General features: G+C 31.4%; 16 protein-coding genes across 30 annotated transcripts; 1 reads left to right on the forward strand and 15 right to left on the reverse strand.

Moving 5' to 3' along the window:
* Positions 1 to 4729: 4729 nt before the first annotated feature.
* Positions 4730 to 8840, reverse strand: LOC137827530 (cysteine-rich receptor-like protein kinase 25). The gene is made up of 7 exons (XM_068633711.1): positions 7925 to 8840; positions 6481 to 6618; positions 6260 to 6384; positions 5970 to 6180; positions 5631 to 5874; positions 5339 to 5489; positions 4730 to 5195 (listed from the first exon to the last, which is right to left on the reverse strand). Exons 1-7 carry the CDS (start codon positions 8730 to 8732, stop codon positions 4863 to 4865), a joined length of 2010 nt encoding a protein of 669 aa, XP_068489812.1. The 5' UTR covers positions 8733 to 8840; the 3' UTR covers positions 4730 to 4862.
* Positions 8841 to 11480: 2640 nt separating this feature from the next.
* LOC137827525 (cysteine-rich receptor-like protein kinase 10) lies at positions 11481 to 14692 on the reverse strand. Of its 2 annotated transcripts, XM_068633698.1 has the most exons (7): positions 13784 to 14692; positions 13393 to 13527; positions 13172 to 13293; positions 12872 to 13082; positions 12430 to 12667; positions 12166 to 12316; positions 11481 to 12031 (listed from the first exon to the last, which is right to left on the reverse strand). In XM_068633698.1, the coding sequence occupies exons 1-7, from the start codon at positions 14565 to 14567 to the stop codon at positions 11687 to 11689; spliced, it is 1986 nt and encodes a 661-aa protein (XP_068489799.1). In that variant the 5' UTR covers positions 14568 to 14692; the 3' UTR covers positions 11481 to 11686. The 2 variants fall into 2 exon arrangements, with proteins under 2 accessions (XP_068489799.1, XP_068489798.1); XM_068633697.1 differs by having other exon boundaries at positions 13172 to 13527; positions 13784 to 14653.
* A 2360-nt stretch (positions 14693 to 17052) lies between these two features.
* Positions 17053 to 20690, reverse strand: LOC137827526 (cysteine-rich receptor-like protein kinase 10). Of its 2 annotated transcripts, XM_068633701.1 has the most exons (7): positions 19672 to 20690; positions 19469 to 19603; positions 19248 to 19369; positions 18947 to 19157; positions 18502 to 18736; positions 18213 to 18363; positions 17053 to 18111 (listed from the first exon to the last, which is right to left on the reverse strand). In XM_068633701.1, exons 1-7 carry the CDS (start codon positions 20450 to 20452, stop codon positions 17767 to 17769), a joined length of 1980 nt encoding a protein of 659 aa, XP_068489802.1. In that variant the 5' UTR covers positions 20453 to 20690; the 3' UTR covers positions 17053 to 17766. The 2 variants fall into 2 exon arrangements, with proteins under 2 accessions (XP_068489802.1, XP_068489801.1); XM_068633700.1 differs by having other exon boundaries at positions 19248 to 19603; positions 19672 to 20607.
* Positions 20691 to 22210: 1520 nt separating this feature from the next.
* LOC137827537 (putative cysteine-rich receptor-like protein kinase 9) lies at positions 22211 to 23742 on the reverse strand. The gene is made up of 3 exons (XM_068633719.1): positions 22772 to 23742; positions 22562 to 22692; positions 22211 to 22477 (listed from the first exon to the last, which is right to left on the reverse strand). Exons 1-3 carry the CDS (start codon positions 23673 to 23675, stop codon positions 22460 to 22462), a joined length of 1053 nt encoding a protein of 350 aa, XP_068489820.1. The 5' UTR covers positions 23676 to 23742; the 3' UTR covers positions 22211 to 22459.
* Positions 23743 to 24974: 1232 nt separating this feature from the next.
* Positions 24975 to 26996, reverse strand: LOC137827539 (cysteine-rich receptor-like protein kinase 25). The gene is made up of 2 exons (XM_068633725.1): positions 25852 to 26996; positions 24975 to 25373 (listed from the first exon to the last, which is right to left on the reverse strand). Exons 1-2 carry the CDS (start codon positions 26645 to 26647, stop codon positions 25279 to 25281), a joined length of 891 nt encoding a protein of 296 aa, XP_068489826.1. The 5' UTR covers positions 26648 to 26996; the 3' UTR covers positions 24975 to 25278.
* A 2168-nt stretch (positions 26997 to 29164) lies between these two features.
* On the reverse strand, positions 29165 to 33175 carry LOC137827532 (cysteine-rich receptor-like protein kinase 10). The gene is made up of 7 exons (XM_068633713.1): positions 31629 to 33175; positions 30945 to 31088; positions 30692 to 30813; positions 30408 to 30618; positions 30057 to 30294; positions 29717 to 29867; positions 29165 to 29632 (listed from the first exon to the last, which is right to left on the reverse strand). The coding sequence occupies exons 1-7, from the start codon at positions 32416 to 32418 to the stop codon at positions 29300 to 29302; spliced, it is 1989 nt and encodes a 662-aa protein (XP_068489814.1). The 5' UTR covers positions 32419 to 33175; the 3' UTR covers positions 29165 to 29299.
* A 4822-nt stretch (positions 33176 to 37997) lies between these two features.
* Positions 37998 to 42211, reverse strand: LOC137827536 (cysteine-rich receptor-like protein kinase 25). Its single transcript, XM_068633718.1, has 7 exons — positions 41242 to 42211; positions 39993 to 40130; positions 39772 to 39893; positions 39026 to 39236; positions 38679 to 38922; positions 38440 to 38593; positions 37998 to 38320 (listed from the first exon to the last, which is right to left on the reverse strand). The coding sequence occupies exons 1-7, from the start codon at positions 42023 to 42025 to the stop codon at positions 38021 to 38023; spliced, it is 1953 nt and encodes a 650-aa protein (XP_068489819.1). The 5' UTR covers positions 42026 to 42211; the 3' UTR covers positions 37998 to 38020.
* A 1400-nt stretch (positions 42212 to 43611) lies between these two features.
* LOC137827543 (cysteine-rich receptor-like protein kinase 25) lies at positions 43612 to 47655 on the reverse strand. Its single transcript, XM_068633729.1, has 7 exons — positions 46788 to 47655; positions 45615 to 45752; positions 45399 to 45520; positions 45116 to 45326; positions 44746 to 44980; positions 44503 to 44656; positions 43612 to 44124 (listed from the first exon to the last, which is right to left on the reverse strand). Exons 1-7 carry the CDS (start codon positions 47620 to 47622, stop codon positions 43795 to 43797), a joined length of 2025 nt encoding a protein of 674 aa, XP_068489830.1. The 5' UTR covers positions 47623 to 47655; the 3' UTR covers positions 43612 to 43794.
* A 4715-nt stretch (positions 47656 to 52370) lies between these two features.
* On the reverse strand, positions 52371 to 56972 carry LOC137827544 (cysteine-rich receptor-like protein kinase 25). The gene is made up of 7 exons (XM_068633730.1): positions 56040 to 56972; positions 54003 to 54137; positions 53779 to 53900; positions 53502 to 53712; positions 53147 to 53381; positions 52917 to 53070; positions 52371 to 52834 (listed from the first exon to the last, which is right to left on the reverse strand). Exons 1-7 carry the CDS (start codon positions 56857 to 56859, stop codon positions 52502 to 52504), a joined length of 2010 nt encoding a protein of 669 aa, XP_068489831.1. The 5' UTR covers positions 56860 to 56972; the 3' UTR covers positions 52371 to 52501.
* Positions 56973 to 60587: 3615 nt separating this feature from the next.
* Positions 60588 to 66518, reverse strand: LOC137829521 (cysteine-rich receptor-like protein kinase 6). Its single transcript, XM_068636338.1, has 7 exons — positions 64889 to 66518; positions 62970 to 63113; positions 62758 to 62879; positions 61814 to 62024; positions 61428 to 61662; positions 61188 to 61341; positions 60588 to 61076 (listed from the first exon to the last, which is right to left on the reverse strand). The coding sequence occupies exons 1-7, from the start codon at positions 66438 to 66440 to the stop codon at positions 60762 to 60764; spliced, it is 2733 nt and encodes a 910-aa protein (XP_068492439.1). The 5' UTR covers positions 66441 to 66518; the 3' UTR covers positions 60588 to 60761.
* A 4228-nt stretch (positions 66519 to 70746) lies between these two features.
* Positions 70747 to 74665, reverse strand: LOC137828847 (cysteine-rich receptor-like protein kinase 10). 2 transcript variants are annotated; one of them, XM_068635586.1, is made up of 7 exons: positions 72752 to 74665; positions 72429 to 72569; positions 72201 to 72322; positions 72057 to 72117; positions 71553 to 71790; positions 71290 to 71467; positions 70747 to 71173 (listed from the first exon to the last, which is right to left on the reverse strand). In XM_068635586.1, the coding sequence occupies exons 1-7, from the start codon at positions 74286 to 74288 to the stop codon at positions 70850 to 70852; spliced, it is 2601 nt and encodes an 866-aa protein (XP_068491687.1). In that variant the 5' UTR covers positions 74289 to 74665; the 3' UTR covers positions 70747 to 70849. The 2 variants fall into 2 exon arrangements, with proteins under 2 accessions (XP_068491687.1, XP_068491686.1); XM_068635585.1 differs by having other exon boundaries at positions 71907 to 72117.
* Positions 74666 to 76659: 1994 nt separating this feature from the next.
* Positions 76660 to 81348, reverse strand: LOC137829657 (uncharacterized). 2 transcript variants are annotated; one of them, XR_011084056.1, is made up of 6 exons: positions 81040 to 81346; positions 80543 to 80951; positions 80371 to 80467; positions 79433 to 79490; positions 78983 to 79042; positions 76660 to 76888 (listed from the first exon to the last, which is right to left on the reverse strand). XR_011084056.1 is itself a non-coding variant. In XM_068636512.1 (6 exons), exons 2-6 carry the CDS (start codon positions 80937 to 80939, stop codon positions 76882 to 76884), a joined length of 609 nt encoding a protein of 202 aa, XP_068492613.1. In that variant the 5' UTR covers positions 80940 to 80951; positions 81040 to 81348; the 3' UTR covers positions 76660 to 76881. The 2 variants fall into 2 exon arrangements, 1 of the variants encoding a protein (XP_068492613.1); XM_068636512.1 differs by having other exon boundaries at positions 79433 to 79480; positions 81040 to 81348.
* Positions 81349 to 83859: 2511 nt separating this feature from the next.
* Positions 83860 to 87648, reverse strand: LOC137829633 (cysteine-rich receptor-like protein kinase 10). Its single transcript, XM_068636482.1, has 7 exons — positions 86190 to 87648; positions 85745 to 85882; positions 85512 to 85633; positions 85227 to 85437; positions 84821 to 85055; positions 84570 to 84723; positions 83860 to 84451 (listed from the first exon to the last, which is right to left on the reverse strand). The coding sequence occupies exons 1-7, from the start codon at positions 87493 to 87495 to the stop codon at positions 84113 to 84115; spliced, it is 2505 nt and encodes an 834-aa protein (XP_068492583.1). The 5' UTR covers positions 87496 to 87648; the 3' UTR covers positions 83860 to 84112.
* A 2494-nt stretch (positions 87649 to 90142) lies between these two features.
* LOC137828881 (cysteine-rich receptor-like protein kinase 10) lies at positions 90143 to 94957 on the reverse strand. Of its 2 annotated transcripts, XM_068635624.1 has the most exons (8): positions 94405 to 94794; positions 93950 to 94316; positions 93192 to 93332; positions 92973 to 93094; positions 92690 to 92900; positions 90965 to 91202; positions 90710 to 90860; positions 90143 to 90617 (listed from the first exon to the last, which is right to left on the reverse strand). In XM_068635624.1, exons 1-8 carry the CDS (start codon positions 94468 to 94470, stop codon positions 90306 to 90308), a joined length of 1608 nt encoding a protein of 535 aa, XP_068491725.1. In that variant the 5' UTR covers positions 94471 to 94794; the 3' UTR covers positions 90143 to 90305. The 2 variants fall into 2 exon arrangements, with proteins under 2 accessions (XP_068491725.1, XP_068491724.1); XM_068635623.1 differs by having other exon boundaries at positions 93950 to 94957.
* A 6357-nt stretch (positions 94958 to 101314) lies between these two features.
* LOC137828449 (uncharacterized) lies at positions 101315 to 105258 on the forward strand. 10 transcript variants are annotated; one of them, XR_011083885.1, is made up of 8 exons: positions 101323 to 101615; positions 101725 to 101923; positions 101998 to 102128; positions 102325 to 102387; positions 102779 to 102949; positions 103032 to 103096; positions 104059 to 104210; positions 105067 to 105258. XR_011083885.1 is itself a non-coding variant. In XM_068635035.1 (6 exons), exons 2-6 carry the CDS (start codon positions 101859 to 101861, stop codon positions 105094 to 105096), a joined length of 384 nt encoding a protein of 127 aa, XP_068491136.1. In that variant the 5' UTR covers positions 101323 to 101615; positions 101725 to 101858; the 3' UTR covers positions 105097 to 105258. The 10 variants fall into 10 exon arrangements, 2 of the variants coding, with proteins under 2 accessions (XP_068491136.1, XP_068491138.1); XR_011083884.1 differs by having other exon boundaries at positions 102032 to 102128; XR_011083886.1 differs by lacking the exon at positions 101998 to 102128 and having other exon boundaries at positions 101315 to 101615.
* A 2856-nt stretch (positions 105259 to 108114) lies between these two features.
* On the reverse strand, positions 108115 to 109313 carry LOC137828932 (NDR1/HIN1-like protein 26). The gene has a single exon (XM_068635698.1). The coding sequence runs from the start codon at positions 108992 to 108994 to the stop codon at positions 108311 to 108313; it is 684 nt and encodes a 227-aa protein (XP_068491799.1). The 5' UTR covers positions 108995 to 109313; the 3' UTR covers positions 108115 to 108310.
* Positions 109314 to 111568: the final 2255 nt, after the last annotated feature.

The following is a 111568-nucleotide window of genomic DNA, read 5'->3' on the forward strand; positions in this document are numbered from 1 at the left end:
AGCATTCACTCTAAATCAGAAACATAAGGATTTTAAGTCGATTTTTTTTTTCAATCTTATCTATTCTTTTTATGCTTTACGTGCTGTTACTCTTTCTCTATTTATTTATTTTCTTTAATATTAAATTGATTTTACACATTAATGTAAATTTTTATTATTCAAGTTATTTTGATATAAATAAAATAATAAAAATTTTATATTTTATATTTATTTTTTATTAATATCACTACAAGAAAATCATGAAATATAAACCAAATTTTGGAGATAAAAAACAATTAGTTGCTATAGTGACTAAATTAGAGACCATTTTAAAAACTAAAAAAAATTTGGTTTCTAAATCTATTATTGTTAAATAATTTTTAAATTGATATCTAATTAGCAACCAAGTTTTTCTACCAAATTTATAAACTAAATAATTGGTAGTTAAAACTTTGGTAACTAATTAGATATCAATTTAGAAACCATTTAACAATAATATAAACTAATTTAGAAACCAATTTTTTTTAGTTTCTAAAATGGTCTCTAATTTAGTTACTATATCAACTATTTATTTTTTTCTCTAAAATTAATTTATATTTAATGTTTTTCTTATATTGTATTATTTTTAAATTAATTTTTTTATTTTTTTCGTATAAGTTTTTAATTAATCAGACTCGTCTTGTAAAATCACACAATTCTCATCCTTATTCTCAAATTTTAAAGACTTAGTAATCAGACCTGACATATGGTATATGACACTGTATAAGTTATTATTTAGGTGAGTAGTTTAATACGGTTTTCAATATTAACTTTGATTTAGTATGACAATATAGACTGATAACATATTTAAATCAGTTTTAATTATTATTTATTTGTTTCTTTAAGTTTTCAACATCGGTTACCAAATTATTCAAGATCATTTAACTTTATTAATCTTCGTATAACTTGTCAAAATGACATCGAATAATCAATGGTCTCGAGATATCGACTCAACTATAATATTAATTCACATGTTAAATGTATTCAAACTATGTGGAGTAGATCGACTAACATATCGGCGTACACATAAGTTTATGATTAAAAATAAGTTACCAAATAAAATGAGCAAAGAGTAAAAAGAAGGTACCAGTAAGAGAGATCTCCTATTCATTCATAATTCTAAACTGACCTATTTTAAAACCTTTTCTGAACGACAAAAACAATAAATGAACGGCACTTCAAGTAGGGTAAGGGATAAGAAAGGACTTCAGAACCCCTTCGCTGACCGCAGCCTTCTCCTATCTCTCACGTTCAACGCTCTATTGTGAGATAAAACTTTCTAATAACTATTTTTCCCCGGGTTTAGTATTAAATAATTCAAGTACTTTCTTAAATATATATGTTGATTTTAAGGTTGGGGTTTTTAGGGTTATTTTTTATAATTAAATATTTAACTTATTTAGTGGATAATTCGTCTAATAAAGCTTCAATAAAAAATGATATGTTCGATTTCAATGTGCTCACGTTTTTTAGTATTAATACCACTGGTAAAGTTCTACATCTTCTTCCTTCACCAGGTTGGGTTAAAATTAACCTAGGGGGTAAATATCCTAGTATTGCTACTTGTGAAGGTCTTTTTCATGGGAGTATGAAAGAATTTATTAAAACTTGTTCTGTGTTATACATGTTATGGATCATTAATAATAATAAAAATAAATACTAATTTATGTTTATAGATTCAAATTTTATGCTCTATTTAATTTTTTATTTTTTTCATTCTTAAAAAAATTTAAACTAATTTTTTTTAATTTATTACTTTTTTATTTTTATTTTGTAAAAACTCGTTTCTTTATTTATTAATAACTATTTTAAACATTAAAAATATTTATTTTTTTATTACATTCTAATTTAAAATTATTAATTTTTTAAATTTATTATTATTTTTACTTTTGAAATAATGTTAGATAGAGAAATAAAAACAAAAAGGTGTTAAATAGAAAAATAAAAATAAAAGGATGTTAAATGAAAAAATAAAAGTGTAAATAATGTTACACGAAGAATTAATCTGAAATTGTATCATCTATTTAACAATAAATTAATATAAAGAGCGTAAAACTTTAACACTATTAAAAAGACAAAAAATATTCACTTAATAATCTAAAATAATAATTTTTTAATTATATGTATTTTATTTTTAAATAAAAATCTTAATATATATTATTTTAACGTTAAAGTTGGTGGTTAGGAGGATGTATTTTTTTTAGGGTTCTAAATTATTATTTTTATTTCAAAATCTCATTGTAAAAGAAAAATAAAACTCATTCGGATGCCTTATTAATTCACTAATTAAGTAAAAAAAAAAAAAGCTTAGAAAGTTGGCCTACCCTTCCGTAACATCACTGCAAGTTGTTATTATAACACATCCTAAAAAATAAAATATGAGGTTATCCAATTGGTATTCGCCGTTGACTTATAATTTTTAACACCAGATTTTGTTTTATATTCTGTATTCAATGCCAGATATCCAAAGTCTTTAATACTCTTCAATCACGATATCTCTCTCTTAAAGAATATATGCTCTCACTAAAAGTAATCAAATTTTCAATAAAGAGAGTCTTATGTTTACAATATTTTATCAAATTATAATTGAAAAGAAAAATATTTTTTTATTAAAATAAAATAGTTTTGAAATTATATTGTGTTATATCGATATTTTTCTACTATTTTAAAAGTGACATTTTTTAATAAATATTTACTTGAGATATTATTATAATAATATTTTATATTTTTATATAATTAAAATATTAATTTATTTAGTTGTTAAATGAATTTACCAAATTAAGCCGACAACCTTACCGTTATGATCAGGCCAATAACACTCTTTTTTCAAACTTTTTTCTGCTTTATTCGATTTGAGACTCCTTTATAATTAAACAGATGGAGGGCCCCACCATCTCCAAGGTTCTTGTTGCAGGCAAGGAGAAGGTGATATCCAATACAGTATTAGGTTTAGTTAAGTCGTTCACTCCAATGACTCCATCGTACTCCTCCTTGTTGCTCCGCTGACCAAACCGACAAAAGATGGTGCTTTGAGTTGCACAATCAAGTTCGAGGATACTGTCACTCGTTAAATTTTTTTAAAAAAAAACAACTATTTTTAATTTAAAACACATTAAATAATGGGTCGTATTTTTTTTTATATTTTGTATTAGTGTGTTGAACAGGAACAAATACAATGAGATGCAAGTATACGAAAGATAGGAGGCAAATTCGAAGTTTTTTTTATTAAGGAAGCATTAATCATAATAAATATAATAAAAATCATAGTAATATTAAAAAATTTGTTTGAATAGTAGTTAAATTTTCTTTAATCAGTGAAAGAACTTGGTTTCGAATCTCACTACAAATTTTATAACCTACACAAGAGGCCTTCAAAAGAAATTCTTATTTGAATCCAATCCATTGCATCAAGAGTTAGGCATGTTCATCTTTCTCAAACCCATAAGAATCTTCCTCTTATCTTGTTTTGAACCTGATAAAATATATTTGGATGAATTTTTTTAATAGACCTTTTGGAGAAAAGAATAACAAAATAAAATAAAATATTTTTTAATAAATAAAAATGAACTTATATACAAATTAGAAGTAATAATTTAAAGCAATTATATGAGAAGTTAGTCCCAACATATTTTACATCTATGTTTAAAACATGACTCACAAAGACCGAAATTATGTCAGATCAATTTGTGACTTTCAAGGAGAAGAAAAGAGAGATTTTGAAGTTTCTAACATTTCTCATTTCCCCTAGATTAAAAGAAATTTTATATATTTTCTCCATTTCTTGTAACTTTTCATTTTAATCCTTGAAACACATGAATGACAAGAAAATATGCACGGACAAATTTACTAAGTTAATGCATGAAAAATTTACAAAGTTATGTTTTCTTTTATTGAGAATCAGCTTTATGGGGGATTTTTTTTTAGAGTTAGAGGACCTCGAGTGCTCAGTTTTTAATATATTTATTCATTTGAAAGAAACTTAAGTTAATGTATATGAAAAATGTCTAAATGGTTATAAAGATCTATATGTGATAAATTTTATGTTTTTTTTCTTCGGCTGTTGGGCGGGCTGCATGTAGCCCTCAGGCCCACTTTTCTTTTTACACCTATACTATATATTCTCTACTTGTACCCAGTTTCATAATTAGATCAATAAAAACTTTCTCTCTCTACGTTCATCTTTCTTTTTCCTCTGCTTGAGTTTTCCTAAGTTCATTCATTTTCTAGGGTTTATAAATTATTTATCAATAATAAAAACTAATTTAAAAATTAATAATTTTTTTATTTTTTAAAAATGATTTTTACATTGTATAGTAATTAATTATTTTTGAGATTTTTTTTTAGTGTATCTATATCTATTAAGATTAGTAGAATTCATATGTAAAAGAATATATAATTTTTTTACATTATTTAAATCAATAAAGGTAAACAAATTTGATATGTCACATTTGTTTAAACTTAAGTTAGTCAGATAATAAAGATGAGTTATTAGACCCGGAACTAGCATTTGTGAAAAACTTTTTACTTTACTGAAATAGTTTATATGTTTTGTATAACTTTATTAGTTTTACAGAAAATATTGCAATCAAATTTATAAACAGGTTCTAATATTATAATTTTTTGTTAATGTCTGTATTAGATAAACTTCTAAACAGAGACAAATAAAATATTTTTATATGTTAAAAGTAAACTATATCAATGAGTCATAGATAAACTAATGCAAAAAAATTACAATATATATATATATATAATCTTTCTCATTTCTACTAAACGGATCAGAGTCATCAGTAGCATGCTTTATAGAATACAAAAAGGGTTCAATTAACTGAGATTGATCACAGCCTTTAACGGGGATATACTTCAGTGATTAATGAATCACCAGCAGAAAAAGGGACTGAAGAAGTGTTGGAGTGATCAGAATCAAGCTGCTGTCTTAATCTGTCTGTTGTTGCTCTTCCTCTCACAAAAAATGCTGGCTTTCGAGGCAACCCTAAAGTTACTGAATAAGCGTTCAACGCAAGCATTATTGTCGCCATTGAAGGTCTCTCAACTGGGTTTTCTTCAACACATAATAAAGCAATATGGATGCATCTCTGAACTTCATTTCTAGAATAAGAACCTCTCAGTTTTGGGTCCAATATCTGGAAAGGTGTTTGATCTATCCAATTCTTCCAAGCCTGTGCCAAAATTTAGTTAGATACACACATATATATATTGAAAAACCTGGCACTCCTAAACAACTAAAATTCCAATATCTTTTCCTCCAACCATTTTCAGCATAATCCGACCTAACTAAACCAAAAACATGTTCAAAACTTACAAAGCTCAAGAGCTCATTGTCGTCATGTGATCGATAATAACTACTGTTCTTCTTGCCACTGATGATCTCCAAAACCAAGACTCCAAAACTGAACACGTCGGATTTCACTGAGAATTTCCCATGCATGGCATATTCAGGAGACATGTAACCACTATAAATGAAAAAAATTGTTAACACGTAGATTCCAGCAAATAACACGCAAGATTTTCAAATGGGGAAATGAAAGATATTCCTGTTAGAAACAATTCTTTCAGCTGGTATAAGCTATACCATAATCTACAAGTTAACTTACAAAGTTCCAACTACCCTTCCTGTTCTTGTATTTTCTCGACTTTGATCTCCATGAAAAATCTTTGCCATCCCAAAGTCGGAAATCTTTGGATTCATATCGGAATCTAATAGAACATTAGATGCCTTGAGATCACGGTGTATTACTTTTAGCCGAGAATCTTCATGGAGATATTGAATTCCACTTGCAATCCCTACTATAATTTTGTAACGTCTTGCCCAGTCTAGCCCTCCTTGGTCTTCGTGCCCTACAATTTATACAAGATCGTAATATTCCAGAACAATTAGTTCATACAATATCTGCAAAAAGCTAACCAGAGCAAAAGGGTTCAAAACAACAAACCAAATAGAAAGCGGTCAAGGCTGGAATTTTGGATAAACTCGTAAATCAGTATCTTCTCCGTTCCCTCCATGCAAAATCCTAACAGTCTAACTAAATTTCTGTGTTGAAGCTGAGCAACAAGTAGAACCTCGTTCTTGAATTCTCTGTCACCTTGGAGAGAGGTTCTTGATAGCCTCTTCACAGCTATCTCTTCTCCATTAGGAAAGGTACCCTGAAAGCATTCTTCAGATTACCAAAGCTATACACACTATATGTATATGTTATTACCATAATAAATTTATTATTCATACCTTATAAACCGCACCAAATCCACCTTCTCCTATCTTCATCTCATTTGAAAAACTATTTGTGGCTGCTTCGATTGTAGCCAAGTCAAAACGCAAAGACTCTTCCTCACTTGCTAAATATCTCCTAACTGCATTAAAAAGCAATGTAAAGTTATAACAGTTGCAAAAATAAGCACATATGAAAACTTCAACTTCTATTTTCTTCAGAAAAAGAAAAACATTACTGCTATCATTCACTTCCTGGACATCCTCACGGTTTTTTCTTTGCCTTCTTCGCCACCAACAGCATCCTATAAACAAAAGCGCCGCCAAAATAGCAATAGGGATAACAATTGCCACAACCATCAATATACTTTTGCTACCTGCCCAAGGAACCTCTTTTAAAACATGCAGAAAAAAAAGAGAAAAAGACCAATACTATTCAAACCACAATAAAATACTATTTTTCCTAAATTAGATATTTGATAAATTAAATATTTTGGTTTAACTTCTTTTTTATTGTCTGTGTCCCTTTTATTTCTCATATATTTATCAAGTTAAAACAAGTATTACATGATATGGAGATATTATTAAACAAAGAATATGCATTAAATCCCTTATTTATACTTATAAGATATATCATCATATTTAAAAAAAACATAGAAGTTATTATGATAAAAAAGTTTTAGAAATAAGTTAATAGAGTTAACCTAATAAAGAACGAAACAAAATAAATATTTGTTCAGAAATTTAAACAAAAGTCTAATAGTTGCTCAAATACAAAGTTAAAAAAAAATCAATTAAATTAATTATATATTAAAGATTATACTTTTTATTCTATCATATCCATAAATACCTGTGGCCCCAATATAATAGAACCAACTTCCTCCTTAAAGACCACAAAAACTGAATCACAAAACAACGTTGACTTAAGAATGAAATTAGTAAAAAAAAATAAAAAAATAGTAGACTCTTAAAAATTACTATTACTGGACAGTTTAAATCTCTTTTATACTATCATTCAATTATAAATTATCCTATTAAAAATCATGTTACTTATTTTAATTTTACATTTGTCTTAATTTTCAAACAAAAACATGTATCATTAAATTCCCTCATATATGTAACTATACAACTTAACTGTTATTTAAGGGAGAAAAGATCATAAATATAGTGAAAATCACATGAAAATGAATGTAACTAGCACTTGAAAAATCTAATATATTATTTACTCATTTTTTTCAAACGTTAATTATAATTCATAGTATGTATGAAATAAATTTGAACTTGAATAAGTACAAATTATTCAATATTATGACTCAAAATTAAAAATAATCACAGCTTTTGGAATGACCAAATTGGCAAAAAGTTTAAAAGATAAATAAGAAAATATTTTTTTTAGATAAAAAATAAAAGTGAATGTCAAAACAAGATAAAATTATAACTACGATAATTTCTTATAGATTCATCACAAAAATTTCTGTACACTAAACAATGTATCAAAATTATATAATAAACTAAAAAGCAGAAAACTTAAAAAACTGAAGAATGAAAAAGGAGATTAATGTACTGAGTTAAATCGTTTTAGAACTACTGAGAAAAACAATGGATGAAGAAACTTTGCTTAGGGGAGAAGACTCATTCTCAGTGGAATTGTATACCTGAAGAAGACTCATATAATATGCATACCTGAAGAAGGAATGAGAATCATCGCAGTGGAATTGTATAAAAAGGGATACAGTTGGTATCTGATGCTACATATGGGAAGCAGAAGCCTTGCTCCTCCGCTTCCGTTGCAACACGACGGAATACTTGAAATTGCGTTTTCAAAGCACGCCGCACAACTACCACTAGTGGCGTCAGGCTCGCACTGCGCCATTCCGTACAGCGTTTGCGCGCTCGTCACACTCACCGTACCTGCAGCGAACTTCTTCTCTCCCATGGAACTCGCCGAAGCTTTTTCCTCCAAACCTTTTAACAAGCTCAACAGTAATTGGTTGAACTGGTCGTGATTTGAGTTAACGATGCTTCCTTCGTCGTTGAGGGTAAACTTGGGAACCATGTTATCATATTGGAAGGTGCTGTTGGAGTAGATTAGCGTACACTCATCGTACCAGATATAGGACTCGGTATTATTGGGACAGAGGCGCGTTATGTTCGCTGCTGCGGCGGCGATGCAGCTGTGGCAGACGGTTTCGTTGACGTCGCCACGGCAGAGGAAACGGCCGTCGATGTCGTCGGGGGTGCCTTTAGCGACGGAGGTTCGGAGGAAACCGTTGTTGGAGGGGAGGGAGGAGTTTGAAACAAGAGAAGAGAGAAGGGTATTCAAGTTAGACATAAATTTGGTGTCGGATGCGTAAGAGTTTTGGTCGGAGTTTTGGTCGGAGCAGAAGTGGGCACTGTAAACGGGTGGTGATGCAGTTGCATGAAAGAGCATACATAACAGACATAGTGATTGAAGCGTTAACGAGGTTGCACAGAAGTTGGAGACTAGCATGTTGGATTGAAGAATTAATCGGAGAAATTGTGTAGCTTATGTTTTAAGATTATGATAATGGAAAACCTTTGTTGTTATGTTCTGTGTTTAGATATTCTAGCTTCATTTTGGACCGGAATGAATGACAACCATGTGATTATTGAGTGGGGGCTTTTGCCGTCATTATTGCAGATAAATGGACATTTTGTTGACTAAAAAGTCGAGCAAGGAAAAAAAAATAATACTTAGGACTTTGTCATCTCTTAATAATGGTTTTGAATTTATATATATAATAAGTATATATTCAGAAAATTATTAATATATATTTTATAATTTGTATTTTAATTTTTTTTAAAGCTAGAATTCCTGATTTCCTACCTTTCGTGTGGTCTTCTTCGCTATAACAAATGTATCGTCCTCTGATTTGTGTGGACTTTCACTGCAACCACTGCTTCTATGCATGCTCCTTAAAAGCACTTTGTTTACTTATAAATATAAATTCTAAATTATTTAATTTTTTTCATAATAAAAAATTAAAATAAATAAAATTTTGAAATTATTTAAAAATTTAAATAAATATAAATCTTAAATTATTTAATATCCTATTTAAATACAAATATAAAATAAATAAAATTTAAAATATATAAAATAAATAAATAAATTTAAATTATTCAAAATTATAAATAATACAATCCTAAATTATTTAAATAAAAATCTTAAATTTTAATTTTTATCCTGTATTTGTAATAATTATTATTTAAGATAATTATATTATCTCTGGTACTATAAATAATTAAATATTAAATCTTAACTTTATCAATATTATTATTTTTATATTTATTTATATTTTATAATTAATACTATTAATTATTATTATTTATTTTATTTTTTATTGTTTATTTTTATTAGTAATGTTATTAAATATTTTTATTATATAAAAGAAATTAGGTTTTATTTTTCTTTCTCATTCTACTGCTTCTCCTTTTATTTCTACTTTTATTTATACTTTTACTTCAAGTGGACAACTAGAATTAGGTCCAAGAACATTCAACTCATCAACCACCACCCTCAAAATCCCAATTCCCACTCCTCCCAAAATATTAAAAAAAAATTGATAAATCCGTCGCGGTGGAGTTATGATTTGAATTTCGTTTATGGGTATATTGATCTGTTTAACTGTGTAATGTTTGGTGTAGAAGGTGTGAGTCCTGTTTTTAGTTTTCGTTTTCGTTTTAGGGTAGATGGTATCTGTTTGATCATGTAATGCTGGTGTAGTGTTCCTGTTTTCGTTTTTAGGGTAGACGGTATGTGTTTGGCCGTGTAATGCTTGGTGTAGACGGTAGACGGTATAGGTAAACAGTCTCTCTTTGGCCTTTGGCGGTGTAATGCTTGGTGTAGATTGTCTGGGTCTCTATTTTCGTTTTTTGGGTACAAGTCTCTATTTGACCGTGCAATGCTTGGTGTAGACGATCCAGTCCTGATTTTGTTTTCGTTTTAATATACCTTTTTATGCTCTCTCTTCTTATTCTCTGTTCTTTTTCTCTCTTCCTCGCCTTTCTATTTGTTTCTCATTTTTGACAAGATATTTTCTTTATGTTGATTATTTTCTTTTATCATGATGTCTACCAAGTGGCAACCCACCAACATCTCCACCTTCGCCTGAAATGCACCTAACCATTCACTAAAAGCAGAAGCATTTCAGTGATTTCACTGATGTCACTTTCCTCTCATTTCTCTTCAGAATAGAGCCCCACGCAAATCCTTGATTGTCCTTCTTCCTTAACGGGAAAAAGTAACATTGTCTCCTCAAAATCCCTCTTAGTGTACAGTACATAAGTGAAACGCACAAATGCAAGTTAACCCAAAAGAATATAGGCAATCGAAACACAAATTCCTCTTCGCTTAGTTTCGTGTTTTCAACTCGCGTTGGGAACGAGCTCCCATTAAATCGACCAAACATGGATGACACTGCTGATCCTAGGGATCTATGAAATTTCTAAAAAAGTTATTTAGAGAAAATAGAAAGGAATTGCCTTTAGTACTTCTTTGTGTTAAAGGTATGATGGGTAAAATGAAAAGGAAGAGATTTCTTTGACATTAGACACAACAGTAAAAACAATCACTTCACTATATTATAATACTATTATAATATTTAAAATTAAAAATAAATTAAATATAATTAAAATATAATTTTATTAAGTTTAGATAATATTATTTTCTACTCGGTATGTTGTTAACATATCACTACTCCAATGAGAATATCTTAAGGAGACATTTAAACCATAACTTAAATGGATGAAACAAAAAAAAGGTCTACTTTAATTTAGATACAACTGATCTACTTGATCAAATTCACTTTACCAGTTTTTTGCATCAATTTATATCTATTATATTAAATCTATAAGGTTAAGTCAAACTCGTACCACACTGAAAAATATCCACAAAATTGAACAGTAAGTCCTGACTTTTCAAACTTAAGGCATGGCCCTGCCATAGAATGGGACCTCAATTTCCTTGCACAAGGCTCTTTGAAATGCTCACAACAGTCAAAGCTATATACTTTATTAAACCGAGACTATAGGCTGCATAAACTATGAACCCAGTTTGACATCAGAACCATAATTTAAAGTGATCTACCATTAGGATTATACACTAGCTAGTATCTGTATTGCAGTTCTGGAGAGCTAGATACTTGCATTTAGGAGCACTAACTTTAACCAGCATAATGCGGGCAAGAAAAAATAATCCCTCATCAAATCAACCCAATGCTTCAAAACCAACATGGCTCAGGATTGTAAATTATTCAGGTATTTATCTTGCTTTATCTACTCTGCATGTTCATCCAGCACGAAGCATGGATAGGATTCCTTTAATATTTACTTTACAAATCTGCTAGAATAGTACAACAGATACACCATAGTTTGACAAGATTTCAGCATACACTAGATTGATTGAAGAAAACTTAAAATCATCATTTAGCGAGGGTATACTTCAGTGAGGGATACTTCATTCACAGACCATGGAACTGAACAGGAAGTAAATTGATCGGTGGTAGACTGATCAGATTCAAGTCCTTGGTTAAGCCTGTTAGGACCTCTTCCACGCAGAAAAGATGCTGGTTGTCGTGGCATTGACAAGGTAACTGAATAACTATTCAGCATAAGTGCAATGGTGGCCATTGATGGTCTGTCAGACGGATTTTCCTGAACACATAATAAACCAATGTGGATGCATCTGTTTACTTCATTTCTCGAACAAGAACCTCTCAGAGCGGGATCCAGAAACTCCATAGTTGTTTGCTCTGTCCATTTCTTCCAAGCCTGTGGTAGTATAATGTTAGTATTTAAACTAGGATTGTCTCATTTCCTCACCCACTGAAATAGTATGTAGCTAGGAATTGCAGCTAAGCATGGCATCAGCAGAGCAGAAGAAAGATACTATTGCTTATACTCACAAAGATTAAGAGGTCATCAGCGTGATTGGATTGATAAAAGTCAGTATTCTTCTTTCCACTCACAATCTCCAAAACCAAGACACCAAAGCTGAACACATCTGATTTCATAGAAAACTGACCACGCATGGCATATTCTGGAGACATGTAACCACTGTAACAACAGCATAATCCAGTTATTTAGAAAGAAAAAAAAAACAAAAATTCTGGAAAGAACAACCAAAGTTATAAATGCAAGAGGAGATGACTTTAAGACATTGGACTTACTAAGTCCCAACTATCCTTCCTGTATTTACTTGAGTCTGATCTGCCTGGAAAATTTTTGCCATGCCAAAATCAGAAATCTTTGAGTTCATATTTTCATCTAGTAAAACATTGCTAGCTTTGAGATCACGGTGAACAATTCTAAGTTGAGAATCTTCATGTAAATAAAGAATTCCTCTAGCAATGCCAACTATAATCTTGTAGCGTTTTGACCAATCTAACTCTCTTTGCTTTATAGAATCTACAAAATGTCAAAAAAAAATGAAATACCCAGATTAAAATAGCAAAATTACAACAATTTCTATTTACACAAAGCCATTAACCCTCCAATGTCGATGTTCAATGAAGTGATTCTGTTTATGAGGTGTCATATTAGTCTGTTGAGGGAAATCAATCACTGCACTAATTGAGATGTCACATATAAGAAAAGTACAAAGATACATACCAAATAGAAAGTAATCAAGGCTTTTGTTTGGTATGTATTCATAGATAAGAATCTTTTCCTGGCCCTCCAAGCAAAATCCCAATAGTCTCACTAAATTTCTATGTTGAAGCTTGGCAACAAGGGCAGCTTCATTCCTGAACTCTACTGCGCCCTGCAAGGAGGTTACTGACAACCTCTTCACTGCTATCTCCTGTCCGTCAGGGAGGACACCCTAAAAAAGGCATTGGAATGGACCAGTTAACTACTTTATCATAAAATGAAATATGTTTACTCAAGATTTAGCATAAACTTGCTTCATACCTTATAAACCACCCCAAATCCACCTTGGCCAATCTTGTTCTCATCCGAAAATCTGTTCGTGGCAGCTTCAATCGTAGCCAAGTCAAATTGCAAGGACTCCACATCGGTAAGATCATCAACAACTATACAGCAAAGAAAGACAGTAATCATCAGCAACCCAATTAAAGGCAAGTGAGACAGATTACATGAAACAATCACTTTGAAGAAGAAAGAGAGATTACTTGAATCCTGGCGAAACGAATTAATGTATCTATTGCTTGCCCTCTTGCGTAGGAAGCAGACGCCAACAATGAAAAGTACCACCGCAACAACAATTGGGACAGCAATAGCCACAATTATAGAGATACTGCTTTTTCCTGTACAGGTTCATCACTTTCTAAGACACCCATTAACAAGGTTGATGGAATTTAGACACTGACAAAGCTGAGATTCACTTCTTTTAAGTACCTTCAGTCTTATTCTACAGCCAGAATTATAGTTTTACCTTGATAATTATACTGATCTTTAATGCAAATTATAAATGTAAAACTCCAATTTGATTAGAGAATACTAAATTATTAAGGAACTGCATATGAGCTTAGCACATGTTAATATGCTGTAAAACTTTGATACCTGAAGATGGGGAAAGAGACTCCGGTTTAGCAGATTCGGCGGAAACATTGTAAAAAGGGTACAATTCATATCTGACATTACAACTAGGAAGCAAGTTGCGTGCACCTCGCTTTCCTTCACCGAGGCTACTGATGGCGCCTGTTAAGCACATGTTACAATCAAAGGCGGATAAATCAGGCCTACACTGCGCCAGGGAGTACAGAGTCATTGAGCTCGTGAAAATCGCTTCTCTTGTGGCGAACATTTTAGCCGAAGGAGAATTCACGGCATCCTGCGCCACACCCTTCAGCGTGGATGCAAGAAAATTGATAAAGCTAGTAATTTCGGAGTCAGGAACGCTCTGTTCGGAACTGTAGTCAATACTTGGGACTATGTTGTTGAGGAAGGAAAGGTTGGAGTAGCGCACCATACACTCGTCATACCATATTACAGACTCTGTTTGGTTGGTGCAAAGGCGTGTGATGTTGTCAGCCGCGGCGGCGACACAGTGGTGGCAGACGGAGGGGGTGACGTCACCGCGGCAGAGGAAGAGCCCCTTGACCTCCCCAGGGGCTCCAAGGGAGATGTTGGTGAGGTAGTAACCATCGTGGAGGGTGGCGTTGGAGACTAGGGATGAGAGGAGGATGTTCAAGTTGGTTTGGAATGTTGTGTTGGGTCGGTAAAAGGATCCATCGTTTGTGCAGGCATGTCTGCTATATGTAGGAGCAGCTTCACTTGCAAAGTTTAGAAACACAAACAGGGAGAGAATTAGCAAGTGGGTTGAACACGATTTCAAGATGAACATCTCGAAGAGGTAAAATAAGTAGATTTTGTTCTGACACTTAATGTTTCAGTGTAATTATCAGATTCTGGTGGGGTGGATGATGATGATGAGTCTTATAATGACGAGTATTGTATACAAGTCAATGTTAGCTAACGCCAAAGACTTTACCATTTTGCTAAAAGTTAAATCAAATATTGTAAATTTTGAACGATTTGAAGAAAATCAAACAGTGTCTCTGTTTTGTGTTACAGTTCTATAAAAAAAAATGATTAAAGTACTGAATAGTTTGGCGGAATTTACCTGATGTTGATGCGTTAAGTGTAACACAAATTCGTAAAATAAAGTATCTTTGACAACTGTTCTTGAGCTGATGCAAGGAAAGGACCAGTGTGGGAGGTGGGTAAAACAAAAATACTCGTTACATAGGTGCGAACTTGGATTTTTCCTTTTTAAGTTTCGCGCAATAAGTATTGTATTTTTCGACTTTTTATTTTTGGCTTCTTCTTCCTCCACCCCTACATTTTTCTTCCTGCACCCCCCACAATTTACTAAATTTCAAAACTGGTCTTAATCTTTTATTTGAAAAAGGACACCGTGATTACTGAAAATAGGGATTTGGGAGTGTGCTACGGATTCATCAATTCGAAACTGAATAAGTTTTTTTTTCCAAATGAGGGGGTGTTCTGGAAGCAATTTTTGAATAAATTATTGATTTCCGGATTCCTGAATCCGGAAGCCTAATTCTGTTACGGATTCGTGAATCCAGAATGTTTTTTTTTGAATTACGGAATTCTGAATCCATAATGCATATTTCTGTTACGGATTGGTGGATCTGGAATGCTTTTTTTGAATGATAAATTTTTGAATGTGAAATGCATATTTTGAATTACAGATTAGTGGATTCGAAATTTTACTGGAAGTGCAAATCCGAAATTTTTCCGGATTCCATAATCCATAATGCAAAAAAATAAATACAGTTCAAGTGCATTTTAGGGTTTTTAAAAAATAATTGGGACAATTTAGTCTTTGCATAACATTGTGGGAGTGTAGGAAGAAAAATGTAGGGGTGCAGGAAGAAACTACCTTTATTTTTTTCTTTGTAGCTTTCTACCATGTAATAGATATCTAATTTAAATGTTATCATTAATTTTAAAATTCCAACATAAAATAATATTTTGAAATTTTAGAAGATAAAATCATATTTTGAAAGTTTATTTAAAATATTTATTTCACTTTTATATTTTAAAATTACTTTGCTTGAGATGTGAAGTATTTGACATTAATAATTGACTTTGATAAATATAGTTTTCCTTTCTTTTTAGGTACATATAAGTCTTGATAGAGATGATTTAGAATATAAGTATGAAAGACATTTCGGACTCAAATTAGTATTTTTTTTTTTCAAAATAACCATGTGTGTGGTCTTAACAATAATTTATATTTTTAGGACATTCGAAATAGGTTAAATTGCAAGACATGAGTCCAAATCCTTTTTTCAAAATACTTCCTTGACTTTGAAGTTGTTCGGTTTTAAAGAAAGTATGTTCTTGATATTGTAAATAATGTTGCCATGCTAACTTGTAAGTCTGTTTCTACTCTCATACATGATGAAACAAGACTGCATCAAAATTTTGATCTCTCTTGGTGATACGGTGCCTTAGTTTTTCAAAGACTCATCGAATAGTTGATTTATTTGATGGAAATCAGGCTAAACATAATCTTTGTTATTCAAAAATTTCAATCAATTTATGTCTAAACCTACTTCTGCACATAACAAGCTACTAATTATATTCTCGATATATCAAGTAAGCATTAGATTTTGGTTTCTTCTTTTCTTCAACTAACACTCCTCGATTCTCAATTGAAGGCTTTTAGTTATTCTTATTGGATTGAATACATTGATGCAAGAAGATTCTTTACATGTTATGGAATCAACGAACAAACAATATTATATTATAATTCTTCAAAAACTTGAATATTGAGTTTTAGCTAGTATCACCTGTGAACTTTAGTGAATTACCTAATTTTCACGTGAAATACAATCAATCAACTCTCTTATCTCTTCATATTATTGTCAATCTGATGTTTTGATGTTACATGAACAACGCACTAAATATACTAAAATTGATCGTCACATTATGCATCAAATAAACCCAAGGTCAATTTCATTATTTGGGGAATGCACTAGTATCGATTATTGCGGTTTGAAAAAGGAACTTCATTCTATAGTAGCAAGCAACACTCCTGTTATCTTGACATTTTGCACCCTCAAAACAACTTCCCTTGGAACAAATTTAAAAATCATCTTACCTAATCATCTCAAAGAAATTTCCGGCCAAAAGGCTAGAAGCTTTTTTATATAAAGTTTTGATATGTTGAGTATCACTACATACAAAAGACATGTCATGTAAATTATCATTCATTATATTATCTATAATTTGCAGCATATCAAAATAGTACAAAAAATAATACAAACATGACATATCAAAATTAATCCTCATAACACTTGACAAATCAAACTATCATATATGGAAAATTATTAATGCCTCAAGGGTCTATGTACAACTGGACTGGGGTGGATTTGTTCTCCTAACAGAGCAGATCAACAACTCTCTGGATATGAGAAGATGTTCGGTTATGACTTTTCGCCTATCCTTTTACATTTCAAGATTTAAAGAGAGAAGTGTCTCTTTCAATAAATGGTTTATTCAAACTCTACCACACTGAAATGTGTCTGCAAAAATGAACAGTAAGTCCTCAATATTCAAACTTCTGGCATGCCCCATTAGAATGGGCAACCTCACTTTCCTTGCACAAAACACGAGTTTTTACTTATAAGGCTCTTTGAAAGACGGTCGCAACAGTCAAAGTTGTATATAGTTTCATATACTGGGATTATATAGCATGCATAAATTCTCAATCCAGAGCCAGTTAACGTCACAATCATAATTTGAAGTGATCTGTTGCAGTATTGGAGAACTAGATACTTGCATTTGAGCATGATGCAGACAAGAAACAAGAATCCATGAGGAAATCAACCCCTATGCTTCAAAAGAAGATTGGTCTACATTTTCATCCAGCATGAAGTATTTTAAACAGAACCCTTTGAGCCATTTAGGTTTACTCTGTATATCAGTTTGGTACGTTTGAAAGTAACACTATAGTTTGAAAGATTTGATGGTTCACTGGATTGATTGAAGAAAACATTAAAAACAATCCTTTACCGAGGGTATAATTCCGTAATGGATACTTCATTCACAGACCATGGAATTGAACTAGTGGTAGACTGGTTGGTGGTAGACTGATCAGAGTCAAGCCCTGGGTTTAGCCTGTTAGGACTTCTTCCACGCAGGAAAGATGCTGGTTGTCGTGGCATTGACATGGTAACTGAATAACTGTTCAGCATAAGTGCAATGGTGGCCATTGATGGTCTGTCAGATGGACTCTCCTGAACACATAATAGACCAATATGGATGCATCTATTTACTTCATTTCTTGAATAAGAACCTCTCAGAGTTGGATCCAGAAACTCCATAGGTGTTTCCTCTGTCCAATGCTTCCAAGCCTGTGGTAGTGAAATGTTACTATTTAAACTATGAATATATAATTTCCTCACCCACTGAAATAGTGTGTAACTAAGAAAAAATTACTATTATTTATACTCACAAGAGTTAAGAGGTCATCAGCGTGTTTCGATTGATACAAACCAGCATTCTTCTTGCCACTCACAATCTCCAAAACTAAGATACCGAAGCTGAACACATCTGATTTCTCTGAAAATTGTCCACGCATTGCGTATTCGGGAGACATATAACCACTGAAAAATAACAATATAGTCAGCAATTAGAACTGAACAATAATTTTTTTGAAAAAACATACATTTTTTTCCTTATTCTTAACTTAAGTAACGATATGTTAAAATATGGGAGAAGATAAACATAGACATTATACTTACTATGTCCCAACAATTCTTCCTGTCTGTACTTGAGTTTGATCTGCCTCGAAAATTTTTGCCATACCAAAATCTGAAATCTTTGGATTCATATTTTGATCTAGTAAAACGTTACTAGCTTTTATATCCCGATGTATAATTCTAAGTTGAGAATCTTCATGTAAATAAAGAATTCCTCGAGTAATACCAACTATAATGTAGCGTCTTGACCAATCTAACTCTCTTTGCTTGACAGGGTCTACAATGTTTGCAAAAAGGAAATACCTATATTAGCAATAGGAAAGTGACTAAAATTTCCGATTACACAACTGTTAACTTCCTTCAACGTGACTGATGTTTAATAAGGATAAAGGTATCATCCATCATGTGAATAAATGAAGTGATTCTGCTTATGAGGTATTATATCAGTCTATTTAGGGAAATTAATCACAGTAGAAATAGTACATACCAAATAGAAAGTGATCAAGGCTTTTGTTTGGTATATATTCATAGATAAGAATCTTTTCCTGGCCCTCCAAGCAAAATCCCAATAATCTCACTAAATTTCTATGTTGAAGCTTGGCCACAAGGGCAGCTTCATTCCTGAACTCTACTGCACCCTGCAAGGAAGTTACTGACAACCTCTTCACTGCTATCTCTTGTCCATTAGAGAGGACACCCTAAAACAAGCATTGGAATAGACCAGTTAACTACTTTACCTTAAAATGAATTATGTGGTACTCATAATTTAGCACAAAAACGTTTCACACCTTATAAACCACCCCAAATCCGCCACGGCCAATCTTGTTTTCATCCGAGAATCTGTTTGTGGCAGCTTCAACTGTAGCCATGTCAAATTGCAAGGACTCCACATCAGTAAGATCATCCACAACTACACAACCAAGAAAGACAGTAATAATCAGCAACCAAATTAAAGTCAATGGAAACAAATTATAGGATACAATCACCTTGACCGAGAAAGAGAGATTACTTGAATCCTGGCGAAAAGAACTAAGGTATGTATTACTTGCCCTCTTACGTAGGAAGCAGACGCCAACAATGAGAAGTACAACCGCAACAACAATTGGGACAACAATCGCCACAATTAACGAAATTCTGCCTTTCCCTGCACGGTTCATCACTTTCTAAGACACCCCAGCAACAAAAAATTAACCAAGTAACTGCATTTGATACCTGAAGATGGAGAGAAGAACTCTGGTTGTGTGGAGACAGAGGAAACATTGTAAAACGGGTACAATTCATATCTGACATTACAACCCGGAAGCAGGGACCGTGCACCTTGTTTGCGGTCACAGCAGTTTGGAAAGGAACTGATGGCGCTTGAGAAGCACGTGTTACATTCAGAAGTGGACAAATCGGGAGTGCACTGCGCCAGTGTGTAGATCTTCATTGAGCTCGTGACATTCGCTTCTTTTGTAGAAAACATTTTCCCCGAACTGATAGCTTCTTGTTTCGCATCATTCAACGTGGAGGCAAGAATATTGTTGAACTGTAAGTAGTCCGAGTCAGGGACGCTTTCTACGTTTAATAAGTTAACCCCTGGGACTATGTTGTTGAGGACGGAACTGTTGGAGTAGCGCAGCATGCACTCGTCGTACCAGATAATGGACTCTGTCTGGTTGGTGCAGCGTTGAGTGATGTTTTTTGCTGCGGCGGTGACGCAGTCGTGACAGACGGAGGGTGTGACATCGCCGCGGCAGAGGAAGAGTCCCTTGATCTCTCCAGGGGCTCCGAGTGAGATTTTGGTGCGGTAGAAACCGTCGTGAAGGGTGGCGTTGGAGACAAGAGATGAGAGGAGGAGGTTCAAGTTGTTTTGGAATGTTGTGTTGGGTCGGTAAAAGGATCCATCTGTGCAGACATGCGAGCTATATGTTGCAGCTTCACTTGCAAAGTTTAGAAACACAAACAGGGAGAGAATTAGCAACTGGGTTGAACACGATTTCAAGATGCACATGTCGGAGAGAATCGAAGAGGTAAAACAATAATGAATTGTTTCTTTCTTCTTTGGAAACAGGTTTTGTTGTTGCGCCTAATATTTCATCATGTCCATTTCGATGAAGATGAGTTTGCTGAGAGAAATGCGAAGTCTTCACCTCAGGAGAACCACAAAGACTTGCTCGCCACAAGTCAATGAACAATTAATGTGAAACTTCTTTTTTGTAATAATAGTAAAAAAAATAATGATTTGATGCAAATCTAAAAGTATCACTAGGTTTCCATTTTATAAACGATTGTAAAAATTTAATGAGTGGTTAAATCGACAATTAGATATTTAAACTTGCTAGCGTTATGAATTTAGATTTGGGTTCACGATATATTTTGTTATTTAATTATTATCATTCCACCAATTTTATTTGTAAAATTTTCCCACATTTTATCGTCAATTTTTTTTAATTTAAACATATTTTATCGGTCTATTAAATTTATAAGAGTGATGATATTTTACAAAAAATATATAAAAAATTAAAATTACACCTTTTTTTAAAGGAAATTAATTTAGTTAGTGAATGTCTAAAAAGTAAAAAAAGAAAAAATTGATCTTTAAATAATAATAATAGTAATAATAATACATATTTAACGTGGTTGAATGTACGAAACCTTAAAACATTTACAGAAACAATAAAAAAACAAGATAAATAAATTTTAAAGTAAAAAGAGACTTATTCTAAAATAAATTTAAATAAACCAGAGTAAATTTTGGGGCCGACAGTAACTTATTATAATAGAATAAAAAGACTGTGGAAAATAAAATTAAGATGAAAACGTCTAAGGGAATAATTACATAAAAAAAAATAAGATTTAGAAAATATTAAAAGTGGAACTCACATGGTCATTAATTGAATATCTAACTCTTATCAAAACACAAACTCAATGAATATATCACTCATTTAATTTGTGTATATGGGTTTGGTTTCATTTTCATTTTCTTTTTCTTTTAATAGTTTTCAATAAGATGAGATATAATTGATAAGTCTTGAAGTGCTAGCTTGACTTGGGTGTCAAAATTATATAATAATGTCCACTATATAAGTTTTTTATTTAAAAAAAAAAACTACTTTGCCGATAAGAAAAAACCAATTGTAAATTAAAACATAGTTTAAATATGCATTTTTATAAGGTTAGTTATGTGTGTTAAAAATATAACATGTTAATAAATTAATAATTACAATGGTTGTCTTTTTCTCTACCTATCATATATCAGTGTTTCCAATAATAATTAATTAGTGTCTGTTTGATTAAAATTACAAACAGTGTACAAAATTTTCAATGTTACAAAGTTTATAATGATGTGAGACCAATCGGTTTTTCCATGGCAATATAGCGTGTTTATTAGTTTTGATGGAGAAAGAAGTGAGAATAATCAAAGGAACGGACTAAGAATCCATGGTCAAATTTGGCGTCTACCAATAACTAAGATCACTTGCAGTTCAGAAATGTATAAGTGTGTTGTGTGTGATAAATTATTCTATAATCTAATATTTTATTAGATTGTATTAGTTTTATATTGATTTATTTATTTTCTAAACTAACGGTTGGATTAAAAAGTTCCATTCTCATAAATTATAATATACAAAATCTTATATTAATTTTTAATTATTTAATTTTAATTTAAAAAATTGATATAAATAATCATTATAATATAATTTAATAGATAAAATTTACCTTTTATAAAATATTTATAATAATTAATATAAATAGAAACAGTAAGAAGTACCAATAACTCGTGGTTCACTAATCTGCACTACCAATTGCCAAGTCGCCCTGTTAAACCATCTGATGCGGCCGCATGATGTGTTTTTTCGACGGATTCGAAACATAAAAAACGATGATTACCAATACAACTTCCTAAACACTGAACTATCTGATAAGAATAATCAAGGTTGTCTTGCATTACGCCCTTCCAAATTAAACTACTCATTCTTACCATCTATTTTGCTATTCTTTGCAGCATCAGTCGCATCTACACCTCAGAATAATTCTGTTATTCAGCCCCAAAATCAAACACTCAGCATCGACCACAACATGAAGCTAAATTGGAATAAAAGAATTCAAGTATTGTTACCGTTTTCTTCCATAATTCTATCACACTCTTTGCTTGCTTTCTCATGACACTACATATCCCAAAGGTGAAAAGCACCATCGCAGCAACAATAGGGATAACAAATGTAAGAATCACTTCAACATCACTCCGTCCTGAGCAAACATCAACACAATTCATTCATTCACTACTCAAAATCAAATAAGCACAATATACTACTTACTAGCAGTGTACCTGAAGGACGAGGCTTCACAACCGGTGGGGCCAATGTGTTACTGCTGTTGTAAAATGGATACAGTTCATATCTGATATTGCATCCAGGAAGCAACACTCTTGCCCCTCGTTTCCCATCACAGTAATTCGGAACATACGCAATGGCGCTGCTAAAACACATCCTGCAATCGAACAAGGACAACTCTGGCGTGCACTGCACTAACCCATAAAGGGTCATCGAACTAGTGAGGTTCACTTCCCCTGTCGCAAATTTCTTATCTGCGGAATTCTTAGCTTTCGTTGCCAGAGAATTCAGCAGTCCCGCAAGCAACTCGTTGAATCGGTCAAGGTTAATGCTAGTCACGCTTTTGGAATCAGAGATGTCCACTCCTGGTATGATGTTGTTGAGGTATTGGTTGGAGTAGCGTACCATGCACACGTCGTACCAGATTATGGCCTCCTTCTCAACCGGGCACCGGCGTTTTAGGTCCGCTGCTGCGGCGGTGACGCAGTCGTGGCACGCGGCGGCGAGGGTGTCTCCGCGGCAGAGGAAGAGGCCCTTGACGGCGTTGGGGGTTTCGCCGGCAATTGTTGTTTTGTAGAATTGGGTGGCTTGAGTGGCGTTGGAAGAAAGGGAAGAAAGGAGGAGGTTGAGGTTGGTTTGGAATATGGTGTTTGTTTGGTTTATGGTAGAGTCTGTGCAGACATGGGAACTGTATATTGGCGTTGCTTTGGTTGAAAAGAATAAGAAACTAAAGAGGAAGAAGAAAACTGAGGGAATTGCTAAGTAGTTGGAATGAGGCATCTTGGTGATGCTCGTTTGGAGAAAGATTTGCAATTCGTCAATTGTTTTTCCTATTTTATGTTTGCAATACTTTGTTTTAGCAGTTTGATCAGGGTAGACAGTGATATGATATCCGTACATAACCAAAGATATCCGTACATAACCAAAGAGAAGGGGTTTGAATAGTAAAATTGTACAAGAACCCGGACGACCGAAAATATAAATTAATAATATAACGTAATAAATATGTAGCAAGAAAACACTTATAACTAACGTTGAATGAGTTAAAGACATACTTCGAAGTACACTCCCGTAATATCAGGAAGCTACTACACACGATCTGAGGACTACTACACACGTCTTGGTGAATTAATTATCTGGCACACACAAGTGGAGGCCCAAGTCAACCTATAAGTAAAACTTCTGAAAGGAGAAAATATACGTTTTTTATATCCTGAGAGAACAAAACAAAACACTAGAACTGACTTAAGCATCAGAGTGCAATCGCAGGTACCCTTACCGACCGACGGAGCACACACAGGAGAGGCAGAACTTCAAAGAATTTGAAGACTACCAACACGACAACGAATTGTGTATCAAGTGAACACAATTATAAAAGAGTTTCCACATTTACAAACACCTGCAAAACCAAGAGAAGCAAAGTCTATGTCCAATCATTTTAAGTATAGGTGGTGGAAATAATTGTGATGTGAAGACAAATGAGGGTTCGGTTTCGTTGGCAATGACGAAAAATAAAGCATCAATTGTTGAGAAAGATGGCAACGAGAACACTCAGATGTGAACTGAAGTCAAAGACAGTTAAATATCTTAATTAGCGACGGATTGATTGGTTATTTGGTTAACTAACAAGTTTCCACAAGTTTCTTATAAACTTATTGTAAAAGAGAAAAATAAAAAAGACTAATTAATTTTAAAAGGTTCTTTTTATAGATTTTTAATTTATATAGTTTATATGTAAGTTAATTTTGATTTATAAAAGACTGTTTTAAAAAAAATCAGGGGAAACTCGTAGATAAATACCCAAGTCAAGTTTGGCTGCTTACAAATAAATTGACATGGACGATGGTAATCGATTTCATGACTTTATGTGTGGTTATCTTCTTCTATTCTGGATCGTCTCTTTCAACTAGGAGAGTAGAGAATAGTCAAACGACAAACAACTTTACATTTTTGTTTTTTCTCGTATGGACAAGAATTTAAGTTTTTTTTTTCAAAAACAATTGTCCAAAAATAACTCTTATTTTCATTTTTGAATGAGATATTTAAATATGTGATCTTATCTTATAATGTCTTCTAATAAATTATCTTGTCTTTGAAAATATTTAATAATACATTTACTAATAGAAAGAAGAAATATTTTAAAACTGTTACCTAATAAATATCTGGAATCCGTAATTTTTTAACATGTGAGAAATATCCTTAAACTTTTGGGAGGAAGTGGTACTGATAACACTCTTTAATTACATCTCTGAAAAATTAAAAAGACTAATTAATTTAAAAAGGTTCTTTTCAAGTTACATCGAAATGCGAAATTAAGTAGGATATGATCTCTCTATAATATGATTAATTCTATTCAAATTACATCAGAATACGAAACTCTGTTTGTTAAGATCACTCTGTAGAATTAGAAGCATAGTCCTGTCCTGCTCTCTTTGTTTCAAAACTTTTTCTTTGCGTATCTGCAGAAAGTTGAAAATGATTCTTCTTTCTTGCTCTTTTTTACTTAAGTACCAAATACCCACCACAGCCCAGTCACAGTAATTGAAACAAAAGTTACAGTTCCTATCTCTGATGAGATGCCTCTCTTTCCTGCTTCACCTAAAGACAGAAAAACAGGTCATTAAGTTCAGTGAATTGTAACGTAATACTGCTTCACCTGATACTTTTGTCTATCTAAGCCCACCTCTTGCAGCAAGAATATTTTGACACTCAGGGAGTTCTATTCTACATGCTTTTATTCTGTCTCCTCACTGCACTTTTCTTCTTCTAATTACATGAATAAATAAATAAACCCTGTTTCAAATATATATATACTCATTCGACTTCCATTAAAATATGATTATGAGTTTTTGTATTATCTTAAATAGTAAAATATCTTTTAGGTATTCTTTTACTGTTTGAGTGTGTGTATATATTACAACATTCTTTTACACTTTCTTATTACATCTACCACATTTTCTATAAGTGTGTTTTTTTCCTTGTTAACCTAGTCTGACCTAAACCAGTTATTCGCATGATGTTCCAGTTTAAATTCATAACACTAACAGTTGGAAGAATTTGTAGAATTTGGCATTACCTTTTTTGATAGTAGAATTTGTAGGACTGGGAATTCCTTGAGGTTCCGGGGAATCCATTCTATAGAAAGGATACAGCTCATACCTAAAGTTACAACTTGGATACAAAACTCTTCCTCCTTGGCTTCCAGGACAACACCATGAAAGATCACCAATCACACCACTCAGACAGCTTCTGCAATCTTGGGGTGACAAATCCGGTGTGCACTGAGTGAGACAATAGAGGGTCTGAAACACAGAGATATTAGCTTGTTTTGTGGCGTATAACTTGGCACCATTAGAATTCGCTGCCTCGTCTGCGGTTTCATTCAAGGTGGTGTACAACAAACGCAAGAAGCTTTTTGTGTGGGAAATGTTGGCAGTGTTCCGTAGACGCATTCTGGGCCTTGTGTCCACCGTGGAGAAGAAGTCCCTGTTGGAATATCGAACCAAACATTCGTCATACCAAATGATAGCGCTTTTGGCAAACTTGCATGAATCTGTGTTTTGATTGCCGAGTCTTTGGGTGGCGTTCAGCACACACTGTTGACAGAGCTGAGGGGGCACGTCGCCACGGCAGAGGAAGAGACCGTAGACTGTGTCGGAGGGGCTTCCGCCGGATACGGTGGCGTTGCGAAATTGGGTGTTTGAGGTGGCGTTGGAAGATAGGGAAGACAAGAGGGTGCGGAGGTTGAGTTGGAAAGTGGTGTTGTAGGTGAAGGTTTCGTTGGTTGTACAATTTTGGCGAAGGAAAATAGGGACATCTGATGCGTTGGTAGTGGTAAAGATAAGAAACAGGAAGAAGAGATAAACAGTCATGGCGTGAAGCTGTTACTATTGTATTTAGTTTGTTTTGTAAAAAATGCCTTAGATTGCTGATTCAATCGATAAAATTGACCACAAGTGGCGTTTTACTGTTCTTGATGCAGGGGAAGTCAATGAAGCAAGTCAAGGTTTTCTTCTGTCCTCATCCAGATTTTGTTTTGGGAATACAGCTCTACTAATTATCTTATCTTATTTCTCTTAATGTTTTTGAAAGTTAGTATACAGGGAAGCACCATGCACGACTTTTGCATTTTCTTTTTATCATTTCACATTTACAATTATTGTGAGATGATACATTGAGAACCTGATACAACCACTAACTAATGATATAAGAAAAAGGTATTTTTATCATTTCATTCAAAAAATTAAATGATTTTTTAGTTAAGTTTGCTTGACGACATAGACGTTATAGGCATGTACAATACATATTTAGTTAATGATTTTTTATACACTTAATAATTATAGTAGTTAACTTTATAATGTAAGAGACAAAATAGTTAAACATAATTGAAGACACAAAATAGGTACTGCCATTATCACTTTTCCGACCCGCAACCTTGCTTAACATGATTAGAATAATATTTATAAATGATTTATGAATAAAATCTGTCACTAAATTTATTAACGATAATAAACGTAAATTATTATTTTTTATGAGTTGGGTTAGAGTTAATTTTGATATAGTTATTTCAAACTATTAAAGACAATTCTGATATACACTAACAATTATATTCTAGGTTTAAGATTATCAATATTTTTATATTTAAATTATTTTATATATACTTCCTAGTGCTTTCTTTTATATATATATATTAATATCTTTTTCTCGTTGTTTGTTGAATTTTGTTATTGACTTTCTTCCAAATAAATACAATCCTTTATTAAAAACTGATTATTCGAAATTTGTGCTATATGAAATTAAACCTTAAAAACAAGATCGACAAACAACCAATTAACGTAATATTAGACTCGACCATGACATTACAATAAATTTTAATTAAATTGAAATTAGCAGATTACACTAGAAAAAAATTCACTCTAAAGGCATGTTTAATTTAACAATTTACTCTAAAGACATGTTTAATTGAGTTTATTCATGAGGACATATAGATTAAAAAAATGAACTTTTACATATCTTAAAATTATTTTATATATAAGTTAATTTTTAAAAATTGTTTTATATAGTATTTTTTAAATTTCTTTAACTATATATATATATATATATATATATATATATACTAGTTTTAACTTAAGAGTAAATTCATTTCATTTATTTATTTATTTTATTTTAAAACTTTTTATAAAAAGAAGTTGATCGAACAATTTAAAGATCAACAAAAAAAATATAATATAATTAATTTCATAATTAAAAGAATAAACGAATGTCTAATTTTTCGTCAACTTGTCAACTAATTGAAAAAATGAAGTATAAACTCTCCACTTTAAAAGGTATAAATCCAATATTATCTTTGACTTTAGATAAAAAAAGAAGAAGAGATAAATTATTTTTTTATCAACAGAAAAAAAGTAATAAATTATTATAATTTTATTGAAAAGTTATCTTTAATAAATAGTATAAATTAAGTGTATAAAGTTGAACTTTTTTAGTAGGAGATTTGTCAACATCATTCGGTATTAGTGTCAATTTTTTCTTGAATTTAGAGCTTTTTATGTATAATTAATTATTTTTAAGGTTGTAATTAAATTCCATAGTTTATAATTTTTTCTATTCTTTAGTTAATAGGTCCCTTTTAAATTGAGTGGATTCAATTTCACCTCATCTAAATATCTTACAAGTCTCAATAATATTGGTCCACCCATAATTTCATTCATTCACGTGATTTAATGATACTCGTGGACCCTTTTAACTTTATTCTTTCCTTTTTCCTTTTTGCTTTCAATCATAACAAAACGCATATTGAATACATTATGTTTTTAGTTTTCCTTTAAATTAAAAAATGAGTAAAATGTAGAATTCTAATTAATTTAACATCTATCAATCTGAGAGATTAATTATGTTTCTCAATCAAAAAAAATCAAGTCTTATAAATGGAGAAAACATGCAATAAAATTTTGTTTTGACAAGTGAGTTAATATTCACTCAAGTTAATCAAAGAATAAAATCATTTTAAAAATAAATTAGGTTGTGTAAGTGCTAACCTCATCCAAGGATCTAGGTGGCTTCATTAAAACTGTGGGCCCTAAGTTGGAATTTTCTTCATGTTATTGCTTCAATTCTTTCCAATGTCCATCAATTCGTTCCAATGTCTTTTTAGGGTAAATTCTGTAATTATTGTCAATAATTAATCATTATTATTCTCCCTTTAAAAGTCTCAATCTTCTCTCAAATTAATTTCGTTACTTCCTTCCATGAACTGATAAAGCTTTTAGATAACCTTTTCAATTACTACTTGTAAAAAATCAGTACAAAAAGCAAATTATAATTTTGTGTCACAAGTTAAAATTTAAACTTATGCTACATCCGAAGGGGGAGAATTTTGCAACATCCTCTTAATAATCTTTCAATATTAATATTAAATAAATAAGAAAAACATAAAATCTGTGATATCTTTTTCAAATTGTTATGAAGGAAAAACTTAAGCTGAAATATGTAATCAATTTAATTTGATATAACATATAAGAATACTATCTAGGGAAGAATATGGTAGTAGACATATTATTTACAGAGGAGGAGAAAGAATGATTGGTGGAGTAACCTGATGATGGTTGATGTTCAGTTGAATGTCTTCTTACTCTGCCATGCATGAAAAACGCTGGCTCTAAAGGGATTGGAACTTGAACTGAAGTGTTGTTAAGATATGAAACGATGGTTCCTATTATAGGTCTCTCATCAGGATTTTCTTGCACACACAATAAACCAATCTGTATACACTTTTCAACTTCGTTTGGACAATAAGATTCTTCAAGAGCTGGATCCAACAACACAAATGGCGATTCATCCCTCCAGTTGTTCCATGCCTGAAATTAATTTTTGTTTGTCTCTTTTAAACTATGGTTCCGACAACAACAATGAATTAGAACAAATAAGAATTGAATACTCACATAACTCAAAAGATCATCAACACGATGTGATTCAAAAGAACAAGAATTCTTCTTTCCACTAATAATCTCAAGAGTCATAACTCCAAAACTGAACACATCAGACTTGTCAGAAAATTTTCCATGCATGGCATATTCAGGAGACATGTACCCGCTGAAAAAAAGAATAAAGAATGCAGAAAACAATCAGCATGAAGATAATACACATTTATAACGTGTTTGGTCACAATCCACATTTTCAACATTAATTTAACCTGAACCTATCACGTTTCTTATGATGACAAATAAACGAAGAACATAAATAAGAATTTACATTTGAAAGAGATAAGGTTTTGCAGCTTACTATGTACCCACAACTCTTTTCGTACATCCTTGAATATGATTTGTATCTACCATCCTTGCCATGCCAAAATCGGAAATTTTTGGATTGATGTCATTGTCCAATAGAACATTGCTTGGTTTGATGTCACGGTGTATAATCTTAAGACGAGAGTCTTCATGAAGATAAAGAATTCCTCTTGCAATTCCTTTTATGATTTTAAACCGCTCTGACCAAGTCAATACTCTGCGTTTTTGGGAATCTATAAAATACCATTAGTCCACTACATTAGAAGTATAAATCAATTTTTATTTCAAATTCGATTAAAATTGCAATATAAAACTCAGAGTAGAAACAAAAACTGAAATGTCATACCAAATAAAAAGTGATCAAGGCTTTTGTTAGGCACGTATTCGTAGACAAGTATTTTCTCTCTGTCTTCTTGGCAAAATCCTATTAACCTTACCAAATTTTTGTGTTGAAGTTTAGCAATTAACAACACTTCATTCTTGAATTCCTCCTCTCCCTGCTTAGAATTTGTTGACAATCTCTTTACAGCCACTTCTTCTCCGTTAGGAAGGATTCCCTATGATTACATGCCATTAGAATAGAACAAGAAAACTATATAGATGACACATTAATCATCGCATTTGTGTTACCTTGTAGACTTCTCCGTAACCCCCTTTGCCAATCCTGCGCTCTTCAGAAAACTTGTTTGTTGCTGCTTCAATTGTAGCAAAATCAAATTCCAGGGACTCCAACACACTGATTTCTTCCCCAACTGCATTACAATTCACAGAGCAGTTACTAGAAATACTCACAGCAAGTACATGTAATTTATAAAATAAAAAAACTAGAGACTTTTCTACTAAGCTCAAATATTGAAGATGATAATAGGTTTATTGAGATTACAGTTTTCTCTGTGGTCGCTGGCCTTGCGTTTCTTTCTCCCTTTTATCCAGATGAAACCGTAGTAGCCAAAGCAAAAAAAGATTACCAAAAGGGCAACCAAGACAACCACTATCACAATCACTTCAGTGCCAATATTTCCAGAACCTGTCAAAACGTGTCATATTGACAAACCACACACCATCAACAACATTTCAACTTTTCTTTTGTAGAAAAAAATAAATAAACTAATCATCAATCTGAATACAGCACATATTCGACAAATATGCTAATTATTTGAAGTCACTGTTCATTATTCATGCTTGCTGTCACCAAACAAACCCGCAATTTATGAAGAGTTTTCTGTCTCAGTTCAGGTGCTTTAATTAAAACTTCTGGTTGTTATATTAGAAATCAAATAAGTAAAGTATTTTTTCCTTCTCTAATTAAAATCTTTTGCTTTCTTTGCTCTCTTATTCTTTCCAACTTATAAGGCAACATCGAAATATGTGAATGATGGCCACTACAATATTTACAGTAACATTGACCACATTGATCTCTATTCTTGAATTTCAAGGATTGTGACTAAACTGTGATTGGTTGCAAATTAAAACTTTGATTCTTTCCACTAAAACCTTTCTCTCTCTCCTATCCTTTAAACCAAAGAATATACATTTTCATTGGAGAAACAAAAGAAAACAAATTTACCCTTAATCATTGTTGGCGCGGAGGTTCCTGAATGCTGATAAAACGGATACGTTTCATACCTAACAATGCAACTGGGAAACAGAATACTTGCCCCTATGCTCCCTCCGCAACAAGACACTGCGAATTCCGCCGCCGCATCCGCGATACACCGTCTGCAATCTCCGGCCACCAAGTCTGGTGTGCACTGAGCGAGGCCATAGACGGTAATACTCGCAGAAGCGTTTTCTTGCTTAACGGCATAAGGATTATTAGACCCTTTAAGAGCCAGTGCTGCTTGATTTGGAAGTTCATCAAAAATGGACCCTAAAGCATCGTAGAATCCACTACTGTGCAAAACAACAGGATCCCCCAACGGGATATTGACCTGGTGCCTCGGCCACTCTTCCATTTTGGAGAAGAAGAACCTATAAGAGTAGCGCAACAAACACTCGTTGTACCAAATCACAGCCTCTTTCGATGTGGGACACGACGAGGCTATGGTTTGTGTCGCAAAACCCACACACTCTCTGCATAGAGCAAACGGGACGTCTCCACGGCACATGTAGAGGCCATAGACGGTGTCCGAATCCTCCCCTGACGTTGTGTTGAAGAATCTAGTGTCGTTGGTGACGTTGGAGGAAAGGTAAGAGAGAAGGGTGTTGAGGTTGGCGTTGAAGGTGGAGTTTGGAGTGAAAGTGTGGTTGCTGGTGCAGCTAACGTTGTTGAAGACGGAAGCAGATGTTTCTGTAACGGTGAGCACAAGGGTGCAAAAGAGGAAGAGTTTTAGATTATTTTTGGACTTGGTAATCATGATTCTGTTGCGCTGAAAATTTTCTGCACTGACTGAGACGAAGAAATGAGTGATGGCAGCATGCAGATGCGTGTGAAGGGAGACTTAGTCGGAGACGGCGCAGTGTATGAATTGGATTGTGATTTGTGAGCACAAGCAACAAAGTAAAACGTGACTAGTTTAAAGAAGAAAGAAGGAAATTCAAAAATCTAATCTCTGTGCATTAATTACTATTATAGAAAAGTTTTGTTGACCTGTGAATCATAAATAATATATATTTCACATTGTTTTTAATAATATAATAATATGCTTAAATTAAAAATAAAATAAAAAGAAATAAAATATTAATTTAACAAAGTGTGAAGTGTATATTTTTATTTTTTTTATCAAAGAATAAAATTAAACTTAAGAGTAATACAAAAGAGGTATTCTAACCTTTTTACATTACCCAAACCATGTTAAGATCACCAAATAAAGAAAGAACACCCAAGATGTTGAAGAAGATGTGTGCTGCTACCTACAGAAAACTAAAAGAGCCTTGCACCAGTAGGCACCTGCCTCTATTGGACTACTATAAGGGATGCAAACTGCAGCTTCAATGCCTCCAAAGTTCACCGTCTTTAGTGTCTTCCAATTGGTCCATATTGAACCTTGGCTTCACCCTATAACAACTAATTAACTATATGGTCTGCAGTATCTTTCAAACCTCAAAACAAGATGTAAGCAACTAGTTGATTGGGAAAGCAAGTGTGTTGAGAGAGCATCCACTCTCTAAAGCAAATAAATCTGCACACATAATTTCTGATTTAAAAAACAGTCCCTGCTGCTACAAAAAACTCCCACAAAGTTATTCCTCCAAGACAAATAGCTATTGTGACCAGCAAAGATCTTCTTGGGTACAAAATCTGCACCAACCAGCTCCCCGCTATCCATACCCTTATTATAAATGTCATTTTCCTTCCTTATATTGCGTGGATAGTTTGGTTAAAAAAAATTGAACATAGATAAGTTGTATTTAGGAGTGACAAATTTGAAATAGACAAATTGTTCACTTAAGCACTATGTAGCATAGATATGGATATGAACACCGACACGACACGGATACAAAGATACTTATAATCTCTAAAATGTAAGATAGGAGGACACAGATCTATATATTATATAATTTTGAATTATATAAATTGAAAATAAATATTTATGTGCAAAAGTATGTTTCAGATTCTTTTGGGAGCAAAAATATATTTTTCATGACTAGTTCAAAAGAATTTGTTCCTTATTTTTATAATCATAATAAAAATTTATACAATAAAATTGAGTTTTTAAAAAATTATTATATTTATACCTTTTAAAATTGTGTTAGAACCGTACTAGAATTTTTAAAAATCTAACAAATATTTTTTGAATTGAACACTTCACCGATAAGTGTCCTACGAGTGTTAACACCGATACGTTTATCCAACACGAATACGCTATTTAAGATAAGTGTATGAGCCTCATAGCTTAAGCATAACTTCTTCTTCTTAAATTAAAATTAAATTAGGTATTCTTTTACAAATCACAATTTGGTATTAATTTTCTTAATTTTTTTTATAGAAATTGTGTGTAAAGTTATGATTACTTTATTTATTTTTAATACGTGAAGACACAATTTTTTCATTTTAACTTTTTTTAAATGTTTTTTTATTTTGTTAAATAAAAGTCGAGAATTAGATCACGACTATAGGTTTTTATTTTTTTAGAAGTCGGTACATCGCTTTAGAAAAAAAAAATCGTTTATGGTATTATTTTTGTGAAATATTTTTGTTTTCATATTCTTTTATTTGATTTTGTAAATTATATTGTATCTTACTGAATATAATTTTTTTTAAGTTAAGTAAATGTGTAAAAAATTATAAGTGTAATGTATGGAAATAAGTTTATTGATTAAATGAATGGTGCTAAAGAATTATAATATAAGAAATTTGTTATATAAAATTTTCACTGTTTAAGTGAGTAGTTGTAAATATGAAGAGGAATAAACGAAAAATATGTGAGAACAAGGTAGCCTAAGTGATTGAATATGCATTCAGTTACATAGCCCACACTATCTCATACATATAACATCTATAACCAAGACCTGAACACGATGTAAAGCTCAAACTCAATACATTTAATTAATTCATTTGTACATCAACTCACTTAACATTTAATCCTTCAAATAGTATAAGACAAGAGACACACCCAACTCAACCACAAACATCTTATCAATGTTGGATATTTCTCAAACATTCCATCTCCACAATGTTTGAGAATAGCTCTCATCAAATTATTCTACATTAAATATCACCTTATTATTATTTTTATTTAAATCTCAACAAATTTTTCAAGAGTTAAAAAAATTCTGAATATACTCAAGTTGTAACTTCTTAAACTTAAAAAACTTAAAGTTGTGCCCAACCCATAACTTAAAAAAATAAATAAGAAACCTAAAGTGGTGGCCTAATCCACCACTTTTACTTTAAAAAATAAAATAAAAATAAAAATAAAGAAGTCTTGCCTTACTTTTACTTTCATTCATTTCATTAAAAAAGTTAAAAAAAAAACTGAAATTTTGTTTCCTATGACAACTTTAATAAAAAATATACTTAATTTAATTTAAACAGAAATCATACTTAGCACAATTTTTCTATTTCAACATCGTACATCAAACATCCATTTCGATAAAAAAAAATCATCTAAATAAATTTCAAAAAAGAAATTACGGCAAATCAATAAAAAAAACCGCGGTCCAATCGCATCGTCAATTGTTGTTGCTGGGTGGAGTTAGCACTGGAAGCCAACTTCCCGATGTGCCATTTTGCCTGTGCTCATTCACTTGTACCCAACCAAAGTATTATTATATCTTATCACTTAATCAAATAATTCAACAACCCACATGTCAATAATGAGGAAGAAAAGTTAACAAATTTTTTCAATCAATTTCACGTGGAGGTACTTCATAGATTTTTTATTCCCGAAATAAATTATTTTAAATTTCTTTTAAGTAAATGTGTTTTCACTTAACTTTTAAATTATATCTCTAGTGGTATGGTCGACCGACATGCTGACGTGTTTCGGTCTTTTTGACCGAGCTGACCGAGACATTCACGGACAGTCTGGTCGACCGACACATATAACTATTAACGCTCAAATCAAGATCAGTGAAACTAAACTATCATTAAGAACTAGGTAATGCAACCATAAGTGTGATTCATTCCACTAATCAGGTCCAATGAGCTAAGCTCATTAAAATAATATAAATAACACACATTCTAAGGGACAAGGTACGTCATTATTATTGTACACCTACTCTCGAGTGTCGAATACCATCTTTACTGACTTGAGCGTTGGAATGTCTTCTACAGGTACTTCCTCCGAAGGAGTAGCACGAAGGCGAGAAGGATTCAATGAAGCCCGAAGACTTCAACAATTCTCTAAGTCTCATCTCCCTATTAGAAACAATATCAGTTTATTACTTAGGTTAAGTTTCTCACTCATTTCTCTTTCATTTTTTAAAAGGAAATTAAAAAAAAATCAGGTTGGATTTCCGTTAACAGATAAATGAATTTCAATACAATTTTTTCAATTTTTTTAAAAATTGAAATAAAAGGGAACGAAAATCTAATGATATTCTGAAGAAGTTATTTGAATAATATTTTTAAAGTAGATATATTTTGAGAAAAAAAAAAATCACCCTGCGTGCTTTAGTTTAAACTTGTCTTCGACATTACGAGCCATTGCCCCCATCTCTATTCTTTAGGAAGTTTGTGGATTCCTGAACGTTTTTCTGTATGAATTATCTTAAGAAGTAATATAGAAATCTAAACAATAACAAGTTTTTTAAAAATTTTCAATATGAGTTATACAAGTTATAAAAACTTATGTAATTTTTTTTTTCAAAATTAGTTATTATATAATTAATATTGAATTATACTTGTAATATTGATTAAAAATATAAAGATTAAATATATTTTATATTTTTACGTAAAATTGATTTTTTTCCTAATTTAAACTTTAGATGTTCTAACTAGTTAATTATTTTATTTCAGCTTTCGGCATTCCTTTTTCCACACTGTAAGGTGTTGCTTTCAGTCGACATGAGGTTGTCTTAATTGCCTATGCTCTCAGTAACCTTTCTCGATCTCCACCCCCGACACGATGTTTGATTAATTAATTATTATTACCATATAATATGAGAACCTAGAAATTTTTGGTCTCCACATTTATGTATTATTTTATTTTGCATGTTGACGTTGATTGGATAACAAATTTAAAAGTTGCTTAAAAATGTATAGTTACTTACTAACGAACTCTATCTTAAAAATAAAAAATATTATTGTGATACATAGTTCTTACCTAAAATCCTTAAATTAATATAATTTTTTTAAAATAAATTGTTTTTATTCAAATTATAATCACAAAATATATAAAATATTTAAATTCATAAATTAAGAATTATAATATATTTATTTTAACAATTAATATTTATAAATATTTATATTTTAATATAAAATATTATTGGAACGTGACATTTATCACCGATATTAAATAAAATATATGAAAGATACATTATAAGGTGTGTACTAATAATATTTTTTTTAAACTGTTCAAATAGGTAATTCAAGATTCAATATGATTAATTTTGGCACTATCTCCATTATTTTTAGTATAAAGTTTATCATGACGAAAAATATTTTTAAAATTGAAAAAGTACTATAGAAATTAATGTATTAAATCTCAAATAAAAAATTAAAAATCCCACAATGAACAAGTTAACAAAAATTGAAGAACATAACACAGAAAATTGAATTTAAAAAAACCTAACAATATTTTTTAGAGTCTAACACTCCCAGAATTAATCCCAACACCTTTAAATGGAGTGCGAGGGAGCGTCGAGTTCGGACTCGAGACTAGAGGTGTTGGATCAGTGACGACGAGTAGCTAAGTTACAAATTGAAAAGAGTGCAAAGAGAGAAAGTGAAATGCAATATACAAAAAGAAAGCAAAATAGAAAAGAGTCGGAATTTTAAGGATGGTGAAAAAGTAATCATCATTATTTCAAACACTTATATGGTAATTCTTTTAGGATTGTCATCCTTTTCTATTTTCTATTTTTTTTTTCTCGATGATTTTTATTTGACTTGATATATTTTATCATTTTTGACAATGATCTAATTCCAACCATCTTTGAAAATTTTATATTTATTTTAAAAAAAAGTCACCACATTCTCTTCTCTTTGATATAGTAACTTTATAATTACCATTACGTCTTTAATTGACTATGTTCTTACGGGCCTAGAAGCAAAACTTCTTTCTGTAAAATATGTTTAGGGTTTAGGACCCTAAACCCTAAACCCTAAAATATGTTGACTTCAAAGAATTTCAATCTATTACCACTAAATTCACACATAATAAAAGCTTAAACAATATCGAAATCAAATGTAATATATCTCAATTTTTATTTCACCAAGAAGAAGAAAAAAGAAAATTGATGAATTCAGTTACGTCTAAATAAAGCTATTAATTAGTATGGTAGAGGTCATCTAAATGCATATTCAACATTAGAAATATAAGTAAAAATGTTATCAAACATTGAAGTAACTTATTATCGAGGATAATATGTACTAATGGACATCTCGTTAACAGAAAAGTGTTCTGTAGATGTTTTTGTATCCATCTTGTCCTCTAAGAAAAATGCCGGTTCTTGTGGGGATGGAAATTCAAGTGTGTGACGACCATCAAGATATGAAACAACATCTGCTATTGTAGGTCTAATACTTTTCTTTTCTTGAACATATAATAAACTAATATGAATACACTTAATTACTTCATTTTTAGAATAATTTTCTTCCAAAAGTGGGTCTATTATGCTCAATTGTGTTTTCTCTTTCCATTTTCTCCAAACCTGCAATGATTTATGAAATAATAATATTTTAAATTTCATATTTCTTAACATTTAAATTAACTGAATTTGACTTTCATAAATATGAGTAACAAGTAAAAAAAAATAACTATTATACTCACATAGCTCAAGAGTCCATTTGGCATGTATTGTGATTCATGAAAATTTATGTTCTTTTTTCCTGTAACAATCTCCAAAATCATAACTCCAAAACTAAAAATATCTGATTTCTCAGAAAATTGTCCAAACATTGCATATTCGGGAGACATATAACCACTACAAGAAAAAAAAAGTATAAATTAGTCAAAATATATCATGTAAAAAAGTGACTAGGAGATGTTGATGGAATTTTGTAACTTACTATGTTCCAACTATTCGTTTGGTCTTTCCATGATCTTGGTCTATTTCCATAATTTTGGCCATACCAAAATCTGATATCCTAGGATTCATATTTTTATCCAATAAAATATTGCTAGGTTTGATATCACGATGTATAACTTTAAGTCGAGAATGTTCATGCAAATAAAGAATTCCTTGAGCAATTCCTTCTATAATTTTGAAACGTTGAGACCAACTCAATGTCTTTTGTTGATTACCTGCAAAGTCTGTTTAATGAATGGAAAAAAATAAGTAACACATGTTTAAAATGTTATCATATAATGTATGCAAAAATGTTGAATTTCAAGATTTTAAGATCAAGCATCAAACCAAATAAAAATTTATCAAGACTCCCGTTGTGCATGAATTTGTATATAAGTATCTTCTCTTGTGCGGCTAGACAAAACCCTATTAATTCCACGAGGTTCCTGTGTTGTAATTTGGCTATTAATAAAACTTCATTCTTAAATTCAATGGAACCTTGTGTAGAACTTTGTGATAATCTTTTTACTCCGATATGTAGTCCACATGAAAGGATACCCTGAAAATATACAACATTATTAAAGTACGAAATATAATTATATATAAGTTTTAATTAAGCACTTAGTAAATTAAAAATGAGTTTCTGCTTAAAAAAAATTATTCTATTGATTATTACAAATATTTGTTATTATTTTTAAGTATCATGTTGTTTGATTTTTATTCTCAATAAGATTATATATATGATCATTACTTTCGTCTTCTCATCTCAACTAATTTATTTTTATTTTTATTTGTATCTTTTCCAATTCACTCTAAAAAGATAAGAGAAATGAGTTGACCAACTAGTAAGAGGAGATTGTAGAAAAAAGAAATAAGTTGATCACTAAATTAGAGATAAAAAGATGAAAGTAACAATCATGTCCCTTAGCTACAAGAATCAAACAACATATTACTTAGATAAAAGTAAAAATTATTTTAAACATTTGATAGAATTTTTTTTTAATAAAAATTAATTAGAAATATTTAAATTTATGAAATACTTAAAACTTAATTAAGTAAAATCATAAAATAAAAAGTTATCACATTTTTCTTACCTTGTAAACTTCTCCAAAACCACCTTTTCCAATCTTGTTTTCATTTGAAAAGTTATTTGTTGCTGCTTCAATTATAGCTAAATCAAATTGTAACCCTTCCAAAGTCACACTTTCTTGACCAACTAGACAAGGATATGGCAAATTGTTAAGTTTGCAAACTTTTTTAGCACTTATAACTGCATAGTTACATATTAAAATGTTGTTACAATCATAATACTTACAGTTTTCTTTTAAAAGAATCTTATACTTGCGCTTTCTTGCTCTTCTCCATAAGAAATAACAGTGAAAAGAGATCAGCATTGTCAAAACGAGAAGAATGACAACTGTGAAAATTGATCCTGGTGAACCCATTTTAATTCCTACACACGAAATTGATGTGTTATTCTGATGCCAAACTAACAATTGTTAAAGGATTCACCATATCAATTTTTGCCTTGTAGGGTAAGAAAAAGGGTTTACCTTGCCTCGTCTAGTGTAAAAATACAAAACATTTATTCAAAAGAATTACAAATATTAACAGATAGAAATTAAAATCATTTATTAACAAACACCAAATTATTATTAAGAGTATGAATTACCTCAGTCTTTGTTTAAAAAAATTAAGGCTAAAATAGAGTTTTACTTATTTTTTGTTTGTTTGTTTTAGCCTCCTAATAAAATTATAAAGTTTATTTTGGTCATTATTTTTGGAGTGTATGGATGAAAGAAAAGGAGATAAAGAGAGAAAATAACTTCAAGAGAAGATATACTGAAATAAAGATAGAGATAAAATGAAAAAAGGTAAGATAACAAATAAATACATAATTATAGTAATTCTTTCTATATCCATTACGAGGAGGGAAATTTTTATGTAAATCTCACTTCTTGTTCATACAAAATAAATTAAAATAATAATTTTCTCACATTTTCTCAGCTATATACATTCTTTTTTATTAACCGACACAGTATTCTCTTAATTTCTTTGGAGGGACCAGATACTTTGATATCAATTTTATATTATTAACCTACAATAATTTTTATTAATATTTTTAAATTCAATAATTTAATTTAATATTTTATTAATATATGAAGTTATTAAATGGAACTGTCTCCGAGTTCCACGTTAGAGTAAGTAGAAACATGTCATTATTACTTAATAGTTGAAGTCGCGTTACCAAACAAGTTATCTATTGAATGGACGAAAATGAATGCTGGTTTGGTTTAACCTGCTGAATGCTCACTGAGTCTATCAAAGCATGATAAAGAAAATTATGCAATGTTAATTTGGAGGAAACTTATGGGAAAATACTTTTAGAAGAAACTTATAAAAAATTATTTTACTAAAATTAATTCATATATATATATAAATAATTAACTATAAGATTTAAAAAGAATATAATTTCTATAAATTTATTCATACATAAATTAATTTTAAATTGTAAAGATTTTTTCAAAAATAAGTTTGTTGAAACATTTGGCATGAGAGTTTACCAGAAGGTTTTGATTCTTGGATGGCATTAACGTCTCTGTAGAAATGTCTTGTACCAAACATCAAAGTGCAGCTGGGATATAGAACCATTCCACCTATCCTTCCAAGGCAGCACAAAGGAATATCTCTCATAATATCACCCAAACAGTTACTGCAATCTTCGCTTGATAGATCTGGCGTGCACTGAACAAGAGTATGAATCTTCTGAGACCCAAACACGGTAGCGTTTTTTGTTGCAAACTTCATGGTGCCTGCGGGACCAGCGTTCGCTGCCTCACCCACAGCATCACTCAGCGTTTTGGATAACAACCAGAACCCATAGCTTCCTTTCTCATTTCTTGAATTCGTTACGTGGGAACCCATGAAGTTGAACCTTGGCCACTCCTCCAAGGTGGAGAAAAAACACCGATTGGAATAACGAACCAAACATTCGTGGTACCAAATCAAGGCCTCTTTGGAGATGGGACACACTCTGGATATTTGTTCGGCTGCAGTTCTAACGCACTCTTGGCACGTGCGGTTGCTGACATCGCCGCGGCACATGAAGGAGGCGTAAATGATTTCGCTGCCGTCTCCACCACCCGTTGTGGTGTTGAAGAATTGCGCAGTGGTGGCATGGGAAGATAGGGACGTGAGGAGCGTTCGAAGGTTGGTTTCGTAGGCGGTGTTTGGAGTGAAGGTTTTGTTGCTTGAGCAACTGTGATTGAGGTAGTAAATTTCAGTGGCTTCGGTTATGGAAAAATTGAAGAAGAACCCCAAAAAGAAAACGTAAACGAGTAACGACATGTTCGTGGTGTTTGTTGAGAGAAACAATGTAAGAAGAGATGAATGAAATTCATGTAGACAACAAAAGATTCTAATACTTCAGGTCTTTCAATTTGTCAAACTCGTGGGAAAAGACTTTTCCTAAGATAACATGAAGAAATAATTTTAGACCACGCAAAGTATTTTAGTTGAACAGAGAACCCACCATTTTGACCGTTACATGTGTATCTTATACTCCATTACTTTCAAGGATTTAATAAAGGTATTAAGAAATTCAGACAATATTTTAAATTTATAAAAATATTATTTAATTTTAAATTAATTACTCATTTATTTTTATTGTATATTATTTTTTTTATTGAGGATAGTCTTAAAAAAAATTTAATAGACTCTTAATTTTATAGAACGACATCCAATTTAAGGTATTTATTTAAAACATCATATACAAAATGAAACCAAAAAGGTTTATCTCATAACAAAACGAAAAAAAAATGGTTATAATATTTTATTTTTTTAATCGAATTATTCTTTAGGAATTTCAAATTCAAAACATAAGGGAAAAGTCTTTTTTAGATATCAAATGCAAAAACGTAATTTTATCTAAAATACTGTATTAATACACACACACACACAATAATACTGTATTAATAATGTAAGAATATATTTATGTGATAATTAAATGTAATTTGAGTTTAATTTGTAACTGATTTTTTATGTGCTAAAAATATTATGTAATCTGTGTTGGTTTTAGTTTTGGATGGGGAGTTGTACATTTTCAATTGGCGGGTGAAAACATAATAATAAGATTGGTGGTGTTTATAAAGAAATTAGATTGAGCTTGAGTTTGTTAGACTAAAACAGATTATTAAAATTAAAGAAAATTACTGGGATAGTAAAGGAAAAGAGAGGTGTGGTTAGTCTTTTAGGTGGTACTAATAGTCAAAGTAGATGGGCTTGGAATAGTAGTTGATTGATAAGCCTATAGGCTAAAATAGATAAAATAAAAAGTGGAATGTTCCGCGAGTTGAAAATAGAAAGAGTGAAGTTTCTTTCTAGCTTACAAAGTATAATCAATAGCTTTTTTTCCTAATCTCTTTTTTCTATCACTTTATAAAATTAATTTTCTATTTAATAATTTTATATAGTAAATATTAAAAAACAAATTTATCATAACTAAAAAACCAAAAAATAAAGTAAAAATAAATTTTAAAATCCCCACAACCAACTAACTATAGCATTGAATTTCCTTGTATTCTCAAACATTAACTAATAGTAAGGGATTTATAATATGCAATACCCATTTTACTAAATAATACCTAAAAAGATAAATTTTATGAAAATTATGATGCGATATAATATATATATATATATATATATATATAGGATATTAAAAAATTATGGACGGCTATGTATGTTCTTCCAAGACAATTTTAACCGGCCGGCAAAGATTTGACCTATGCCAGCATAAATATGACAATTGAAGTTTAATACAATTTAAAACTAACAAGTAGATAAAAATTAAAATTATCAAAGTAAACTTGCTATGAAATATATACACATAAAAAAATATTTACAAAATTCATATCGAACATTAAGAGAAGAGACAATTTAGAAAAGAAAGGGGTAATATTTCATTTACATGACCAGTGATTTTACATATGAATAGGAAAATCAATAAAAAAATATTTTATAATCATCTAAACCATCCTTTCAAAATTATCATATCCTTTCTGAAGTTAACAAAGGAAGGATATCTATACAGTAAATAGATTTATAATAAAAGTAAACTATTATCGTGGATAAAAACTAGTTGTAGGCATTTCATTGACAGAGAATGGCATGGAACTGTTGGCAGAAATGGTGGAACTTGATCCTTGCTGCATAACTTTTTTATCTATTCCGTGTAAGAAAAAGGCAGGTTCTTGAGGTGATGGCAATTCAAGTGAATGATTATTAAGATATGAAACTACTGTTGCCATGGTAGGTCTAATGTTTGGATTTTCTTGTACACATAATAATCCAATTTGAATGCATCTAATAACTTCAGTTTCATAATAATTTTCTTTCATATTTGGATCCAATATACTCATTGGTGTTTCATTCTTCCAATGTCTCCACACCTGTAGTAAATATCAAATTAATTAAATATTGAATTTTTACTTTTTTGTTCTACTCAAACTTCTTTTTTCTTATACACATTGCATTTGTTGAGCACAACTCTTAAGATTTTACCCTTAACAACAAGCTTTCTTGTAAGGGTGTATGTTATAATATTTTTCATTCAATTAAGAGGTGTTAATATAAAGTATAATGGGTGCTAGTTATATTTTTAAAAATAACTATAAGGTTGTAAGATTAGTATTAGGATTGTAACATTATGAAATGTTTCTTTATATTCAAATTTCCTAATAAAAAAATATAAGATTAATCTATAGGGATATAAAAAAAATCAGGGATTTGATGAAATTTAACATGTGGGAAAAGTTAGAAAAACTCACATAAGTCATGAGGCCTTCTTCCATATTGTGTGATTCATAAGAACGCGCATTCTTTTTACTTGTAATAATCTCAAGAACTATAATCCCAAAACTAAATACATCTGATTTTTCAGAGAATTGTCCAAGCATTGCATATTCTGGAGACATATAACCACTGTTGAAAAAATATAAACAAGCTAAATTATATGTTGTACAAAAATGATAATAATAATGAATATAAACCAATTAGAAATTGTAACTTACTATGTTCCAACAATTCGATCAGTTTCAGCACGATTTTGATCCACATCAAAAATTCTAGCCAGACCAAAATCTGATATTTTAGGATTCATATTTTCATCCAACAAAATATTACTAGGTTTAAGATCACGATGTATAACTTTAAGTTGAGAATATTCATGCAAATAAAGAATTCCTGAAGCAGTTCCTCCTATAATTTTATAACGTTCGTGCCAACTTAACTTTTGTTGTTGATTACCTACAATGTCAAATAAATGAGAAAAAAATAAGGAATATTTTATAATCAATCACTTAATCTAGATTAATAAATCTTGAACTGAAATGCATGCAGGAATCAGTTCAACTAATTAAAGAGTTGGTGAAAAGAACAAACCAAATAAGAAGTAATCCAGACTACGATTTGGCACATATTCATAAATAAGAATCTTTTCTTCCTCTTCTAAACAAAATCCCATGAATGCCACCAGATTTCTATGTTGTAACTTAGCTATCAACAAAATCTCGTTCTTAAATTCAACTGAACCTTGTTTGGAACCTATTGAAAGTCTTTTAACCGCTATATGTCGCCCATCAACAAGAACACCCTACAAATATAAACAATTATTTATAAAAATTTGATGAGTAAAGACATAAGTTTTATTATACTCTTTTCTTACCTTATAAACCTCTCCGAATCCACCTTTTCCAATCTCCCTTTCATTTGAAAAATTATCGGTTGCTAATTTAATAGTAGCCAGATCAAATTGCAACCCTTCTAGAATTGAACTTTCTTCACCAACTGCGTCAATATGCTTGTAAATAAGTTAATGAACTAGCAACTTACTAATCAATAATTAAAAAATGAAATTTTATGATACCATCACAACACATACAATTTTCTCTAAGAAGGTTCTTTAGCCTCTTTCTTGCTCTTCTCCTTAGTAAGTAGTAGCAGAAAGCAGAGAGAGTTGCCAAACTAACAATGGGTACAACAACTAAGATAATTGTTCTTGATGTACTCGATTTTTTTTCTGCGCAACAAATTTATGTGTTATATACTCATATACACATAATTGTCATTCTTATAAGTATTTAGAAGGTTCTTTTAAAAGTCACACATACACACACAAAAATTATCTGTTTAATCATTTTTTATATAGAACTGTTTAATTTATAAAAATAAAAATGAGATTAAACTATTTTATTTTAGATAATTGACAGAATTCTTTTGTATATTTTGCATGTATTGATTTGATCGGTTATTTAAGATAGGATTGTTTAATTTCATCTCTGTTTTGGATAAGTTAGATCCTTTTTGTATACATTATGGTGTGTTTATTTAGAGTATAATTTTGGAAAGAAATGAGTAGATGAGAGAGAAGTGAAATGAAAATGAAAATGAAGTTTAAGAATGGAACACGAAAGGAAAGTGTGATAAGATCTAAAAAAATCTCGTAGGGTGAAGCCAGCACCATTTATTAAAATTAGGATGTATTATGTGGTGCTCTACTATTGGTTGTTGTCCTACTCAACACGAAGAAGTGGAAGAATTTTCATCATACTATTGATATAACACTTCAATAAATTTAAAAATGAGTGGATATAATTATTTTATCAAATTGATGATAACAATAATACAATAATAATATATGAGATAAAAATGGATAATACATTATTAGTGTAATTTAACTCCATAAAAATTTGGGTTGGCATTTGAGCGAAATTTGAAATCTTAGTTACTCGATCATCTTTAATAGTGGAGTGACAGATGTGTCTGAAGTGTTAGCTTCAGTGTAAGTTAAAGTATGGTCTTGGATTCATGCCAAATCTCATTTTGCTTATTTTCCATATTCTAGTTGAGTTTTAAATCTTATAGATTGTATGAGGTTGATTGTGTAATGTTGGTCTGGTAGCCTCTCTCCTAAACTAGTAGGTAGACGTTCTAATAAGAATTTATTGTAAGATATTTATGTATAAGGGTTGAACCATCTGAAGTGATTCCTATTCTATTTATTTAATTGTTGATAAAAAAAAAGATAATTTTAAGAGAATTGAACTAATTTTACCTCCCAATTTCGGCGGTGTTGGCGTTGGAGCCGAACCATGAGATCGAAAAAAAGGGTAAATTTCAAACCTGATGACGCAGTTGGGATATAAAACTCTTCCTCCCTGCCTCCCTGCACAGCACCGCGGAAGATCGGAGTTTATCAAACTATTCAGGCAGCTTCTGCAATCTCGGGGAGACAGGTCCGGTGTGCACTGTACAAGACAATATAGCTTCTGAAATATATCTATGTCTGTTTCCTTTGTCGCGAACTTCTCACCGCCGCTACCTGAACCCACTGCCTCATCCGCAGTTTCGTTCAAACTCACATACACCAAACGCTTGAAGCTTTCTTGGTTTGTCATGTTGATGGGGCTCGCCAGAACATAGCCTGAGTTGATTTCCATGTCGGCGGTGCCGAAGAAAGAGAGGTTGGAATACCGAACTATGCACTCGTCGTAATACACCACTGCTTCTATGGAAAACGAACAATCTACGTGTGTGGACAGTCTCTGTGTCGCGTTTCCGACGCAATGGTTACATAGGTCGGAGGGGATGTCCCCTCTGCACATGAATAGTCCGTAGACTGTGTCGGAGGGGTTTGTCCCCGTGACGGTGTTGTTGAAGAATTGGACATTGTTGGAGGCTTTTGAAGATAAGGAAGAGAATAGAGTTGTGAGGTGGCTTTGGAAGGTGGTGTTGGGAGTGAATTTGTTTGGTGAGCAAACTTGGTACTGATATTGAAGTCCCTGAGCTCTAGTGGGAGTAAAACAGAGAGAGATAAAAAAGATAAAGGGTATTGCATAGGTGAAACACGATGCCATGGATTTGTTCTTTGTGACGATGCAGAGTTTCATTTCATAAGACTAAGGTGGGGAACTTTTTTAATTTTCATATTTCAATCATGACAAGGACTTTTACTTAAACCACCAACTTTCTTACGGGGAAATCGGTATTAGTTAATGCAAGTAAATGAGTAGTTAAATAATTTCCTGAGGATGTACAACGGACGGAATCCCTTATGCTATTCCATTTGGAGTTCGCCAAAATAAATACTATTTTTCTATAAAGTCATGCTCATAATATATATTAAGAGTTTGATTATGAGTAAAGCGTTTTTCAAAAAAAAAAAATAATAATTGAGTTTATCTTTTCATTAATTAAGTTTTTTTTTTCAACACTCAAGATCGGTTAAATTCTGAAAAAGTCATTGATCCAATTTCAAGAAAATGAAAAAATTTCAGAAGATATTCCGACGCTCAAACCAGTAAAAACATAAAATGTAATTATTATATTGTAAAATATTAATTGAAAGTACTTTCTTATATTATGTCTTATGTAAATTGTGTTTTTTTTTTTATATAAGATAGTGTTTTCTCCTTTCTTCTTATATCTGATCTTATTATTGATTTAATTTAATAATAAATATTGTCTCTTATATAAAATTAATTATCCAATCCTTAATTAATGTTTAATTAATGTTGATATGAGGTTAATATTTTTAACAAAGATCCAACAATCTATTTATACACAATATTAAATTGGACCATAATACTACATTTCCTTAACCAAGTTTACTTTTACTATCTCCTAACAACACATAACACTACATTTTTCTATTTCTTACGTAGCAGATGAACGAGGAATACCTAATTCTTTATAATAATAGTATAATCTCATTGTACTAGTAAAACTACATATAGCTTTGGTTTTTTAAAATTAAACAACTATAGTCATCCTAATGGATGAATTAGTGATGACATTTTAAGATTTAAGAGTTAAATATTTAATAAAGGATCTTTAGAGATTAAAGACGCAATTTTACTAAAATGTTAAACTTTATTATAATTAATAAATATAAGAAATTTTAAATAATCTTTAAAAATTGCATTATATTTATACGAGGTCATTCAAGATTTTTTTAAAATATATTATGTATCTGTTCTGATCGTGAATCCTTGGTCACCCTCATTAAACACTGGTACCTTATACAACAACTATATAAAATTGTCCACATAGTCACTCTGAGGAGACTTTTATAGTCTATCTTTCATCACTCCCAATAACTTCCCATTGGAATTTTGAGTTCGATGAGTATCAGAAACACTTCGTTGTCCATTTCCTACAAAACCAACAAAAAAAGTAGTTGTGTGTACTAAAATATGTTTTACGGCTTAATTATTAGTTTTTAAATTCTTAATTAGGACTTTTGATCCCTTTTATTTTAAAATTCCATGTTTTTCTTATTTATTATAATTAAATCTATGTCATTTTCACGTAAGACATAAAAAACACTAAAATTCCAAGATGGTTTAAAAGGTTATTTTTTTATTCAATTTCAAACAATGAAAATAATATTTAAAAAAGTTAAATGGCTAAAGAAATAAAAATATTAGTTATTTTATTTAAAAACATATAGAATAAAAATAAATTATAGAGCTATTTGATCTAAAGAGAGAAATATTAAATTATGTAAAATGTTATTATATCCTTAGAAAGTTTATATGTAAACTATGGTAATAAAACGTAGGAGTTATAAACTTTCCTCTTTGAATCATTAAAATTGAGATAACCTGGTATATGATTTTTTATCTCAATAAGTCGTGTCATTTTTTATATCAGTAAAAATCGTGTCATATATATATATTAAAAACATATTTAATAATGCAAATTATATATTACAATTAATTAATATATCTAATTGGATAATTTTATTTTATTTTACTTTCATATATTAAATTATGAAATTATAATTAACAATTAAAACTTAATTTATAAGTATTTATAACTACAATATTATTGTATATGTTTATATTTCAAATAATATAATATTAAAATAATATTACTTTAAAGTTTTTTTTATTTTAATAAATTGTATATTTTTATACTTCAAACAATATATCATTTAAATGATAATTTTTTATTTTAATAAATGAATTTTAAATTTTACATGAATAATATATGCTTTGTGACTCTAATAAATTTTCTTAATCTGAATCAAATTTCTCTCACACACAACACACATACAAAAGTACAATATTTAAAGATATTTCATTAAAAAGTAAATAAAAAATTACAAGAGATAAAAATAATAGAAAATGGATAAAAATAATGCAACAAAATTTATCAAAATTTAAATTACTTATTTTTTATTTTTTTTAAACCGAATAATATGAACTTATTTTTATCTATACGTATTATTTTGATACCTTAAATCAATCTATATACATACAATGAAAAACCTGAATTTTTTCTGTATCTATTATAGTTGTTATTATTGTTATAGTTTTTTAAATTTTATTCTATTTTAAACGTTTGTAATTTAGTTTGGTTTTTTTAAACACGAATTCATTTCTATCAAATTGATAATAGTAGTTACTATAATCTATACTATATAAAAGATTTTTCATTATAATTATTTTCTGTGTATATAAATTTGTTCCTATTTTATTTTATTGTTTTATTTATTTTCTATTTTATAAATATTTATTAAATAATTAATTTTTTTTATAATTAATTGAAAATTATTTATTTTATTTTTAATACTAATATAGTTTCATTTCATAAAAATAATTATCAATTTTAAACTATAAATGTGGAGTCATAGTTTGTCAAAAACAGTTGTGAGTTTTTTTTATATCTTTATCTCTTTTAAAAGTTATAATTTATATTTTTAAATATTATTATTTAAAGTTAATTAATTGATAAAAAATTAACACATAAAACAAACAAGGAATGGCTGGTGACAGTAAAATAATATCGTGATCGTTGAAGTGACCCCATGTGTTATTAAATAGGAAAAGAAATATCATAAAGATGGGTACGGATAGAAAATTGTCCACACGTTGCATCTGTACTCTTCTTATTTTTTTCCTTGCGCGTCCCTTACGTTTTCCATCACTATTTGACGTTTCAGAAATATCGTAGGTGGGGGTAAACTTTTTGATGATTTAATTTTTTTATTTCTCAATTACAATTTTCATTCATTTATATTTAACTTTTTTTCATTTTTATAATTATCGTTAAAAATATATGCAAACAATTAAACTTATAATACGAATTAAAAGGGCAAAATGATTAAACTAGAAAAATATTATGACTTTATTTATTTTAATAAAAGATAACAATTTTTCCCACTTTATTCATGTATTATTTGATCATAGATAATATTGATATGTATAGATATTAACTATAATTAAAGTGGTATAGAGAGTGCAAAAAAATTCTTAAATTTAATGTTTTAAAGTTTTAAATTGAATATTACTATGCATTTACTTAATGTGGGTTTGTGACACATTAGTACATTAAAAAAATTAGCAGAAGAAATTATGAAACTATTTTTAACCTAAAATTTCAAAATAAGATTAAGTGTTTACGAGTCTTATTTTTTAATATATTAATTAATTTTTTTCATTTTTATTTTGTATGGACTTTTGACTTATAATTGAATTTTTAATATTTTTAATCAGACTTTCTACTTTAGTTTGTTGCCTTTAAAATGCTCAAGAAGTCCTACACTTTTGTGCCTCTTTGGTCTTTTTTTTTTTTTCATTTTATCCTTATGATATTAAATTGTCTTGCAGCATAATATTGTATTATATTTAGCGTAGATTTAGACGACACTGATATTTGTTTCTCAGGTAGTGTCCGCAATCAATTTACTCACATTTGTTTTGTAACATAGTGTCCCCAACGACGACACTAAGTTTAATTATTGTTGGAGATCTCACATCGTCTGGAGATTAAGACATTTCATAATATATAAGTGGGTGCAAACCTCACCTTATAAGTTAGTTTTATGATGTTGAGTTAAGCTTAAAGTTCACTTTTTAATATGGTATCAGAGCCATCTCGAGCATATCCTAGTGATTATTTGTTGAACTTATTAGGACACCTGCTATCGATCCGTTTATCAGACCACCCATAATATATAGTCCATGTACAAGTTGGTAGCCTCGGCGTGAGGGAGGTGTGTTGGAGATCTCACATCGACTAGAGATTAGGACATTTCATAATATATAAGTGGGTGCAAACCTCATCCTATAAGCTGGTTTATGAGGTTGAGTTAGGCTTAAAGTCCAATTCTTAATAATTATTTAATTTTATATTCAACTCCAAACCTGCGCTATAGTTAAATAATATATTTTTCTTTATGTAGGCTTAGTCAACACTACTTTGTAAATTTGTGTCCCATTGTAAGCCGTCTATAATGCATAGCCACCAAAAGATCAACATTCATTTCTATTGGGATGCTAAACCCACATTATAATGTGGGTTTAGGGTTTAGTCCCATGTAACATCTCTTTTTTTTATACTCTACCATTATTATTTCTTGTAGTGTAATATCTAAATTAATTTTTATTTAATGATTTTTAAAAAAATATATCTAAGAATAATTTTACAATAATAAAATTTATCTACCTTCATTAATTCAATCAAATATATTACATATATCAATACATTTTTTAAATCCCCTTATTTTCCATTAAACTAAACTACATCCTTTTTCATTTATTTTCTTTCTAAATCACTTTAAATCAACCATTCACTTTTCACACCCCAAATCAAACAATAGATAAGACATTACAAAAAAGAAAGTCTAATATTTCTTGTAATAAAACAAGTTATTTTATAATGAAATATTTTCAAAATAGTCATATATCCTTATTAAAAATTAAAATTATAATAGATGATGACCATCTACTAAGTAAGGATAATTATAATAAAACTTACATATTATCGTGGATAAAAGTCACTAATAGACATTTCATTGACAGAGAATGGCATGGAACCAATCACAGATGAGTTCGAACTTGATTCCTGCTGCATGACTGCTTTTTGATCTATTCCATGAGAGAAAAATGCTGGTTCTTGAGGGGATGGTAATTCAATTGTGAGATCATTAAGATAAGAAACAACTTCTGCAATGGTAGGTCTCATATTTGGATTTTCTTGAACACATAATAAACCAATTTCAATGCATCGAATCACTTCAGTTTCAAAGTAATTTTCTTTCATATTTGGTTCAAGTATACTCAATGGTGTTTGATTTGTCCAATTTCTCCAAACCTGCAAACAATTATCGAAGTAGTTAAATATTGAAGTTGTTGCATTTTTCCTTATATTATAGATAGTAAGTTATCACACTTACATTACTCATCAAGCCTCCGTCATCTTCGTTGGATTTATAAGAATTTCCATTTTTTTTTCCAGTAATAATCTCAAGAATCATAATTCCAAAACTAAAAACATCTGATTTTTCAGAGAATTGTCCAAACATTGCATATTCTGGAGACATATAACCACTGGAAAAAAAGAGAGTCAAATCATATAATGTAGAGTAATGAAAAAAAGTGAATGAGTTAAGAATTTGAAACTTACTATGTTCCAACGATTCGATTAGTTTCTGCACGATTTTGATCTATATCAACAATTCTAGCCAATCCAAAATCTGATATTTTAGGATTCATGTTTTCATCCAATAAAACATTACTGGGTTTAAGATCACGATGAATAACTTTAAGTCGAGAATACTCATGTAAGTAAAAAATTCCAAGAGCAGTTCCTTTTATAATGTTATAACGTTGATACCAACTTAACTTCTCCTCCGGATAACCTATTATATCAAATAAAATAAAAGAAAAACATTATATCTTATAGTTAATATATATTAAGTTGAATCACATGCACAGATAGTTTGAGCTGATTAAAAAGTTGAAGGTTAAAAAGTGTTTACCAAACAAAAAGTAGTCCAGACTACGATTTGACACATATTCGTAAATAAGAATTTTTTCTTCCTCTTCCAAACAAAATCCTATGAATGCCACAAGATTTTTATGTTGAAGTTTGGCTATCAATAAAATTTCATTTCTAAACTCGACTGACCCTTGTCTTGAACTTTTCGAAAGTCTTTTAACCGCTATATATCGTCCATCAAGAAGAATACCCTGTAAAGTGAAACTATTATTTTAAAATAATTATCATTGAAATATAAAGTTATCATATTTTCTTACCTTGTAAACCTCTCCAAATCCACCTTTTCCAATCTCGTTCTCAGGGGAGAAGTTATTTGTTGCTTCTTTAATCGTGACCAAATCAAATTGCAATCCCTGTAGAGTGGAACTTTCTTCCCCAACTAAACCAATATGTATCAAGTATGAAATAAGTTTATGAACTTTTTAAAGTTTTACAAATGAATAATTAAAATTGAAGTTTCTTTTAGAATTGTAATACATACAATTTTTTCTAAGAAGAATCTTGCTACTCTTTCTTGCTCTTCTCCATAGCACATAGTATAATAGAGTTAAGAAAGTCGCCAAACTAACAATGGGAACAACAATTAAGATAATTGTTCGAGATCTACTTTTATTTTCTGCACAAGAAGTTTATATGTCATTCGTATACAAATAATAACATCTGCGATTGAGTATGGATAATAATAAATAGAAATGCATTGATACAAGACAAGAAAACAAAATTAGTTAAAGGATTAATAATAATAGGAATGTCTTGCTATAAGACAAGAAACAAATTATTGCAAAGTATACAAAAAGGTATTTCATAAAAGGACAAATAATGTCTTTTGTCTCCTTAATTAAGGGCTAAGTGAGGTATTTATATCGATGATAATAGGTTTTTTTTTACTATGATGGGGTTATTTTTTTTGTTTTTACCAAAATGGAGTTTGTTTAAAAAAATTTACAAATTTAGACAAATCGTGCCAATTTGGCACGACTTCATATGCACAAATCGTCGCAATTAGGCACGACTTCTGTCATGTCATATTGAAATCGTGCCAAGGCCTGTCATACTGAAGTAGTGACAACTTGGCACGACTTCTGTCCTGGCACATTGAAGTCGTGCCAACTTGACACGACTTCTGCCATGTCATGTATATATTTTTTTAATTTTATTGTTTATATATTGGGTAGTAAATTATGTAATGTTAAAAATTAATTTGATACATAATGTAATAAATAAGTCAAATCATAAATAACAAAATAATATAAATAAATTATTTTATTTGGATTTGTTTAAAGATATTACATATCATGAATTATTATAGAAATCTTATTTGAAAGCATGAATAATCTGTGAATTTTGTTATTTGAGATTTGTTACAGAAATGCAATTATTTATATTATTTAAATTATTCATAGTATATATATATATATATATATATAAATAAAAGTACTTACAGTTATTTAATCATTTTAATATAAATGGCATTTAAAAGAATAAACAGGTTTACGAAAAATGTATTATTTGATTTGTGATAAAAATAATTATTAGTTAGACAAAAAAAATCATAATTTATGATTTGTTTAGAATTTTGTTATTTGTGATTTGCTACATTAGTCAAATTATTTATATTATTTGACTTATTTAAAATATATATATTTTTTTTAAAATTATTTGTGATTTGTGATTTGACTTATTTGCTACATTATGTATCAAATTAATTTTAAACATTATATAACTTACTACCCAATATATAAACAATAAAATTAAAAAAAAAAAAAAAATTATGACGTGGCAGAAGTCGTACCAAGTTGGCACGACTTCAGTATGACAGGACAGAAGTCGTGCCAAGTTGACACGTCTTCAGTATGACAGGGCAGAAGTCGTGTCAAATTGGCACGACTTCAGTATGACATGACAGAAGTCGTGTCTAATTGTGATTATTTGTGCATATGAAGTCGTGCCGAATTGGCACGACTTACCAAAATTTGTAATTTTTTTTTAAACAGACCCCATTTTAATAAAAACAAAAAAATAACTCCATGATGGTAAAAAAACCATGATAATAACATTTCCGCGGAATAAATCAATATAAACTTTTTATTCCGGAAGGATAAAAAACAGAATGAAAATTCTTTTTGTTTGAATATTACTCGGACTCGACCATGATAGCAAGCACAGTATAACTTCTACTTTTTATTTCTTGTTATTTTACTTTATTTTGTACCCGAACAATTTTCAAATTCATATGTATAGAAACTAAAATAAGTAATTTCTAAATATAAAATCTAAAACATATAGATTTTATGAGTAAACAGACTAAATACATAATTAATCATTTCTAATAAAAAATATTTTAACAGTATCTGATGAACGTGTTTTTCCATTAAAAAAATTTGAAAATTGAAGTAAGAAAAATGTTATTAAATTCTTAAATATGATCTGCTACGGCTTAAAAAAATAACGAAAATCAAATCTTAATTCAGACATGGAGATGATAGAAGCATATAATATAACAGTAGACGTAATTCACCTCCTGAATTGGTTGGAGGAACGAGTCCTGCCGGTGATGGCGTTGGTGCCGTGGGAAGGGATCGAAAAAAAGGGTAAATTTCAAACCTGATGATGCAGTTTGGGTAATAAACTCTTCCTCCCTGCGATCCTGCGCAGCACCCTGGAAGATCCGAGTTTATCAAGCTATCCAGACAGCTTCTGCAATCTCCGGGAAACAGGTCTTGTGTGCACTGAGCAAGACAATAAAGCTTCTGAAATATGTCTATGCTGGTTTCCCTTGTGGCGAACTTTTTAGCACCGGTAGGAAAATGGGCTGCATCATCCGCAGTTTTGTTCATGGTGTCATAGAGTAACCTCTTGAAGCTTTCTTGGTTGGTCATATTGGTGGGGTTCCAAAGGGCATAGCCGGCTTGCATGGTTAGGGTGGAGAAGAAAGAACGGTTCGAATACCTAACTATGCACTCGTCGTAATACACCACTGCTGCTTTGGACAAGGTGCAGTCTGCGTGTGTGGACAGTCTCTGTGTTGCGTTTCCGACACAGTGATTGCATAGGTCGGAGGGGATGTCACCCCTGCACAAGAATAGTCCGTACACTGTGTCGGAGGAGTTTGTCCCCGCCGTGACGGTGTTGTTGAAGAATTCGACATTGCTGGAGGCTGTGGAAGATAAGGAAGAGAAGAGGGTTGTGAGGTCCCTCTGGAAGGTGCTATTGGGAGTGAATTTGTTTGTTGAACAAACTTGGTACTGATAAGAAAGGCCCTGTGCTCTGGTCGCAGTGAAGTTGAGGGTGATGATAGAAAAGATTAATGGTATCACATATTTGAGATACCAAGCCATGGATGAGTTCAGAGTCTGGTTCTTTGAGTCTGGTTCATATGATGAGATGGGGTAGAATTTAACGATCACACACAAAGACTTTTATCTATGCTACCAAATTTCTCTCGTACCCGTAACTCGGTCACAAGTCTATGATTAATAAATGGTAATGGATTTTATTAAATATTTTCTATAGGATGCTAACAACCGAATAATCATGGAGATGACGTCAATAAATATTGTTTCTTTAATAGTCTTTTTCTTAGTATATTTTAAGAATTTAATTATGTTTTTTTTTTCATCAGAGTTTGCTATTTTCGTTAAATAATAATATAAGTTTTATTTTTATTAAATATGTGTCATTCTCTATGTCTTGTATCATAAATGGAAAAAGAGCATATATTTCTATTTCTCTATGTATAGTAATTTTATTATAATTTAAAATAAAAATTTTACATTTTCTTTATCAGATAAAAATTCTTACTTATAAATTATAACAATAAGTTGTGGCAGAGATCTCCTCTAAATTTCCGACGCGAACTCAACACACCATTAAATGAACAGAAATAAAAAAAATGAATATTTTATATAAATTCGTAACTTTATCTTAAAAATAAGTCAATTTAATAAAAAGTTAATTAAATGGCAATTAAAAGTCTAAATATATCTCTATCAGAAAATGAACGAAAAGCAATACAACAAAAAATTGGACCAACATTGCACTGGAATCATTTTGAGGAGACTTTTGGTCCGTCTTCCATCCTAAAACCTTTATATAAATAAAAAAAATGAAGAAAAAACAGTACAACAATAAAATTGTCCACACATGGAGTCCGTCAATCTAGGGAGACTTTTCATCGTTTATTTTCAAAGTTTTGTTTACAAAATATTGAAATTATTTTTTAGCTTTCCTATGTACTGTACAAAATTTGAAAAAGAATACAAATAAAATGATTTTTTAAAATAAAAAAATAAAACAGAAAAATAAAAAAATAAAAAATTACCTGCTAATATTTTATGATTATTAATCTCAATTATGGTTTTGACTGTTTGGTCTTTTTATTACCTTTTTTTCTTATTATAATCAAGTTTTTTAATTGAACTTTCAAAATTTAGATTTATTAAAATATTTAGATTTTTTACGAGAAATAATTAAGTTTAAAGATGATTTAAAAGGTCAAAATTTTCATTAAATTTAAATGTGACTCTGTGATTCAGTCGTTGTATACGTAACATTGAGGGAAATGAAAAAAAAAAATCATAAGATAAGGCATGTAGAAGTTATTTAAAATATGAGTGATGTGTGTCCCCACTAATGGGCCAGCGCTTGGCCTTTATTCTAGCCCGTCTTTATAGGATAGATAGACCTATTTTTTCAAGGCAATTGCTTCAAACACCATATTATTTATTACATGCATCCAACGCGAAATTTAAAACTCAATATTGTCCTTGATTTTATTTTTCTTATGGATGCAGAAATCTGGAAGAGAGTTTTATACATTTTGGATTTCAAAATCTGAAAAGTCATTTTTTATTTCATTTTAGCTTCTGGATGATCATATCCAGAAGTGAGTTATGAGTTTCGGATTTCTATATCCAGAATGTGTGATGTAAATGGTGCTGAAGATTGAGATCTGGAACTCATTTATGTTTGCTTATGGATCTTGACATCCGAAAGTCATTTATGTTGTTCAAGTAAGTTTCTGGATTGTGATATCTGGAAGTGACATATTAGTTTTGGATTTATATATCCGAAACTTTATAATTTGACTTACGAATATGAATATCCGAAAGGCAAAAATTTTAAATCATTAAGGACAAAACGGACATTTCACGTCAATGTGTTGGGCAGGGAGAATAAACTTTTTTTCAGTTGTAATTTTTTAACAGGTCCTTAACTATAAAGGTTTATATGATCGATACGAACCTTGGCCTTAACTCATTACGACATCCGAAAGATAAATATTAGGGGTAAACTAAGTAAATAAGGTAATGTTCTTTTAGTTTTTTAAATAGGGGTGACATTGCGAGGCGGGCCATGCAGGTCGGTCTGCGGCCTGCTATCAAAAAGTGTAGGGCGAACTCATTAATCTAGCCCACTGATCCGCTTTGTCCCGCCTCGCATAACCCCCTTTGACCCGCTGACCCGCGTAAATAAAAAAATAGTTATTTAATTTTTTTTTTTGTAAAAAAAGATCATACTCCATCCATCCATTATTGCAGTGTGACATATCTTTTATTTTATTTTAAAAAAATTGAATTTAATGTACTAAAAAAAAGAATGTTTTATTTTAATAATCTAAAGGAGTTAGTATTAAGAGTGATAGTTGATTGCTTTATTTTAATCATCTAAAGGAGTTAGTATTAAGAGTGATAGTGGATTTAGTTTTAAGTAAAGTCTTATATTTAAAATTTGTTAATAAAAAAATAATATAAAGAAGAGATTTCAATAGGATAGTTAAAAAAATTAGTCATTTCATTAAAATATTTTGTAGCAAAACTTTGATAAGATACTCTTATACATTTACATACATATATAGGAAAAAATAGATGCAAAGCAAAACTTTATTATTTTTAATCAAGCTTTCTAACAACCTTCATACTTGAATTTATATTTTTATCATAATTAAATGAATTGAAACACAGATAGAATTTTAATTTTTCAATAATAGAAATAAGTTTTTTATAATTAATGAAATTTTAATTAAAAAAAAATCTTGCGCAGGCTGGTCCGCAGGCCTGCGGGTTACTTCTTATGCGGGGTGAGCCAGTGAAATAAGTCTGCACTCCTAGCATGGGACGGGCCAACTCGACCCGCATTTTGCGGGCCAAACGTGGGATAGGCCAACCTGCATTGTCACCCCCACTTTTAAACATAATTTTTTTACAAATAATCGAAAACTAATTACCTTTTTGTGTTTGGAGAATAAATCTCTTTTTCGATCGAAATAATTTATTTTAATAATGATTGTACAAAGAACACATACGAGTTTATCTTTCTTGCTCTTGAAATCAACACCATTTTTACTACGAAGGCATGGGAATATTCAATAGAAAAATGATACACTGACAACCTTGCTCCAGTATACAATTCTTTTTCTTTGTCTAAAATTTCAATTTTTATATAAAATAACAAAAATACCTTTTCTTTATATTATCAATTAGAAGTTGTATAGTGGAGCAGGTTGTCAATATTCAATATTGGCTCAAGTACTAATCTTCTTATACTACTTTTCTTATATGATTAGAGAAAACATTTTGGTGATGGAAAATGATCAATTTCAAGAATCGGATCCTTGATCAAAGATTAGACTTCAATTAGATCTATGAGAAAGTACATGACATACTCCATTTGATCATAACTCAAACATGGTTGGATGTCATTGTAAGTACATGTATGAGCACACTTCAGTTCCATTAATGATTCTCAAATACATCTTAATTTTGTATAATAGGATGAGACTAACATTGTTATTCAAAGATTTCTTAGATATCATTCCAATTTTGCTTAACTAAAGAACAATGCAAAACACTCACCTATATGTCGTTTGAAAGTGAGTTCAAGATCCATCAAACAAGTTGTTCTTGCAAAAAAAAAGATAATATTTATCGGATCCAACAACAAGTTTTGGAATGAAATCATCTATAAAGTGATATTTTTTTATGACTGAAAGTGTCATATATATCATGTGGAGAAAGGGTTGGATTATCCATTCCCATGAAGTGCATTAATGATCTTTACAATACTCTTTTTCAGCTTAAAATCTTTTATTATCTTATAAAATTATATTTCTAACATTCTCATTAGAAAATATTGCAAATATACATTAAAAGATTATGATTCAAATCTTTAACATAAAGTGTCAAATGAAACTTTATTATACTTTAAAATTACATAATGCTATCAAGTGTTAAATAGCAAATTATCTAGGATAAACATCAGTTGTTGACATCTCATTGATAGCTTTACTTTCACTTGATTTTTGTTGTATATCCACATCTTCATCCATTGTACATTTGTGTAAGAAAAATGCTGGTTTTTGTGGAAATGGTAGTTCAAGTGAGTGATTATTAAGAAAAGACATAACCATTGCTATTGTAGGTCTAACATCTGGATTTTCTTGAACACATAATAAACCAATATGAATACATTTGAGAACATCCATGTGTGAATGATTTTCTTTTAAGTTTGAGTCCAAGATGCTTAGTAAATCTTGATTCTCCCTTTGTTTCCATACCTGTATTAGTTAATCAAGATAAATATTCATATATACCATATATATGTTATTTTTTTTATATAAAGTGTGTATATATAATTATCATTTAAAATTTTGGACTATCATACTTACATAACCGAGGAGGCCTTCCACACCATTGTGTGATTCATAAGTATTTATACTTCTTTTTCCGGTAATAATTTCAAGAATCATGACACCAAAACTGAAAATATCCGACTTCTCAGAAAATTGTCCCAACATTGCATATTCTGGTGACATATAACCACTGTAGAACACAAATACCATTTAGTTAAAGCATAGCACACACAAACATGAGATCAAGAAGAAAATATGTAGATGAGAAAATCTTACTATGTCCCAACAATTTTATTGGTATTTGTGCAATTGTGATCCATTTCAACAATTCTTGCCATGCCAAAATCTGATAATTTAGGATTCATATTTTCATCTAATAGAACATTACTAGGTTTAAGGTCACGATGAATAATTTTAAGTCGAGAATAATCATGTAAATAAAGAATCCCCAAAGCAGTTCCTTTTATAATTTTGTAGCGTTCCAACCAACTTAATTTTTGTTGTTGAATACCTGGATTTCAAGGAATGAAGAATGGATGAGAAAAGTAAGTGAAACATGTTTGGTGGTTAACCACTTGAATAAATTTAATATATAATGAGTTAAAAAGATTACTTAATAAAACACATTAACTAATGATTTTGTTAAGGTTCAGGGGTCTAACCAAATAAAAGATAATCCAAGCTCCCATTTGGCATGTACTCATAAATGAGAATTTTCTCTTCGCCGTCCAAGCAAAACCCAATAAATGTTACTAGATTTCTATGTTGCAATTTGGCTATTAATAAAACTTCATTCTTAAACTCAACTGAACCTTGTTTAAAACTTGTTGAAAGCCTCTTTACAGCCACATGTCGTCCATCACAAAGAATACCCTAAAATTGTGTAAACCATTATTAGTTTGTTAAAAACTAAATTTGTTAAAACAAATCATATATGATACATGTTATCACAGTTTATAACATACTCTTTTCAACATACTCGTTCAAAGTTCTTTTTTAGTATACTAATAACTATAATAATTTTCTATTATAATAAAATATTAAAATTTAATTTTACCTTTTGTTTTTTATATTACAATTATTACAAGAAAATCATGAAATAGAAACCAATTTTTAGAAACAAAAAATAATTAGTTGGTAGAGTGACTAAATTAGAGACAATTTTAGAGACTAAAAAAATTTTGGTTTCTAAATTAGTTTATATTATTGTTAAATGTTTTCTTTGGTATTTAATTAGCGACCAAGGTTTTTGCTACCAAATTTAGAATCTAAATAATTGGTAGCAAAAACTTTGGTGGTTGTTAATTAGACACCAATTTAGAAACCATTTAACAATAATAAAAACTAATTTAGAAACTAAATTTTTTTAGTCGCTAAAATTGTCTCTAATTTAATTATTTTTAATATCTAAAGATTGATTTTTATTTCATAATTTTCTTGTAATGAATAAATACATATGTATGGTAATAAAAACATTGATAAAAGATAAGGATATAAATTTAAAAAATGGGACACTAGAAAGGAAATGAGGAATAAAGAGGGTTAAAAAGAATGTCTTAAAATGTTTTGTTGTTGCTTCTTTAAAAGTTTCAAAACATTTACTCACCTTGTAAACTTGTCCAAATCCACCTTGTCCAATTTTATTTTTGGGCGAAAAATTATCTGTTGCTGCTTTAATTATAATTAAATCGAATTGAAGTCCCTCTAAAGTGATGCTTTCATGACCAACTGCAGCAAAATATGAAAATATTTGAATTAAGTTGCAAAGTTTATAAAGTGCAAAGCAATAATTATGAATTGAAATTCCACAATACATACAGTTTTTCCTGAGAAGAGTCCTGTAGTTAGTTCTTCTTGTTTTCCTCCTTCGCAAATACCAGCCAAAGGAAAGCAGTAGCACAGAGACAGTGGCGAGGACAACAATTAAGATAATAATTCTTCGCCATCTAACTTTTTTGTTTTCTACATAAGAAATAAGCACTTGCCATTCAGGCACCATGATAATTGTTAATTGAAAATGCTGACAGTAGTAAAATTCTTATTTTTGTTTGATTTTGTTTTTTTATGTATTGATTTTGTATAAGAATTAGAACACTTTAAATATCTCTCTTAATTTATAATTTTTTATCGATAAAAAAAGAGATTAGTAAAATTGCCATACTATTATTGGAAAAGAAACAAAATATAAAAATGAAACAAATCTAGTAAAAATATTTTACCTTTTATCTGTTGCGCCTTCTTTGACAGGGTTAAAAATTTAAATCAAATAATAAAATACCTAATTCTATTATAAACAAAAGTTGTTATTAATTTATTATATCTATTATAATTTATATATCAAATCATTTTATTTAAAATTAAAAAATAATTATATTAATACCGTTTAAATCTTAAAAATACATTTTTTATTTAATTTTTGTACTTTTTAAAAATATGTTAAATTATATATTGGTTTCACATCAGATTAGGTTTGACCTAAAAATTGCAAACCACTTAAAAATTTAAATAAGACTGGATCAGCACAAATTTATTAGGAGATGATCGGTCAAGTTTACTACTCCGTTTTGAAACTTGTTTGAAAATATTAATAAATTGTATATTATAATAATTATTTTTTAAAAAAATGTATATTTATAATAATTTTACATATTTTTTCTTATATTTTAATATAAAATTCTTTAATTATTTAGAATATATTTTACAATAACTAGCTAGAAATTAGCTTTAAAACTAAATTGAATTGAAAGTTGATAAGCAGTAAATTATAAATATTTAGTAATTATTTGCTAAAATAACGAATACAAAATAGACATTTTAACATGGTGTTTCATATAAATTTTAATTTTATTTTAGTGGAAAATAAACTTTTCAGTATTTATAATTTTAACATTCTTTATTTTTATTTACAGATTAATCATTTAACTATTTTTACTTTTAGCTATCATAATTTATGTTGTGCATTTTAACATTTATTTCCGACTAAATCCAAAATATTTCCAGTCAATTTTAAAATAAAGTAAAAATATCATAGTTTTTAAGTAGATATTATACTTTTATTATATAAAAGAGGTATACTGATAGAGACGACATATGTTTGGTGGAGGGTTGCTATCTCCCACTGGTCATCTCTAATATATTTTTTAATACAATTTTTTTAGCAAAAGACAATAAATTATAATATGATAATTAAAAATTAGTGTTATATGAAATTTTGTATTTATCAATTTCAGTATTTAAACTCTAATGTGAAACACAATAAAATTAAGAATGCAAATACTGTAACATAAATATATTGAAAACTAATTAAGAAATATTTTTGATTTTTTTTAAAAGATTTACCTGGTTTGGGAATTTTTAGATTGAAAAGGGGGTTTTACATAGTTGAGGGATATTGGTTAAAAAAAGAAAAGAATTATTAAAAATTATGAGAGCAGATTAAAAACTAACAAGAGAGTAATTTTTTTTTTGTGTTTTAATAAAAAGGGTTATTTTAATTCTTTCCCGATTATCCTCGGTATATTAGTTATGCACTTTAAAAGAAAGGGCAGATGATTCTAAACAATTGTTGATCAGTGGAATGTGTTTGTTAAATTATACTAATTATTTTTCTTTTCACAGAAAATAAAACAATCTTTCGTGGTATAATTTGTTCAAAACTTCATCAAACATTAGTTCTATAACGTATTTTAGAAAGAGTTTACGTATGCATGCAAATATTGCAGGAATGGGAAGATGACCTGTATTTGGAGAAGAAGAATCTGGCTTGCGCGCATCAACTAGAGAAACTTCACTGTGAAATGGGGACAAGCCAAACATAATATAGCAACTTGGATACAGTACTTTTCCCTCTGGACTCCCCAAACAACACCATGGAATTTCTGTGTTGAAAATGTTTTGTAAACAGTCTTGGCAATCAGGATTAGATTGATCTGCAGTACATTGAGCAAGAGTATAGAGGGTTTGGTGATCATTCAGTTTTACAGCTTTTGTTCCATAATTCTTAACGCTACTGTCATCTGTCAATCGAACCAGTTCAGATAAAGTATTGGCCAAAGTCCAAGTGAAGAAACTTTGCAGAAGGCTGGGGTTGGAAGTATTGACGATATTGAAGTGGTGATAGGTAGGATTTGTGTCCTCCGTGGAGAGAGAGGGACCATGGGAATAGCGAAGCATGCAGTGATTGTACCAGACGATAGCTTCTATGGAAGAGGGACACTCTGAGGATATTCTTTGGATTGCTTTTAGGACACATAGCTGGCAGAGGGTAGGGTTTAGTTCCCCGCGGCACATGAAGAGGCCACTGACGGAGTCGGAGGGGTTTCTTCCGTCGACCGTGGTCTTGAAGAAGCCGGGGTTGGTGGTGGCATTGGAAGACAAGGAAGAGAGGAGAGCCCTTAGATTTGATAAAAAAGCGCTGCTGGTTGTTTCGTTTGAACAATTGAGGGAAAGATACGCAGGATCCAGTGAGTAGTTTGGTTCTGCGTTGGAAGAATCTGTTACGGGAACAAGTTGAGATGGTGCCGGAGCGATACTGGGGCGATAGAAAGGGTACACGTCATACCTGATCTTACAACTGGGATTTCTAGAACTCCCTGCTCCTTGGCATGTTTGCAGACCATATAATATGGTAGCATTTAGACATTTTCTACAATCTTGGGGTGAAAGATCAGGTGTGCACTGAGCTTCAGAATAAAGGGTCTGAAATCCAGATATTCTTGCTTCCTTTGTGGCATACTTCTTGGCGCCAATGGGAAAATTGGCTGCTTCATCTGCCGCTTTGTTAAGTGTTTTGGAAAGCAAACTCATCATTGAGTGGTTGTTCATGATGCAGCTGCTCCCAGGTGAACTCGTGTCGGCAATGGAAAAGAAAGAGTTGTTGGAATAGCGAATCATGCAATCATCATTCCCAAACATTGCCTCTTTGGACAAGTAATTACAGCCAAACTCCGGGGGATACAAATCTTGGAATATTGCTTTGGTTGTGTTTGCGACGCACTGGGTACAAAGGTGAGGAGGGACGTCACCCCAGCACAAGAACATTCCATAGACTGTGTCGGAGTGGTTTCTGCTGCCCACTGTGGTGTTGTAGAATTGCTTGTCAGCGGTGGCGTTGGAGGTTAAATAAGACAGAAGGGTCCTCAAGTTATTAAATTGGAAGGTGCTGTTTGGAGTAGATGTACTATTGAGTGAATTTGAACACTCGCTATAGTCGTACTGTGCTTTAGTGGTTGCAAAATTGATGAAGGTGAGGAGGATAAAGTGGTATACAAGGCTGAAATAAGATGCCATAAACCTGTTTGTTAATCTTGGATAACTGTATCTCTATGAAGCCATGGATGGATATAATGCTGCAATATATCGTTTTGGCAGCTGTATATTTATGGTTATATGTGGAGTATGTAGTCAACTTAAATATTCAATTTAACCATGGTTGCACTCACAAGTCAATCAATGAAGCAGCAAGTCAACTTAGGTGGTGTATTTCCATTTCCAAGAGAGATCCAGTCAATAAGTATGCGCGTTAGCTTTCCTACCATTTTGGTTGAATTTTCTGTCGGACCTCAATGCAATGAAATTTCATTCTGAATTTCCAAATCTCTTTTTTCTGTACTGGTACGAGTGGGCGAATCACTGGGTTGACCAACACTCGAACCAAGTCACCGTCTAAGCAATATCGAGGTGGCCGCGTGATGACACGTGGCCGACTGATCCTTAACGTTTAGTCAAAGATTCACCAAGTCAGGAGGATTAATCCATGGTTAAGGGTTGTTTAGTGCAACTCTAAACACGAACCAAATCCCTAATGTGACTCATAAATGAAAGTCCATTAAGATAATATAAATAACACATATTTCAAAAATAAATGTACGTAATTATTTATAGTACTCTGACACTTAAGTGTTAATGCTCCGACTGACTTGAGCATTAGAGTGTCTTCTGCAGATATCATCCCCACCTGTAATGCCAGACGACCGAGAGGAGGAAGGTGTAACAGAACTTGAAGCATTGTAGACCGATAAAAAATAAAGTAATCGCTCTCTAAGTCCAAATCCGTTCAAGAACATTTTCCATTATAAGACAATTCTGCACACTTATATCGTATTAAATTAAATTATTTAATGATGAAGACAAAATTGACTTATTTCTAGCTAAAAAGTTAGCTGGTTCATTCAATTTTGTTGATTTTTTTTGTTACACTAGGACAGGCAGACCCATTCACAGATTTGATACGAGGAAAATGGTACAAGAATATCCTTCAATTTTCTCACACTCTTTAAATACTTAATAAAATACTAATATTTTTATTTTTCTAGTTGATTCATTCCAAATTTATATTTTTAAATAAATTTTTTATATTATTAGTATTGACTGGGTGATTAATAGAAAATGAGGTGGTTTTGTATCGTCACTCCAAATTTAAAATAAATTAAATATATCGAATTCAGTTATAATTATCTATTTTCAACGCAACCCAAATTTTATGCCATCTTTAGAAGTTTCGAAGAAATTGATGAATTTGACAATAATAAAGGGGTAGAGAAGTTTCAACGAAGCCTATTTCTTTTTTTTAACGTCAGATGGGAGGGTTTTATTCATCGGTTTGAATCAGATTTATTAAAAAAAATTATTAGTTTTAATTAGTTTATTTTTTTAATCACATTCTAAATCTAAATAACCTAATTAAAAAATTTCGAGCAATTTTGTATAAAACATAAACACGATTAAAATTACTGAATACTAAATTCACTATTGAAAGATGAGTGAGCTTACTAATATATTTCCGATTTTAGATAAATTGATTATTAAAAAAATTATTTACTCTCGTACAAATGATTCTGTGTCAAATATAAAGAGAAACATGTGATTGTGTGTGAAATATCCAATATCCTAAAATCTTATATATAAACAAATAAATTTCTCATAAAAGTTTTAATTACGGAAACATATACATTTTCTATGCCTCATTTTTTATACCAATTCAAATATTTAATTAAATTAAAACATTAAAAAAGTTATCTCTTTTCATTAATATATATTAAAAAAGGTTTAAATATATTTTTAATTCTGTAAACATAACTCTTTTGACTTTTAGTCCTCCCAAAAGTATTTGTTAATTTGATTTTTTTTATATTTTCTAACTGTTTTTTTTATTTCTTGTTATTAATTATAGTTAATTAAATAAAAATATACTAATCTATATAATTAAAAGTACAAAGAATATTTTAAATTAATATAATATTTTTTTAGACAAATACTTTAATTAAGCAATACTTTTTAAATATAAATATAACTATGATAATTATTTTTTAATTTTTATTCAATAATTTATTTATTTATTATTATTTTAAATGATTATATCTTACTTAGAGTTTATAAGTTATTTTTTAAATTTGATATTGTAAAACCATAAAAAACTTTGAGTCTTTTTTTTTTTTTTTTTTATTTCATGTGTTATCTATTTGAGTATCTAATTATACTTTAGGGAGCATTCCTACCCAAACATAGGGTTATTTTTTTTATTGGTTTGTGTTCCTGCAAGGGAGATGGGACCTGGAGAGTTACTGAAGTCTTCGTTTTCGTCTTTCGGACGGGCAGGTTGCAGGGTGCTTGACTAGGGTCCTTCTTGTCTCCTTGTTTCTCCTTCGGCTCTCGGTCTTGGATGAACACCGAATGGGGTATCTGCGGAAGGCACTCCGACGCTCAAGTCAGTAAAACGGGTGATCGGTATTCGCGTAGGTGCACAGTAATAAATAACGTACATTTCTCCTTGGGATGTGTGTTATTTATATTATTTTAATGGGCTTACCTCATTGGGTCTGATTAGTGGAATGGATCACACTTAGGGTTGCATTACCTAATCCTTAATAATGACTTAGTTTCACTAACCTTGGTTTGAGCGTTAATGGTTATACATGTCGGTCGGTCTGACCATGCGTGGTGTGTCGGTCGGTCGGGCAGAAATACGCCGGCGAGCGTGTGTCTCGATCATCTCAAACAGAGAGACCGAGACACGTCATGATGTCGGTCGACCATATCGGTACAGTTTCTTTGTCCAATTTTCTGCATTAAAATGGTCATCTAAGCATATAGGAAAGGCGTATGACAATTACAGAGGAAAAGGTTCTGAAACTGGAATGTGGAGCAGTATAGGATCCAACAATTTTTTTTGTCAGCTATGAATAAAATAAATAAGATACATAGAGGGTCCTTGAAGGTAACAGTTTCAACTATATATTTTCCCTTTGCCTTATTTGGTTCTATCAGGAAATATGAAATGGGATCATTACTTTGGTTATCGCCTACATCTGAGTGGTAATATAATCTGCCATATAGACATGATATATGTGCTGTAGTGAGTATGTAATAATTCTTCCAAGTAAGTGCACATAATTTCTGATGCACATGTGAGACAGATAATTTTATTCTTAATGCTCTGTAACGAAGTATATTATGAAATGGGGTCGATTGAACTGGTGGAGAGTTTAACAATCATCCATTCTTAAACATATATACTACCCATTTTTATCCATGGTAACTCTTAACACAATAAAAGTAGGAACAACAAAATATACTTAAATATTATGAAATTTAAACTATTTAAAGAGAAAAAAGTATATTAATAATCAGATTTTGACTCACAAAAAATATGAAAATAAAATAATTAATCTCATTTATTAAAAACAAAATTAGTTATTCAAGCAAATGCATAATTTATTATCCATGCACCTGTAGATCATTGCTTTTTATATTAATATAAGAGATTATTTATTTTATCCTTTAAAATAAATACTCCCTTTATATTAATCAACTTATTATGTATCATCACTTCCCTTCACGGTTTTGTGGTTTGTATATAAAGAGTGGTTTGCAGATATCTTAAGAAACTAAAAGAAGACGAGTATGATCATCAAATAAAAAAAAAGAATAAAACTAATTATGTATCTAATTACATACTTTAAGCTGATGGATGTAAATGACTATACAATCATCCACTACTAAATATATGTAAATTAATAATATTAAATTTTTTAACTAAATAAATAAAAATATTAATATACTTTAGTAACATTTTATCAAAAGTTAGATATACTCTACGTTATTAAAAGTTTTAAATATATTTCTACATATAAAAAAAATATCATTAAATATTTTTAGTAATATATATTTAATAAAAAATTAAAACTGTAATTATTTTTTTAATAAAGATAATATTATAAAAATATTATTTAATATAAATATTTTGTAATATTTCAAAAAATTGTACTAAATTGTTTAAATAGAGGAACTATAAATATTTGTGATTCTGATTGATTCCCACATTCGGGATAATTCCAAGGATACCCTGTCACCCATTCATGAAATTCCAGCGTTGTATTGTAATATTTTATGATCTCACTCCAAATTCTAGGTTGCTTAAAAGTGTGACTAGTTCTTATCTCTTCATAAGTATTGTGCAAAGTCACATGTTAATATGACCCCACAAGTTCTTTAATTGGAATTTAGTATCAGTTTGTTTTTTATGGATACATCTTTATCTGTCACAACATATTCAATTACATATTTCTATATATGCATGTGCCACATAACTAAACAATTTCTTTAGCATATAGTTGCACCTTTTGGACCATTCTCATATTTTAATAGAAAAGGTGAATAGATACATCATAAAACCTAACAGAAATAGATAATGTTGTCAATTATCTTGGATAAAAATTACTTACTGACATATCATTAATAGATGATTGTTTGTAACCATTCTCATCTTGACTTGATCCTTGTTGTGGAATTATGTGGTGATGTATGTTCCGCATGAAAAATGTTGGATCTTGTGGAGACGACAATTCTGAGTGATTGTTAAGATATGAAATAACAGTTGACATGGTAGGTCTAATATTTGGATCTTCTTGAATACATAATAAACCAATATTAATACATTTAAGAACCTCTACTTCTGAAAAATCTTCCTTTATATTGGAGTCCAAGATACTTAATAATCTTTCATCCTTCCATTGTCTCCAAACCTATAATACATTATCAAAATGAATATTCATATATCAATATTTATCTAAATCAAAATCAATTTCATTATATATATATATATATATATATATATATATATTTAGAATACTATACTCACATAACCCATGAAGCCTTCCATAAGAGTATGTGATTCATATTGTGCTTCGTATTGTGATTTGTAAACATTCACATTTCTTTTTCCAGTAATAATTTCAAGAACCATGATACCAAAACTAAAAACATCTGACTTTTCAGAAAACTGTCCAAGCATTGCATACTCTGGTGACATATATCCACTGTAGAAAAGTTATAGATTAGCTAACAAAATATGTATAAAAGTGAGATAAACAAGAACAAAAATATATAGAGGAAAAAACTTACTATGTTCCAACAATTTTATTGGTATTTCCACGGTCTTGATCCAAATCAACAATTTTAGCCATACCAAAATCTGATATTTTAGGATTCATGTTCTCGTCTAAGAGAACATTACTAGGTTTAAGATCTCGATGTATAATTTTAAGTCGTGAATAATCATGTAAATATAAAATTCCTAGAGCAGTTCCTTCTATAATCTTGTAACGTTCAGACCAACTTAACTTGTCTGATTGAGTATTATCTGCAAAACATTTGGAATGAATAAGAAAAAATAATTGTAACTATGTAGAAAAAAGAAGAAACAATATTCAAATCACTTTTAACAAATTAAAAAGTTTAAGGTGAGAGATATCTAACCAAATAAAAAATAATCAAGACTTCCTTTCGGCATATATTCGTAAATAAGAATTTTTTCCTCTTCTTCTAAACAAAATCCTATAAATGCCACAAGATTTTTGTGTTGTAATTTGGCTATCAATAAAACTTCATTTTTGAACTCAATTGAACCTTGCTTAGAACATCTTGAAAGCCTTTTAACAGCTACTTGTCGTCCATCGGGAAGAACACCCTTGAAAATATATAAATCATCATTTTGTTTGTACCAAAAACTTTCTAAAGAAAGTATAAATAAAAAATATCACATTTTCTTACCTTGTAAACTTCTCCAAATCCCCCTTTTCCAATCTTATTCTGCTGCGAAAAATGATTCGTTGCTGTCTTAATTATATTGAGTTCGAATTGCAAGCCCTTTAAAGTGACACTTTCATGACCAACTATACCAAAATATTGTTAAATTAATTCAGTAGGAAAAATCTTTAAATCTCACATGTGAACAATTATAGATTGAAATTTCATTTGAATGATATTCACAATACTTACAGATTTTTGCGAGAAGAGTCTTATAGCTACTTTTTCTTGTTTTTCTCCATCTTAAATAGCAGCATAAGGAAAGGAGTATCACCGAGAGAGCCACGAAGACAACAATTAAGATAAGTGTTCTTGACCAACCTTTCTTGTTTCCTACATATATATTAATACGCCTCACTAATTCAGGAATCAATAATAACTGTTGAGACTTGTTATTAATATTGGGACCTGGGAGTATATACTAAAGTTATTGGTTAAACAAGTTTGAAAGTTTGTGAGGGAGTATATGAATTAGATGAATATTTATGCAAATATTGATTGAATGAGAAGATCACCTGTAACCGTGCTTTTGGATTCAGTTTGGTGATCAGTGCTGTTCATTGGCGACAATCCAAACATCATATAGCAGCTTGGATAAAATACTTTTCCCACTGGACTCGTCAAACAACACCATGGAATTTCGCTGTTGAAGATCTTATCTAGACAGCGTCGGCATGAGAAAACATCTATATTTGGCGTGCACTCAGCAAGAGTGTAGAGGCTTTGGTGATCATTAAGTTTTGCTTCCTTTGTTCCATAATTTTTAAATGGCCCCCCAGTATCGATCTGTGCATCATATAAAGCATTCGCCAAAGTCCAAGTGAAGAATCTTTGATGCAGATTGGGGTCAGAAGTACTTTTTATATTGAAGCGGTGATAGGTAGGACTCGTTTCCGTTGTGGAGGGAAATGGGTCATTGGAATAGCGAAGAAAACAGTTATTGTACCAAATAATTGCCTCATTGGAAGAGCGGCACTCTGAGGCTATTCGTTTGGTTGCATCTAAGACACATAGTCGACAGAGATCAGGAGAAAGGTCCCCCCGACACATAAAGAGGCCGCTCACCGTGTCGACGGTGGTGTTGAAGAAACGAGGTTTGGTGGTGGAGTTGGAAGACAAGTAAGTGAAAAGGGTCCTGAGATTTGATAGAAAAACATTGTCGGTGGTGATCATGGTTTTGTTGCTGGAACTGGAACAGTTGTGGGAAAGATAAAGAGGATCTTGGGAATCTGTGTTGGAAGAATCAGGGAGCAGAACAGGTTCGGGAGGTGCGGGAGCAGTACTGGGGCGATAGAAAGGGTAGAATTCGCACCTCAAGCTACAGCTAAAGTAAAAAGACCTAGGTAGACAGATGTTATCTTCAGCAGCAGGTGGCATGAGAGAATTTAGACATTCTGTGCAGTCATGGGGTGAAAGATCAGGTGTGCATTGAGCTTGACAGTAAAGGGTCTGAAAGCCAGACACCCTTGCTTCCCTTGTGGCATACTTCTTCTCACCAATAGGAGATTCGGCTGCCTCATCCACCACTTCCTTAGATGTTTTCAAAAACAAGCTGCTAAAGTTTTTCTGCTTCGGCTCACTGTCAAGGATGCAAAGGTTGAGAGGGCCAAAGTATGGATACAAATCAACCTTGGAGAAGAAATAACGGTTGGAAAAGCGAAACATGCAGTCGCCGTTCCCAATCACTGCATCTGAAGACAAGGAACAATTTGGGTATGAATCTGGGTCTGAGAATATTGCATTGGTTGCGTTTGCAACGCACTCGCTGCAAAGCTGAGGGGTGACGTCGCCCGAGCAAAAGAACATTCCATACACAGTGGTGGAGTGGGTTGTACCGGTGACTGTGGTGTTGTAGAATGGCTTGTTAGCGGTGGCGTTGGAAGATAAATATGACAGAAGGGTCCTCACGTTCGATTGGAAACTGCTGTTTGGAGTGGTTGGGCTTCCTGAGCAATTTTGGCCCGAAAAGTCATTGCCGAACTGTGCTTCACTGGTTACGAAATTGATGAAGCTGAGAAGGGTAAATATATGGACAAGATTGAAGGAAGCCATGGATTTGTTCGTTAATCTTGGATAAGTTTAGCAATTTTATCATCTATTAGGAAATTGCAAAGGCCATGAACTGTACTTAAACTAGAGCATCTTCATTACGCATAAGTAGCTAGACGACACAAGTCAACGAATCACTGAGTAAAAAAAGAATAAAATGTCTTCATCTTCCTCGAAGGTGTACTTTCGAGCATGAGGGTTAGGGTGTAGCGCTCCCCAGCACTTCATTTTCTGTTCACATTTCTAATTAGGAAAAGATTTCTTTCACACTACACCTCAGAGTAAAAACATATTATTCACACATTGGCCTATGTATAGCTGTCTAGCACTACACAATGAAAACACATTTTCATGCAGCTTTATGGGGAAAAGAGAAGTTTTGGGATAAATAACATTAATCACATGTGCGATTCAACATATATTAATCTATACACGCTGTCTAAGTTAGATGAGTCAAAGTCTTTCAACCAGATTCCGCCCAATCTATTTCTTTTTATGAAGAGGGAACTTTACACTGCTACAAATCACTTCCAAATACATTGCAGGTAGGTCTCTTAAAAAATGGCATAAAAAAAGAAAAGAAAAACAACTTCAAATAGATAGACTTGTTATCTCTGTCTTAATATATAATGGATTCTCCATTGTGTTAATTAATAATTCTCTTGCCTATATTTTTTTTAGGAAGTGATCAATGATCAATCACACGTAGATTAAGTCAACCGAAGTTAATGGAACAAAATGTGATAGGTCTCTATTTCATGTTCATGAACATAATTATAAGCAAGAGAGAAACTGGAGGATATTATTGCGAGTTATATACCAAGATTTTAATTTGTTTAGTTAATCATCACCTTAATTATAAACTTATTGTTGATAACGTGATGTACTTGAAAACATTTTATTTTATGTTCTATTTTGTTTATTATTTTGTTCTCTGATATTATGTTGTCAACAAAAGCCGAATAATTTATTAACACGGAAAATGGATGCTGACACATATAAGAGACACTCACGAGTTTATCAAATGAATGTATGATATGTATTTATATTCGGCGAGTGCAATAGTTGATGATGTAAAAATATCATCATTTGAACTTGGTTATAATAAAGGTACAACCATCTCAGGGTGACCAAATTGTTTATATGAAAGAATATTATAAAAATTGAATGTGATCAATGTTAATTACATCTCATAACATGACACTCTTAGCCTACATCATCAACATGTTAAGGAAGAATTCCTACAAATTTTCAACTCATATATCCTATTTTTTATTCATTTCTCCTCATTTTCTACTTTCCTTTTTATTACCGTTAATGAAAATGAATATTCCTTGTCTGGTGTGGTGCATCAAATGTAGCGCACGAAATCGCAATGGAGAAAATGAGGTTCTGATGAACCCTAATTGCAAATGAAAAAGAGACAATGACTTAAGCACAAAAGAGATTCTTATTTACTTGTATATTAGAGAGTAAAATACAAGGTGTATATATAAGAAAAAGATTAAGACCTAGCTGAAACAGAAAAGGAAAGTTGGGCCAAACAAACAAAGCCCAATAACTTAAAACAGAAAAACTAAATATGTTAACACCCCTCAAGCTGGGGAGTAGATATTTTTCAGACCCAGCTTGGATTTGAGAGTAGAGAACTGTGCGGAAGCAAGGGCCTTGGTGAATATGTCAGCAACTTGCATGGCAGAAGTAATGGGCAGTAGTTTGAGGAGACCAGAGTTAAGTTTCTCACGAAGTAGGTGACAATCAATTTTGATGTGCTTGGTGCGTTCATGAAAGACTTGCACTACAAAAAAACGTGTATAAAGCGGCGGTTATTTTTGCAAAAACTGGCGTTTTTAACCGCCGCATTATACGTCTGTGGCGGTACCGCGTACCGCCAGAATTCTTGCCGCCACAAAGTTTAATGTGGCGGTCAATTGAGAACCATTGTAGCAGACGCCATATTATGCATGGTATAAAGTGGCGATTTTAAACGTGTAATTGACGTCAGTTATAAATGTCATAATTTTAAAACTGGGTAAGCCAATTCTAACGTAAATAGTGACAGTTTTAACCGCCACTTAATACAATATAGTATGACATTTATAATACACTTTATAATTGTCATAATTCGAATATTAAATATTTAATTTTATTTTTAATATTTATAATAATTTATTTAATTCTATTTTATAATTTGATTTCATAATATTATTTAATTTCATATTATAATTAAACTTTAATTTTATTTTTAACATTTATAATAATTTATTTAATTCTATTTTATAATTTGATTTTATAATATCAATTAATTTGATATTATAATTAAATTTCACTACACATTTATGTTTCATAATATAATTAAAATTGATAAATATAATAATCAAAAGATGACTTCATTCATTGATTGAGAAAACAAAATTTATAATGTTAAACTAATCCAAACAACAAGTAAATTAAATTGTCAAAATATAAATTGTTTAACTTTCTAAATATATTACAAGTAAATTTCCAATCCTAATTTGTCTTACTACCTCCACTTGAGCTTGGTGATATATTCTGGTTTCGCGATGGAGTATGACTGCCGATGAAATGATGATTATCAACTCCTGCAGATACCATAAGGGTTGTCAACTTAGCGGCAATACACACGAAGAAATGGGATAGATACTAACTAGGGTTGGCATTCAACAACCAAAAAAATTTCAAATAAAACTAGTCGCAAGAGAGGTGTGCATCTTATTTCCAGACTAAATAAAAAACCAATGCATGCCATAAAATGTGTCATTCAAGAAACAGTTTGTGTTATGAGACAGACAAGAAACCAGACTGGTCCCACCATCACCCGTAGACTAAGTTGCATGATACGTGTAAATTTAGTTTAAATGACAATATTGGTCTTTAAAAGATGATACCAACACAACACTGGTCCTCAATTTATAAATACATCAAATCAGTAACATGATCAAATTGGTTTTAAAATTTCACATTTTATCATCAAATTTTTTTTTTGAAGGAAAACCAATGCCATTAATTATCATCAAAGCAACAATCTTTGGAGAACCAATCTAACCTCATATATTTTTAGAGGACCAAAATGAATGTTAATTATATAGATAATGAAAAACATAACAGCATAGAAATTTTATATTGTAAAGGATAAACTAACACTTGAATTGCAATCGACCATAATGAATTCACAAAATATTAGTTGATACCTTTAACTGTTCAAGGAGAAAAGTTCCTAATATTGCACTTGTGCTTCGTAAATTTTATTTTATAACCCAATCTAAATTCATATGCTATTTAAGAAAATGGCCACTGAACTAACTATCCTTATCCTAGTTCCAATGTTTTAAAAGCAAAAAAATTGTCGGGCACACATCATATCATTCACGAGGATAGTGGACAACTTTATAGTGGACAACAAATGGTTCACCAAAACAGAAAATTTCTTCAATACCCTACTTTTATTGCAAATTGTTGATCCAAAGATTACAATGAAAATTTCTTTTGGACAATCTATAGTCATTCACAAATGCTTGCATACTTATTACTATCAAGAGAGCAAAAGCAGTATAAGTAGGATGTGTATAGTACTGATAAGTGTCTAATTTCAGTAATATTTCATATTAAAATATAGGCACTTATGAGGATTTATTGCTAATTTACATATAAAATAATCCCTAATTTATGAATTTATACCTTTTTACATTTTTTATGATCTTTATTTGAATAAGAGTATTTTATTCCCAAATTTGGTGTTAATTGCAGATTTCTAAGGAAGATTGGAGATTTGGATTAAAGATGAATGATTTGAGCTAAAAAGATAAAGATAGAAGGTCCCATAATGGAAAAGATGTAAAGAAAGATTGGGCCTTTTTTTATGTTTTATCATTTAGCCCATTAGCGCGACTAAATAAACAACCTAACCCTAGAAAACTAGGATAAATAGAGGGCTAGAGGCTCAACCTTAGGTGCCAGATTGAGAGGAAAACACCATAGAGTGAATTGTAACCCAATTGGGAGAATGGAAGGTGATAGAAGTATGCGTGGCTAATTCTACCCTTTGGGATTGGGAGTAATCTGCTCAAACTCTTATGTATTGAGGTGATATTTTATATATTAATATTCAGTTATTGATTGATTATTGGTATTGTTGTTTTACTTTTAATTCTCCGTGACAAATTGAGAATCTTAAATCTGACCGGGAGGTATTTTTAGGGTTCGGACCTAAACAACAATACTTAACATATTTGAGTGCTAGGAATAGACTTAAAATGTTAATTGCTATTAAACGTCTGAGCTTCGTTCTAAGTTGTTCTTATAAGTATGCGAGGGATCGATAGTTAGGGAACATTCTTAAGGATTTTATATGCGAGGAATCGATATAAATGATTTTTATACGGGCATCAATTTCAATTAAAGAACTTAATATTAACATGCTAATCAAAATACATGAGAGTGAGAGAGATGAAACTTAATCCCAATTTTTCCAATTGAAGCAACTAATTCTTTGTTTGTTTTCTTATTGATCAGTGCCAACATAATCACTTTACACTCTTTTTTATTGTTCTGTTGTTATATTTAGCGAATATTGTACTCAATGATTCACTGTTCTTTGTGGGATCGATATCCGTCCTTAGGGACAATTATTACTTCTGACAAACGCGGTGCACTTGCCGTAAAAAGTCATCAAGTACCCGAGTTGCAAAAATGTTATCCTTTTTCTTGTTTTTGAAGATTGCCAATTGAAATTCTTCCTGCAAAGAAAGATCATCCAAAACCACACAATATGGACATCGAATTCCATGTGAGAACAAGTTGTCTTAGGACGATAAAATATATAAAGTATTTTTATCAAATATATGAAAGAAAAGTTTAACAAATTGATATTCTATTGTAGATCATTCATGCTTAGAAGCATCATTGAGAAAATAACAACCGATTATCCTTATATTATAAACATTATCAGAAGAGAAGACAATAAACTGCAACCCAATTTAAAAGTTAGCTATGACTAAGAACAGAAACTTGGAGAACCAATCTAAAATTGGAAAATATACACAAAATTCTAACCAGCATATCCCAAGACATTATGACATATTTATAAAATTGAATTTCTTCCAAATAGTTGAGAGTTAAGAAAATACCTTGTAAAATGTATGTATCTTGGAGTTGAGCTAGCTTCCAACACAAATCTGAAATAGTCTGAAAAGGGAAGAAAATGATAAGGCATTGGACCACACACAAACCAATTATTTAGAAAACCTATTATAGTATTTTCCACCAATTTTGAAGAGACTATAACAAGGTCAAGTAAAATAATAGACCAACATTACCCATTTAACAAGGTTAAAATTGAAACACAAGTTGCATTGTACTTTCACCATCAGACTAAAATCCTAAGGGAATACATGTCACAGTGAATCAAATTATAAAGTGAAGAATGCCCCAATTTAAAAGGGAGGTTGCAGTAAGAGTACCCAACATCATAACCTTAAGTGTTTGTTTGGTGTAGAAATAAAGTGAATAAAAATAAAAACGATAATTGAAAAAAAAAGTTGAGAAATAAAGAAAAAAAAAATTATTTGGTTGAAGAGAAACGAAGAAGAAACCAGGAGAGAAATACACACTAAGGTAAAAAAAAATAGAGTGAAGAAGTATTTGTGAGACAGATTCACCTTTTAATTTTCTCCTGCCTATTTCTATCTCATACAAAACAACCCATTCAAATTCGTCACCCCTATTTTAACTCCTTCCCCTCCACCCAAACATACCATAAAGAAACAATTACCATATCAATCATATAAAAATCGAACATTTAAGTAGGATACAACATCATCATCCTGAACAACCTGTAGTAGAATCAATGAGTAAAGAGTTAAGTTATCAGTAAACTACAAATAACATATGTCATAATATACTTACAAAGAAATCACCAACGACAATAAATATGAGAAGGCAAGAAAATAAAATTCCAATTTTAACCGAGAACATTCACACAAAAGAACTGCAGAACAGCATAGTTCTTACCAAATAAGAATAAAAAACATAGTTATTTGAATCCAAAACATGTAACAAAACTTGCCTGAACAAAATTGTAGTTGTGGTGTTGGGATATATCGGTCGAATGCAAATGCTTTCCAAAGTCTTCTTCAATATCATCTCATACTCCTCCACTTTTCCTAAACCATGGAAAACAGATATTATTTTTTTATTTTAAAATGAAAAGAAAGAGCAGAGTTTAGCATTGTTCCAACCAATTTGTCCAGTCTTCGGCTTCCAAATAATTTCAACGAATGCTTTTTCAGGATTTTCATTCTTCTTGGTTCCAGCTTTGGGTCCATAAACTGCAGCAAGCACTTTGGTACATGCGTGCAGCACAACCGCAACCACAAACAAGACCAAACACCTGGTGTGCGTGGCAATGTGCATAACCATCTCCCTTCTTTTCATCTTTCTCTCAAGAAACTCACCTACTGAAGAAACAACAACGTCGTATGGCTCCAATGGTATCTCACGTAACACGCAGTCCACACGCCGCTGGTAAGCAACGAAATCGAAGGTGAATTTGTGGCCATTGATGGACAATAAATCATTGGAAACCTTCTGAACAGTGGGATCTCCTTCGTCCTTGTCGAGGCAGAGCGGCCTCATCCTCACAATAACCTGCGACAAAGGCAAGAAGAGAGAAATCAGAGTTAGATAGAAGGCATTGGAAATTGATAAATCGAAAACCCTAATAGGAGAAACCAACCTTAACGGAATCGGAGGGCGCATGAAGTGAACTGTCGGTTAGGGCATCGGCGGCGGTGGCGAGCTTGCGCTTTAGAGTGTTGGAAGAGGGTGGTCTCGGGGGCAAGGGGCTCTTGAACTTAGCGGGGGAAGGGACGACGAGATTGGGATCGGAGGAGGGAGGGTCATTCTCTTTGGAGGGTTTGTACTTGCGAAAGGGGCGAGGTTTAACAGAGCTAGGAGAAGAAGAGGGGGTTGGAAACTTTTGGAGGATGGAACGAGAGAATAGGATTTTGGAAAATTAAAATTTTGAGTAAGTGTGGGAAATGAAATTTTATGAGAGGGAAATAAAGTAAATATGATGGAGGGAATAAAAGGAAATTTGTGGCGTTTCTAAATGACATATTTTGAAGGATAATTGTGACAGTTATTAAAATGTCGTATTATACGGATAATTGTGGCGGTTTTTAATAACCGCCACAACTTACACGTTTTTTTGTAGTGTTGATTGGACGCTATTTGAAGGGCAGATTAGTTGTCACAGTACAGGCTGGGAGAAAGGAAGATGTAAATCCTGAAGGAGGTAAGACAACCATTGTAGCTCACATGTGGTGGTGGCAAGGGCTCTATACTCGGCTTCGGAGGAGCTGCGAGAGATAGTTGGATGCTTCTTTGATTTCCATGATATTAGGGAGTCTCCTAAGTAGATGGAATATCCAGTGACAGATTTGCGTGTGGTAGGACATGTTGCCCAGTCAGAGTCACTAAATCCACAAAGGTGAAGTAAGCTAGTATGAGAAAAATATAGTCCTTCACCAGGGGTGCCCTTGAGGTAACGCAAAAGACGTGAGACAGCTTGTTGATGATGAGTTTTGGGTGCAGATATGAATTAGCTTAAATTGTGGATACAAAGGCGATGTCAGGTCGCGTGTTGGTTAAGTAGATTAGACGTCCAAGGAGTCTTCTGTATTGGGAAGTTGCATCAGCATCAAGAGGGGAGCCTTGATCAGGAGAGAGACGGGAGGTATGAGTCATAGGAGTGGCCACAGGTGCAGAGTCAAGCATGCCAGTTTCGTGAAGAAGATCAAGAGTATACTTGCGTTGACTTAAATGAAGACCATAACTGTTGCGAGCAATTTCCAATCCCAAAAAGTAAGTGAGATTACCTAAATTTTTTATCTTGAAGTGAAGGTGAAGGGATGCAGTAATTGTATTGATTTCCTCCATGTCATCGCCAGTTAAGAGCAAATCATCAACATAAACAAGAATAACAGTGAGTTTATCGTTATTATATTTAAGAAAAAGAGAATGATCAGCAACAGAAATAGAGTAATTATTTGATAAAAGAAAAGTAGGAAGTTTGGCGTACCATTGGCGACCAGCTTGACGAAGGCCATACAAAGACCGTTGAAGCTTGCAAACATGCTGGGGAGAAGGAAGAGAGAGGCCAGGTGGGGGGGTCATGTATACCTCTTCATGGAGATCACCATGAAGAAAGGCATTATTGACATCAAGTTGTTTTAAAATCCAATTTTTGGTAGTGGCAATAGCAAGGAGAAGGCGGAGGGTAGTGAGTTTAGCAACAGGTGCAAAAGTGTCTAAGAAATCAAGTCCTTCAAGTTGGGTGAACCCTTTGGCAACAACTCTAGCTTTATGGCCATCAGAATGGTATTTGATTTTATATACCCATTTACAACCAATAGTTTTCTTTCCTGGAGGGAGAGGGGTAAGTTGTCAAGTATTGTTAGCAGCAAGAGCTTGAAGCTCATCTTGCATGGCAGATTGCCAAGAACCATGTTTGGAGGCTTCGTTATATGTCCGAGGTTCAGGATGAGAATTGATAGAGAAAATAACATTTCTAAAATTGGAAGATAAGGAATTGTAAGACAAGTAATTATGAATAGGATATCTACTACTTACAGTGTTGGTTGCAGTGTGGAAATCCGCAAGATAGGCAGGTTGTCGGTGAGGACGAGCTGATCTTCTTGGAAATTGGGGTGAGGTGCTTCCTGGAGATGCAGGCGGTGATAATTCTGGTGGAGGTGCAATGTTGGATGCAGGAGCGTAGGCACTATTTGTTGGAAGATCAGAGGATAATGAGGCTGGTGGAGGGACAATATTGGGTGCAGGAGTAGAAGCACATGGCTCGGCAGGAGGTGCAGTATCAGAAAAAAAATCAAAAGCAGAATTATATGCGTTAGAAATAGGGAGAGATAAAGTGTTAGGGTCCTTAGGCAAGCCACAGTCCAATTTATATGGAAAGTGGTTTTCATGAAAGATTACATGTCTTGATATCTCTATGCTATGAAACTTTAAATTTAAGATAATATAACCTTTTGTATTTTGCGGGAAGCCAAGAAAAATACCTTTGATAGATCTATCATCTAATTTTTTCCTATGTGTAGTAATGGTACTAGCATAACAGAGACAGCCAAACACTTTTAGAAAGGAAATGTCATATGGTTTTCCAAACAACTTTTCATGAGGAGTGATGTTATAGTGTGACTACTATTAAGACTATGAAGACTAGGATTTTTATTAAACATTGTCTAAGAGATATTTAAACCCAATCAATATTTTGAAAGAGAACAAAAAAAGATAACCAAGAACAACAAAGGGGGAAATAAAGATCAGAGAGAAGCGCAGCAGAGCTCTTCATTCGAAGAGCTCTGATACCATATTACCGTTAATGAAGATGAATATTCCTTGTCTGATGTGGTGCATCAAATGGAGCGCACGAGATCGCAATGGAGAAAGGGAGGTTCTGATGAACCCTAATTGCAAATGAAAAAGAGACAATAACTTAAGCATAAAAGAGGGAAAAGCAGAGAAAAGAAAATACAAAAGAAATTCTTATTTACTTGTATATTAGAGAGTAAAATACATGGTGTATATATAAGAAAAAGATTAAGACCTAGCTGAAACAGAAAAGGAAAGTTGGGCCAAACAAACAAAGCCCAATAACTTAAAACAGAAAAACTAAATATGTTAACACTTTTCTTAATTTAAACAATACTTTTCATTCTATTTTTTCTCTTTTTTTTTCATTTTACCCTGTCACTTGTCATTCACTCAACCAAACAAAGACGTACTATCTATCGAGGATAAAAAATACTCATAGACATTTCATTAACAGATAATGATTCAAAATCTCCAGCAGCTTGATTGGATTTGAATTCTCTTTGTATAACTATCTCTGAATCCATTCTGCGTTTGTGGAAGAGAAATGTTGGTTCTTGTGGAGATGGCAATTCAAGTGAGAGACCATTAAGATATGAAATAATTGTTTTCATTGTCGGTCTATCCTTTGGATTTTCTTGAACACATAATAAACTAATATGAATGCATTTCAGAACTTCAATCGGTGAATAACTTTCTTTTATGTAAGAATCCAAGATGGATAATGGTTCATGATCTTTCCATTGTTTCCAAACCTGAAATAGTGTATTAAGAATAATATTAATACTTAAAGATTTCATTAAACAAAAAATAAATATGTTATATAATATATAATATATATATATATATATAAGTGTAGATTATCGCACTCACATAACCAATGATGCCTTCTCCTTGAGTGCGAGATTCATAAAAGTTTACATTCTTTTTTCCAGTGATAATCTCAAGAATTATGATACCAAAACTAAAAATATCTGACTTTTCAGAAAATTGTCCAAACATGGCATATTCTGGTGAAATATAACCACTGCAAGAAAAAAAAACTCCACATTAACTCAAAGATAACCTACATAGTATATGCAAAAGTGAGATTTAGAACAAAATATCATTAAGAAAAAACTTACTATGTTCCAGCAATTCTATGCGTACTTCCACGATCTTGATTCATTTCAACAATTTTAGCCAAGCCAAAATCTGAAATTTTTGGATTCATATTTTCATCCAATAAAACATTACTTGGTTTGAGATCACGATGTATAACTTTACATCGAGAATATTCATGTAAATAAAGAATTCCTGAAGCTGTCCCTTGTATAATATTATAACGTTTAGACCAATCTAACTTTTGTTGTTGAGTACCTACATAATTAATTTAAATGATCATGAAGAAGTTAAAACATAACAAATACTTGTACTAATTTATGATGTCTTGTATTAAAAAGCATATATATGTTTAAAATACTTAATTAATATATGACATAGTGTAGCAAAATAACTATAAAAAGTTTTAAAGATAGAGAGATATCTAACCAAACAAAAGATAATCAAGACTCCCGTTTGACATGTATTCATATATAAGAATTTTTTCTTCTTCTTCTAAGCAAAAGCCCACCAACGATACAAGATTTCTGTGTTGAAGGTTGGCTATCAATAGAACTTCATTCTTGAACTCTCCTAAACCTTGTTTAGATTTTGTTGAAAGTCTTTTTACAGCTACATGACGTCCATCACAAAGAATTCCCTGAAAAAAAATACATAAATAAGTATTTATTTATATTAAAAGACATGATAAAAATAAATTATTACATTTTTCACCTTGTAAACTTCGCCAAATCCACCTTTACCAATCTTATGTGTAGGCGAAAAATTATTCGTTGCCGATTTAATTGTAATCAAATCGAATTGCAGTCCCTCTAAAGTGATACTTTGCTGACCAACTAATAAAAAAAATTGTTTAGTTTGCTGAATTAAATTTGAAATTTCCTAAAATTTGCAAACGAATAATGATGAATTGAAACTTCATTTATATATATAATCAGGATACTTACAATTTTCTCTGAGAAGAGTGTTATAATTAGTTTTCCTTGTTTTCGTCCTTAGCAAATAGTAGCAGAGAGAAAGGAGGAGGACGAAGACACCTAAGGGGACAACAATTAAGATAATTGTTTTTGACCCATTGTCATTTTCTGCATAAGAAACTAACTCCAAGATCAATGAGCCATCGATAAACATGAAGAATCTAGTTTTTAAAAAATTGTACAGAAATTTCTCCTTGCTTTTAAAAAACATTAACCATTGAAATTATATATTAAAACGTGAAGTTGTTAAAATGTACCTTTTTACATTGCAATTCAATCAGATTACCATATGTTTTCTTACACTACCAAATCAAAATAACCTTGGAAGAAATTAACTTTAAAAAAGTTGAATAAGTTTGAAAGTTGAGTAAACAGATAATGTGTGAATGCAAATATTGCAGGAATAGAAGATGACCTGTAGCAGGAGAAGAAGAAACTGGCTTGCGCCCATCAACTGGAGAAGCTTCAGTGTGAAATGGGGACAAACCAAACATAATATAGCAACTTGGATACAGTACTTTTCCCTCTGGACTCCCCAAACAACACCATGGAATTTCCTTTCTGATAATGCTATCTAGACAGGTATTGCAATCCTCAGACGATAGATCAGGCCTACACTGAGCAAGAGTATAGAGGGTTTGTTTATCATTCAGTTTTCCAGATTTAATTCCATAATTCTTAGTGGTTGTGTGCTCCGCCTGAATATCGAACTGCACTTGAGATAAAGAATTGGCCAAAGTCCATGTGAAGAAGCTCTGCAGCTGGTTGGGTTTGAAAGTATTGACGATATTGAAGTGGCGATAAGTAGGAGCTGTGTCCAGTGTAGGGAGAGACGGGTGATCGGAATAATGAAGCAAACAGTGATTGTACCAAATGGTAGCCTCTTTGGAGGAGAGGCACTCTGAGGATATTTTTTGGGTTGCATTTTGGATACATAGCTCACAGAGGGTAGGGGAAAGGTCACCGAAGCACATGAAGAAGCCACTGACCGTATCCACGGTGTTGTTGAAGAAACCGGTCTTGTCGGTGGACTTGGAAGTCAAGGAAGTGAAGAGGGTTTCGAGATTTGACCGGAAAGTTTTGTCAGCTGCGATCATGGTTTTGTTGCTGGAACAATTGTGGGAAAGTTCTGTCAGAGCTTGTGAATCTGTGTCGGAAGAATGTGTGACCTCAACGAGTTCCGAAGGTGGCGGAGAGGTACTGGGGCGATAGAAAGGATACACATCACATCTCATGTTACAGCTGGGACTACCAACAGTCATCGGTAACTCTTGTGGACATGTCTCTTGAGCTTCCGCTACGCTAACATTTAGACATTTTCTGCAATCTTGGGGTGACAAATCAGGTGTGCACTGAGCTTCGCAGTAAAGGGTATGAAATCCAGCTATCCTTGCTTCCTTTGTGGCATACTTTTTGTCACCAACAGCAGAATTTGCTGCCTTTTCCACCACTTCGTTAATGGTTTTGGAATACAAACTCATCAAGCTTGTCTTATTGGACACATCGACAGAGACACATGAAACGTAGCCCGAATTTAAGTCAGGGGTGGAGAAGAAAGAAACGTTGGAATACCGAATCATGCAGTCTCTGTAGGTAATCATTGCATATGTGGCTAAGGAGCAGAAAAACACTTGATCTGGATCTGAGAACACTGCTTTGGTTGCGCTTTCCACACACTTGCTACAAAGCTGAGGTGGGACGTCTCCCCAGCAGAAGAACATTCCGTAGACATTACTTTCGGGGTAGTTTTTAGTGGCCACTGTGGTGTTGTAGAATGGCTTGTTATTGGCGGTGGCATTGGAAGATAAATCAGAAAGAACGGCCCTCAGGTTAAATTCGAAGGCGCTCTTTGGAGTGGTTCTGTTTAAATATGCGCATCTGGGGCCGGAGATACTACGGTCGAATTGTGCTTCAGTGGTTACGAAATTGATGATGAAGCTGAGAAGGCTAAAGATGTGGACAAAGGTTAAAGGAAGCCATGGACTCGTTTGTTAATCTTGGATAATACTACACTACCATGCAATGGTGTGTTTTGGAATTTTATTATCTATTGGGAATTCGCAATACCCATGAACTGTACTTAAACACTTGAACATCTTCATTAACCAGCAGAGGAAAGTAGCTAGACGACACAAGTCAACGAATCGTTGAGTCAAAAAAGAATAAAATATCTTCATCTTCCTGGAAGGTGTACTTTGGAGCATGAGGGTTGAGGTGCAGTGCTCCCCAGCATTTAATTTTTTGTTCACATTGTTGCTTCTGATGCTTGTTGAATTTGCTATGTATAGCTGGCTAGCACAGCACAATGAAAACAAATTTTCATGCTATTTTATGGGGAAAACAAAAGTTAGGAATAAATAAAATTAATCACATGCGCGACTCAACGTATTTTAATCTCACGCTGTCTAACTTAGATTAGTCAAAATCTTTCACCCAGATTCCGCTGAATATATTTCATTTTAGGAAGAGGGAACTTTACACTGCTACAAATCACTGCCAAATACAGTGCAGGTAGGTCTCTTAAAAAATGGCATAAAAAGAGAAAAGAAAAACAACTTCAAATAGATAGAATTGTTATCTCTGTCTTAATGCATAATGGATTATTCATTCTGTTAATTATTAATTCTCTTGGCTGAGCCACATGGGCTGGGACTTGAGGAATTAATCTAAAACTTTGTTTAGTCAAAACCAATTAATCACTATTTCTCAAGACTCGTTCTATGTCATGGTTTTCATAAAATATTCTCCTAAGAGTTTATTTTAAACATTTTATATATTAATTAAATTATATATTATTCTATAAACTAAACAAATCATTAGTATCTAAAGTAGTTTTTATTATTAATAAATAATTTTTAAATTGATATTTAATTAGTTACCAAACTTTTAACTACAATTTTTAAAAGTTGTATAGTTGGTAGTTAATTAGATATCAATTTAAAAACTATTTATTAATAATATAAATTATTTTAGATACCAACCATTTGTGTAGTCTATAAAATAGTATTCAATTTAGTCAATATAATAACTAATTATTTTTTGTCTCTTTCTATCTAATGATTTTCTTTTAGAGTACCAATTAAAGTTCATTATACATGAGGATGACAATGTGGGCTCACTCATCCTACATTGGCTTGCTCCGCATTTGGCCCGCCTCACATAAGAAATGTGGATTGATTTTATTGGCCCGCCCAGCTTAAGGGTTGACACACCCGCATAAAAAATTAATGTTTTTTAGATTAATGAAAAATAATTTTTCAAATATGAATTTTGAATAAATTTACTTTTTGTTTATTAAATTGATTTTTTGTCTTATTAAGATGAATTAAGTAAATTGTCTTACATTATTATTCTCATGACACATGCGTAATAAGATATGGATAAAAAATATTTATTATAATTATGATTTTCAATGAAAATTGAATTTTAATCTTATTAATAAAATATTTATTAAAAGGTAATACATATAGACACATGATATATGTATTTTAGAAAGACAAAAAAAAACAATATTTAATATTTAATAACTATTATCGAATTTCATCAAGGTGTTATGAATTAAGAATTGATGAGAGTTTCTTCATGCACCTCCATGTCTTTCTTCTTGCATCTCATACTTTAAAAAAAAATACACAAATTACCCTTTGACATCTTTCATTGAACATTTTTTCAAAATGTGAAATTCAGAGACTTCTCGGATTATAAAATCTGAAAGTTAAAATTTGTGTTTCAGAGTGTACAATCCAGAGTACAAATTTATATACTACATTGTAGAACTTTTGAAAATATGAGACTTCAAGAAGAAATTACAAGGGTGTAAATTAATTTCAAGTTTTTTAAGATACGCGGGTTAGGAAGGTTCGTCCTATCTTACACTTCACTCATATATGTTGTGAGTTATGTAGAGCAGGACTAAATGAAACTCTCATCCATAAGAAATTAACCAACTATTTGGATGAAAATTACTCAACCAAATTTCATTAATAGAGAATAGTGTGAAACCATTATCATTCATTATCATCTTGATTGAAACTTGATTTTTGTCATGTAATTATCTCTCAAGACATTTTATCCTCCTATTTACTCTCAAATAACCCACAACATGATTTTAGTCAATATGATATAGTGTATAGAGTTGCAAGAGTTGCAACAATGATCAAGTGAACCATTATACTATCTATTTAAAAAATTAAAAAATTTGTGAAAAGTTTATAAAGAACTCAATAATATAGTTGCCCAAATTCAAATTCTATTTTTTTTATAAATTTACAAAATTATGAATTTTATGATAAATATGAGAAGAACTCATTAATATAGTTGCCCAAATTAAAAATTTGAATTTTATGATGAATTTTTAACAAGTCGGTAATGTATAGTTGCCAAAATTCAAGTTTTATTGGCCCATTTTTTTTAATTTGTCTATTATTATAAGATGTAAATGTTCTTATGCATTTGTTACAATTCAATGCCCATGGTTAAATTCTATGTTACATCAGAAACAAATAAGACACCAAGGACTATGACCATAGTATTATCGAGGAAAGAATTTAGTTAGAGAAATTTCATTGATGGAATCAATGATATTATCCAATTCCTCATTGGTAGCCATGTTGTCTTTTCTATTACTCTTAAAATAGCCTGGTTCATTCGGGGAAGGCAAATTGATTGAATGGTTGTTGAGGTAAAAAACAATTGTTGCCATTGTAGGTCTGTCGTTTGGATCTTCCTGAACACACAACAAACCAATGTGGATATATTTGATGACTTCTTCGCAAGAATAAGGTCCTCCTACATGAGGATCCAATAGTTCTAGTGGTGTTTCCTTTGTCCACTTTGTCCAAGCCTACAATTTCCATGCGACAATGAATCAGATCAAACTCTCAACCTCATATTTCTCTATTTACAAACTAGAAATGGAATAAATTTTCTACTTACATGTTTTCGGATGTCATCAATAACCTCTGATTCAGATGAACAACATTTTCTTATTCCACTAATAATCTCTAGAACCATAACTCCAAAACTAAATACATCAGATTTCACTGAAAATTGTCCATGCATTGCATACTCAGGAGGCATATAACCACTGTATATAAAACATTACCAAAAAATTTAAGTGAGAAAGAATGACAATAATTGTTAGTTAAAACATGATATGATAAAGTGAATGAAATAAGAATGATATCTTACTATGTTCCTACAATTCTGCCGGTACTTTCTTCAATTTCATCTCCAGCAACAATTCTAGCCATACCAAAATCTGAAATCTTTGGATTCATATTACTATCTAATAAAACATTACTAGGTTTAAGATCACGATGTATTATTTTTAGACAAGAATCTTCGTGTAGATATAAAATGCCTCGTGCAATTCCTCTTATAATCTTCTGTCGTTCAGACCAAGATAATAGTGCTCGCTTCTTGATATCTAGAAATAAGTCAAACATTTTAGAATGATCATTTATTCAGTTTTGTTATGAAATCAGAAAATAGTAACACAACAAAAGAAAGGATAGAAACAACAATTCCAATTTTCTAAATGGAGTAGGTTGTGTTACAAAAACAAAGTTTATCTATTTAGTTAGATATAAAAATCACCACAGGACTAACATAGTTTTTTACCTAATTATTCCACAAAAGCAACTCTCCCATAAAATAAGTACTAACACTAGTTTCAACCTAATAAAACATAACAAAATAGAAAATATTATATGTGACTTAAAGTATCTAGAAAAGTCTCAATTTATAACACTATTTCGTGAGATTTTTGTTAAATGCTCCAAACTTTGATCTTAACAATTCTTGGAAACTGCTTTGGTCAAGATGTGCAATCTAATTATCTGGACTATAATGCTCCAAGTTGATTTTGTATGATTTTCCTTTGCCTCTCTTCCCTCCAAAACGTTTTTTTTTTTCATAGCTACTTCTACCTTGAGGTTTGCTTTTGGTGTTAGCCACAAAAGCACCTTCAACATTTTCTTCCATTCTTAGTGATCTTCTTTGCTTAGTGGCTCAATTAAGTCTAAGAAAAAAAAATTCTCCACAACTCTTTGATCTTTAAGCTCTTCACCTAACAATCTGATTTTAGTAACCACTTTAAAAAGTCTATCAGAATACTCCTTCACTATTTCAAACTCCTTCATTTTGATTACTTCAAATTCTCTTATCAGATTCAACACCTTCATCCTCCTTGTTCTTTCACTGCCTTGAAATTCCTCCTTAAGCTTGTCCCAAGCCTCTTTTGTTGTCTTAAGATTCAATATCTTGATAAAAACATCATTGTGTACTGTTACATGTATAATGGCCAGTGCTCTGCCTTCCTTTGCCATTTCTTCAGTATGGAATCTTAATTGAGCCACTGCTGGGTTGTTTGGTAAAGGGGTTGGATTACTCCCATTTTCCACCACTTGCCAAAGAGTTTGAGATCTCAAATGAGTCCTCATTTTCCCATCCCACAAATCATAATTTTCTCCTACAGAAATTGGAGCTGGAACTACAGAACTATTGCTAGATGTCATCCATTCTTATTGTATAAATTTCTGGTTTGTTTATGACTTTGGATACCATGTTATGAAATTAGATAACAGATAAAATAGGGAAGATGGGTTTTGTGAAGTTGAACAACGGAAGAAAGGAGAAAAACAACAAACTTCAATTTTCTAAGTATAGTACGTTGTGTTACAAAAGCAAAGATTGTCTCTTTGGTAAATATATAAAAGAGATATAAAATTCTCCACAAAATAAGAACTAACATAACTTTTTACCTAATCACGATAAACAAAGCAAAACATATGCACATTAAAGTATATAGAAAGTCTCAATTTCTAACAAGTTTGAATCAGAGTAAATTTTAAAAGTCATGCATCTTACAAGACATCTTTTGTTTGATGTCTAATATAGTTTAGAATATCATACCTGATAAAAAATAATCAAGACTCTTGTTTTTCACGTACTCGTAAATGAGTATCTTTTCATCATCTTCTAAGCAAAATCCTAGTAATCTCACTAAATTTCTATGTTGAAGCTTGGCTATAACTTGAACCTCATTTTTAAACTCTACTGCACCTTGCCGAGAGCTTCCTGTAAGCCTCTTCACAGCTATTTCTTGTCCATCAGAAAGAATACCCTGAAAAACATACAGTTAATATGGGAAATAAGTATACAACTATTACCTTTTAATCTGGAACTAAATATTTACCCTATAGACTTCTCCAAATCCGCCTTTGCCTATCATGTTTTCTTTAGCAAATCTATTTGTTGCAGCTTCAATTTTCGCTAATTCAAATCTCAAGGACTCCAAAGTGGTACTGTCATTCCCAACTACAGAAAAGAAATTTCAATTGAGTTTTTAAGCTAAAAGAAGTGCTTCTTGAGGTTCTGAAAAAAAAAAAAACAAGTGTATTTTTTTCTGCATTACAGCTTTCTTTGAGAATGTCATGCTGATTCTTTGTTTCTTTCCTACGTAGAAAACAACTGCAGCCCAAGGATAAAAGCACCAGTGAAACAACAATTGGAACAACAGTCACAATTATTGTTAGTGTCTTCTGTTTTCTTTTCCCTGCAAGAATATCGATATATACCTTATGTCATTTCTACTTTGCAGCAAGTATTATTTATCACGCAACTAAAATAATATAATTCTCATGACTGATGGGAGTTTTATCTTTTAGCAATTGCTCTTGAATGATGAAGAGGAAGAAAAGAGCTTGGTTGGCAATAAAATGCAAAATGAATGGCTAAGAGAGAGTGTTTAGAATGAATCTCTATTTCCAAGACCCTTAGTTATCAGACAACTGATGCTTTCTCAACTTGACCTGTCGGTATATGTTCTGAAGGTGTTGTAGATATAACTTTGCCACGTAATAGTCATTGGTTGATAGTAACATATGACGAGTGGGAATTGTGTTATGATCGATAAAATCTTACGATCTGACCCTACTGTGTTGCCTAATTCACTGACTTATAGCTCATGTCTAGTGTATGAAATAGTTACAAAATTGTGATAATAGAATGATCTGAGACACCCAGTTCGTTCTAAACACCTGCGATACCAGTCACATCATACTACTTAACACCTTCAGAATTTTCTCTATTTCTCTGGGAATAGATGAGCAAATGGATTTCCAAGGATTTTTTAAGAGAATAAAAAACCTGAGATAATCATAGCTACCTAACCTGATGAAGCAAAAGGGGGAGGACTATCGGGAAGTGGTGGCGGAGACACCCAACCACTATTTACATGTGCCATACGGAATGGATATAATTCGTATCTAACACCACAACTGGGAAATATTACGTGTCCCCCAGATTTTCCTCTGCAGCAACCGGTTGGAATGTCTGCTATGGCCTCGCTAAGACACCAGCTGCAGTTCTCTTTGGTGAGGTATGGTAGGCACCAAGCATGGCCATACGACTTTTGGTTATCCGTGATGTTCACAGACTTATCAGCGCTTTTATTAGAAGCACTTGCTGCCTCACTTCTCAAATCGTTCAGCATATCCCAGACAATATTGTTGAAGCGTCCAACGTCACCCACGTAGTCCTGATCATTCATAAAGGAGAGTTTAGGACTCACCTCCACAGTGGAGAAGAAACGACGATCAGAGTAGCGCACATAGCACACTTCGTACCATATGATAGCCTCTTTGGCAATGGTGCAAAGCGATGATAAAAGTTTGGCAGCTTCTTTCACGCATCGTTGGCAGATTTCAGGGTTTATTGTACAAAGGAAGCTACCATAGGCAGTGTCTGCTGCGTGTCTGCTAGCTACTGTGGTGTTGTAGAATCTGGCATTGTTAGTGACATTGGAGGAGAGCCAATCTAGGAGTGTTTTGACGTTAGAACGGTAAGCCACGCTATAGGAAGCAAAAGTGCTGTTCCTTGTGCAGTTATAGTAAGCTTTTGAAGCTCCGTCCAAAGCACCTTGGGTGATGGGAGAAGGGGAGCAATGAAGAAAGAGGGAAAAGAAGGTTAGGTGCAAAATGAAGAAGTTAAATGAAGCCATGTATTTTTCGTAAGATGAACAAGGAACTCGGATAATATAACAGAGAGTGGCAATATATGAGATGACAAATGCATTTGAATAAAATTTCTTTCAATCAAGTGTTTTCGGATAAAGTTTCTTTCACATTCTTATTTTTCTTTGAAGGAAATTTTCTTCACACTTTTTTTTTTCTTTCTTTCACATTCTTGTTTTTGTTTTTCTTTGAATAAAGTTTTTTTCACACTCTCTCTTTCTTTTAAATCTTGTTTTTCTTTCATTTCCACCTTACAACTCTATTTAATAATAAAATATTATAATTAACTAATAAAAAAATATAAATAAAATTTTGAAATAAAATAATAATATATTTAATTGTTAGATGGAAGTGGAAAAAAATATGTTGTGAAGTTATTATTACCAGCTTTCTTTATAATCTTTAAAGTTAGAGAGTTACAAGGGTATACTATAATTATATATCGTTTTATTTAAAAATATAGTTAAGATGATAGTTTTTTGTAAATTTTTTTAAAATCAACTCCATCTTTTGGGACAAATTGCTCCACTTTTGTAAAATTTACAAGGATGATAATAGCCAACCCACTAGTACTTATATATTTCCCTCCATTTCATTAAATCCCAAACTCATTTTTTTGTCTTTTTCACTCATGTCATTTCCACCCAATCATTTTATATTGAACTCCACCTTCAAAATCCCTGGTGACAATATTTTATTGTAGTAATTATAAAAGGTAACGACCCACTTCGCGCACAACAATTATGGAGACAACCTGATTGATTCTCTTTAAGTGAATAGTTAGGATCACTCGAAAGCAGTGTTATCTACAACTTCTTCATAAATTCAATACAAACTTTTATTTAGAATGACGGGCTACACATTGACAATAATAATCAATCAATAAAACAATTATTTTATTTTACAATTTTACATCCTAGTACAATAAAGTAATGTTTATAATGTTTACTATTACTAGTAATTGGGTGGCAACAAATGATCATTCAATAACAAAAACTAGATATCAATGAAGTCCTTAATTGTTATTCAGAAACCTGGATGCGAATGATTGTGATGACTATTTATGAGAACTTCAACACTCAAATATTAAGAGAAAGTGGGTGAAAGAAGAATTATGTTCATACTTCCATTGTCAAATTCATCTCATACAGTAGTTTTGACGGGAATATAGCTGTTATCCATTACAATCAATGAGCCAATTGATGTTTGTAAAGGCGTTTTCAGACGTAGTTAGACAGATTAATTTTGTAAATGTCTTCATTAACAGAAAGTACCAATCATAAATGCAATAATATGTTAGAAATTGACCGAAAAATGCTTGTGTATCACATGTGATACCATGACTGTTTATATATAGAAGATTACGGTAAATCGAAAACGTAAAAGGTAGACGTACTTTATACATACACATGCCTGCATTTGGTAAGCCACCCTATTCTCCAAAAACAATGCTCCATTTCGTTCAGCTTCAACTTCAACTTCAACAACCAAAAATATTCAATTCAATTCCCACTGCTCTTCTGACATTGAGTTGGGTTTTGAGTTTTGTCGTGACATTAATATGTGATGAGGTTTGTGTTGCATTGCATCTTCTTCGGTGTGGACCCAACACTTCATTCATGGCCGATCATGATTTTGTGACCCTACCATTGTTTCACAATTCTGAAAAAATGCACAATCAATCACCTGCATTTTTAATTCAAGCATGTTCATTCCTATGCTATATAGGTTCTGCATCTACTTGAGGTGGGTTTCCATTACTTTTATCATCAAAGCTATTTTAACTGAATTTTCGGTCCAAAATAATATCATATAACAAATACCATTGATGCCATCACTCATCTTGTCCCAATCCTGGTTAGATATAATGATGTCGTCCACTACTCTGCTACACATAAAATATATTGGTCTGTGAGAAGATCACAAATAAACAGATTAAGAGCTCTTGAGGTGATAAACCAACTTGGGTCCATTCGATGTCATCCTCTAGACGATAAGATCCTTCCATATAAAAATAATAATAAATAATTCTTCAAGGAATCATATTTTATAAATAGTGTCCTCTTAAAAATCCATTACGCTAATATTTTGATTAATTTGAAAAAAAATTAATAGTACATTGTAATTGTTACAGAGAAAGATATTGAAAAACTAAGCTTAAAATATTCAATTTTATCTGTTCTCTATGTTATTAAAGAGGTTTTTTTTACTTGTGGATCTAAAAATAGTTAATATTATTATTATTATTATCACACATCATTACCTTAATTTAACCAACTAAATTCTATCATAATCAGTATACTATCACATAATCAATATTATTATTTGATAAATGACTTTTATTATGATATATTATGTATTCAATGTAATTATTTATTAAGCAATATATTGGAAATCCTCATTCAATTATCTTTTGTATTTATCTTCACCTTATTACCCAATCAAATTTTAACAAAATATTACACAATGAAGATCATTTTTTATAATTGATTTTTATTATAAGATATTGTTATTAATTCTATTTATTTCCTCTTAAAAGTAATAAAAAATAATCAAATCAACTCTATTGGTATGGGCGAGACCGCCTGCCTACCTGAAACCTGGTCTATCTGACCGAGACCAGAAAAATCCGGGAGGGACCATGGAAACTTGGTTGAGACCACGGAAACTTGGCCGAGATGAGGGAAATAGTCACGAGAGTCGAGAGTGTCTTCCATACATAATCCCCCCCCCATTCGGTGTTCACCCGAGATCGAGAGATGAAGGAGAAGCACAAAGACGAGAAGGACCCCAGTCAAGCACCCAACAACCTACCCTTCCGAAGGAGAAAGACGAAGACTTCAATAGTTCTATAGGTCTCATCTCCCTAGCAGGAACATCAACGAAAGCCTATAAATAGACTCTTAGGGACTACTCTCAACTTTTTCATACTCAATATATTCTTTATACATTATACACTATATTTTATGTTCTTAATGACTTGAGTGACAGATCATCTTCAACAGGTGGAGGTTGTGGACTTTACTAACTTAAATCATGCATGCCCAAAGGATTGTTACCAAATATTGATACTTTGGTAGATAATGCTTCGGATTATAAAATCCTTAGCTTTATGGATACTTATTCCGGATTTAATCGGATATGTATTTGATGACTTTTTACGGCAAGTGCACCGCGTTTGTCAAAAGTAATAATTGTCCCTAAGGACGGATATCGATCCCACAAGGAATAGTGAATTATCGAGTACAATGATTGCTAAATATAAAAACAGAACAATTAAAAGAGTAGAGTTTTGAATTAATTGTGTTGGCACTGATCAATAAGAAAATATACAAAGAATTAGTTGTTTCAATTGGAAAAAATAAGGATTAGTTTCATCTCTCTCACTCTCAAGTATTTTGATTAGCATGTCAATATTAAGTTCTTTGATTGAAATTGATACCCGTATAAAAATCATTTATATCGATTCTCAATTTGTCACGGAAAATTAGAAAATTAGAAGTAAAACAACAATACCAATAATCAATCAAGAACTTAATATTAATATATAAAATATCACCTCAATACATAAGAGTTTGAGCAGATTACTCTCAATCCCAAAGGGTAGAATTAACCACGCATACTTCTAGCACATTTCATTCTCCCAATTGGGTTACACTAAGGTTGAGCCTCTAACCCTCTATTTATCCTAGTTTTCTAGGGTTAGGTTGTTTATTGTGTCGGCTAAATGATAAAACATAAAAAAAGCTCAATCTTTCTTTGCATCTTTTTCCATTCTGGACCTTCTATCTTTATCTTTTTAGCTCAAATCATTCATCTTTAATCCAAATCTCCAATCTTCCTTAGAAATCTAAACCCTAAACCCGGTTTAGGGTTTAGGATTTAGGAATTATTTTATATGTAAATTAGTAATAAATCCTCATAAGTACCTATATTTTAATATAAAATATTATTGAAATTAGATACTTATTCATATAAAGGACGATGATAAAACCTCTTTCATGTAAAAAATAACTAATTATTGTTATAAGCAATGCTGTCTGGACTAAAAAATGCAAGAGCAACATAGGCAGACTAATTTCTCAGTTTTTTCCTCACCAAACAAGGAATAGAGGCAAATTTCAACAAATGTTTGACCATTATCAATATATGAGAATTCCAACCAATGTAAAGAAGAGGTAAGAGTTGACGGATGAATGATGACGTTATCACGTTTTCCACATTTTCAATATTTCAATAAAAATGAAAGATTTCCATGGACGAGACAATGTGAACAGGATTTTGTTGAACTAAAGAAATACTTCTCTCATCCTCCAGTTAGTTTTCAGCAAGCTGGTTCTAGGAAAATCATTACAATTGTATTTCACGGTAATCAATTAGGCATTAAGTTCAGTACTCATCCAAAAAGAAATAAGTACACAAAACATCATATATATATATATATATATATATATATTGTGAGTGAAGTATTACAGGAGTGGAAATTCATTATCAGAAATTAGAAAATGCAGTCTTAACTTTGGTGATCACGACCAAAAGATTGTGGCACTACTTCCATGGATATGAAGTAATAGTTCACATGCCGATAAAATAGGTGTTGAGGAAGCCCGACACAACCGGAAGAATGGTGAAAGGGTCCATAGAGTTTTCGGAATTTGATTTACTATATAAAACTCGAGCGCTTATCAAAGGACAAATTTTGACCAATTTTATGACAGAATTAACTTCTCGTCCAAATGTCATACAGAACATGGACGGTACAGAAATAATTGTAAAATTATATTGTGAGATATCACAATTATAAATTAGTATATTTAAATATATAATTGTGAAATTAACATTTCTATGTTAAAATATAATTTTAGTTATAAATATTTAAAAATGTATTTCGCTTTACTTCATTCCTAACCTAAATTTCTATTTTTGTCATTTCATTTTCAAAAATCCATTGATGATATTGCGGCACACATTTCAACCAACCCAACCCTTAATATTCTGACAGAAAAGGGGCCCGTATCTAAGGAAGCCGAATCTTACTAACCCACAATCTTCACATACTTGGATTGTGGGGACATAATGATCTTCTTTTAGACTCCCACTTTTATTTAATTAATTTATGATTGAATCAAAATAATTTTTCTCTTTAAATTTTTTAATTTTCCCAACAAATTAGTTTTTTAAATTAGTATTATCAAATATTTTATATTGAAATCAATAATAATTTATATTTTTTTTTTATTTTATTGAAATATTTTTAAGAACAAAATTATAATCAAACTGAACTTCAAAATAAAATCCAGGGCAGAACGTTAATCACGTCTAGCACTACTATTAAATTCAATATGAGCTTTATAAAACAAAATCTTATTAGACTTGTAGTGTGGAAACTTATGATGTAAAATCAATTGCTACAAATGTTTTCTCTTTCAAAAACTAAATAAGAATGGTGAGATCGTTTCATACAGGAACTAATCAAATACCTGGTATTAATTTTGAAAAGACATATATTTCTTTATTTAAGTAGTCTAATTATACAAGAAGCACTCAATTTACATATGATCTTACCACTTATTTATATGATTCTCCTCCACATTATATTTATATATAAACTCCTTAAAGGACTTAATTTTTGCAAATTCTAGAGAGGACTACTTACTCGAAAAAAATAAGTTTGAAGACACATGTGATATAATAGTCTTAGTAAGTATTAATTAGTATAATGATATAAAAAATTATCTCATTTGTCTATTTATTTATATAAAAAATATCAGAAAAATGAATTTATCATAATTGTTCTTTATCTAAATGACATAAGCATCTTTGTATAATATTAATTTATTCGTGAATATATATATATATATATAATTATAAAATACAATTAATTTTTATAATAATAAATGCATAACGATGTTTAAATTAATGTAATAAACAGTTTAATTTTATAATTTTTAATTTTAATAATTTTTTGAATTGTTAAAATTAAAAATTAATTACATTAAATAATAACATTAATCAGAAACGCGCATATGTCTTGTCTCAATTTGCTATAAGATGTTCGATTATTGTTTTCTCTAGTTGGTTTTTACGTATAGGTTTTTAGTTTGTTTATTTGTTGGGTTATCATGTTTACTCCTTTTGTGGCTTTGGTGGTTTTTTGGTTTGTTTATGTTTGATGGTGGCTCTTTTCTTCGTTTGGGAGTGGGTGTGTTGGAGAGATATGCTATAATGTCTTGTTATGGATATGAGTTAAATTATCTCTGAAATTATTTTATTTATTTATTTATTATTGTTGATAAAAAATAAATAAATAAACACACATATAGATATCATGTGATGTCTAGATATGCAAACAACACTACAACATTTTTTAGTTTAGACCACGCTAAAATAAACCATAGGTATAAAAGTGTTGCCTAAACCTACTAAATGCCACAGTTTTATAAATGTGGCCTAAAACTTATAAGAAGCTACGGTTTTTAACCCGTTGCCCCTTTAAACCACACTTATCTACCCGTAGCCTTTTGGTTCTACGAAAAAATTGAAATGAAATATAATTTTGCGGGAAAAAGCTTTTTTTTCTTCCCTCTTTACCCAAAAAAACGAATGCACTCAACACCCAATACCCTGTTTTCCCGTCTCCCTCGAGTTCTTCGTGTTCTTCGTGTTCTTCGTGTTCTTCCTCTCTCATGCGGTCTTCCTGCTTGCTTTCTTCGTCAATGTCTTACGTTCCTCATTCGCGTTCTTCCTCACAATCTCTCCTCACTGTCTTGCATTTTTGTCGCCATTCCTGTCTGATGTTCCTCCTCACTTAACACCGAGCTTTGGTAAGTCTGTCTGTCATATGTCTCGCTCTTTCAACTATATAATTTAGGGTTTTTTTTCTTAGACTTGTTTGGATGAATTTTGTTTTATTATTTGTTTGGGATTTCGAAGATTTTTAGGGTTTTGAGTGTCTGGAAGTCTCTAGCCTCACAACACCGACGAAAACTTCATATTCACCTTTGATGTTTAACGCGCCGCTGTTGGTGCTCGGTGTTGCTGCTGGTGCTCAATAGAAAATTCAAAAAATGTTATTAGACCATGTTATCCTACTTCTCAACATTCATGAAAACTGGATGAAACACACTTTGGGGTAAGTCATGTTTCAATTAATTTGCTATTTACATCAGTATATATTTGGATTGAGTTAGTTCTCTTCATTTCTAGTGGGAATCCTGATACAATCCTGTTTATTCGTAAGTGCATCAGAGCTTGCGTCTTCATTCTCTTGTATTAGTAGTCAAACAATCAATAAACCAGTGGTGCCAATGGAATAATATTTTTAATGATAGTATCTGGTACGTATTTCAATTGTTGTTATATCCGTGGGCATGGTATATATATTCTGGTTAGTGATCCATTAGGCTTCTTGCTTTGTCAAGGCAGAATTATACAGTGCAGGGCTTGTTGGTCAACTAAAACAAAAATGAATTTGGTTTGCTTGATTTACCGCAACACTTTTGATGATAAAAATACTTGTGCATTGATTTGCAGATATTGGGAGAATGATAAGATCTGGTTAGATTACAAACCAGTGCACATGAACACGTTGAACAGGTGGAATCATTCCCTCCTAAAGCTCGTGTTTATTGATATACTTGTTTAATTACTACTATGGATGATTTATACGGATTGTTTCACCCAGTATGAAATATGAAATGGCAAGTGCAAGTGAAAAAAGATTCAATAAAAGTGTTGTAGATGCATAATCGTTTCATTCATCATCACTCAATAATATACGATGTCTGTATTGAAAGCTAAGAATAATACCCTTAAATCCCAATAAAAGAGATGATTACCTGCACAATAGTAGTTTTAGTCTGTTTTGAATTCATTTTTATTTTTCTAACCTAAAGTTGCAAATGAAAGCCGGATTTATGTTGTGGAAAATAATTAAAGTGTTATTTTGAATGTTACTGACTTGATGTGCTGCAATTTGCAAATGCAGATGATCTAACAATGGATGTCTAACTGATTTACAAGATTATAATTGTTCAAGATTTATGGTTCTACTTAAGCAACATCTGTAGTAAATTTAAGGTTGCAATTAAGACAAACCCAAAGGGGCAACAACTAAATCAAGCTAGAGATGACTGCAATTAAGATGACTTTTCAACAAGTATTTCTCCATAATTTTAGTTTATAAATTTTTATATATTCAATTTCATCATTATTGTAGATTATTACTTCAGCTATTCTAGGTACATTGGGAGCGACACTCATTGGGCTTGTGACTTCAAGAGAAGATATTCCATATCTGCTCAAGGCAAGTAAAATTCCTAAATTCCTTTGTTTGAAAATTCATAACTGGGTTGCCATTTTTCTGATCTTTCTATGTTATAGGTGCTGCTACTAGTTTTTTTGCCAATATGCTGCTACTAGTTTTTTGCCAATATGTTGCTCTATTTATATCCTCTGTTTTTGGTGCTACAGAACATGTTTTCTGCATAATTATGCAACAAAATGTTAGTTTTTGTAGGGTCCTTAGGTGCTGAAGGTGTCTAGCTCTGGTGTCTATAAATGCCAAGTAATCATGAACTTATGATCCACTAGTTTAGAAATGAAGTTGTGTGCAGGGAGCAATGTGTTTTTGCTGCTGTAGGGATGTTTGAATTGGTTTTTTGTTGGTTAGATGATGATGGACAGGTTGAGGAACTTGTAAAAAAAAAATCTTAAGAACTTCAAAAGTAAGAAACTAGTAAAACAACTTATGTGTGTAGTAAAACAAGGTTGTTATGAGCGAGGAGCAATTAACAAGTAGTTGTATTATATTTGACACAAAGACCTGGTATTGAGTTGAAGATATTTGTTTGATTTCTTGAATTTTCCTGTTAGATTTTTTTTTGGTATCACACATACTTGAATTATTCACAAGAGTCTGTGACTGTTGGGTTTATTAGTTTGTCTGGGTGGTTATTTTAACTTAAAATGAAACTATAGTATGTCCTTGCATAGATGATATTTTATACACAATTACACATTCACACTGAAGATTAAATGCTACGGGGGACTAGGTTCCATGTATGAGATTAAATATTTGTTTGCACTATGCTATAAAGTATCATTTTAACCAATGAAAGCTCAACTTCTTGAAAAGTATGTCACTTCATTTTACTATTTGAGATATCATATATCTATTTTTACCTTATGCTAAATTCAATGAAAGTCTTCAAGATTTAAATTCTAATAAGTAATTAGTTGACTATTTAAGTGCGTATATTGGTGCAGAGGGTGCTTGGAAGCATGTAAACCAAGCACTAGTACTTATCACTCTTGGAGGCAATGATTTTGTGAACAATTATTACCTGCAGCAAGATCTCGCCAGTTTTCTCTTCCAATACGTGAACTATATCATATCTGAGTATCGCCTAGTTTGGAAGGTATCAATAATATTTCCCAATAAAATCTATATATCGTTGAACCATGCATGCCCTTTCATGCCTATAGTTCAATTAATTTGTTAAGAGTTTTGAGAAATTTAATAACAAAGATATGTACTTCAAAGGCTAATACTACTGAACCAGTAAAGTTAATGCTTGCTTGACTCAAGTTAGCAAATGAGTGTGACTATGCAGGAGACAAACATTTGGTTGGTGAATTGTACTAAAATTGTTTTGGATCTTGTTTAACAACATTTCTTCAAGCAATAATCAATAATATTAGATTATGTTGTTAATTACTATTTTCATTTGTTTAAATAGATTTCCCAAGTCATTATTAATTAAAACTTCTAAGGTAGTAATAATCCCTTCTTCAATTAATAATATTTTATTTTGTGAAAAAAATTTATTCTGATAATTTGGATTTTAAAAAATTCTAAATAAAAACTATTAACCATTTTATTATTAAAACTAAAATTAACAAAAAAAATTATTTTATTATTTGTTGCATATTTAAGTTATAAATAAAATTTTATATATATATTGAATATTAATGGAGTAAGTATAGATAGCATGATACTCATGTACCTACCTATTAAAAAATAATTAAAATACTCATATTTTTATTACCATATAAACTCCAAGTATAAAATTAGCATTTTTAATAATTTATTTCCTTGAGATTTTTATGGTCCAAAGAATTAAATATTTTGGTAGTGTTATATTTATTTAAAGTGTTACATCAAAGTTTAAGACATGTTACTGATTATTTTTATACAATTATATTTTGGTAGTTTCTATATTTATTTTATTTGAATTAGATTTAATTAGTATATATTTATGTATTTTTTTGCAGTTTGAAGGCAATGAAGACTATGAAGAATGAACTTATTGATATGTAGTAAAGAAATAATACATTATGTTTTTTTACTGAGTTTGTAGTTTTAATTTTGAAGACTTGATTGTTATCGTTATACTTTAAGACAAATTTTTTGATTATGTAATTTGAACACATGTATTAAAATATATGAGATTTCTTGTTGGGTTACTTCTATTTCAATACACATTATCCTTTAATACTTAATTCTTTTCATCTTGAATTTTTGTATGAGTAATTTATCTAAAATTAAAAAATGTATTGTTGTTTTTGTCAATACTTTAAGCAAAGCTTTTAAAATTGTGGCTGTTATAAATATTTTAGGCAACGGTTTTAAAATTGTTGTCTTTATAAAAATCGTGGCCTATTACAAACGGCCACGCTCACCTAGATCACGGCTAAAAAATCGTTGCCTAAACTTTAGGCCACGGTTTTTATGCTTTAGACCACAATTTTATGCTGTTGCCTAAAGTAATAATTGTTGTAGTGCAAATAATAAATTAGGTGTCTAAAGAGTGTCTTCTTCCATCACCTTCCGCAAAGTTCTCTCTACATTTTCCTTTAAGAGTCCTTCTCTCAATCAATTTAATCATCCAAGTCAAATTTATGTCATATATAGGTGCAAGACTTTACAAAATTTATCATACATATTTAGAAAGTCATAGTTAAAAATAACTCTTTTTTGAAAAAATTAGTATACAAGAGTGGACTTTTTCTTCTGAAGAAAATAGCTTCAATAATTAGAAACATTAAAGTTTCACACTCTTCTTTCCTTTGTGTAATATTTTCTCACTAGGTTTTCTAACAAAATCTTTGAACAGGGGAATCACGATGTTCTAATAAAGCAATACTTTCTTGAAATAGTGTATTTCATCAATATTATATCAAAATTTAAATTAAGATAAATTATAATTGAACAGTTAAATTAATTACTATAACTAATGAAACTTTATTATAATTAAATAATTTAATTTACTACAATTAAATAAAATCAAATATTACTCTTTTATTGAAAGCACGTGAGTTTTTATTTAGAAACTGAACATTTGTGTGAATATCACCTAAAAATAACTCAAAATATAAGTGTGATTTCTTCTTTATTTTAAAGCAGAAAACATCACATTCAATCAAACTTAGTCCAGAGGAAAGAAATTTTCCAGTGAAATTAGTTTGAAACCCATGAATTCGAAGGGTTATTTTTTCTTTTTCTTTTTATTATATTAATTTATTAAATTAAAAAAATGAGTTATATTTATTATATTACTAATAAAATATTTTTAAAAATTATTTTATATATTATTTTAATCTTAGCGATGGTGTATATAATATAAGAAATAATTTTAATAAAAAATGAAAAAAAATCTGTATTCTATTTTGAAAAGATATTCAAATCCTTGATTAAGAAAACGTAATTCCAAATACTATTTTTTAAACTTTCTAGGTTTAACTTATCTTTCTCAACGATTCACTTATTTTTGTAATTTTTAAAAATTTATCTATTTTAATAATTTTTAAAAATTATCCCAATTTCATTAAAATTATCCCAATTATCCCAATTTTTAAACTTTCTAGGTTTATTATCTATTTTAATAAACTACTATGTGGATATCTATGATAATTGTATTTGTATTATTTTTTTAGAAATCGGTTAGTTTTGTTAAAATTAGTTATTATTTGCATGAATCCGAATATCTTTACCATTTTGGACATTTACTTTAAGATATATCACAAGTTGAAAACAAAAGAATTGTTGCTGAACATTATCAAACCAACTAATTTTAACATTAAACATAGTGATATGGTTTTCTCTTGATATTTTAATGGACTAAAAAGATAGAGTTTATAAATCACAATTAAACTATTCTTAAATAACTAATCTAGATTTAAGTCTTCGTCAAAATTATCAGACAATAATCACTTAAACCCCCTTTTAACAGCAATGTTTTAACCTTAGTGTGAGAGTTATTACATTGGAAGTGTTACTTTATATTTTTTATTTAAGTTTTATTAAATATTTAATTAGAGATTATGATATTTGTTGATTTTATAAGATTAAGTAAGATTTAAAGTTTTCTTAATAATTTTTCTTACAAATATAATAATAAGTTAAGAAAAAAAATTAACTAATTATTAATATCATGAAACTTTTAATAAGAAAGAATGATTTCGAACTAATAAAATATCATACTTAAAAATAATATAAAAAAAATTACTAAGAGAAAAGACACAATGATTTAAGAATAAGAATAGAAAATTATTAAATAATAAATAATTTTTAAAATAGAAAATAATTAATTATCAATATGTATTAATTAAGTTAAATATGTTTTTATAAACTAAAAATTATTAGTATTTAAAATAATTTATACTATTAATCAAAAAATTTAAATTAATTTTTAAATTATTTCTAAAATTAATTAATAAAATTTTAATTATTAATTAATTTATATTTTAAATTAATCTTTATACCGACTAATTGATCGTTTTTGTTTGGTGGGTGTGAAAATATTAGCTGTCTTTTATAGATTTAATTTGAAGATTCCATTAAAGTAGAAAGTATAAACTACAAAGTCTAGTATTAAGTGAAAGCTTTTATAAAAAAACAGTTTTTTTTCCTTCCTCGTTATAATTTCTAATTATTAGGTCACATTATGTATTTTGAAAGCAAAATGTTTTTTTGTGTAGGACTAAACTCAAAATCAAAGTCCTATATATTGGGAATTGAGCTTATATAAGTACTAGATAGAATCATATACTTTCGTGAATAAATAAACTCATACTATTGTGATATAATCAAGCATAAATAATGCTTATTTTTTCTATGAAAACAATTCTGAAAAAGAGAGTTGGAATTTCAGGTTTAACCAAAAAGTAAATTAAAAAATATGTACAATTTTTTATTATTTATCTCAAAGTATAAAATTATTTCTTACTATACCTTATTTTTGCTTCCAATACCATTGATAACATGTGAACAAATGAACTTTAACATTAGTTTTTTAAAGTCGAGTACTCATGGAGGTAGAATGAGAAAAAGTAATATAGGTTATTTTTTCAGCATCTTAACAAATTCTAACATAAATATGAGAAAATTATGAAAATTACACAAATATGAAGCAACAATGAATCCTTTTAAAAATAAAAATTGAGATAATAAAAAGAGAGGGAAAAAAAAGAATAAGTTAATGAATTAATTAGAGCAGTTTTCGTTTTCTTAATTAAGCTAAGAGAAATAAAGAGGGCACCTCTTGTCCTTGAAATTGGTCAAGAGGGAACCATCAGGTCCCACTCCAGCATTACAGTTGACGTGCATCGTGTGGCGTTTGCTCTCCCACGACGAAATCTTGAATCGGATAACAGACGTCAATTCCAAGCGGAACACCACGCTACCGTCACCCCTATCGCTCTGGAACTCCGACCACCGCTCACTACTAACAGTCAATGAGGCGCCGCTAAGTTCGCCGTTCACCTCTGTGGTGTTCTTGGGTTCTTGGTAAAACGGAAAGAGTAACGGCATGTAGCCTATTTTCTGGTCCCGGTAGAAAACCGCTCCCTCCATGGACTCATAGGTAACCCCGATGTTCTGGTTGGAATTTCGCGCGCTTACCTTGAAGGCTATGACGGCGTTTATGAACCCGGAATTTTGGGTCAGGCCCGGCATGTTGAACTCGTGGATGTGAAACCTGGGCCTGTGGGGCCGGAGACTGAGCCAGAGGATGAAGGTGATGAGGCCCACAATTAAAAGGAGGCCCAAGAAGGTGGCGCAGATCATCTTGGAGACTCGCGTTGTGAGGCTTTCGTGGACCCGGTGGACATAGTAGCGGACGGAGCGGTGCCGGTTCAGTTTCAAGGGTTTCGGGGTCGGACCGTGGACGTGGTGAACGGGTATGTGGTCGTTGTTGCGCATTTTGGTTTGTGCAATGCTGGAGATGATTGATGAATGAATGAATGGTGATGATGCCTTGGAGTTTGTGGTTTTGTAGTCAAGGTAAGAAACGGATTTTGAGTTTGGTTCATGGCGGAGGAAAAGAATAAGAACTTTGTCTCATCGGTTGCATCTCCTCCTAGGTAAGAAAAGGAAACAATTTTTTTGTTGTAGCTTTTGCCTTTCGCAGCACGTTTGGGGAATTGCATCTTACACTTGTTAGCTTAGCGTTTAGCTTAAAGAATTAGAACAACTACTTCATTAGGACATGATGAACTTGGTTTCTTTTACATTAAATGAAAAATTCTCGTCACTTTCATATGAACTTGCGTCCCTTGAATCATGGTGCAAAGGCTATGCATGTTATACATAGGGAAAAGGACAAAATTCAAGAATGATGGATAATTCGGATTTGATAAGGTATAAAGGTTTCGTATGATGTTGCCTGAGGTATATATACGAATTTTACGCATGGAGATCAAGGGATGGGGACCTTACCTTATATACTAATATGAATATAACGCATTTTTTATTTCATAATATATAATGTGTATAATTATATTAAAACTTAGTATATAATTAAAACATTTATTTTTTTAAATTTTAAAATTAAATAAAATATGTGAATAAATAATATATATATATATATAGATAGATATCAGATTTTTTAGTTAATAAATATATCATTATTTTAGTAAAAAACTGCTCAATTTTCATTTAATTTATATAATTTTTTTAATATTATTTTAAAATGAATAAATAAACTTTACTAAATTAAAAAGTAAAATTTATTTTTAAATTATCAGACAAAATATACTTATGACACATAATTAAATTTAAATTTATTTCACCATAAATATTTTATAATTTTTTTTCAAAAAGTTAATTACGTACTATTTAAATAATCAAATCACCTGCAACCTGCTACCTATTATCTGCAACTTGTTACCTGTAATCTACTACCACCAACCTGCTACCAGCAACCTGCTACCTGCTACCTCTAACCTGCTACCTCTAACCTGCTACCTCTAACCTGCTACCTGAAACTTGTAACCTGCTACCTGAAACTTGTAACCTGCTACCTGCAACTTGCTACGTGCTACCTGTTACCTGCAATCTGCTACCTGCAACCTGTTACCTGCTACCTGTAACCTACTACCTGCAACCTGCAACCTATAACCTGCTACTTACTACTTGTAACCTGCTACCTGCAACCTGCTAACCTACAACCTGCTACCTGTTACTGCAACCTGCTACCTATTACCTGTAACCTGCTACCTATTACCTACAACCTGCTACCTGCAACTTGCTACGTACAACCTACTACCAGCAACCTGCTAACTGCTACCTGCTACCTGCAACTTGTAACCTACTACATGTTACCTCTAACATGTTACATGCTACCTACAACCTACTACTTGTTACCTTCAACCTGCTACCTATTACCTGCAACATGCTACCTGCAACCTACTACCAACAACCTGCTACCTGCAACCTGCTACCTGCTACTTGTAACTTGTAACCTGCTGCCTACTACTTGTAACCTGCTACATGCAACTTGCTACCTCCTACATGCAGCCTGCTACCTCTAACCTGCTACATGTAACCTGCAACCTGCTACCTGCTACCTGCAACCTGCAACCTGCAACCTGCAACTTGCTACCTGCAACCTGTAACCTGCTACCTGCTACTTGTAACCTGCAACCTGCTACCTCCTACCTGCAACCTGCTAACCTACAACCTGCTACCTGTTACCTGCAACCTGCTACCTATTACCTGTAACGTGCTACCTGCAACTTGCTACCTGTAACCTACTATCAACAGTCTGTTACCTGCTACATGCTACCTGCTACTTGTTATCTCTAACCTGTTACCTGCTACCTGCTAGCTACAACCTACTACCTGTTACCTTCAACCTGCTACCTATTACTTGCAACATGCTACCTGCAACTTGCTACCTGCAACCTACTACCAGCAACCTGCTACTTACTACCTGCTACCTGCAACCTGCTACCTGCTAACTGCAACCTGCTACCTGCTACCTGTAACATGTAACCTGCTACCTGCTACTCGTAACTTGTTACCTGCAATGTGTTACCTACTACCTACAACCTGCTACCTCTAACCTGCTACCTGCAACCTGTTACCTGAAACTTATAACCTGCTACCTACTACTTGTAACCTGCAACCTGCAACCTGCTACTTGCTACCTGCAACTTGCAACCTTCTACCTGCTACTTGTAACCTGCTACCTGCAACCTGCTACATGTTACCTGCTACCTGTAACCTACTACCTACTACCTACTACATGCAACCTATAACCTGCTACCTAGAACTTGTTACCTGTTACCTACAACCTGTTACCTGCAACTTGTAACCTGCTACCTGCTACTTACAACCTGCTCCCTGCAACCTGCTACCTACAACCTGCAACTTGTAACCTGCTAGTTGCAACCTGCAACTTGCTACCTACTACCTTCAACTTGCTATGTATTATGAGCTACCTTCAACCTATTATCTAACACATGCAACCTGCTACCTGTAACCTGTAACATG

This window comes from Phaseolus vulgaris, chromosome 7 (genome assembly GCF_000499845.2).
Source record: "Phaseolus vulgaris cultivar G19833 chromosome 7, P. vulgaris v2.0, whole genome shotgun sequence".
Taxonomy (NCBI): Eukaryota; Viridiplantae; Streptophyta; class Magnoliopsida; order Fabales; family Fabaceae; genus Phaseolus; species Phaseolus vulgaris.

Coding starts and splice junctions, on each gene's coding strand:
- LOC137827530 (XM_068633711.1), bottom strand. CDS start 8,732: ATGCTAGTCTCCAACTTCTGTGCAACCTCGTTAACGCTTCAATCACTA. Junction 6,181..6,259: donor GATTTGGTGCGGTTTATAAG/GTATGAATAATA, acceptor GAATGCTTTCAG/GGTACCTTTCCTAATGGAGA. Junction 5,875..5,969: donor CCTTGACCGCTTTCTATTTG/GTTTGTTGTTTT, acceptor TATAAATTGTAG/GGCACGAAGACCAAGGAGGG.
- LOC137827525 (XM_068633697.1), bottom strand. CDS start 14,567: ATGTTCATCTTGAAATCGTGTTCAACCCACTTGCTAATTCTCTCCCTG. Junction 13,083..13,171: donor GATTTGGGGTGGTTTATAAG/GTATGAAGCAAG, acceptor TGCCTTTTTTAG/GGTGTCCTCCCTGACGGACA. Junction 12,032..12,165: donor CTGATGACCTCTTAATCTTT/GTGAGTATAAGC, acceptor ATACTACCACAG/GCTTGGAAGAAATGGACAGA.
- LOC137827526 (XM_068633700.1), bottom strand. CDS start 20,452: ATGTGCATCTTGAAATCGTGTTCAACCCAGTTGCTAATTCTCTCCCTG. Junction 18,737..18,946: donor CCTTGATCACTTTCTATTTG/GTATGTACTATT, acceptor CAAACATTGTAG/ACCCTGTCAAGCAAAGAGAG. Junction 18,364..18,501: donor GGAAGAATTGTTGGGACATA/GTAAGTATAATG, acceptor GTTATTTTTCAG/TGGTTATATGTCTCCCGAAT.
- LOC137827537 (XM_068633719.1), bottom strand. CDS start 23,675: ATGTACGGATATCATATCACTGTCTACCCTGATCAAACTGCTAAAACA. Junction 22,693..22,771: donor TGTGAAGCCTCGTCCTTCAG/GTACACTGCTAG, acceptor ATGTTTGCTCAG/GACGGAGTGATGTTGAAGTG.
- LOC137827539 (XM_068633725.1), bottom strand. CDS start 26,647: ATGACTGTTTATCTCTTCTTCCTGTTTCTTATCTTTACCACTACCAAC. Junction 25,374..25,851: donor AAATTCTACTATCAAAAAAG/GTAATGCCAAAT, acceptor TTCTGTCTTTAG/GTGAAGCAGGAAAGAGAGGC.
- LOC137827532 (XM_068633713.1), bottom strand. CDS start 32,418: ATGATTACCAAGTCCAAAAATAATCTAAAACTCTTCCTCTTTTGCACC. Junction 31,089..31,628: donor CGCGCCAACAATGATTAAGG/GTAAATTTGTTT, acceptor ACGTTTTGACAG/GTTCTGGAAATATTGGCACT. Junction 30,295..30,407: donor CCTTGATCACTTTTTATTTG/GTATGACATTTC, acceptor GGTATTTTATAG/ATTCCCAAAAACGCAGAGTA.
- LOC137827536 (XM_068633718.1), bottom strand. CDS start 42,025: ATGTCGTTACTCGTTTACGTTTTCTTTTTGGGGTTCTTCTTCAATTTT. Junction 40,131..41,241: donor CCAAGAATCAAAACCTTCTG/GTAAACTCTCAT, acceptor TTTCGTGTGTAG/GAATTAAAATGGGTTCACCA. Junction 38,923..39,025: donor TCTTGATAAATTTTTATTTG/GTTTGATGCTTG, acceptor TTCATTAAACAG/ACTTTGCAGGTAATCAACAA.
- LOC137827543 (XM_068633729.1), bottom strand. CDS start 47,622: ATGAAACTCTGCATCGTCACAAAGAACAAATCCATGGCATCGTGTTTC. Junction 45,327..45,398: donor GATTCGGAGAGGTTTATAAG/GTAAGAAAAGAG, acceptor TTATATTTGTAG/GGTGTTCTTGTTGATGGGCG. Junction 44,981..45,115: donor TCTGGATTACTTCTTATTTG/GTTTGTTCTTTT, acceptor TTGACATTGTAG/GTAATCAACAACAAAAGTTA.
- LOC137827544 (XM_068633730.1), bottom strand. CDS start 56,859: ATGGCTTGGTATCTCAAATATGTGATACCATTAATCTTTTCTATCATC. Junction 54,138..56,039: donor TCCTCCAACCAATTCAGGAG/GTGAATTACGTC, acceptor CTTCTTGTGCAG/AAAATAAAAGTAGATCTCGA. Junction 53,071..53,146: donor AATCGAATCGTTGGAACATA/GTAAGTTTCAAA, acceptor CTTTTTTTCCAG/TGGTTATATGTCTCCAGAAT.
- LOC137829521 (XM_068636338.1), bottom strand. CDS start 66,440: ATGGCATCTTATTTCAGCCTTGTATACCACTTTATCCTCCTCACCTTC. Junction 63,114..64,888: donor TTCTTCTTCTCCAAATACAG/GTCATCTTCCCA, acceptor TTTCTTATGTAG/AAAACAAAAAAGTTAGATGG. Junction 61,077..61,187: donor TGGAAGGCCTCCTCGGTTAT/GTAAGTATGATA, acceptor TAACTAATACAG/GTATGGAAACAAAGGGAGAA.
- LOC137828847 (XM_068635585.1), bottom strand. CDS start 74,288: ATGGCTTCCTTCAATCTTGTCCATATATTTACCCTTCTCAGCTTCATC. Junction 71,468..71,552: donor AATAAAATTGTTGGAACATA/GTAAGTTTTTTC, acceptor ACTTTTCTACAG/TGGATATATGTCACCAGAGT. Junction 71,174..71,289: donor TGGAAGGCTTCATGGGTTAT/GTGAGTATAGTA, acceptor AATGTATTATAG/GTTTGGAGACAATGGAAGGA.
- LOC137829657 (XM_068636512.1), bottom strand. CDS start 80,939: ATGAGGCCGCTCTGCCTCGACAAGGACGAAGGAGATCCCACTGTTCAG. Junction 80,468..80,542: donor GCCGAAGACTGGACAAATTG/GTTGGAACAATG, acceptor TCCATGGTTTAG/GAAAAGTGGAGGAGTATGAG. Junction 79,481..80,370: donor ACAACTACAATTTTGTTCAG/GCAAGTTTTGTT, acceptor AGACTATTTCAG/ATTTGTGTTGGAAGCTAGCT.
- LOC137829633 (XM_068636482.1), bottom strand. CDS start 87,495: ATGTTCTTCTGCTGGGGAGACGTCCCACCTCAGCTTTGTAGCAAGTGT. Junction 85,438..85,511: donor GATTTGGCGAAGTTTACAAG/GTGAAAAATGTA, acceptor ATTTTTTTTCAG/GGAATTCTTTGTGATGGACG. Junction 84,452..84,569: donor GAGAAGGCATCATTGGTTAT/GTGAGTGCGATA, acceptor ACACTATTTCAG/GTTTGGAAACAATGGAAAGA.
- LOC137828881 (XM_068635623.1), bottom strand. CDS start 94,778: ATGGCTTCATTTAACTTCTTCATTTTGCACCTAACCTTCTTTTCCCTC. Junction 93,333..93,949: donor TCCCCCTTTTGCTTCATCAG/GTTAGGTAGCTA, acceptor ATATTCTTGCAG/GGAAAAGAAAACAGAAGACA. Junction 90,618..90,709: donor TTGATGACATCCGAAAACAT/GTAAGTAGAAAA, acceptor TGGAAATTGTAG/GCTTGGACAAAGTGGACAAA.
- LOC137828449 (XM_068635035.1), top strand. CDS start 101,859: ATGTTATTAGACCATGTTATCCTACTTCTCAACATTCATGAAAACTGG. Junction 101,924..102,324: donor TGGATGAAACACACTTTGGG/GTAAGTCATGTT, acceptor ATTGATTTGCAG/ATATTGGGAGAATGATAAGA. Junction 103,097..104,058: donor ATATTCCATATCTGCTCAAG/GCAAGTAAAATT, acceptor ATATTGGTGCAG/AGGGTGCTTGGAAGCATGTA.
- LOC137828932 (XM_068635698.1), bottom strand. CDS start 108,994: ATGCGCAACAACGACCACATACCCGTTCACCACGTCCACGGTCCGACC.